Raw genomic sequence first — 140,957 nt, forward strand, 5'->3', positions numbered from 1 at the left:
TTTCAATCATGGGGAATCAATCTCAACCCATATATTTAATCACGGGAAATTTCTCAACCCGTATTCAGCCATGGGAAATCACTCAACCCATACCAATCATTCCCGCAACAGTATATACACATGGCATTTTACACACAAGGTCTTGCAAGTCATTCAACGCAATTAAAGGAAGCTACATACTTACCTTGAATGCTGAACTTTCTATAGGCAATTAATTTTTCCTTCGGTACTCCTTGTGGTCACCAACTCCACCTTAAACATCAACATGATGTGAATTTCAGCTACAAGGATCACTCATACACTACAAGATACCCTTGATTAAGCACTTCTACCTAATTAGTTTATGGTGATTTAATCACATTTAAACAAGCATTAAAGGCTATAGCCCAATTTTCCTTATCAACGAGTCTATAGAACACTTTATCAAATATTACCATGCATGAACTGACTTAGTGTTCTAACAGCCCCCTTTTCAAGTGGTTCAGCTAAGGTAAACAATCAACAACAAGATTCAACTCTTAAACATCTACCCCAAACCGAAAATAAATCCCCAAGCACTTACACATACTAGTCGCGTAGAACAAGGCCGATAGATTACAAAGTTAGGTTGTTTCTTTACATGCATGCACTAGAGTCACAATCAGAAAATCCTCACACTTCACCCATATACTCGAGAAGCACTAAGGAAGAAGAAAGTTTCATAAAACTCACCGGCTTAGCTTCTTCAACCTAGAGATAACTCCAACTCGATCTTTTCTTCTCCTTCGAGATGCTTCACACTATAGTACGAGGGAAAGAAGTTTAAGGAGAGATTTTGGATGAGAATATTCCAGACATGCAATAGAAGTTATGGCTTAAATGTTTAATGCAAGGTGAGAGCTGAGAGAATGTAGAAGAGATAGTTTGCTGGTGAAAGATTGTTGTATTCGTCGGCTTGCATGTGAAATTTGCTGGTCAATCCTGGACTAAGGAAGCTGGCCGAGAGATTGAGAGAGAATGCAATGTGTGAGCTAGTTTACCAAGAGTCTCACATGCATGCTCATTGCTCAAGGGGTGGTGGTCTTGTTCTTGGGTGCCACATATGGGACATGCATACTCTTGTCTCTTGTGTGTTCAAAATACATTTGAATGCTATATATATAATATAGGGTGGGCCAAGAATTAATGTATAAGGGTTGCTAGGTGATAATTTGGGGGAAGGGACATTTTTATTTTTAAAGATTAAATAGGACGATACTTTTCTACAATAACAGTTTCAAATTAAGACAGAGTTGGGTTGTCACAATCTATGATAACGAAATTTAATAATAATAATAATAATTTGTATGGTGATTTGATAATACTATATATAAAAAATATTTTTTTTTTTACAATCATCAGATATAAAAATTATTTTTGATAACTTTTAAATTAAATAAGATCAAAATTAGTAAGCACAAATGCGTATTAACCATGTATGTACCTTCTTTTGTAAAACATTTTTTATATATGATGGGTATTTTACTTGAATAGTGAATTTTTGATATAATTTTTTTAATAAAATTAATGCAATTTATAATATTTTATAGAATTAATACTAAGGTTAAATATTTTATCAGAATAATGTAACAAAATATTTATGTGGTGGTGCGTGTTCAAATTACATATGGGTGCGTTTGGTAAATAAAAGTGTCAGTCACATGATATGTGCTGTGAGACGTGAGACCAATGTTATAAAAACTGGACCGACCAAGCTGGGTCGACCCGAAAACCAGTGACCCGGTCATGTAACTGGTCCGGTTTTCATTTTAGACCGGTCATGTTACAGAATTGGTATGTCTCGGTGCGACCCAACCGGTTTTTGCAAAAACCGGTGACCCGGTCAGTTCAATCGGGGACCCAGCCCGGTCTATAAAAAGAAAACTAATTTATTTTCATAAATGAATGTCTTGTTTTTTTTTTCTCAAACACAAACGATTTGTTTTCTTTCGAAATATTTGAGTGATTTGTAGCTTATTAACTTACATAGATTATGTACTTACAACACTAATATTATCTTGATTATGCAATATGCAATTTATTTTTTCAAATATTATATGTTTGATTGATCTTTTGTTGAACAATGATGTGTAATTTATTTTTTTTATATTAAAATATTTGAAATTGGTATACTTTTTTACAAGTATTTAAATATATTTATAATTTTTTTAATATAAATTATAGATTTACATATACTTATCGGGTCATGCAATTGAACCAATGACCTACTACCAGTGACCCAGTACCTCGACCGGTCAATAACCGACCTGTGAGTGTAATAAGATTGCGTGAGACTCGTATGAGGTGTGCCTCTGAGCATTCAAATCCTCAATGGGATGCGTGACTTGACATTATATAAACTCACTGTTACTTTATTTCCTTTTATATGTGATTTGAGCATGCACATCCCTAGCATGTCTTTTAAATTATTCTTGTAAATTATTTGATTTTATATTCATTTAAGGATAAGATATTGTGACACCCAAGTTATGTTACACCCATGTGACACCCAGTCAATCTCACCGTTTGATCGCTTATGTTGATCCAACGGTTATATTTATTTCCATCTTTGTATGGTCATGATTTCCCAAATTTAATATTTAATATTAATTTCTACCTTTGTATGGTTATGATTTCCCATATTTAATGCTTTCACTTTAAATTTGGAAAATCATGACCATACAAAGATGGAAATAAATATAACCGTTAGATCAACATAAGCGATCAAACGGTGAGATTGACTGGGTGTCACATGGGTGTAACATAACTTGGGTGTCACAATATCCTATCCCATTAATTTAATAATTTAAATATTAAAATAATTTTTACCAAAAGATTGTTTAAGAATAACCTTTCATTTCTCTAATTATTTAGCATCTCTAAACTTTAATAACTTAGTAATTCAAATATATACAACTATTAGTTTAATTAATTTTAGACTTCTCTAATTTTTAGTTGATATATTAAATAATTTAGCAAGAATAACATTCAAATGTAATTAAATTTATAAATAATAAAAAAATACGTAATGAAATTATATGATTAAATTTAAAGACTAAAATACAAAGGAAGAATAATTATAGAAAAACCAAATTTTTAGTAACTTCTTAAATTTATTTTTTTAATCTTAATAAAAAATAGAAACAATGGACTATGGAGCATAGCATACCCTTCAATAAAATATTATTTTTAAAATATTAATCAAAATCAAAATCAAAATCTTTGCTTTTGAAGTGAAGGACAAAATCTCGGATTTCTCGTTTCGACCTTTGGGTCTTGTAATTTTGTTCGCGTCACTCTGATTTTGTGTTCCAATCTAAGCATTGGTAAAATCTCTCTTTCTTCTCTCTTTGTCTTAGTTATTGATGTTTCCTTATATGATTTTCGTTTGATCTCCTCTCGTTAATTCCCGCTCTGAATCTCAGTGAATTTCGCATTCGCACAGTAATTGTTAAATTTTTTAATAATGATATTGTTTGTGTCATGTGAATACAGTAGTATTATACCATTGAATCAGAATTATGTCTTTCTACGCACATATCGAATCGAACAGTACCCTCCTTCTAGTTCTCCGATGTATTGGTCGTACCAATGTTGGCAAGACTAAGAGGCTTTGCTCTGAGACAAACATTAGTTCCAAATATATTAATATAAGACTCAATGTGGAGTGTGCTTTTCATAGTTTGAGTAAATCACTTTAATTCTTGCTTTACACTTTTTTTAATTAAGATTATCTGAATTGTGTATGCTTTTTTATCTAAATAATTATACTTATTGATATTGACCTGCCTGTAAGTAATTCCAATTCCTATCTATTTCATAAATAATATTTGGTAGAAGGGAGTTTTGAAAGAAAAAGCTCTAATTCAAATCTAATTATTCTTGGGAATACTTGTTAGTTGGTTTTCTTGCTTTCTCATGTTTCGTCCCTGATTTTAATCTTATTCCCATTGATACTAACCTGGGTCTTTGAAGAACAATGACTGTTTTAATGAAGTTAACTGCACCACAATGATAATAAACAGAGACAGCTGGTGTATGATCTTTCACATGTTGGATTGCATTGGGTTTTGCAGGGTAGATATGGCAGTCACTACGACAATGATGACTAAACAGCATCTGCTGACCTACATCTACCTTCTTGTTTACATTTCACTTTCTTCAGGGGTTATTCTGTACAACAAGGCAAGGGATCATAGATATGCCAACAAGTTCTTTTGTTTAAGTTTTGTGATTGATCTTATACTGTAATATATTTTGCTCAATCTCTTTCCTTCTTTGGGCATTGGTTTATTGCAGTGGGTTCTCTCCACATTGTACTTTAATTTTCCATTTCCAATAACACTCACTATGATCCATATGGCTTTTTCTGGTGCGGTGGCCTTTTTGCTTATCCGAGTTCTGAAGGTAAGAGTCTGTTGGAGTTTGTAATGTCATCAGTTTCAGACTAGCTTTTTCTTTATTCTTTTCTAATACTCCTCTACTTTATTATTCTGTTCACTGCTTAATGCAATTCCTTTAATATACATTAGCTTTTTCATAAAAATATTACTGACATAACCAGATGATATTTTCTACCATTTTTTCAATTGATGCAGGTTGTATCACCTATTAAAATGACATTTAATATGTAAGTGTTCTACATAGATATCTTGTTTAACATTTCATTTAATATTTACGGCTTCACACAAAATGTCTGATTTGCAGATATGCAACTTGTGTGGTCCCTATAAGTGCCTTCTTTGCAGCAAGTCTGTGGTAAGTAATTGATGTTTTTGGCCCAGAGTCATAATTTGATGAATGCCACTTGTAAATTGTAATGTGTGGGCACGCAACCAGCCTGCTATTAAAGATATGGCAGAAAGAAATAATAGAAACAGTGCCTCGGCGCCTCAAACAATTCAATTTTATGCTTGTAAATTTAAGCTGATGTCCGTGCTACATTCCCTGGCATTTCAGTGAAGTTGATGCTCTACCGTTTCTGTCTCTTTATTTAAAAATAAAATAAAATAATGTCCGATCAGTGTTATGGTTATCAAATTTATGCTTCCTTACCCTTATTATGATATCAGCTTATGTCCTTCATTGTCATAAACTCCTTTTGGAGTCATCAAGGTCTTTTTGCATATGCGTGTATGATTGTGTGATGCAAAAATGTTGTGGCACAAAAATGGTGATTATGAATTTTTATTTGCTGGTATGTGAATATTTAAATAACATTTTATCCGAAATTTATAATGTATTTGTCACTCATTCTGGTAATTACCCTCTGCATTTAGTTGGAAATTTGCTGATAAAACAAATGGTTTCATTACAAACTCCTTGGATCTAGCAAAAATGGTCTGGCACAAATATGATCATCAATTTCTGTTTGCAGATATAAGAATTAAGAAGATTTAACTAACATTTTGTGCCGCGTATGTGATATTATAATATATTTGTTATTCATTATGTTGACAGCCATATGCATTTAGTAGGAAATCAGCTGATACTATAATATATTTCTTAACAACTTTTCTGAAGTTAACAAATCACTTTAAAATCACCAATCCTAAATAATTTAGATTGAGCATTTGATGAATTGGATTCTCTTATATTTTTGTATCATAATTGATTAATATTTGAGTTTTGAGAGAAAGAGAAGGAAAATGCAGGAAAGTAGAATGAAGAGAATCCATTTGATTCTGAGTATCGGAATTACATCAATCTGAACAGTTACAGAGTGCTCTATTTATAGAGCAGTAGCAATAACTTTCAGCTAATAACTGTCATTATATAAAAAATGATCGATTTGAAAATATTATAAGAAGTGAAATTTCACAATTTTTTTTTAATATATATTAAAGTGATGGAAAAGAAAGAATTCGATCAGACACTCGCCATCTATTTTCATTGTTCAACTCTTTGACAACATGAAAAAACCAAAAGTTCTGCCCCCCCCCTCCCCCTCTCGATCTATCCAAGGGCTAGATCCAATCTCCCGGTCCCTGTGGAAAGGAAAAAGAATTTCACACTCTTCCTTTCGGGAAAGAAGGATTAGGAAAAACTACTAGTCTAACAAGCTATAGTAAAGGATTTGCTACATACAGAAGATGCACAGTAGATCAATACACAAGTAACAATTATTAAACAGAAAGCATATGGTGCTAATACACCCCCTCAAACTCGGGTTAGGATGAGGCAAAGCTGAGTCCATAACCATGAGTTTGCTTCAAAGATCTGCAAAATGAGTGGGAGAGATGGCCTTAGTTAGTGTGTCAGCTACTTGATTTGATGCTGGTACATGGGAGACTATGAGTTCTTTTGCCATAACCCGTTCCCTGACAAAGAATATGTCAAGTTCCATGTGCTTGGTTCTAGTATGAAGTACTGGATTATTTGAGAGTGCAATGGTACTTAGATAATCACAAAGTACAAGAGGAGTGCATTATGGAACTTGAAGTTCATGAACTAGAGACTGAACCCAAAGAATTTCTACACAAGTAAGAGCTAAGCTCCTATACTCTGCCTTGATACATGACCCGGCCACAAAAGTTTGTTTCTTGGACCACCAAGAAATTAGGTTTGGTCCGAAGAATAGGCAAGCCCCTCAAGTTGAACACTTGTAATCAGGGTTACTCCTCCAATTTACATCACAAAAGGCTGTGAGGGAAAAGGACTTATTTCGGACAGAAGCTTGCAGCTTAACTCCAAAAGTAATGGTTCCCTTTAAATATCTTAGGATTCTCTTCACAACCTTCCAATGATCCTTAGGAGGTTGAGCCATGGACTGGAAAACTTTGTTCACCGCAAAACTAATCCCAAGACGAGTGTAATTGATGCATATTGAAGTGCCGGTACTAATGATCTGTACAGGTGGGGATCTGAGAATTAGTTAGAGTCATATCTGGACAGTTTACAGCCAGATGGCATAGAAGATATGCTTTCAGCATCCTGCATCTTTGACCGAACCAAAAGATCTCTAATGTATTTAGATTGAGTGATCTTAACTTCAACACCAAGAAAATAATCTAAATCCCCCAAATCTTGAAGTGCAAACACTGAGTTAAGCTGCCCAACAAGATGCTGAATAAAAGCTGAATCATTCCCTGTCACTATGATATAATCAACATAGACCAGTGTATAAGTAGTTCTATTATGAGTCCGAAGGATAAAAAGTGAAGGATCACAACGGCTTGCTTTGAACCCAAGTGAGATTAATGAGTGTTTAAGCTTGGCAAACCAAGCTCTTGGCTCCTGATTCAGCTCGTACTGGGCCTTCTTCAACTTACAGACAAGAGTTTTACCTTCTGATTCAAAGTCAAAAGGCTGAACCATATCCACCTCTTCCTCTAGCTCTCCATTGAGAAAGGCATTATTGACATAATGTTGTTGAAGTGCCCAATCATATGTCAAAGCTAAAGTAAGCATGATTCTTACTTTGACAGGTTTTACAACAGGGGAAAACGTCTCATTATATCAAAACGTGCTTGTTGATGAAATCCCTTAGCAACCAGCCTTGCTTTGTGTTACGGTTAAGCCAAGTAATTACTAATGCTGAGTCAGCTTCAGTTAGTTAGAGTCATGTTTTCTGAAATGGACAGCAGATGGTAACAAATAGGAGAGGAAACATCGTTGGGAGGGAACCTTGGGAGAGAACCAGAGCCTCTCTAATTTTTTTGGCATAGTTTCTGTTCCTACTTTTCCCTGTAATTTTCTTCCATGTTAATTCTGTAATTTTTCCTTTCTACAAGACTTTATGTACTTAGATCGTTGAGTCTAGTTTGGATTTAACTATAGTCTCAGTTGTTTCTCTTTGTTCTGGGTTCTGATACTTAACACTTTGTATTTGTTAATGGACCCATCTGGATTATTCTTGACTTTGTAGACCCATTTGCACCCTATGGCTTTCCTTTGAGAGGGTAAAGAGGCAAGTGACCAAGTTTTATTAGTTAGTTAGGCATTTGAAGCCTTCATGGCCAAAGCTTGCTTAACTGTAGCTGGCTCAAGATTGGTAAGAAGAACAAGAGGTCTGGCAAGTGATTTGGACCTTTTGTAGTGATTGAGTGTGTGGGTGACAGTGGGCTGAGAGAATAAGAGGGCTGGTATTCTGAATGAGAAGAAGAGGTAGGAGAAGACTCAGGAGAGAGGGGAAGAACTGAATTGTTCAGGACCTAGACGTCATGGGTATTGAGAGAACTGGAATATGCATCAGGTGTGGATTCACTTTGTTCATGAACATTTTCAACACTTGCATCATGTTCAGTTGTAGGATTACCTGAGACAGAATCACCTGAGTTAGGATGAGCTCAAATATAGTTAGATGGAGAACTTATATTAAGAATATCATTAGAGGGATTGGAACTAGAAGTAGTTGAAGTGCAAGGTTGAGCAGAGTTATGTTGTCTTCGCTGAATTTATGGCAGAATTGGAATTGATGCAGACACAGGGCTGGAAGTCTAGGCTGACACTGGAATAGCAGGAGTAGTTATTCAAATACCTATAAGGGAATTCATACTCATTAAACAGCACACCCTTTGAGACATAAACTCTACCTTCGGCATTTAGGCAGATATATTCTTTGTGACTACTTGAATATCCAAGAAAGACACATTCTTGAGATTGGAGTTCAGGTTCATGCTTGTCATAAGGTCTTAAGGAATGGAAAACACGCTCAACCAAAAATCTTAAGGATTTGATAGTTAGGCACATTTTTATGAAGTTTAGAGTAGGGAACTTCAAAGTTTAGAGCTGCTGTTGGGAGCCTATTTATGAGATAGATTGCTAAGTTAAAAGCATAATCCCAAAATTTCATTGGAAGTGAGGCATATGCTAACATGGTTAAACCAGTCTCGACAATGTGTTTGTGCTTTCTTTCCACCACTCCATTTTGGTGGTGGGTATGGGGGCAGGCCACATGATGGTTGATACCATGAAGTAGCTTTACCACTTCTCCAGGCTTATCCTCTTACTTGATTTACCCTTATATATTTGCAAAGAAGCTGTTCTCTGAATTCAAACCCGTGAACTTTCAGTTCTAAAGGAATAGCTTTATCATTATTCCAGATTCGCCCTTTAAGTTGATTTATTATAGAATAAAAAAAAGGTTAAAATTGTATTAAGAGTGATTGCTGTATTACTTAGCCTTTAAAGTTGTATTGAATAAACCAATTATGATATTGCTAATTTACTTGTTTAAATTTTCTATTACTGTATTAATGTATCTCATAGCCTTTAAAGTTTTATTAATTACTTTAATAACTAACTCTCCCATGCATGGCTGTATTGTATATATTGGTTTAATTACTTTATTGTCTGTTTAGGTTTGGGAACACTGCTTACTTGTACATTTCTGTGGCCTTCATCCAGATGCTTAAAGCCCTGAGTAAGTTAATTTTTGGGTATCATCTTCCATCTGTCATTTTTTTTGGAAATAACATTCCCTAATGGATGATCATCCCTTTCTTTTTTCATGATCCCCCCCCCCCCCCCATTTGCAGTGCCAGTGGCAACATTTCTCGTGGCTGTTATTTGTGGAACTGAGAAATTAAGGTGTGACGTATTCCTGAACATGTTGCTGGTCAGTGTTGGAGTTGTCATTTCCTCCTATGGGGAAATTCATTTTAATGTGCTCGGTACAGTTTATCAGGTCACAGGAATAGTTGCTGAAGCGTTGAGGCTGGTCTTAACTCAAGTTCTTCTTCAAAAGAAGGGCTTGACACTGAACCCTATTACCAGCTTGTATTACATAGCACCCTGCAGGTAGTTCTGTTCTTATATATATGAAAGCCCATAGTCCTGCTTATACCTGTGGGAGGGAAAAAACCTAATGAAACCTTTTGTTTTTCTCTCGTGGGATGTTGATGTTTGATTTTGACCTGTACATTTATAATGCCACTGAAAATTGGGGGATTTTCATCCCTCACTAGATGTGTTTGACCGTGTGTGTTTGAATTAACTTATTTTGTGTTGGGAAAAGCTTTTAGTCCAAAATGCGGTAAGATATATCCTGTTGCTCTTATGATAATCTCATCTTGCCCTTCTGAATGAAATTTCTATGTCTTCCATTTTTTTTTGTCCTTCTCCTGTAAATGATTGCTCTGCTTCTTCCTGCTTGAGTCCTGGATTTATTCTTATTTATACTGCACTCATTTTGACTCAAGAAGGGGAGTGGGGCTGGGGGATGCACATATTTGGGATTCTGTGTATTGCGAAAGTCAAAGTGGGTACATTAAAGTTCAAATATATCTTTATTTTATCTGGCTGAATAATGATCATTTACTCATTATTGTGTGCAGCTTTGTATTTCTTTTTGTGCCATGGTATATCCTTGAGAAGCCTGAAATGGAAGATCCACATATGCAGTTTAACTTCTGGATATTTTTTTCAAATGCTCTTTGTGCTTTGGCATTGAATCTTTCAACATTCTTAGTGATTGGTAGAACTGGGGCGGTAACTATTCGAGTGGCTGGAGTCTTGAAAGACTGGTTACTTATCTCTCTTTCAACTGTCTTATTTCCTGAATCAAAGATTTCTGGCCTTAATGTTGTTGGCTATGCTATTGGTATATGTTTCTTTACTGAAAAGACATTATAGTAGTTTAAATTTCATTTATTGCATGGATTTCTTCTAAGAGTTTCTCTATACGAATTATTTTTGAATTGGCAGCTTTAAGTGGTGTTGTTTTTTACAACTACCTGAAGGTCAGGGATGTTCGCTCATCTCAACTTCAAAGCATCCAAGATGAATCAGCAAAGGTCAGCCGGCCTTTGTAGTAATTTTTTTTGGTAGTTTGATCAATATTCATGCAGTATTTGTTTGTTATTAGTTACTCCTTAACTTTAGGCCTTTCACCATTTTTTAGTCTATGAATTTTGGTCAAATGATAGAAACCTTTTTGTGCAAGAAATGTGGGTCGTTTTTTATTTATAACCTGGCCACATTATGAAAGAAGAAATTGAGTAAAGTTCTATTTCATCGTGCTCTAACACATCCTTTCTTTGGGGTGAAAACACATCCAATTTCAAAATCTAATCATGGTGCTTTCTGTCTTGGTAATTTCTTCTAAAGATAGCTTAGACTAATTGTTAATCTGATCTCACCTTTCCCCTCTCCTTTCTGTGGGCATATTTGAGTTTTATTTACCAACATAGCTCTTCATTCAAGTATGGTTTGAGCTGAAATTGCAATTGCTGCTAGTGAATGTTAACTTTTTAAGGAAGCATATTTATCGGTTCAACTTTTGTTCTTTGCCTTTTTCAATGAGAATAGGAGGTACAGACCGAGAAAAAGGCTGATGATGATGTGAACAACAATGAGGAGACTTTATGGAATGATTCAGTTTCTGATACTCGTTTAGATGAAGAAGCACCTTTAATCTCTTCGTCACGGATATCTCATCTTGGAAGAAAGCCAGCTTAACAACAATCTAGCATAGAGGCAAAAGAACTTTTCATCTTGGAAGAAAGCCCCCTTATCAGCGATCTAGCTTTTAGAGGCAAAGAGCGTTAAGGAACCAAATCAAAGTATATGTCCTAACCTTTCTTTCCAAAAAGAACACACAAACGCCTCCTTCCAAAAGAGGAGGGAAAAAACAAAAGGAGAAAGAAAACAGAGCGGAGGAAAACATGTTGAAATTATTTGGCAGAGTAGATTTCTTTCATGTTGAAATTATTTGGCAGAGTTGATTTCTTTCATGTTGAAATTATTCTTTAATAAATTGATTCATTCTTGTATATGCTTGACTTGACTTGACCATGCATTGAAGGTTCTGTTTCTTCCAAATGGACCTCTCTTTTTTTTTTTGGATGTTACTCCAAATGGACCTCTTGTACCTCTGATTCATGATTCTTGAGTTACCAGTGTAGTCAATTTTCCTTTTTAACTATTTTCTCGGATGATGCCGGCGAACATCCGATGAACACAGACTGACTGACAGTTTAAAGTTAGTAAAAAATTATATGGTTCACAAGTTGCCATGGCTCCTCATTTTCTTAGTGATCTACCTGCATCTTAGAATGAAAATTGTAATTATTATTTCGTTAGTAATAATTTATAACCTCCAAATAAGACAATCTAGCCATTCCTTACACCATCATGTACCCCAAATAGAATAGAATAAAATAAAATATTTATGGAAAACAAAATTCATAAGAGGATATTTGGGAAAACTCAATTATTTGGTATAACAGCTTTCATAAAAAAGAAAAGAAAATGCAGTCTTGTTAGATAAAATTGTTTTATTGGAGTTGTTAAGTTAAAAGTTGTTGATTATTTCTCTTTCAAAAGAGCTATAATTTCAAACTTTTTAATTCTTATTATTTTACACCTTAGTACAAAAATATTTTCTTCACCAACAAATCATATTTAAATCATTTCGTGTAATATTACATAAAAACACTTTATAATCCCAACAAAATATATTCTCTTAAAATCTTTTTATAATTAAAATATCCAAGCACAAATTAATTGTCATAGACTCATAATAATTTATAAACAAATCAATTATATATATATATATATATATATATATATATATATATATATATGAGTTTAGTGTTTATCATTTTAAATGACATAAATTATGTCATTTTAGGAGAGAGATAGACACAGAAAATGGAAATCATGGGAGAGAAAAAGTGAGTGGTTTTTTTTAATTTAAAATTTAAATAAAAAAATTTATTCTGTGTCTATCTCTCTCTTTAAATGACATAACTTTATATCATTTAAAATGACAAACACTTTTCACCAAAAAAAAAAATGACAAACACTTTTCCTATATCCCATATATATATATATATATATATATATATATATATATATATATAGGGAAATGATATACTTACTACCAATTTTTTTTACCACTTTTACAACTAACCTAATCACCATTGATTTTCGTCAATCTAACGATTATAATTTATTGAAAATTATTGAATCACATTTATTAATTAATTAATAATTTCCAATAAATTATAATCGTTAGATTGACGAAAATCAACGATAATTAGGTTGGTTGTAAATGTAGTAAACTTTTTTGGTGATAAGTATATTCTACCCCATATATATATATACACACATCAATTACTAGTTTTTCATAATCAATCCAAACACTAGGGGTGTCAATATAGGTTTTGACACGCGGGTCGACCCGCGACACGACACGAAAATTCGTGTTCGAGTTGACCCGTAAAAAAATTCGTGTCGTGTTCGTGTTGGAAAAAATGACACGTAAAAAATTTGTATCGTGTTCGTATTGATGTATTCGTGTTTGTGTCGACCTGTATTTTTTTAAATTATCTTATTTTTAATTTTTTATTATTATTTTTTTAATTTTTTTTTTTTGTCAATTACCATTTTGACCCCTATTTTGCGTGTTATTCGTGTTGTGTCAACCCCCAAAAAATTCGTGTTGTGTCAGTGTTGAAGATTTTGACATGAATAAAAATTCGTGTCGTGTTAGTGTTGATGTATTGGTGTCGTGTCGACCCATTTTGACACTCCTACCAAACACTAAAACTATACCATCGGGTCCGATGGGGAGAGAAAAAAGAAAGAGACTTCATTAACACTAAGCCGCATGGCATCCCTACAAAGAATCAGCTTGTTTTGAATCGAGATGGAATTCACTTAACAATCTATGATGATAATCACATAAATTTTTATTGATTCAATTTCACTTACGTTTAGATATATGCTATAATGTTCACCACCAATTGCAACAAAAATATTACTTGAAGGAAACAAATATCAAGTAACTGGGCTTGATGGCAGCTGGAGAGGTCATCAAGGAAGAAATGGATTGTGCGATGGGTATTCCTCCTTCTGCTTTTTGTATGCCCTGCGGGACAGTAGCAGAAAGGATGTCATTCTGTAAATGAACAACTACATAGTTTCTAATGAAAATATACCAAAAATGAAAAGAATCAACCACAAGATTGTCTGTTAATCACCTCGAAGCATTAAACCCTCCAAGCGCAACTGTTCCCAGAGTAATTAAAATGAATGGAACTTTAATCATAGCACTATTTTTTCTTCCTCCGTGAGCCCTAGGAACTCCAGTTCTCACAACTCGTGAGTATTCAGCTGAACAATAATTATGCCACATTTAAATAAGGAAAAGAAAAACAGAAGGATTAGTTTTAAATGACGCACAGAAGGATTCAGAATAGGAATTTACCTGAACTTGAAGCTTCTCCTCTCCCACCTGTGTTAGAATTTTATTCAGTACTTAAAAGAAGTGGCATGGCAACACAAATATAAACAGATGCAGTTCTTATTTTTGTTAAACCCCTATAAGCAGTAGGAGAAGCTCAAGGTCCTTTCAAGGAAGGGAAAATAGCATTCCCATTATTCCACCTGTTTTAAGAGACGATCCTGTCTTCTCCAAAATCATAAAAATTTCCAAATGAGTTCACATCTATACGGGACTTTCTTGTTGCACAAGGCAACTTATCACATTTTGTCACCACCATAGAAGATGGAAGTCAGACAAAAGGAACAGAAAGGTACAAATTTCAATTGCCAGAGTACTAGGACGACAACCAAAAGATTTCATTCAAATTTGAGAGTCTGGTAGAATGAAGGTGAAATAATCAAAATATATGGAAAAATATACACAATCATATTTATTTCTAGGTCATCTTTTCATACTTTTCATTTGAGTTTATTTATCACCGACCCCAATTAATTTCGGATAAAGGTGGTGTTGATGTTGATATTAATTTCTAGGTCAGTTACTGCATTTTAGTGCACATGTATGGTAGACATTCAGGCATGAAAATGGCCAGAATTGCAAATCATTCCCAGAATATCAAGGACACAAGCTAAAATAATAAACGGGAGCTTTTGCAAATTTCTTTTTCCCATTATCTAGTCTTCTACTCAAATGATATACTTATTCTGCTGATAGACCACCTAAGGATGCTACAAGTACATAATTGTAATTTGACTAAAATCTAAAAGAGTTTTTCATGATTGAAGGAATGAGAAGTCTAGACACTTTTTAACATTCAACACTGAAATTGGGAGAACAATATTATAATGTTTTGATAACCATGCATCTAACATTGAGTTTCTTCAATAATTTCAACCGTCTGTTCAGGAATTGACAAACCATGAGTGACATTTTAGAATATTTATTATACGAGAACAAGGGGTCTGTAGAATTACCAGACAGCAGGCAAGCGTGAGCTTCTGAAATCTGCAGCAAAAAAATAAGAGTGCAGTTAATCCTTCCATTTAACAGCAGGGAATATGACAATGGCCAAAGGAAGTGCCATCCCTTCCTCAAGAATTGGAGGAAAGAGAGGGTAACCAGAGGAAAAGTCAATCTAAATTAATGTGATTTTTTTTTTGGGGGGGGGGGAATGGGAATATGCCCTATGCATGTTTTATGAAAACTTTTTTCTTCCACCTAAAATCATATAAAATGGAAAATATTGTCTTGGCATAAATCTCCAAAAACAGACAAATGACCATCATCTTCATTCACGACACAGTTGGCCATGCGGGGATGATATCAAGAAATGTTTCTCTACAAATCACAGACTCATATATCAGTTAACACATTACAAAAAGCATGTTATGGAGGGCAACACACTGAAATACAAGGCTTACAACAAATGTTTTACTGTCATGGTCTAAATCCATATCAAGTCCCCAAGCTCACCATCACGATTCATAACTTAACTTCAGTTATAAAAATGCTCCCATAATCCGAATTCCTATGATGAGATAGGAAAGGTAATAAAATAAAAAATAAAAAAAATAAACTGAACTACACACCAGTTTAAACTTAGACTCAGCAAGAGACTTTTCATGAGATGGAAATAGGTCAGGGTGAGATTCCCACACCTTCTTTTTGTAAGCTGATTTAACCTAAGCATAAAGGTCCAGTCAGAATAGGCACAAAAAAGCAAGCGACAAAGCATTTGTTCACGGTCCAAGTTCAAGATTACTTTAGGACAAAATTTGGATTACTTTTCAATTATTAATGAATCATAAACTTAAACCAATTGAATAAACCAGAGGTGATTGTGGAAAATAAGCTCCGAGCTAATAATAAAAAATGGGTCATGCTCAAAACTAGAAATTGAGATGATGAAGGGAGTGAATTATGATATTGGCAATCGTGATTGAAAGAATAAAAAAAACCCTAAGCACTATGAACGGGAAAATGAAAACACCTGGGAGGAAGTTGGACGTGAATTTGGTGGGAAACCGAGCAAGATTCTGGCTTCATCGGCGTCCATTTGGGAAGAGTTGTGAGTGATAGTGACAGTGACAGTGACGACATTTAGCCTTAAAAAGGTTTGGTTGAAGACTGCAGAGGCAAACAGGGTAACTTCAAAAGTTGAGCCACTTCCCATAAATGTTTTGCTCCCACGACCACATACTTTTCCTTCCTTTTTAACTGTGCCCCCTTTTCTTTTCTTTTTTATAAGCCAAAGGTATCATCTCGTTCAACCGCTTCCGGTTATACATCTTTTTGGATTATTCATATTAGATTAAGAAAAAAATATGATTTGTTCATGTAACACATCATTGGTTTAACTGAGAATCCTCTTTTCGACTACTCTCCCACTTCAGTCATTGTTTTTTTTTCTTTTTTCTTTTTTTTGAATTGTTCCAAAGATATAACACCCAAAAGCCAATGACTAATTCTATTGAGATAGAGAAATTACGCGATCATGAATAGAGTCTCTTTCAATAAAATCTTTTTTATACACATAGTCAAGAATCAAACTCCTGTCAGCATTCTTAAAGAATTCCTATTTTTTCTTTGTGTTAATTTGAAAGTAGCCACTTCCCTCAAATTTTCGATACTCGAATTATTTTAATAATTACATATTTTTTTTTATTTCTCATGAAACGAATGACATATTTTTGTGAAAATTTTAGCTATTCTTAATATGATAGTGGGGAATCTCGTTGCTATTGTCCAATCAAGCATAAAAGGCATACTTGCGTTATAGGTCAAAGTAATTATTGAAATAGTTATTAGAGATTATTGCAATTTTATTTATGTTATTTTATTATTTTCTGAATTATTGAGTTGTTTAAATAACGAGTGTTATTTTTCTTCTGTAAAACCATTTGAGGTCATTAAAGTTATTTGAGATCAGATTTTCTCAACGAAAACAAATTTCTATTTTTATTTATTTTGTTTGTATCAGAGATTCAAATGGTGGATATGCAAACATAATAACTTATATGGTGAGAGTATTTTCTCATGTTACACACACAATATATGATAAGGGTTCACAAAAAAGTAAAAAGACAAAAAAAAAATAAAAAAAATCAAGATAAGACCTACCTTTCTAATGTGAGTGTAATATGAGAAATTTTTTTCAACTACCTTGGTTTAATGAGGAAAATGTCACTTGCACATGAACTTTTGCATATATTTTTTAGATTAATATTTCTCATGTTGTACATAGATGCGTGGTTCATATATATCTTTTTCTTTTCATGGGCCTATATGAATATCGCATATTTTTATGTGTATATATAAGATAAAATTATTTCCTATAATATAAAAATATTAATCTATATATTTTTATATATAAACAATGTACATTATTAAAGTATTAATATTAATAAATAAAAAATAAAAAATTATGATTATAAAATTTTTAGGTGATGTTCTAAACTGACACCTTGCAATATGCTTGAAATGACTTTCCTCTAGCATGATTCATGAATATAGAAGTGGTGATGTTAGAATTCATCTTCTTCTCATGTACGTAGAAAACAGTAAAATACGCGCAACTGCTTGACCGTGTTCTGTTTTTTTTTTTTGCTCTTCTTAAAGTTGTTTCCTAAAATAATTAATGAAATAATTATTTTTTATTTTTTTTAAAATCCAAAGTCAAAATATAAAACAAAAGCAACTTAGATATATTATTTAAATTTGATTTTAAAAACAAACAAAAAAAGTTAGAATTTTTAAAATTTTATTTACAAAATAGGCCTTATCGAATAAACTTTTTTATTTTTTATTCTGAAAATCAAAAACCATTTTTCAAAACAGATTTCAATCATGCCCAAATGTGTTAGTCATCTCAATATGCGCATGTTGTTATAAGGCACTCTTGGATCAAAGATATAAGGTGAGGCAAGGAAAACACATTAAGCTAAAATATCCACCTCTGATAAGATTTTGAATAGTGATAAACATAATCACACTCCACAAAATAAGCACTGAAATTAGAGCGCCAAAAATGAAAAGTTGCTGTGCATAACATATGAAATGTTTCGCTGAATATGTGTAAGGGACTTGCCATTAATCTTGCAAATACTGAAAAAAGAAATTGATGCATATATAGTAGATATTGAAATTTTATTAATTAGATCAACAGCCACGTGTAGCTTAAATTCCACTTTTTTTTTTACAAACTCATATTTTATCTAGTAATGCTTAATGTTCCAAAAATTATATTAAAAGTTACATCTCAACATTGTGACGGGAAAAGTTTCATCTCAACTGTGTAGTCGGTCAAATAAAGTAATCAAACAATCTGAATTAAGAAATCATAGTTGACATGTACCGAGTGAGTTATTATTGTTTATTCCAAACGACTAGTATATATATAGTTGTGTTTTGTCCCGTAGAAAATCATGGAATCACTGTACTTACCAAAAAATTAATTTAAGTACAAGTGTAAATTAAACATATACAAACTATAGCTAGCAAAAAATTAAATCCAAGCAAACCGTTTCCATAACGAAATTGGAGTTATCCACAACTTAATAGTAGTGTATTGTACAAAATCATGATTATGATCCACTAGTGATCCAATGGTTACGAAGACATGCCAAAAACAACCCAATGGTTTTCCTAGAAAATAGTGTGACTTGAGGTTGAAGAAACGGTCTCCTTCAATCGTTTTTTAAACACCACAATTCCAGTCAACCGTATTTAACTTACCCTGAAATACCAATAAACCTTATTATAGAAAGGCTGTTTATAGCAAAACATCACAATAAACTGTTATTTTGAAAAATATTAGTGATTCTCAATCCACTCCTAAAATTCAGAAGCCAAGGACAATTATGTGTCAATCATTCATGGTGACAACAAGGGATTGCTAAATATATATTTTTCTGTGAAAAATGTTGAAGCATGCATCTATAAAAACCCAACTTGTAAACATTAATCTGCACAACATCTCCATAAGCCTCCCCACAAGAAATTCATAAGGGGAGGAAATTTATCTTCTTTCCGACTATTATCGGAGAAGAGTAAATCTAAGGAAAAGAGAAAAAAAAGAGCAAAAAACAAAAATGAAAGGAAAAATAATTGTCTCTGTTGTTTCTCTCATCCTCGTGGTAGGTGTTGCTATTGGAGTTGTTGTTGCCGTTCACAAGAAGAATGATGACCCTGAGGTTCAAGCTCAACAGAGGTCTCTGAGTGTTATATGCCAAAACGCAGAGGACAAAAAGCTCTGCCATGAAACTCTTAAATCCGTGACAGGGATTGAAGCCGCAGACCCAAAGGCTTACATAGCGGCAGCTGTGAAAGCAACCACTGACAGTGTCATCAAGGCCCTTAACATGAGTGATAGGCTCACAACTGAGCATGGAAACAAGGACAATGGCATTAAAATGGCCCTTGATGATTGCAAGGACCTTTTGCAATTCGCCATGGACAGTCTCCAACTCTCCATGAATTTGGTGAAAGAAAACAACATTCAATCCGTGCATAACCAAACCCCTGATTTCAGGAACTGGTTGAGTGCTGTTATCTCATACCAACAAACATGCATGGATGGTTTTGACGATGACAAAGACGGTGAGAAAAAGATCAAGGAACAGTTGAACGAGCAGAGTTTGGACCAAGTTGGTAAGATCACTGGCGTCACCCTTGACATCGTGAGTGGTTTGTCCAACATCCTCGAACAATTCAACTTGAAGTTCGATATTAAACCTGCCTCTCGTCGTCTTCTCGAGGTTGATAGCCAAGGTTTCCCAACATGGTTCTCTGCTGCTGATCGCAAACTCTTGGCTAAGATGAACGGCAGAGGTTGGAGATCACGTGTCAAGCCAAATGTTGTTGTTGCCAAGGATGGTAGTGGTCAATTCAGAACCGTCAAGGATGCTATTGCCTCGTACCCTAACGGCTTCAAAGGTAGATACACTATCTACGTTAAGGCTGGTGTCTATGATGAGTACATCACCGTTCCCAAGGAAGCTGTTAATCTTCTCATGTATGGTGATGGCCCTCAAAGAACCATTATCACCGGTCACAAGAACTTCCGTGATGGTACCAAGACCATGCAAACCGCCACCTTCGGTAATCTTTTAATTAATAATTCCCCCCCTAGCTCCTCATTACAAATCACTTTTTATTTTATTAACAATATTAATCTCATGCATGAACTCTTTTCCCATAATAATAATAATAATAAAGAAACTAATAAGATAACAAGTTTTCAGAAAATGATCCGTTTATAAACTTTTGTTATAAATTACATTAAATATGACTGGTCATGCACTAGTGTAATTCATAAGAATTTATAAACAAAAAGTTTGTAAATATAATCTTTCCCGTGTATATATATGTATAGCATGAACTAATTGATTAATTATGCATGCATGCACGCAGCCAACACTGCTAATGGATTCATTGCAAAGGCAATGACATTCGAGAACACAGCTGGTCCTGATGGTCATCAAGCTGTGGCACTTAGAAACCAGGGAGATATGTCAGCTTTCGTTGGTTGCCATATATTGGGTTACCAAGACACCTTGTACGTTCAGACCAACAGGCAATTCTACCGCAACTGTGTGATCTCTGGCACCATTGACTTCATCTTTGGCACATCCCCAGCCTTGATCCAACACTCAGTCATCATTGTGAGGAAGCCAAATGACAACCAATTCAACACAGTTACCGCTGATGGTACATCTCAGAAGAACATGGGCACAGGTATTGTTATCCAGAATAGTGACATTGTCCCAGAACAAGCATTGTTCCCAGTGAGGTTCAAGATCAATTCCTACTTGGGAAGGCCATGGAAGCAATTCTCAAGGACAGTTGTTATGGAATGCAATTTGGGTGACTTTATTCATCCAGAGGGATGGTTTCCATGGGCAGGGTCAAGTTTCCTTGACACCTTGTACTATGCTGAGTACAATAACGCTGGACCTGGTGCCAATGTTCAGAGAAGGATCAAGTGGAAGGGTTACCGTGGCCTCATTAGCAAGGCTGAAGCTACCCAATTCACCGCTGGTGAATTCCTCAAGGCTGGACCTCGCTCCGGAACTGATTGGTTGAAGGCTCTTCATGTTCCTCATAACCTTGGCTTCACAAAAGCTTAAACAAAATATTTTAATTCTCCCAAGGAAATGGCCTTAGAGAAGAGTGTGAGGGTGATGATAGCACACGGACAAATTGTTCTTCTTTGTAATTCTATACTTTCCTATCTTTATCGAGGAGGTGCACCGGAAATATTAAATGAATATTTGCGGAGATTTGTATGAGCTTCAATTTTCATATGATTGGTCGATATATATCACACCTCCCTCACTCGCATATTCAAAGATCTATTTTAAAGGCACACTTTCAATCGATCAGGAAGTTTCTGCACATGCAAGAAAAATTACATTATTCTTTTTATATAGTTTGGGCGTTGAATTATTTATATAGACTTTGCACTGATGGTAATCTTCATTGCTTTCGCATATTAGTTATTTTTTTAATTTTAAATTACTCTCAAATAAATATGAATAAAAATATAATTATTTAATTTTCACTCAAATAAGTAATTTAATTTAATACTAATTTAAAATATTTAAATGAAAACTAATTAGCTTGTGTTGAAAGGATGAACGAAGGAAAAAAAAAGAGAGAGAATGGCTTCATCAATTTCTTCAATTTAAGGCCTTGAACTTCAATTTCTTCTTACTTTTCTACTTTTAAAAATTCTTCATTAAAACAGGTTTATTAAAATAAAATTAAAACTCTATCCTTGAGAATTCATCGACGTCTGTAATCCAATAAATGAAAAATATTTAAAATTTTTTGAAAAATGCTAGACGATATGAATATAATTTCGTAAAATTACAAAAAAGTAATTATTTTTTTTGCATATTTAATTTAATAATATAATTTTTAAATCTTAACATATTTTTCTCTTTAACTATGATTAAATTTTATACACAAAATTTCATAGTAAACAGCATTATCGAAAATCCTAATACTCTCATGCATTAAACAAAGGAAAAGCTTGATGAATCAAATGAACTGATGGCCCAATTTATTTTAATTTTTCATATTGTGAATTGTTATATTTACAAACTCTTATCAACTACAATATATATATTATGAGCAGTATATGCTCAAGTGATATATACTATCCATAATACATGGTGTAATTTGTAAATAATAAATATAACTCTACTTTTAATTTAATACGTGAGTATTAAAAAAAAAAATCTTGGTGAAAGACAAGGAGGCATGGCCCAATGGGCTTAAGTGAAGAATGGGCTCATAACACGAATCATTATCGTCTTCACTTTCACCTGCATCTGCTGATTTGTGAAAAACAGAGAAGCTTTTGGGACGTTTAATTTCATTTCAGTGAGAGTGATAGAAAACCATTAACGATGAGAACTCATGGTAGGTTTTTTATTTGCCGTTATCTTTCTCGGTTGCGGAATCAATTCGAATCAACTTCCGAATTCCCACTCCCTAGTTTCCGGCGTCGACCTCCATTTTTGCTTCGTTCTTACTCTGCCGGTAACCTTTCTTTCGTTCAATATATTTTTTCAGATTGTAGACTTTTTTTATTGTTAATTTCAAATTTTTTGATAATATTCGTTAATTAATAATGGCTTGTTCAGAGCAGGCGATTGTTCACAGTTATTACAGTAACGAAGAACTGATAGATTTATTCTTTTTTTAAGTTAAGATTGATCCTAGTTTAACTATTTTGTTAACAGAGGTGGAACCTCAACTGTCCCAGGACCTCTTAAACATAATGGAACGAAGACTCATCGCTATTGAGTACAGGACCTCTTGTCTTAACAATCTAATAAATAAGGTAATGCAATTGCGATGCGTTTTTAACTTCTCTCTTTTTATTCTTATTCTTATTTTTTTAAATCTGTTTCGGACATGAGTATTGATGGCTCTTCTTGTAAGTTTAAACTTGTAAGTAAATGGTATTTGAGTTCATTATCTTATGTTTAATTTTTGTTCTTATTGAAGACAGCCAGAAGCATCACCATCAGAGTATGCGAGAGCTAATAAGGAGCTTCGAAAGCTGAGTGGTTCTTTGGAGCTTATTAATGAACTGAGGGCCAAACAGAAGGTAATTAGTTGATGCAAGTTCGTTTTCATTAGCAACTTGCCTAAATGGCAATTGGTGTTACGGAATCATGACATTGCAAGAATCATAAAGATGTAGAGAACAACATAGCGACGCTGAGCTACGTCTTTATCTTCAGTTTTTGATTTTATGCAAATGAATCAGTAACACAGCTTATCTTTCTTTTGAAAGGGACCACTTCTTTTTCCTTTAAGAATCATTAAATTAAGTGTGTTGTTAGGCCGAGTTAAAATTGGAAGTATTTTGTGGCTTAATTCTAGGTGGAAGTTTAAACTTCATATGAGAGGGAGGGCCTTGCTGTCTAAATCCATGTGCTTTGACTTCGTTTTTCTGGTCACCTGTTTAGTTAAGCATACCTGCTTTGCAAACATATACTTGATGATGTATATACTTTCTGTTTAGGTACTTCCATGACTTGGTTCTTGACAGAACTCAATGGCTTAATTTGATCCATGTAGTCATTTCTTCCTAGTGGGAAAGGGCATTTGTTGTTTTTGTTTCCTTCTGTGACAATTTTTTTTTCCATATAGCATTTAGGCAGAATACTATCAATCTATTTACATTTTTTATGTGCTTTAGTTACTATGTTTTTTTGAGTTTAAAGAAATAAGAAAAAGAAGGAAAAAGGTGAAGATAATGTATGTTCTTCTTTTAGAAGCTAAAATTAGGTAGTTGGTTTTCTTGTATAATATCTGATGTTACTTTTCTTATATCTTCAGGAAATTGGTGGCTTGAAGTCACTAATGGCTGAATGTTCTAAAGATAAAGACATGCTTGATATGGCAGCAGAAGAAATGGGCCAGGCCATAGAGGAAGAAAGAAGACTGCAAAATTTGCTGCTGAAGTCATTACTTCCTAAGGACGATGCTGATGAAAGGGATTGCATTTTGGAGGTCCGAGCAGGTATAATGTCACTGTTGAAAATGGATATCTATTATTAATGTTCATCAAACACATGCTTCAATGAATGTCTGCTAAGTTGTCTTTGGTTTTGTTGATCACTTTACTATAGTGCCTGGTTTGCTTTTGTTTGTCTGTGCTTTCTTTTATCCCCATTTTCATTTGCTTATACCATTTTTGACTAGGCACTGGGGGAGAGGAGGCTTCCTTGTTTGCGATGGATATCTTTAAAATGTAAGGTTACATTTATCATTTATTTGACTGGAAATTGATCAGATTCAGAAACTGTTGTTATAGTTATCTAAAAGGGGTCTTGCCTGACATAATGTAGGTATGAGAAGTATGCTCACAAGAATGGCTGGAAGTTTGAAGTAGTAGATATAGCTCAATCTGATCTTAAAGGATACAGGGTACATACTTCATACATTTATGCGTACCAAATGTGACCTTATTTTCAGTGATATCCTAGTTAAGTGATTTGAATTGTTAATTGCAGCATCCACCATGCATTGCAACCTTCTGGTTGTACTGTGTGCCACAAGTTCTTTATAGTAGAAATGTAGAATTGAAGTTCATCTTGCAATTGATGTATTTTTGGTTTGGACTTTACTTTCTCAGGAGGCTAGTGCAGCAATTGCAGGAATCAGTGTTTTTGGGAAACTAAAATTTGAGAGTGGAATTCATAGAGTACAGGTTTTAGCTACAACCTCTCATATACAATCTTTGATTACATCTACTTTCAGCAATTACTGACAATTTTTTTATTTTTTTTTACAGCGAGTTCCTGTGACAGAAAAGTTGGGACGTGTTCATACCAGTGCTGTTTCTGTTGCAATCCTCCCTCAGGCTGATGAGGTAATTAGTAATTACCCTTTTGAATAAATCCCTGTTAAATGAAACTTGACTGCTTGCTGTGTCCAAGAATATGAAACAGTGTTTTCAAATTTTAGTTCCTCTAAAATAATGATAAAAGAAAAGGCATCCTATACTACATATATCTCTCTTTTTTTCCTTTGGTTCTATTAGGTTGATGAATGGAATTATGAAGGCCTGGCTAATATCTTTATGTTTGGTCTTATGATGTGTTCCTACCTTTCTTCTCTTCCTAGTGTCTTATAGCTATCATGCACATTATATGTAGGTTGATGTTCAATTGAAGAATGAAGACTTAAAAATTGATACCTATAGGTCTGGTGGTTCAGGTGGTCAGCATGCAAATACAACCAACAGTGCTGTTAGAATGACTCACATTCCAACAGGGATTATGGTTGCTATACAAGATGAGCGTTCTCAACATATGGTAAATGGTTCCAAGATGAGCGTTTTTGACTGGAAATGTGCAATTTTTTATTTAATTAATCTCATCTTGTGTTTATAAAAAGGTGCTACATTTAACTCCAAAACACTATCAATATCTTGGAGTTAGTAGTAGTGCTACAATTTCTCTTGATTGACTTGTAATTTAATTAACTTGCCTCACATAAATTTTACGTTCACTAAAGAGAGTAATTGTTGAGGGAATGTGTTCTGGTTTGTTACTACTTGATAATGTCTTACAGTAGTTGTGCACTTGTGCTTTACATATGGCATGGATGATGCCATCAGCAAAATTTTGATCAAGTGAATTGCATGCTGCATGTGTTCTCTCAGTTAAGGCGGGAAGCTTAAACTTGGTGTACATTTCTTGCTCTTTGGCGTTGTGTTCTTTAGAAAATCTTGTCTGTGGTGTAGTTACATTTTAGTCTCAAAACTTTCTCCGAGTACATGGATAAATAGGCTCATCAACTTTTAGAAAAAGTAAAAGAAAGCATTACGCAAGCTTTTTTTTTTTTTTGCACTGTTAGGTTTATTTTGTTTCAGTAGTCTAAGATATTGTCAGGGCCATTTTGACTTATTTTGGTGAGACAGGCTAGGTCAATTATGATATGTGATAAATTCACTATTTTGCTTATTTCGTTCTATATTTCGCTTCTTTGTGACGTTATTTTTCTTCTACTTACATTCTATCTCTGCCTTCTCATTTCTGCTTAGAACAAGGCCAAAGCTCTCAAGATACTGTGTGCAAAGCTATATGAAATGGAAAGGTTCAGACTTCATAGTAGTCGATCAAAGCTTCGATCAGAGCAGGTAGAAGAGATCTCCGAATTAACTGTATTCAATTGCTATTCCCTTTGGCTTTCTGGATTGATTTGGGGTTTGTCGGACTGTACAGATTGGTAGTGGGGATAGATCTGAACGCATCCGAACATACAATTTTCCTCAAGGTCGTGTAACTGATCATAGAGTTGGTATCACTTATCACTCGATAGATGATGTGATGCAAGGAGAGAATCTTGATGTCTTCATTGATGCTCTTCTATTGCAAGAAGAAATGGATGCAATTGCCACTTTTAGTTCTTCTCAGTAAATCCAGCAGTTTCTTTTTTTGCTGATTATTTATTGAATGTCTTGCTTTTCTATATCACTTACCGGAAAAAGAACTTTTGTATTTTGCTTGAGATGCTAGGCAGAGGAAGAAGTGGTAGCATAGCACCGAATGATGTTATGATTATATGATAATTACATGACTCATGTTCACTTATGTTTCCGATTTTATATGAAATTATGTTAATAAGAGTGAACTTCAGAGAGTAAGTATATTTGTAGTAATTATTTCATAAAATTTACCTAATTAAATTTTTTTTTTTTTTTTTGGTAGTTAATTTTTATCTGTTTATCTAGTTGCAATTTTGTATTTATTCAAATTATTACTAAAAGAATTTAAGTGTCACAGAAGATTGCTGAAAGTGCAATAGGCTCCAGCTAGTGTCACCAATAATTGTCTCCTATAAATACACACCTACCGGTAATGATTTTTTTAATGTAGGCCTTGATCTATATCAACTGCCCAATATTTTTACTTTAAATCAGTTCGACATGAGTAGTACAGATTGATTTTTCTAGTTTTGACGTCGTATTGGTCACCATCAATCACCCTCTTTTCCTCCTCAAGATTTTATTCAATTTAATGACATCCATAAGAAGATGAAGTCCAAGCCAATAGGTGTCTGTTTGAATCCCAAAATGTTCGATTCTTGAAAAATTATTCTTGGGGGACATTTGACTTTTATTAGAGGAAAAAATGTTTACAAAAGATTTTTCTGGGATGCCAATAAAAATGAGGGAAATGGATCCTCTGTCAAAAAAATATGATATAGTCATGTGCGAAAATCACAACCATATAAAGGTAAATCAACGGTTATGATTTCGTAATTACCTATTTTATCATTTTTTCTCTCTCTTCCTTTTTTACCATTGATCCACCTCATGATTTCCCACATTACATTGGTCATGTGAATTTTCACATTAGAGGATCCAGATCAAAAAATAAGTGAGTTTTATTATAAAAAGAAGAGAGAGAAAATAATAGTAGGATTTATTAATTTTTTACATTGGGATCCATTAATTTTTTTTTTCTTTTTATAATGAGATTTATTCACTTTTACGTGAGTATGACTGAAAAAAATTTCCTGTCACTAAAACGGGTAGAATATTCTTACACTGGTGGTCTAAGAATAAGAAATTTTATACTAAATCTTGATAATTAATTTGCTTGTATCTAATAGCTCAAATATCTAATAAATCAGAACTATTAGATATAAATAATATCAAAATTAAGATTGAGAGTATAACTTAAATGTAAAATGATTCTAACTTATATAAAATATCTCATCGGGGTTGCCTTAGGTCGTGATGTTTCTCGAGATTGTCATCGCTTCTCGCATTTGTTTTTGGAATAAAAGATAAAATATTTTCTGGTCCATCCTATTCCTCTATGGCCTTTCAAAAGCTGGAAATGTGACAACTAAAATTATTTTATTTAAAAAGTATTTTCCTTTAAATAACATCCAAATGATAATATGAAATAGAGGCCAGAAAAGTACAGTAATGTTTTTTTTGTTTATACTTTATGTATGATTTTTTCTAAGGGAAAAACAAGTATTATGTTGTAGAAAAATTCTTTTGTCATGTTATAGAGACAATAAGTGTGAGATTCACCTTGTTTAAATGAAAAAAAAAGTACAGCACAAATATCGATGTATGTCTAGAAAATTTTGCATTTGTCATGCAACATGACAAATGCAAAACCCTTTTTCTATTCAATCTTACTTGAGTTAATTAATCCTTGGGACTTGGGATTAATGTTCTTTTCATGTTTCTTGCGATGAGAAGAGAGAGAAAAAAAGATATGAATCTCACACACTTTTATGTGTGTATAAGAAAAAATATTATTTCTTACAATGAAAAACATTAATCCCTTAATTCTTTATATTAAACTATGACCCAAAATATGATGTGAAAATTGAACTATATCTGGTTAGATTATATTTACTTTAATACAAAGGGCTGTAAATCTGTAATATAAGATGCTCTCAAAGAGTTATTGCGCTCGAGATATCGTTGCATAATTATTATTTTTAAATAAAACTTACGCAAAAATGCAAGAATCTATCGGGCCAAAATATCCTACAACAACATTTTCTGAACATAAATTTTAATCATTGAATGTCATAAAATCTATTGTATGTATAAAGTATGAATCTCTCTATTTACCAAAAATGTGTGAATCTCTCGTATAAAAATAGTAGGGTTCAACACCGCAAATAAAAGAAACGGAGAGGTTAAATACTACTAAGCAATGAGTCCAAATATTCAACTATTTATTGAAGGTTAAACTTTTTTATAAAAATTGTTTCAATCACCAACCTTCAATTTGATTATTGAAAATTGAATATAACAAATTTGATTTTTTTTAATTAGTCCTGGGACGTAATGCTCCCCAAGTTTTCAAGACCGGTTATGTACTTAATTTTTTCTTTCCGTATCCTTTCTCCACGCAATAACCTTTGAAAGCGACCTAGATATACTTGGTGAGGCATCAAATCGCGCCGAATCTTTTAGAAAGATAAAGCATTATTCAATCGTAACCGTGAAAGTCACTTGCTTTCCTTGCAAGGTTTAATATTGAAATTTTAAAGAGAAAAAAAAAAAATTGAATAATGGATCTATAGCTTGCCATTCCTGGCCCATTCATCTTCCATGTTCAATCATAAAATATAAAAATCTAACGTATAAACGTTTCAACATGAACAGGCTCTAGCTCCACATGACATCACTTGCTAGAATTGGGACACCATAAAATATAAAATGAGGTTCCAACTTCTACAAGAAATGAAGAATGATGTTTTGGGCTACTTTATTTTCTCTATTTTATTTTATTTTATTTTATGTTTCCTGTTTCAGTGCAAAAGGATCCACCTTTCATTATCACAAGTTTATATCATAACTGCCTCTGCTGAATATTTGGCTTAAGAGGGATAGAATTGTATATCACAAACACCTTTTTTATATACACAAAAAGTAAGACAATTTTGCATGACATTGCAGACATACGACTCCTCATACACCATAATGGGTGTAAGATTCTGTCTAAGAAAAATATATATATATAAAATAAGGTGCCAATAGATTCTCAGCCTATGAATTATTCTCTAAAATGACCATAAAGTGAATGAATTACTAGGAAATACTCAATTTCCTCAAAGAATCAAAGTACCCTTTAAGGGTGTTGTAATCCAGAGTGAGTGAGGCTAGTGACATGGATGATTTTGCTAAGAGCTTGTGTGGGTGGAGTTGGGAGGAGAACAAATTGTTTGATCTGGCTTTAGCAGTGGTAGATGAGGAACACCCAGAAAGGTGGGAGGTTGTTGCAGCCATGGTTGGAGGAGAAAAGAGTGCAGGGGAAGTTCAAGAGCATTATGTGATCCTTTTGGAGGATTTACATGTTATAGAATCTGGAAAACTGGATCACAAACTGGGAGAAGTTCAGCCCTGTGTCCTTGTTGAGTGTAAGGAGTCCTTATGTTTGTTTGATAATGATACAAGCATGTGAGTCCCTTTTATTTAGAATGGTATTGAAAGCCATGGGAAGCAATAAAAATCTATTATGAACTTGATTGGTACCATGTTTCTGTTAATCAAGCTGTTTGTTGTAATATGTTGATTCCAGCTTGCTCGTTCAATTGGAAATGATATGATGTATGGTAACAAAAAGGCTTCAGCGGAGCAGTTTGGCTCAAGGTACTTAATTTATGATCCTCCCCATTTTTCTCTTTTTCTGTTTGGTTGCGTAGAAATTTCCCAAGAAACAGAAACCTTACGCTTTCTGTGTTGGCGCACTTGATTTTCTGTGTTCAAATCTCTAGTGTAACTATTCAGATGTTGTTTTAATGCTGCTGTTTTTTATTCTTTAATATTTTTATGGGGGCAAATAGCAAGCATCCGGGTTGAAAAAAACATTACTATCTGTTTTTCACCCTTTTATTATCTTAACATTTTAGCATATGAATATATGATGGTCAGCATACAATACAAAGGGCCAAAAATAAAATGCCTGATTTCAGTATTCACCCTTACTTTAGAAATTTATGAGAATTGGAATCTAGAATAATGGCGTAGCCACGTTGGAACCAGCAAGTGCCTTGGCAGTGGCTGATTTTCAAAATCAAAAGTTTTTTTTGATCTTCAGTAACTGTAAATGGTTTGCTTCCTCCATTACTGCTAATTGTGGCACTAGCTTCCTCTATGGTTGGCTAATTTTTGACATTAGCTTTTCAATTTTTCTGGCTCCGCCACCACAAAACTTGAAATTCAGTCCCTCATACTTCTTTACTTCAAAATGGCAGATTAGTTATACCACAGATGGTCCGTAATCATCTTGCAAAGAACCTTGGTTGAAAATTCTTGATCCACAAACTGTTGTCAGAAAGCTAAAGATATTGACGAATTATCCCACTCAATATGCTTCTGAACTGCTTATTGAAGTGTGGCAGCATCTATACCCTGTCCATAATAGAAGGTATATATAACTATGGTCATGATTGTGGAACGAGTTTCGCATAATGAAAGCAATTATTGACCTTAAAATAAACATACTTAAAAATAATCTCAGGCAGACAACTGTGGAGTGTGGATTGAATTGATATCAAAATGACTGTAGTAGAAGTATGCAACTGAGACAATGCTGCATGATCAAATACAGCAGTAGCAATTAGAGCCAATTAGTAGAGCTGTTGTATGATTTATAAAGTATCAGATAGAGCAGTACCAATTAGAGCAATTAGATTTGCTTTTTTTTTAAGGAATAGGTTATCCTTAATTGATCCCAAAATAAAATTCTAGACATATAACCTTGTAGCCTAATAGCACCTACTGGCCATGAGGGGGCCTAGGTGTTCTAGGTGGAGGATTCAATTTTCCCACACCCATTTTCCTAGTAGTTCCCCACCTAGATTTCAATAGGTTGTTAGTGGTTGTGTAGGCAATGGACATCAACAGTGCCTTTTCATTTTTGAACCCTTGAACACAATTGAACATAGATGCTAATTCAATAAATAAGTAAAAAATAAAATAAAAAAAGAAGGATGGGTTTTCTGGAGCTGGAAAAGGAAAGAGAGAGCCAGGGAAGAGGCAGTGCATGAGCGTAGCAACAACAGGTTTCTTCACTCATTCTCACTTTCTTGGCTATATTCTGTTGATAGCTCCATTCATGCTCTGCCTGTTCCCAGGCTTTGCCATGTCTCTTACTATTAACTCCAGCATTTGGACTAACTTACCTCAGCCTTGTCAACATCAACCATAACATTAAGCATCTTTTGGCTGAAAAATTATCTCTCCCAATAATGTTGTCACAAATATTATCATCACAAAACTGGATTTTCAGATCATGCATAAAGGACTCTTTGAGTGTAGATATGATGCGATCCGGCTGTATATATAATAATATACTATCACATGGGGGAATGGTTTGAAGGACAAGCTGTACTATCAAATTTCGGTTTCAACGCTGCCCTTGTACTACTTTGTGTTATTGGTACTACACTATTACATGTTCATAGTGAAAAAAGAAACGTCAAGGTCATGTGTACTACTACTTTTCTGCTCCTAGTACTGTGAAAGATAAAAGATGTCTCCATGATGCTAATGTTAATGTGTTTTTCTTCTGGTGGGGAGATACCAACTTGCCAGTACAAATTTCTGTATCGTGTAGCATTAGGTAAAATAAATTTATTTATAAGAAAAAAAAGTAAAAAAAAAAAAGAAAAAAACTCTATACAAAACAAAAAATAAATAAAGTAATATAAGTTTTTTCTATTCAAATCCAAGAAGAAAGGAAAAAAAGATAAAAGAGGTAATCTAATATTATAATATAGAAAAAAGAATAAATAAATAAAGCTCTTAATCCTGCGCTTCTCACATTTTACTTTTTTTGTTGTTGATATAATTAGTGGTGTTAATATAGTTTTTGACACGCGGGTCGACCCGCGACACGACACGAAAATTCGTGTTCGGGTTGACCTGCAAAAAAATTCGTGTCGTGTTCGTGTTGGAAAAAATGACACGTAAAAAATTCGTGTCGTGTTAGTGTTGATGTATTCATGTTCGTGTCGACATGTATTTTTTTAAATTATTTTTTTTTTAATTTTTATTATTATTTTTTTATTTTTTTTAATATCGATCCATTTTTTTAAATTTTTTTGTCAACTACCATTTTAACCCCTATTTTGCGTGTTATTTATGTCGTGTCGTGTCAACCCGCAAAAAATTCATGTCGTGTCAGTGTTGAAGATTTTGACACAAATAAAAATTTGTGTCGTGTTAATGTTGATGTATTCGTGTCGTGTCGAATTCGTGTTGTGTCGATCCGTTTTGACATCCCCTAGATATAATCACATTTTACTCTTTGTTTTGGAAACAAACGAAAAACATAATTTGGTTGTTGTGTAAGACAGGAAAAGGTCATTTCAGCCTAAAAGGTCAAAATGGTGGGGGAATAGGTTAGCAACTAATGTAATCATGTGAGGTTGAAAGCAACAGTTCTTTTAAAAAGCCCCAATGACAACTGGCCATGTACTAGTACAACTAGTTAGCACCGTCCGCATGTAACTGCAATTTCACCCACCAAACATGATCCATTGTTGTCATTACCCTTGATGTGGAGAGCGTTTTCACCGCAACAGTGGGTGTGTATTTTGAGAGTATATAATTATGATATTAAAAAAATTTATTTTTATTTTTTCACATCTGACAAGTTTATTAAGAAAGAGAGAAATTTTTTAATATTATAAATAAATATATATTCCGGATACATTCTCTATAATATTAAAGTTGCGGATAAATATGTATTTCGGGTACATATATATATAATATTAAAATTGTTCTTTTTCCCTTCTCTTTAGAAACTTGTTGACTAATGTGAAGAAAGAAAAATAAACAATTTTAATATTATAATTATGTATTGTATTTCCTGGATACATAGTATCGTAGATGGTTGCACTAAAAATATTTGATATTGTAGGAACTGTTACCGAAGAATATTTGCGTCACATGAATATGAAAATAATATAAAATTCAACTAGCACGGATGTTAAAAAAGAAAACCATGAGGTAAGTAGAGGTTTGAATCCCTTGTACAACATAAATTTGAAATGAAATATTCCTAGTCACGATAACCTTATATACATCCAAACTTAAAAGAGACAACATGTATCAAAAATTTTTTCACAGGTGATAAGGAGTATGGGCTCTTTAATCAAAGGTCTCGAGTTCGAGTCGTAGGAATGGAAAAAAATGATTTGGAAGAGCCGATCTCAAAAGAATCCGACACTGCTCAATGAAAATTAGTCTTTGATTACGGTTGGATGATACCTTTGAGATTACTCAAAAAAAGAAAGAGACAACATGTAATTGCCCTAGATGTAACATCACATTGCATACTTCTACTAGTTTAATTCTTATTGGACGGTGACAAAAATCGGACAGAGTATCGTTTGTAAATCGGACAAATGGAGATTTGCAAATCCCACACTCAAGGTTTTCCTGATAAACAGTTTATACAATATGTGATCTCAGCACATCCATATATCCATATAAGACCATATACCCATCCATGGGCGAATGCATAACTTGGCTCCGAGCCACTATGTCTAACAGCATGCAATACAACATATAAGCATATAACTGAATACTGCATCATAATATAACATGCCTGAATACCCAGATGTACATGAATCAAAGCGGAAACATGTACAAAACATATACCGGCCATATACAAAGTAACGGATCAGACATCAAGATCCCCCAAAATAAATGGAATACTAATGCAAATCACAATCCTCTAAAATAATGGTAGCAGAATGCTACCCAAAAATCTGGTCCGCGATACACTCTAACCATGGGTCGTATCCCTGCCCCGTGAAGGCTTAGCGGCAACCTGTGCACCTGAAATGATGTCCCCAAGAAGGGGTGAGATAACAAATCTCAGTAAGCTCCAGATTTACAGAGAATTCTCCATACCCCTAGGCCCACTCCTGCATGAAAGTCAGATACAACATATACAAAATATCATATAACAGATATCATAACTAAACAAAACATATATACATATCTTATCAGAGGCGTACGCAGTCATTCCCAAGGGAGGACCTCAAGCAGAACCAGAACATATCAGAGGTGTACACCGTCAGTCCCGAGGGAGGACCCCAAGCAGACATAAGTATACAATACAATTAATGGCCAAAGATTAATACAGAAATCACATCAGAACAAATCATATCATATTATCAAATAGCTTTATATGAATGTATCTATACAAAGCATCAATACAATCATACAATCCAACCATAGTTCATTAACCATGGTGGAGCCCTCAAGCAGGAAAAGACTCCTTAAACATAGAGCTTACCTTTTGAAGCTTTACCGATTTGCTCACTTGTAACACAAGTTACCTATTTAGCTCCAAAGGAAATCCAGAGACGCTCAGTCCCTAGGCACACCTAGAGAAAGAATCCAAAACAAAATTCAATAAAATGCTTCAATGCCATGTAATTACAAGACATACACTTTATTGTTCTTCTTTTATTTCTTTACATTCATGTCAATCCTATGCCAATTCACAAGACAAGACCATAATTTTCCAATTTCTTTATTGGACCATTTTAAGGATGATTACATGAACCACAAGCACCCTCATGGTTTCCTACTCACATAGGGTCCTAAAATAACCCAACCAAGCTTCTAAAATACCATTTATAATTTTTAACAATTCCTAGCCCCCACAAAGCCTAAATGGCCGAACCAACATTTAGGGGAACTCAGAATTTTTGCATCAAATCAATGTATACAACTCATAGTTCCTAGAATCCACACATAGCCCCTAAATTTTTCATATATTCTCATAACAATTTTAAGCCTAACTTTGCCTATTTTTGTACACAAAGCCGTGGCAACACATACAAAGTAACTAAGGTGTCTCTCATTATGTCTTAAACCATTTAACTTCAAAATCATACTAAAACCATGCATTAGGACCTAAATACATCATCAAATAATTTTAACATAATTACCCCTAATTAGACCCTAATGACTGAAATGCATAGAGAGGGTTTCCAGGGGATTTTCCACAATGTACTCTCACTTTCACACTTAATCTCAACATACACCAATATTCAAACCTTCACAATTTATGCAATTAAATTTTTTTGCACATCAAACCCTAAATAACACATCATGGCCGAATTCTAGGGTGGGTTCAAAACGGATTATTTTTCAATTTTTAAACACATGTACATGTTTAATCCACATTATAGTTTCCTAAGCAACCCCAATTCATCACAAATTTCAAATTTCAAACTCAAGTATCCCACCAAAATATACCTCAAATTTTCAAAACTTAAATCATAAAAATCAAACCATGGAAATAGAGATTTCTCACCTCTAATCCCTTATACCAAGCCTAGAGGACCAACTCCAAGCAAGGCTCCATCAAAAACTTTAATTTCCACACTTGATGAATAGTAACTCGCACAAAGGGAAGAGGAGAACTTTTTACACAAGCATTTTCAGCCTAAAATAAGTGGTGGAGTGGATTCATTGGATGATTTACTATCGATTTCATGTAATGAAATTTTGCATTTGGATGATTGTGTGATGAGAAATCAAAGAAAAAAGAAAAGGAAAACCTAAGCTATTTCCATGGAAGAAAGAAAGCAGAGGCACGCTCGAGAAAAAAGGAAGAAGAAATAGAGTGTCACGATTTCTAAGTTATTTAATAGGCTAAGTTACTTTAAGTCTTTAACTGGGTAACCGCTTATCTATTTACACACCTTCATTCAATGCCAAACTTTACCCAATGAACTGGAATATTTTTCTAGTCATATTTCTAACTTTACTTTTGCATTCTGGGTAATTTTTTTCTACACATATTTTTACCACAAGAATCTCACTGACTGTACTTTTTACCTCAAAAGTAACCCTAATTTATTTAATTAGGTCTTTTACTTAATTTAACCCATTTATGCATGATCAAATATTTAATCATATACATTTTTCTAATTAAACGGGTATTCACCCCACCTTTTAAGGATTTTGCCCACAAAATCAAACATATAACATAACACATACCTGACGTCAAACTTAGGATAACGTTGGAGAATATCATTCTCCCGCTCCCAAGTAGCATCCTCAGGAGTCAAACCTTCCCATTGTACCTTGATCATGGGAATAACCTTGTTCCTCAATACTTTCTCATCGCGAGCCAGAACTTTCAGTGGTCCCACAACAAACTCCAAATCTTTCTTTACCTCAATATCGTCCTGCTGGGTAATGTGGGACACATCAGGTACATATTTGCGAAGCTGACTGATGTGAAAAATTTTATGCATATTAGATAAATGTGGAGGTAAGGTAAGCTGATACGCCACAAGTCCGACCCTCCTTATAATCTGGTAGGGCCCTATGAACCTAGGACTCAACTTTCTCACTCCAAGAGCACGCCCAATGACACGAGCTGTCGAACTCGCACTCGCGCAAATTAAAAATTATTTTTTTATTAGGGTTCAGAAAATTTGTAGTAAAGTGGAAACCCTAAGTCGTCTCTCTCAAGGAAATTGCTTGGGTAAAAATCGTTTATCAAAACAGAAATTAAAAGGGGGGTTTTTGAATTTTGGTTGAATAATTTAAAAGGCAGAATATGAAATTGGATTTAAAATTCGTAATTAAAAATAACCAACCTAAGGTTTGGGTTCTATGGACGTCTTTCCTCGGATAAGAAGATATCAGAATCGTGATTGATTTGTCAATCGAATCAGAATCCTTATTTCCAATTGACAACCCTCTCTAAGCGATCGCTTAGCATTTGATCAAAGACGATGCTTCTACTCATACAATCGTAGAGTATCAACCCGCTTGATTTAAGGTCATAGGGTCAATCAACCTAATCATCAAATCTGATGATTAATATCTTTCCATAATCGCAATCGCGAACCTCAGATTCAATATCCACGATCGCACGATATCAATCTGAGTTAGGAAGGGAAACAAAACTGATTTAAAATAAACGCAGACCCTCAAAACTAATCCATGGAATCCGTTACCCTTAGGTTGATTAAAAAGTTCTTAGCCTCGCATGGCTAAGGTAAACATGATTAAAATAAAAAGAAGAGGAAGAAAAAGATGAAGAACAGAATTGAATAAAAACTCAGAGAGAACTTTTCTGTTGTAAAAACTGACTGCTGAAGGGTTTCCTAGAGTCTCCCTTAAATAGCCGTCACGCAGGACGGCTAGAGTTTCACCGCTTCAGCCCAAACATAAAATAAAAGCTGAATAAAACAAAACAAAACAATAAAACATGGCCTTGGGCCCTAAACACATTGGGTCCTAATGTGAATTACAAGTTCAAACGTCAAAATAAAATTCCAGCAAAACACGTCATCTTGAGATCAAGTTTCGACCATCTTCTCGTCCGAATTGGGCTTCAGTAGCTGAAATAGCGATTGTAGCCCTATCTGTTAGCTGCAAAAAGCAACAAGAACAGAGTCAATCGGACATCTGTAGAGTGAGATATGGTCAAAATACGGAAGTAGTGTAAATCTGGAAAATTATGACGAAAATCAATTAAACCCAACTAAAATCTAGAATTGTGAATTGACCCAAAAGACCTTTATTTAATTCAAATAAATCATAAAAATACCAACCAAGAGTAATAAATAAGTGTAACAAAATATGAGTTATCACCCAACACCTATAATCGAAGACAACCGGATAAACACATGATCCCCTTTAGAAAATTCAACGGGTCGATGTTTTGCATCATAATAACTCTTTTGGTGTCTCTGTGCTTTCTTTAATCGATCATTAATCATAATAATCTGATAAGTAGTCTCCTGGACCATATCAGACCCAAATAACTGTCTCTCACCAATTTCTGACCAATAAGTAGGCGTCCTGCACCTACGGCCATACAAAGCCTCATAGGGAGCTATGCCCAAACTGGCATGATAACTATTATTGTAGGAAAATTCCACCAGAGACAGATATTTATCCCAAGCAGTCCCATGCTCTAATGTGCAAGCCCTCAACATGTCCTCCAGAGTCTGAATGGTCCTCTCCGTCTGACCATTGGTCTGAGGATGATAAGCCGTACTCAGTCCTAGCTGCGTATCGAATGCCTGCTGCAATGCTTCCAAAAGTCGAGAAGTGAACTTAGGGTCCCGATCACTAATGATACTTTCAAGAACACCATGAAGTTTCACAATCTCCTTCACATATAATCGAGTCAAATGCTCCGTAGAGAAACTCGTCTTGACTGGAATAAAATGTGCAGACTTTGTTAATCTGTCTACCACCACCCATATAGAATCAAAACCAACCTGAGTTCTCGGTAATGCCACTATGAAATCCATAGAAATACTGAACCATTTCCATTTCGGAATATCCAAGGGCTGCAGTAATCCAGAAGGCCTTTGATGCTCAATCTTAACTTTCTGTCATGTCAAACACTTGTTCATAAACTGAGCAATATCTTTCTTCATGCTCGTCCACCAGAAATTTAATTTCAAGTCTTGGTACATCTTGGTAGCACCAGGATGAATAGTATACTTACCCATATGGGCCTCAGCCAACACCTCATCCACCATCTGACCTTTCAGAACAATGATCCGATCTTTATAAAACTTAAGACTAGACTTATCAGTGGATACAAAGTCCTGTTCTTTCATAGACTGAGCCACTTCATCAAGTAATTGAGCCCGCTCAACTAATGAGTTCTGGACTACCGTAGTAGTCAACAAATACGGGCTATCCTCTGCATTCACAGGAATGTTGAGATCCGTAAACTTCTCAATTAAATCTACTCGAAAATCATCAGATTTGCTATACAAAGCGCCTTTCTGCTTAATGAATCGGCCACTACATTGGCTTTACCTGGGTGATATTGCAATTCAAAATCATAATCCTTCTGAAAGTCCACCCATCGGTGTTGCCTCATATTCAACTCTTTCTGATCAAACAAATACTTCAAACTTTTGTGGTCACTGTAGATAACAAAATCATGCATTGTGCTAGTGAAGTGCATTTTTAAGCTGCCAAAAAGATTGTGAGATATATTAAGGGCATTATAGATTATGGTGTTAAGTATTATCATTTTCAGAATTTTAAGCTTCTTGGATATTTTGATAGTGATTGGGGAGGCTCAATTGATGACATGAAAAGCATAACTAGTTATTGTTTCAGTTTTGGATCAGGAGTTTTTTCATGGTGTTCAAAAAAATAAGATGTTGTAACTCAAAGCACTGCAGAGGCAGAATATGTGGCAGCCACTGCGGCTGTGAATCAAGCAATTTGGCTGAGAAATGTACTTGTTGATTTACATATGGAGCAAAATGAGCCAACACAGATCTTTGTTGATAATCAAGCCGCTATTTCAATTTCAAATAATCCTGTTTTTCATGGCAAAACTAAGCATTTTAAGATCAAGTTGTTTTTCTTAAGAGAAGTGGAGAAAGAAGGTGAAGTCAAGCTATTGTATTGCAAATACGAAGATCAAAGTGCGGATATTTTAACAAAAGCTCTCCCAAAAGCCAGATTTGAAGCTTTGAGATTTAAACTAAGTGTTTGCAGCTATTAAGGCAAGGAGGAGATTTGTTGAAAGTATGCCTACAAAAGCTGCAAAGTGGGATGTTTTATCTAGATTTTAGGAGTTTGTTATTTCTGTTTTAGTATTTGAAATTTGATATGTTGCAGATTATGTTTTTTAAGATTAGGATGTTATTAGTCATGCCTACGAATAAGGAGATATCTGATTTGCCCTAGATCCATTCGGTAATATACTTGTCCCACTATAAGGAGCAAGTTCTGATTTCAAACTCTTTTACGGGCATTTGGTATGTAGATTTTGCGTGGATTCCAGGGAATTGGAGGTGGGAAAAAAAAGTTGCCAATGTTTGGTATGTAGATTTTGGAAATATTTTCAGCTAATTTTTTTTTCCATAATTTATTTTAACACTATACTTTCCCAAAGAAAAATATCATCTGACTCATGGTATAATTTTTTCCACCCCTTGGGAAACGATAAAGCAAATTGTTGGATGAAATTGCCTTGCCTTGGAAAATGATTAAACAGATGATGTATTTTAACAAATGGGTATTTTTGTAATTTCATTTAATATTTTCAGCAATATTTTATAATCAACCAAACATAGCACCAGAAAAATAACCCAACATTCCCGGAAAAAGTGGAACACCTATGGCCTATTTGGTTTATTGTGATGCACAGACTCTACCTCAACAAAAAAATCAACAAAGGATTTGCCAGATCCCATGTAGTAGCAGGTCTAATCTTGTGTTCCAGGATTGAAAGGGTTACATCCAGGAAAGTTAGGTGACAAACACATGTTCCGAAATTCTGCATCAATACAATACTAATTGTCAAAACACGAACCGTGAGGAATGGAATGAGTGAACCTCAAACTTGTCCCATTCATAAAGGAAGGTGTTGCCCGAAATATCTTCTTGCTCGGTAGGAATTATTTCCCATATTAGAGTAAAAGATTAAGATATTTACTAATCCCTTGCTCTTTTGACTTTATTGGCTATCTAATTTCTCCTAGCTAGTTTCTCAATTCTGAAATTTGGCTGTGTTAGAATGACGTCAAAGTCACTGAGAGTCCATTCTGCTACTTCATCTTTTGAGCTAACAAATATCTCAGTTCCGGTATCAATAGAAGTCCATATTCTTTTAGCAGGAGGAGTGCCTGGGTCCTGCACCATTAAATTCAAACTTATCAGAAACACAAGCTTGTCATGAGATTCCAAAAGTAGAATAAAATTTTAATCACTGACCTGATAGAAGTAGAGTCTACTGGACAATCCACCAACATCAAGTTCCCAAGTCCTTGCATCCCCAACCCAACCATCTCCTTTTTTAGTGGGATAGCCATAAGCACCCCATATAGGGTGAGGCAACAACTGAACTATCTCTTGTGCCTGAGGATTGCTGTAAGGATCACAAGTGCTTACAGGTTGCTCCAAGTGTTGTGCATTACCTGGAGCACAGTAATAGTGATAAGCCGAGTAGGGGAAATTGGCAGTGTCATTTCTATGTATTCTTCTGTTTTCTGGAGTGATATGAAATGGTGGGCAGTTTCCTAAACCTGTGGGGCTGCACCAAGCTGGTGTTTCAGGATTGATTATCATCTCACTGTATCTAGTTACATCAGTAAGCACATCTCCATCACAAGGAGCACCATTGTTCTTCCAGCAGCTACCTATATCTAAAAGGTAGAACTGACTCTTGGGACCTCCCCCCTTTATGACATCTAAGCTCATCCTGACCCTAAAATTTGGTGACTCTGGAAGCTGAATCATGAACACAAATATGGTTAATTCTGGCTAATCAAACCAGGTACATTGAAGGGAAAAATGATTAGCTTACCAAATTTATGACTACTTAAAAAAACAGAATTGGAAGTTTGAAATATTCATTTTTTAAGGAAATTCTGGACACTCTACTTACAGTTTTAAGCATTCCCCTTGTGTCATAATGGTAACCTCCAGAAAATCCTCTGGTTGCATCAGCTCTCAGGTACAGCATCAACCAAGGGTATTTCTTTGAAGTCTTGAGCTTATGTTTGAACACCCAACTGCCAACATCAAGTTTCTTCTCCCAAACTACCTCATAGTAAGAGTTATCATCCTTTCCACCTTCACAATCAGAATCCAAATCATAAGTGCCATGGAATCCTCCTCTCATTGTGCCATCTTTGAGCTGTGTCTGTTGATGACACAAGCTTGGCTGGTTCATACACCCTTGTCCAAAGCATGGAAACCTCCCCGGACTAAAAGGGGGTACCTTTTTCCCATCCTTGGGACATAAACCAGATTCTGTGTCATAGTTGCCATTTTTCAGCATTATCATCCAAAATTGCCAAGGCCTTGGAGTGTCTTGAACTTGACACAGAGAACCCAGATACAGTTCCTTTTGAACTGCATAAAGGTCTGTGTTGTTTATATCTCCTGGTCCCAGACCAGGAAAGGGCTTTCCCACCCCAAGTCTGTTATCAGCTTCTGTGACCTTGTGTTTCAATGAACCTGTGCATCCTACATTATCAGTTTCAACAAAAGAAAAATAAACATGTAAAAGAACAAAAATGCTATGATCAATGTTTGTTTTGTTCTGTGATTTGGCTTACTTGAAATATCAAAACATTCAGCAGCTCTTGGGCTACCCATGAGAGGAGCTTCTTGGCCAACTTCATTGCAAAAGTTCCAAGCTTCAAAGGCCACCCTCAGTCCATTTCTCTGCATTCCAGGGTCTCCAACTGCAGAAACATAACTTGTGGCTGTGGTGAGACCACAGACACTGAACATGAACATGAACACAAGCACAAGCACATGCACATTCACATTCACCGACACAAACAACGTATGCAACTGCTTATCCATTCCTATTCCCATAGGTTAGCAGAGCACACTAGAAACTGAACTTTATAGTAGCACTTCACAATGTGATTTTGCGTTTAAGAATCTTACCTAAAATTATTTTTCGGAGAATTCCTCTCACAATGTAACTTCTTTTACAATTTTTTAAAATATTCTATGAGAAGTTATATTGTATTATGTACAAATCATATAATTTAGTATGTAATTTTTATCTTTTTATATAAATCAATTCAAATACCCACATGCTACAATGTATATAAGTTTTGTGTGAAAACTGGATTTAGATTTCCATATCAAAAATTATATTATGCTCACTATATTTAAGATAAGAATACATTGAACTATTGTATACAAGGGGTATATTTGGGGTCCGGGAGACTTAAATATCTAAAATTTATACAAAGCATTTTGTATGCAAGACCTAAAAAAGTTTTTTTTTTTTTAAACGTATTTACTTTTTCCTTTTTATGTGCGTGTCAGAGTGTAGGTCCATTTTTTTTTTTTTTTTTTGATAACAGTGTAGGTCCATTTTTACTCACAGACAAAACACAAAAAGCCGAAATTAGTTCGTCGTTTGGTGAATTAGGTGAGGCCCAATTTGTAGAAGTTAGTTAGAGTGGGGCTTCACTCTTTAGTCTTGGACTAAGAAAACAAACATTGCACGGAGCTGAGTGGTGAGCAAAGATCAAAACGAACTATTCTTTTGCCTTTTACTAAAGAAAACAAACATGAGTACTAAAAGTGAAAAAAGAAAAAGAAAAGCATTACAATGTAGGATAAGGCTTGATTGTATAAGATATGACATGATATTGTATAAAATAATATTATCCAATATTTGGTAATGCATTGTATAGTATTAGATAGGATAAAAATAAATATGTTTGACAAAAATACTCTTTAATAAAGAATTTATATAATTTTTTCAAATATGTCATATAATATTAATTTTTATAAATATCTATTGATCTGTGTGTCCAAAAAATATATTAATTTTTATAAAAATAAAAATCTCCAATATTTTAAAAATCAATTTTATTTTAATATATTAATATTAAAATAATATATTAATTTTTAAGAATTACTCTTGTCAGTGATATTAATATATCAACCCTTTGTCAGACCTAATTTTACCCCCTTAAACCTGATTAAGTTATAATCATTTTGACGTATTAAAGGATTTTGTTGTATAAGTTTATATTATACGATGGTCACGTCAAACAACTAAAAATACCATAACATATAAAATAAACTTATATTATTATTATGTCTTATATAGCACATCAAACTAAATGCATAAACTCTTCTTCTTCTTTTTTGGTAGAGAAAAAGGGTAAAGCCCAAAAGATAACAACAAAAAATAAACTAACAGTCCAGTTTTTAACAAGCCAAGCCCATATCCTAGAGACAATATGACTCTCACAGGTAGCATCACTATTCTTGATGAGCATAATGACTACATACTAGGGACGTTAACGGGTCGAGCCGAGTTGAGCTTTGGTCTTAAAAGGCTAAGTCTGTATTTAAATGTGTCGGTCTTACCAAGCTTGTTACCTGTTACGAATTTAATTATCAGCCTGTGGACTGCCTTATTTACCAAAAATAAAAGCCTGATTTAGCCTGTTAGAAAAAAATAAGACAACAAAAATTTATCCAAACAGAATATACAATCAACAACACTAGTAATTCCATAAATATTCATAAATTCAATGTATATCCAAATAACATAATATAGAACAAAATCATTCAAAAAATCTGTTTAACTAATAAAATAAGGTGAAATGAATTGAGAGGAGAGAGAGGGTTATTACAAATAATATAAAAAATATAAATAAAAATAAAAATTAATATACTATGCCAGCCTGAGAGGCTCCAAGTCCGAGCTTTTGAATTGGAGCATGAGGCCTTTTAACTAAACGAGCTTTTATACAAGTCCAAGCCTGATTCCAACAACCAATATTAGGCATGTAAGCTCAGGCCTTCACTAGCCGAGCCAAAGGCCCCTGGCTCGTTTATCACCCCTACTACAGACTACATTATTAGAGTCAATTTTTTGAATAATTTTTTTATACTGTTCCTAATTATTTTTTTGAGGTGACAATAGAATTAATTTTGAGTCAGAGTTTAGTCACATTTAAAGTTCATCACCCCTTCCCAAAATTTTTACCATTGACTAATGTTTATGTTTGATAATATAATTTTTTTTAGAAAAAATATTTTTAAAAAACTTTTTAGTGAAGTTGTAAAAATATTATTTGAAACAAATTAATTTAAATGTTCACATAATGTCTTGGATTAAAAAAAACATAAGTACATGACTATAGAATCAACGGAAATCAATGACAAATTGACAATGGATTACGGATAAGAATTGAGTTACCATTCCATAAAGTCATAACTATGATTATGAGATGATTAGAAAAAAAATTGAAAAGAAAGAGAGAGATAAAAGTTTGTGCTTATTAGATTTGTTAAGCTACGTGTAACTTAATAGAAAGATATGAAATAAATTTTTTTTAATTTTTTTAAAAATCGAATAGAATAGATTTGATCATGCTATATTTCATTTTATCAAATTTCTTAAAAAAAATTCTCAATTTAAGCTATGAAATGAAACTAATTTATTATTTAAGGATATATTTACTATTTTATCTACTTCTTAAATATTGAAATGAATTTTCTACACATTAATCATAATTTTTATTTTATTATATTTTATTTTATTTTATTTCATTGATTCCGCCCATTATTATACAGGCCTAAGGATAAGATGAAGGTGACTTTTACCTTTTCTCGGATAAATACGCATGACCGAGCACTCTTGCACTAAAGAAAGATTGGCTCTGTGGTCCTCGCCATCTATCTAATTATACAGGCTTATAGTTGTTATGCAGTAGAGTTTTGTTTAGTATTTCTTATAGAATAAGTTAATATATTTATTAACTCTTCAATGAATAAAGGAATTCATTTATATTTAACTGATTTTTCTCTTTTCAGTTTCATCTAATTCAATCTAATTAATTTTTAAATATTTCCCTATTATATAAATTTACATCAACAAAGTAAAATTGGAAAGATAGATAGCATCTGGCTTAATATTAATATTAAAATCACTTCTTACCAATTAGTTACCGAGTCAAACATTGCCTAGCCTTTACATAATTATAAGGGAGAATAATCATTCATTATATTTCAATTTCTATAATTTCAAGAAAATGAATTTTTACTGTTGACACTGACAGTTTGAATTAATTTGAACCGGTTTGCCGTGGGTTCAATTTTAAATGTTCGAGTATTAGAATTTAATTTCAATCCAATCTTAACATAAAATGTGTTATTCTAATTTGATTAAATAGAATTATATTATTGTGAGAGTTAAATTTTTTAATGACGGGACAAGATTATATAAATGATTGAGAATGTAAAAACTTTCTTCTGAATCAAAATTAAATATAACAAGTTGAATGGAAAGAGATAGTGAAAAATGCCTCTGGTATTCATTTCCTTAATCATGGTCTCTTTCTTTGTGGTTATGATTTGCAACCACCTCAAGGAAAGGATGTAATTTATATACAAAATCTTGCTACAAATAATTCAATGTTCTCAGCTCGGAAAATGGCACTAACTAATCACTAAAACATTCCATTATCATATGTCAGTTAAGCCGCTTACTCAATATAGATACGCGTCCCATCACTTCAACGAGTCTAACTCCCGTCACTTCTGGAAAAATATCTTTGGTACTAGAGATGTACTGAAAACTCGGCACATCTTTCACTCATATTATGACACGTGTCTTACTTTATATCAAATCACTCTCTCACCTGATTTTAAAATAAATTATCTATTATTGATTTAATAAAAGTAAGACACGTGTCATGAGTAGAAAATGTACTGAATTTACGGTGCATCCAAAGCACCAAAGAAATTTCCCACTTCTGGATGTACTCAGACACACAAATCACATGCTCCACTTCTATACATACAGAGTCAAGTCCTAAAGTATGGTTCTTATGTGATATGAGGTGAGATGATCTTACTTATCTATGACCAAACCAATTGTTATTGAGAAGTATATTAGAATAGAAAATGAAAAAATATAATAACTGATGATTTGTCCATGTACAATTTAAATCATCCCACTTGACCTCATATCATATCAAAGAATTCATTCCCTGCATCACACTATCCACTCTTAATAAGCTACACTTGATCAGTGAAGTGTGTATATGTAGGTACAGACTACAGTACCACCTCTTCAGCTTATCAATGTACAAGAAGGAGCCACCTACGACCACCACCATCTTCCCCGATTTTCCATTTTCTTCTAGGGGAAAAAGTAATGCCTTACCATCTTATGCATTGAAACAAATACATATTCATGTATCAGTTGATTTGCTCTTACTCTGTCATGATTGACTCTCCAATATATGAGATAATGTTATCTTCCCACAGTTAGAGGGGTCAAGCTTCCTGAATTGGTCACAAATTTGCAATACATCTTTTTCCTGTATTTTACCCATCTCTTTCAGCTTCATGATTATATACTCTGACTTACTGAAAACAAAGCAAAGGGGAAAGAACAAAAGCAGATGGAAATTTCAAGTAAGAAAAGAATCTCACAAAATTAATCCTTTTAAAATAACAACCAGATAAAATAGTTGCATAATGCATACATTATTGATGCCTCACACTCTCCGCCCCTACCTGTATACTCTGCATAATGCATACAACATCCAAAAACGATTAATATTTATTTCAGAAAATGACACTGACCATCACATGTTCCATAAGAGATGACAGGCTCACCAAAATAAACAACAACAAAAAATCCCATCCAAGCTAATGCTTAATTAAACAAATCATAATTATTTCTACTTATTAAAGAACTATAAAATTATTAATGTAGTGTCCCGTTTTTTGATTGAATAGGTTCTTTACGTGACATCAAAATCTTTATGTCACGGATTCGATCCTCGTCATTCCTATTTAATTAATAATTAATTAAGTCTTCTAGAGTTTCTTAGCACATATAGACGAGTCTGTAAATTATCTACCCTAGTGAATTTTCGTGTGAGGAGATGTATTTGAGAAATATAAAATCTTTAATATAGAGTCACCCGTTAGTTTCTTTTATAAAAAATATTTGGGTACGTATCCGGAACAGTACTGTTATAATAGTGATTAGTGAATGTAGATTACCATGGAAAATTATCCAGCAAAAGATTGGAATTAAAGAAGTGTTACCTAATAAAACCATTGTTGTTGATATCTGCAGTTAGCAAATCATCGACAGTTATTTGTCTATGCAAGACTTTCTTGGCCATTCTCCGATGCCTTCTATCAATTCTGGCCTCTGCCAAATAGAGGAATGCCCGTGCCACCATCAATGTAGAAAAGAGCAGCCAAATAGCTGCAAATAACCGACCCGGAAGGGTCTTGAAGGCTCGATCACCATAACCAACTGTTGTAACAGACATAACCGATAAGTAAATGGAATCAACCGAATCCAAACCCTCAACAAAATACAACACCAAACTCCCAATCCCAATACACAGAACCACAACACCAAGTGCCAAACCAACCTTCAATCTGATCCTCATCCTACCCTTTGCCACATCAACAATGTAATTCCTCGCTGAGAAACCTCTACGAGCACCCATTTGGAGTCCCGTTAGGATCATATTCTCTTGCAAATCTAGGACGAAATTTACAAGCCCACTAAGGAGTATGTCAATGAATCCAAACCCCACCAACACAAAGACGCAAGCAAAAACCTTTGTAACTGGGGTTAAAGGAGCTATGTCCCCGTAACCTATGGTACACATGGTAACGATACAAAAGTAAAGGGCATCGATTACAGGGTGAGTTTCGATGCCAGAAAAATTGTCTCTGTTGAAAGAGTATATGGCAACTCCTACAGAGAGGTATATGATAAGCAAGCAAATGCCTTGTCTTATTATGCTATTACTCTGAGGTTTCGGAACTTCGGGTGTCTTGGGTTTGAGGTCTCGCATAACAACCATGGCTGGGGCAGTCTTGCAGCGACTCAGTTTCTTCCTCGGATGCAATGGTTGTTGTTGTTGTTGTTGTTGTTCAGATGAGGTTTCTGTCTCTACTACCTCTTGTTCTCGTCGGGCTTCCTGCAACGTGGTAACATAGTTGAAGGATTTGGAAGCTGCCAAGGGTAAATCGCAACGCTCTGTGATTTGGGAGGTTTTCAGAAAAGGTTCATCCTCCATCACACAAATCGGAATAGAAAAAGAGAAAATGAAAAAAAGAAAAGAAAAGAAAAAAAAAGAGAGCCTGAAGAGAGGCACTGTTTGGCTGAGTGGACATGAGATTGGTTAGACGTGACGGGAAATAGTTTCAGAGTAGTTTAATTTACTCAATCTTTTAATATTTTTTATTTTACTTTTAACTTTTTGTGTTGATTCTATTATAAGTTTAATATTTTTCGTATTATAGAAGATAAAATTATTTTTTTATGTATATAAAAAAGTGTATTTATATGAAGAGAAAAGAAAAAAAATATGAATCTCACATATTATATATATATATATAAGAGATAAAATGTCTAATCCTTTTATGAAATATCCTAAGTTCACTTTATTATTAATATGATATTTTTCTAATAATAAAATGTGTTATTAGCATGTTTCTATATATATAATTCGTTGCATGATTACACAGCGACCAAAGGTGTATGTATGAGTAGAGCCGTCAGTGGGAGAGGGCCCCATTGCCACGCCGGATGACTGTGATGGTTGGTGGTATCTGAATAATTAAGTTATAAAGAGAGGACTGAAATGTATAAATAATTTGTCGTGTGGATAAAGAAAAATCCCCAATTGGGTGGCCCTCGTTTATCTGCTGCGGCACAATAGCGTGCGTACAAATGGAAGAAATCTTTCGCAACGATTCAATGTATTTATCATTTATTTTATAACACGTAAATAAAAAAATATTATATTATCTGAAAAAAAAAAATTATAACTGATTAAATAATATAATAAATTATAAAATAAACGGAAAATACATCTTCAGAGATTTATTCGTACAAACTAGGTTTCTAGTTTCTAAAAAAAGATTCGTTTGGTATTTTTGTTATTCAGCCGGCAGAGTATGGCATCTACATATTAACGTATTATCCGTGAACCTTACTTTCTAATTAAATTAAGTCCTATTTTTATGACTTAGCAATTTGGGCAATATGTCGATGATGTGGGCAGAAGAAGTGTTTGTTGGATTACAACTTTCTTTTTGGCACTTTATAACAAAAAACTCCGGTGATAAGTATAGACATTTAAGGTGGATTGGGATTATGATCTTCCATTGTCAATTAGGATTTTGACATGTTACAACTGTCTTTTTCTTTTTGTTTCACTTCAATCTAGTTGTCTTCCGTCAGTTTATTTTTGACATAAAAAAAGTTGATATGAATTATTAGTTACTATTATATGATCGTATTTGGATCATGTGTTTCAATTGGGTCAAGCTCTGCGGTATCCACATTATTTATTATCTTCGGTTCAAGTGGTGTTATTTTCTATTCTAAGCATAATAAGTTCCGCTATGTAATCATTTTACTTTGGGACCGATGTGAGCATATTAAACTCCTCTACCTACTCATTTATTTTGTGACTGACATTAGCGTGAGAATTGTGTTCAATAGACTATTGTTAATAAACCCGGACTCATGGGGTTGATCTGGAATAAATGAATTGATCATATAATTGATCTGGGTGGATGAAGTAACGGATTGAATATGCATTCGACTTAGTGTGACCCGATTATTTTTTATGAAATCAATGATCTGATCCGGTTTATTTCAAAAAAAAAATTCAAAAATAAATAAATTATAATTGACATATTTAAGTAATCTGTTATTTATTGACTTATATAGATTATGTATCTACAATACTAATATTATTTCAGTTATATACTATGCAGGGAATTTTAATTTGATTTGTAATTAGACATGTCTTTTACTGAACCTGAAACACCAGTATCACAAGCATTATATGTTTATTTGATTCTTTTTTTTTTTGGTAAGCATGTTTATTTGATTCTTTATTGGACAATAATGTGTAATTTATTATTTTTATATTAAAATATTTAAAATTTATATTATTTTTTTAACTATGTGAGTATGTTTATACATTTTTTAATATAAATTATAAATTTATATATAATCACCAAGTCATGCCGTTCAACAAATGACCCGTTAATTGAACCAGTGATTTGGTACCTCGACCAGATCAATAACTGGATCAATTTTAATAACATTGCAGTAGACAGTAGGTATTCTCACTCCTTACTCAAAACTAAAAATTGCTACCGAGTGTCCTCCCCCCTCCCTCTTTTTTTTAATAAATCATATGTATTTTTCGCTGAAGATAATAAACTCCTCCCAAAGATAATATTAGGGAGAATTGAATACATGTTTTCACTCCACCTACTTGGTTCCTATGCGCCAAACCATCATTTGATATCACCAATGGGTGCTACAATGCTGCATTTAGTTTTTAAAATATTAATAATCTGTGGACCTAAAAAAATTTCATCATATTTATATTATTTTCTTTGTATGTAATAATAAAAAAAGAAAAAAATACACTTTCTAAATACTCTCTCAACCAATAAAGCATATTGTAAAAAGAAACAAAGATTTTGACGTGTAAATTACATTTCTCTTCTTAAAATTATATAAAATAATAAATTATACCATCATGCTTGGCGGAATAGTTCAGTTTCTACTTTCTACGCCAAACAAAGTTTAGACTTAAAGGCAAGCTCGACATAAAAAATAACATATAATCTTTTATAAATAAATCCTATTCACAATTCATCATGATATTATACAGATTCTTATCAAGCCTTTCTTTTGATTGCTAAATCTTTGTGCACCACCATGGCAGTGGCACTGTCTGTGATCAGAACAACACGAAGTCTAGTTAAACCAGCTGAGGAGACCCCATTCACCACTCTAGACCTATCACTCATCGATAGATTACCTGTTCTAAGATGCAATGCTAGAACCTTACACGTGTTCAGACGTGGCCCTGAAGCTGCAAGTGTTATACGAGAAGCCTTGTCCACAGCACTGGTTCCCTACTACCCTCTCGCAGGACGACTCGCTGAATCAAAACCAGGGTGCCTCCAAATTGAATGCTCAGGTGAAGGCGCGTGGTTTGTTGAGGCAACAACTGATTGCACCCTTGACTCTGTCAATTTCTTTGATGATGTTCAGTCTATTCCATATGATGATCTTCTTCCTGATAATATTCCTCAAATGGAACGCATCGACCCTCTTGTGCAAATGCAGGTATTACAAGCTTCATGCTCCCTATAGCTTAATTAGTGTTGGAATGTATCAACAACCAATTAAACCTAAAACCTTAAATTATTAGGTAAAGATGATATTAATAATTTTATATCATATTTTTTTATAATATTTTTTTATTTATTAACGTTCAAAAAATTAATTTAATCTAAAAATTTAAGTTATTAGGTAAAAACCAACTTATATATCTATGATTCTCCTTCACACAAAAGAATTTTTGGGTCTTTGAAATATGAATAATGCTTGGGCAATCTTATGTTGAAATTTAACATTTTTATTAGAAAAATTTGACCGTAAAAATCGAACTCTGTATTAATTACTTGTTCACAAAAAAAAATTATGATTCAAGCTCAATAATTAATTTTCCCATGCAAAAAATTAAACTGGAAAATAGATATGAATGGTTTTATTGAGGTTTGATTTTCTCATGAGAATTGAATTATCATGTTGTGACTCAACTAGTGGTAGGTCTCACATTTATTAAAAAAAGAAAAAAAAAAGTTTTACACGCAAATCGAAGGATCACAATATGAGAATTGAATTCTCATGCAACATAAGAAAATGTTTTTCCAATTTTATTATAGGAAAAATGTGTGTCATTTAAAAGGACACATTTTATGTCCTTTTAGTGTATTTACACTATGTCTTACTAGTAAGACATATTGTTAATATAAAAAGTTATTTTTTTCTCCCTTCTCAATCACATCAGCTAATGTGTAAAGCAAAAAAAAAAAAAAAAAGTAACTTTTCGAATTATAACTATGTCTTACTAGTAAAGAACCAATTCAACCCAAAAGCTTAACTCGTGGGTGAGGATTTTTAATAATTTATATTATTTTTTAACACGCCCCCTCATACGAGAGCTGGACTTAAAAGGTGGACAATTAATGCATATGCTCACCACCTACCTGTGCTAAAACAATTCCACAAGAGAAAGTGGGGGCGGTGAGGATTGAACCCGTGACACCAAGGCTCTGGTACCATATAAAAAATCAATTCAATCCAAAAAATTTAAGCCGGGGTGGGTAATGATTTTTTAATAGTTTATAGTATCCTCCCACAAAGGATACAAGCTGGCCCTTTAGAAGATGCACCCTTTTATTATATATCTAATATGTGAATTGTCTATGGAATATTCATTTTCCCTCCTATTCTCAGGTGACACAATTTAGTTGTGGGGGTTTTGTGATAGGCCTCATATTCTGCCATAGTATATGTGATGGCCTTGGTGCTGCACAGTTTCTAAATGCTGTTGGGGAGATAGCTAGAGGTCTTGAGAAACCCAGCATAGAACCAGTGTGGCATAGGGACTTTTTCCCATCTTCTCAAACACACCAAGAAGCTGCATTGTTGCCTCCTGCAGGTCCACCTCCAATGCCAGACTACAAGCTAGAGCATGCAAACATAGACATGCCCATGATTCAAATCAACCGGCTGAAGAGGGAATTTCAACAAGTAACAGGACGCAGTTGCTCTGCCTTTGAGATCGTTGCTGCAGGGTTTTGGAGCAGCAGAACAAGAGCCATTAATTTCGAAGCCAATACACAAGTGAAGCTGGTCTTCTTTGCAAATTGCCGTCAGCTCTTGGACCCTCCTCTGCCCAATGGCTTCTACGGCAATTGTTTCTTCCCAGTTACCATAACAGCTTCAAGTGAGTCACTTAGAGAGGCAATGATCTTTGATGTGGTGAAGATGATCCAAGAAGCGAAGACCAAGCTACCCGTGGAGTTTGGAAAGTACTTGAAGGGTGAACATTTGAAAAGTGGCGAGGACCCTTTTGCACCTCCCTTGACCTATACTACTCTGTTTGTATCTGAGTGGGGGAGGCTGGGGTTCAACCACGTTGACTATCAGTGGGGTCCACCTGTCCACGTGGTCCCCATTCAAGGCTCCAGCATTATACCAGTTGGCATTGTGGGGTCCATGCCTCTCCCAAACAAAGGGATTCGTTTGATGACATGGTGCGTGGAGGAGGCCCATCGACTTCCCTTCCTTGATCACGTGCATGGTGTTATGGATCAGGAACTCTGATATAAGCTAAGCTTCCCTATGAGGCAGATTCTAATGTTTTTGCCTCTTTATGATGGTCTGGGTTCAAAGAAAAATTATGTTATGTACCTTAAATTGCAGTTTTTGTTTGTGTTTATTCCGTAATGTCCCCTTTTGAAATAAATTGTACATTGGTGCAGCAGCTATTCGTGATCTTGTTGGAAATTCTGTTTATGCATTGCCTCTGCTTTCACATTTGGTCTTAATATATATCGTGCGTGATATATAAGATATTCAGTGTATGAACATTCGGTGTGTTTATATAGTATTCCTTTGGGGTTAATTACATGAACAAATTGGAAACTTGATGATTGTTTTTCGCTATAAATGAGTAATTAGGATTGGGGAGCTTGTGGAATTAATGTTACTGGACAGTTTACCACAATGATACCTCTTATCATATAATTACTTCTTATTCTTGTAAAACTTGAATATAAATGTTTAGCAAATGAAAAAGTATGATAACTTTCTGACTAGTCTGGTTTCAGAAATATTTTTCTTGCAGTGAGATATTGATGAAGTCAATATTCTGCTTAGCAAGATTCAGTATGAGTTAAAGAAAGATTAAACCATGACGCATGAGCTACTATAAGGATAACTAGAAAGAGTTGTGCTTTTACTAATAATTATAACATATAACTTTTGACCTAGTGATAAACGTTCCATCTAACATTTGATATATTCTTTGACTAACACCTCTAATTTTTTATAAGTGGCAAGCGCTTATTATTGGAGGTGAAAAGCCCCCTCCAAAGAGTCTATACCCTATTATTCTTCTATGAATTCATATAATTATATATGTTTCTATTGAACTGTTGCATGTCAGAAGATCCCTGGATTCAAAAATATTTTGGGTGCTACCTATTCGGTGAATCCTTTATCAAATATTAAAAAAGTAATACATTTGCACTATTTCTACTTTTATAATTATTTCCTTTTATATTCTCTTTTTTTTTTTCCTTTTTTGGTAAGAGAGTTCTTATTCCCCTTGCACAAAAAATGTGCTCCCCTCGACCCTCACCAATTGTCATTGGAAGATCATCTCGAATTTCTTTACTAAAATTAGTTTGAAATGAAAAAAGAAAAAAGAAAATGCAAACATTAAGTTTCAACTTTCAAGAGAAATTAAATCCATGTGCTTATTGTTTCGATTGGGCGGGGATCTACAGTCCGTGTGAAATGATCAGTGGCCCATTGGACCTTACTCATCCTTGAATCCGTATCACATTTGCAATCAAACAACAAAACATTTTGTCTGTTGAGGCTTGCACATGTTGGCCAAGCGTAATTTTATATTTTTCTCATTATAAAATACATACAGTAATTTTAACTAAAATGACACAATTTTATTTTTTAAAATCATAAACACTAATAAAAAAACCACACACAATTGAACCACATTTCTAGAGTATTGTTTAACAATATAGAACTTTTTTTGATGTTGTTTTAGTTTTCATTGTATTTCCAAAAAAAAATAACCTGAAAACGTAAACAGCCAACCACTTTGAACGGCAAAGAAGAAAATTCTTTTAAAGTAAATTTGCACAAGTATAATATTTAAAATTATAATATATTTTAAATTGATTTTTATAAATAAATTTTGAAAAATAAAAAGGTCTCAAATTTATACTGAAGAGAAAAAAAATATTGGTTTGCAACAAAAAGGAAAATGATTTTTTTTTCAGCAAAATAAAATAATTTTAAACGTTATATCATCTTTCATTTCTTATCGAAGGAGAAACCATGATTGGTCAAACTTGAAACTTAAGACTGAAGAATTCACATGTTGACTTGTTTATTTTTCTTCCTTTTTTTTTGTTTGACAACAGTAATGAATTCTATTATTAAATCAAGATCATTAACTTAGGTGACATCAATTTTTGTATTAAATTGTTTAATTTTTTAATGACATATTTTAACTAAACTCCTTCCGTGTTAGACTTTACTTTCAAAGAAATAATATTTTAAAAAGTATAAAATAGTTGTAGTTAGATCATTTGAAAATAGAATTGCTTTTATCTAATTTAATAATAAAATTTAATGATATTTGAGCCCAAACCTATACGTTAAATTATGTTCATGCACATTAATTTGATAGTTTTCTCAATAAATTTGTTTTCTAAATTCAATTAATTTTAGTTTTAAAAATTTCTCAAATATTTAAAAGTTAAATAAAATATGCTTTCAATAAATGTTATTAAAACTGGTCTGGTCATTAACTCGGTCGAGATAGTGGGTCACTAATTTAACCGCATGACCCGGTAATTATATATAATTTTATAATTTATATTAAAAAATTATAAACATATGCAAATGTCTAAAACAAATTGATAAAAATTTCAAATATTTTAATACAAAAAATAATAAATCACATATTATTATTCAATAAAGGATCAAACAAAAATATAATGATCATGATACGAGGTTTTAGGTTCAGTAAACGACATCTCTAACTATAAATCAAATCAAAATTTTCTGCATAGCGCATAATTGAGATAATATTAGTGTTGTAGGTACATAACTTATGTAAGTTAATAAGCAAAAAAAATTCAAATAAGCAAATTATGAATTTTTTTTGAAAAAAAAATTTGGAATTTTTTTTTTGATACCAGGCTGGGTCACCGATTTTCATGAAAACCGGCCGGGTCGCACTAATTTTGATGCATGTCCTGTTCATTGCTTCAATCGAACTAGTTATATAACCGGTTGATCGATTCTCGAATCGACCCGACCGGGTCAGTCCGATTTTATTAAGATGGCTTTCAACATTAACGATATAGTTGAATCTGACCCGAAAAAAAAATCCAAACAATTCAAAAATTTCGGTTTATGTTAATTCAGTTGTTTCAACTTTTTTTCAAAAACGCAATCAAATATGGTTGATTCAGTGTTATATTATTGAGTTTATATATATTCATATTCATATTCATATTTTTTAAATAAATTTTATTAAAAAAAATATGATATAGAAATCACACACTCATACAGATTTTTTTTTTACCTATTTAAGGTAAATGAAAAATTTCTCCTCTTTAATTCAAAAGTTAAATAATTGTCAAAATAATACAATAAGATGTATATCGAAGATGTATACGTTCAAGTAGCATATCACCCCATAATCGACTTGTGCAAAGCCAACGCGCGTGTTTGCTATATATCGCGCTCTGCAAGACACATATCATCAGATGCATGTTTAAGTTGCACACGTTCCCCCTATGCATCTTGCAAAGTGCAATAAGTGGCAAGCCATGATGGCTTTTGCATAAATAGCAACATTGAGATAATATGCGACTTGAATGCACACGTTATACATGCTATCTCATCGTATTATTTTGTTAAATTATTTGATTTTTTAATCAATTAGGAAAAATATTTTCATTTTGACATTATTATGGTTAAGGGTTTCACGGGCTTTAATTTTCATGACACGACCAAAACTTCAACTGAAAAAAATCTTTTTTAAAAGTAAATTCATTTATAAATTATATAATTAAATGAATATATTTTTAAATTTTAATAATTAAAAATGATAATATTTTTAAAAAGTTGAATATTATAAATAAATTTTAAAAAGAGAAATGAAGTATTTTTTATTTTATTTTTTTGGTAAAAGAAGATAATTTTAAAGGCTTTTTTACCATTTTGCCTCTCATTAATTAATTAATAACCATTTTGCTCCTGATTTGAAATTATCTACCAATCTGCTCCTCTTTAATCGACTACCTTGCATTTTTAATCGATTAAATGGTCAAAACAGACAAAAATGGCTGTTGGGAGATTTAATCGACTAAATCTCCCTATTTAATCGATTAAATCTCCCAACAGGCAACAAAGGGAAACAAGTCAGTATGATTTTTTAATCGATTAAGTATGGAGATTTAGTCGATTAAATCTCTCAACAACCATTTAATCGATTAAAAATGCAAGTTAATTGATTAAAAATGGGCAGATTAGTGGATAGTTTTGAATCAGGGACACAATAATTATTAATTAATTAATGAGGGGCAAAATGGTCAAATAGCCTAATTTTAAATATACCCTTTCCATTTCTTGGCAAGGAGAAACCATGCTTGGTCAAACTTGAATAAAATTTCAAATAGACACCCATCAATCACCATGACTAAAGAAATAACCATCATATGTATTAAAAAAGAAAGAAATAACCATCATTTAGTTTGTTTTATTTTTTTTGAACAAATTTTTTTTCCTCAAAAACTGCTATTTTTAACTTATAAATTTTTTTTAGCATTGGTCAACTATCATGGAAAGAAATGCTTCTATAGTAAGCAATACCAAACTGATGTATATATATAGTGTGCGAGCTGCTAAACAAAACCCGCGATACAACTCAGAATCTGAGAAACAGTAATATAGTTCAATACCCTGATACTGAATGATATATCCAGAATCTGGTATTTTCTTTCAGCCTTTCAGTTTTGGGTACCCTTTTTAATCTTTTTGTAAAGAAAATTAATGTCTTTCCATAATTGTGTCTTCCATTTTGCATTCTCTTTTGGTTGAATAAATGTCTCTCAACGTCTCTCCGCCTCCATGCCTCCCTTATTCTTTCTCTCTTTCTTTCTGGCTTCTAGTACACAGCTTTGTCCCCGTTGATGGTTATGTTGATGTCATGACATGAAACTATGATGTCAATCATAGTTTAATTCAAATTATTAATTTGAGATGGAATCAACCACCCCAAAGTTGCTGGTATTTGATACTGTTACGTGAGAATTATTATAATTGCACTAGGGGCATTTGATAGAGTAGAATTTTTTTTTTATCCGAAAATCTCGATTTTTAAAAATATAATTTTTAAAATTTACGATAATATTCGAAAATTTAAAATTTAAAAAAATTCAGTTTCTTGAGAATCTTGAAGAATGATGCGTACCAAACGCCCCCTAAGTGGTAATCTAGCACGATAAGTGGATTCAACACTACACTTTGTATATCTTTATCTAACATGGGACTTTACTCCTCACATTTGGATTCAAATATTCTCCCAACCCACATATCAACAAGGCTTGACAACACTCGTTAAGTTCTTACCTCACAATATGGGTCTGGAAGGCTTACAAATCCGAACAACACCGGGAATATTCGAATATAGGCCAATCAACCTTTGGTTTTGGTAAACCCGTTGTATAATTGATGGTATGAGAGAATTATCATCAATGAGCTAAGCTATCACAATAAATGGATCGATACCATATTCAACCCAAAATCTTAAAGCATTAGATTTAAGAGTCACTAACCAAAATAGAGCTTGCTTGCTCACACTTAGAAACACCATCATATAATCTTTTTCAAGCCACTGTTTTATCTTAAGAATAGTATTAAAATTTAAAATGAGAAGAAAAAGTGATTCAACTAACCATATGAGTGATAATCCGTTTTCTTTTTCTTCCTTAGTTTTCTTTCTTTCTGTGGTGGTTGGTGATCAGAAAATGAAAAATATTTTCCGTGCTTCCTTGCTATGCCTGGTTCAGCAAAGAGCGTGTTCATGTTTCTAAGCAAAATCATTACCTTCAACGAGTAATATAGTTGACTATAATTTTATTAGAATTGGCGAACAGCACACTTATATTTAAAATCCTGTGGGATAAGCCCGTGTGCAAGATATAAATCTTAGACCTTTGCTTCATAGGATGGTCCAACAAATCTAGAAAATGACAACTGGATCCCGGAGCTTCAAGCTATAAAAGAACTTGTACCACATGAGAATTTAGTCCTATTCAAGAACGAAAAGCAGAGGAAATCTTTTTACTGAGCTGTTTAGCTCTGATTCTAAAACTCTGTCACTCATTTCAGAGTTACCTACTTTTGGGGTGGCTAAGCTTTCTGAGTTGTTATTTTTGTGTCTCACAACAGTGTTCCATAGCTGGAGAGTATAGAAGGAGCTGAATAGATATGAGGCCTGAGAATGTTATGGATGAAGAAGTGCATACAAACGGGGAAAAGAGAGAAAAGAGCAAAGGGAAAGAAAAACCTGAAACTGTTCCTTATCACAGGCTGTTCTCATTTGCAGACTCCATTGACATGCTGTTGATGATTGTTGGCACCATTGGGGCCATTGGAAATGGTGTGAGTTTGCCTCTCATGTCATTGCTGTTTGGCCAAATGATTAATAGCTTCGGAAATAACCAGTTTAGCCCAGACATTGTCAAGCAAGTTTCCAAGGTAAAATTAGGAAACCAGATAAATAAATTTGGCTTTTTTTTATTGCACTTATGATGTAACAAAGTCCTCACTTGTGAAAATTGCAGGTCTCTCTTAAATTCGTATATTTGGGAATAGGCAGTGCTGTGGCTGCATTCCTCCGTAAGTATATTCTATAATTAAGATCACCAGTTTTCATTATCCCAAAAGCTTAACTTGTTAGATTAAGACACCTAAACGATGGCAAGGATCAAACTCTAAACCATTTAGTCATAGAGACTAGTCTGATATCATATCATGTCATGAGTCAATTATCTCAAATTAAGTTGTTAGGTGAACATCCATCCATGATTTTATATTATATTTACAAGACACTAAGCTGTGAAAAAACATTTCATTTTTCAGAGGTGGCTTGCTGGATGGTCACAGGGGAGAGACAGGCAGCAAGAATAAGAGGCTTGTATTTGAAAACTATACTGAGACAAAATATTACTTTCTTTGATAAGGAAACTAACACTGGAGAGGTGATAGGGCGAATGTCAGGTGACACTGTTCTCATACAAGATGCCATGGGAGAGAAGGTACTACTACTACTTCTACTATTGCACTAAAGACTTGGATGCAAATCAGGAGAAAAAATCACTTTGAATTTTGTTGTTACTGATTTTTTCCCTGAGTGCGCATTTACAGAATGCTTTCTTGTTTAAACAGGTAGGGAAATTTCTGCAGCTAGTAGCAACATTCTTTGGTGGCTATGTGATAGCTTTTATCAAAGGGTGGCTTCTTACTCTTGTCATGTTGTCCACTCTTCCACCTCTTGTCGCTTCTGGCGCTGCTATGGTCTTTACCATTGGAAGGACGGCATCCAGAGGTCAAACCGCGTACGCTAAAGCTGCACATGTAGTTGAACAAGCAATTGGCTCAATAAGAACTGTATGTTGTTAAGCCTAACAAATTCTTGTGCAATTCTGTAACTTCTCAATATAAGAGCTATGATAGTCATTATTTTCTTTTGCTGTGCATATTTCCAGGTCGCATCCTTTACTGGGGAAAAGAAAGCAGTATCTAGTTACAGAAAATTTCTTGTAGATGCTTACAAATCAGGAGTTCGTGAAGGTTTTGTAGCCGGAATCGGTCTTGGCATGGCTATGTTATTTATTTTCTGTGGTTATGCTTTGGCTGTATGGTTTGGAGCAAAGATGATAATGGAAAAAGGGTATGATGGGGGTGCGGTGAGCACTGTGATTGTTGCTGTGTTAACAGCTTCCATGTAAGTAGATTCTATTTTATATATTTCATGTTCTATTGAAGTTTATTAAAACCAACACAACCACACAAGGCAACAGATAAAATAGATGCATGCTTCAACTTATTTACATGATTTCATATCTTAGGTCACTCGGCCAGGCATCTCCTTGCATGAGTGCTTTTGCTGCGGGCCAAGCTGCAGCTTATAAAATGTTTCAGACAATTGAGAGAAAGCCAGAGATAGATGCCTATGACCCAAATGGAAAAATATTGAAGGATATCCATGGTGAAATAGATTTAAGGGATGTTTATTTCAGTTATCCAGCCAGACCTGAGGAGTTGATTTTCAACGGATTCTCTCTTCATATATCTAGCGGCACCACTGCAGCTTTAGTAGGACAAAGTGGAAGTGGAAAATCTACAGCTATCAGTTTAATAGAAAGATTTTACGATCCACAGGCAGGTGAAGTTCTTATTGATGGTATTAACGTGAAAGAATTTCAGCTTAGATGGATCAGAGGAAAAATTGGCCTCGTTAGCCAGGAGCCCGTGTTGTTTGCATCTAGCATTAAGGATAACATTGAATATGGGAAGGAGGGAGCAACAATTGAAGAGATAAGAGCTGCAGCTGAACTTGCAAATGCTGCTAAGTTCATTGATAAACTGCCACAGGTTCTAGTTTCTAGCCAAATTTTACTACAATTTCAAAGCTATTTTAGGATTTGTGATCTTGCAACATGTTAAGTAACCTCGAGCTATTTACCTTCTGTATCCAGGGATTGGACACAATGGTTGGTGAGCATGGAACTCAGCTATCTGGTGGACAAAAGCAGCGCGTTGCCATTGCAAGAGCAATCCTGAAAGATCCAAGAATTCTACTTCTAGATGAAGCTACAAGTGCACTTGATGCAGAGTCTGAAAGGATAGTGCAAGAGGCTCTAGACAGGATCATGGTCGACAGAACCACTGTTGTTGTTGCACATCGCCTGAGCACAGTGAGGAATGCTGATATGATTGCTGTAATTCATAGAGGGAAAATGGTTGAGAAAGGTAGGAAACAAGTGTAGCTAAGACATGGCTTCTTTCATTGAGTCAACCATTACTCACATTATATGCGTTTCACACTATATTGTCATTATTATCTACATTACCATATAAGTTGAAACAATTTAATAACTACTTGAGGGATGATTATCTCTAATTATAAAAGAAAAAGTAAGATTTTCCTTTGGTATCAAGTTAACTATTGTCTTACTTGGATAACAAGGATCCAGGCTACAAATAAAGACTGGAATTCATATCTCACTATAACTTGTGTTTATTAATCAGGAACACACATAGAATTACTCAAGGATCCCGAGGGAGCTTACTCTAATCTTATACGTTTACAAGAAGTGAACAAGGAATCAGAAGAAACTGCAGATAATCAAAACAAGAGTGAACTTTCTTCAGAATCCTTTAAACGATTGAGTCAAAGAAGGTCACTTCGAAGATCAGGATCATCTGTGGGGAATAGTAGCCGCCACTCATTTTCAGCTTCATTTGGTTTACCTGCAGGAATTAACGTCCCTGATCCTGAACTTGGAAATTCACAGCCCAAAGAACAATCACCACCAGAGGTTTCACTCTGGCGCCTTGCTTCCATCAACAAGCCAGAGATTCCAGTGCTTCTGATTGGATGTGTAGCAGCTATAGTAAATGGTACCATACTTCCAATATATGGCGTGTTGCTTTCCAGTGTCATCAAAACATTATATGAACCATTTCCTGAGATGAAAAAGGATTCCAAGTTTTGGGCACTAATGTTTATGACCCTTGGACTTGCATCCTTAGTGGCAATTACAGCCCGAGGTTACTTTTTCTCTGTGGCTGGCAGTAAGTTAATCCAACGTATCAGGCTAATTTGTTTTGAGAAGGTGATCAACATGGAGGTTGGTTGGTTTGATGAGCCTGAACACTCAAGTGGTGCAATTGGTGCAAGGCTCTCAGCAGATGCTGCATCTGTGCGTGCCCTTGTTGGTGATGCACTGGGACTATTGGTTCAAAATATAGCAACAGCATTGGCAGGTTTGATCATTGCTTTCATTGCAAGCTGGCAGTTGTCGTTTATTATTCTTGTCTTGCTTCCCCTCACTGGAATAAGTGGATATTTTCAAATGAAGTTCTTGGCGGGATTCAGTGCAGATGCAAAGGTTAGCTTCTTTTCCATAACCAGACAATGTGCATGATTTAGATTTTGCAACAAATTATAAGTATTGTAATACAAATTGATGCAGATGATGTATGAGGAAGCTAGCCAAGTTGCTAATGATGCAGTTGGAAGCATAAGAACAGTAGCTTCTTTCTGTGCTGAAGAGAAAGTTATGGAACTATACAGGAAGAAATGTGAAGGTCCCATGAAAACTGGGATACGACAAGGCTTGATCAGTGGAACAGGATTTGGGGTTGCATTTTTCTTACTCTTTAATATCTATGCTACCAATTTCTATGCAGGAGCAAGATTTGTGGAAGCTGGCAAGGCATCATTCTCAGATGTTTTCCGGGTACTAAACTCTTTGATACTTATCCATCATTCTTTGTCAACTAGTGGGGAAAGTGAAAAAGTATTACATTTCAACACTTAGAAATTTTCTTCTTAAAATGTTTTGCAGGTTTTCTTTGCTTTAACTATGGCAGCTGTTGGAATTTCCCAATCAAGCTCCTTAGCTCCTGATTCTAGCAAAGCCAAGACAGCCACTGCTTCCATATTTGAAATAATCGATAGGAAGTCAGAGATAGATCCCAATGATGAGTCTGGTAGCACACTGGATAGCGTGAAGGGAGAAATAGAGCTTCTTAATGTAAGGTTTAAGTATCCATCTAGGCCAGATATACAAATTTTTCGAGACCTTAGCTTGACTATCCATTCTGGCAAGGTAAAGTTTAAGGGTTTTATTTATTTATTTATGTTATCAAACTCTATTTCGCATCACCAAACAGGTGAAAAAGCATGTTGCAACTAATGGTTCCAATCAAATTTGTTGTTCCAGACTGTGGCCCTTGTTGGTGAAAGTGGAAGTGGGAAATCCACAGTGATTGCCTTGTTACAGAGATTTTATGATCCTGATTCTGGTCAAATTACACTTGATGGGATAGAAATTCAGAAGTTACAACTCAAGTGGTTAAGGCAGCAGATGGGCCTTGTAAGCCAAGAGCCAGTCCTGTTCAATGACACTATCCGTGCCAATATTGCCTATGGAAAGGAAGGCAATGCAACTGAAGCAGAAATCCTAACAGCAGCAGAACTGGCCAATGCCCATAGTTTTATCAGTGGTTTACAACAGGTAAAAATATTAAAGTTTCAGAGATAAACATAAAGATACTCACATGGTAAAATCATGTAAAATTTTAACATATAAATCATCCTTTTTCAGTCTTATTATGTCTTTGCATTAGTTTCAAGTAGACTTGTGTCTTATTGGGCGAACTATTCAGTATTCACATATTATTTTTGTTTTGGGGTCTTTTTCCTACAACAGGGTTATGATACAGTGGCGGGAGAGAGGGGAATCCAAATATCCGGGGGGCAAAAGCAAAGGGTAGCCATTGCACGTGCTATAATTAAAAGTCCTAAGATATTGCTGCTAGATGAAGCCACAAGTGCACTAGATGCCGAGTCAGAGAGGGTTGTTCAAGATGCATTAGACAGAGTGATGGTGAGCAGGACCACTGTGGTTGTGGCACATCGTCTATCTACAATAAAAAATGCAGATGTGATTGCAGTAGTAAAAAATGGAGTTATAGTGGAGAAAGGAAGGCATGAGACGCTCATTAACGTTAAGGATGGATTTTATGCTTCCTTAGTCCAACTTCACGCAAGTGCTTCAGCAATATGATAGTCTTTAGTCTTTACCCCCACACTACACTCTCTTTTACTTTAATTTTGTAAAGCTCAATTGAAAAGCAATACTTCACCCTTGCTACCCTTTTTTTCATAGAAGAAAAATCTTAGTAGTCTAAATAAATAAGAATCAATGGATGACCAAGAAAAAGTGAAAAACGACGGAATTGCCTAAAAAGCTTGTAGGAGAAATAGCAAATTTAGCGCTTATTATCTTTCCCTACATTTACGTCTTTCTAACTTTCTCAGCATGATGAAAAGCATTACACCTCAAATTGACAGTTTCGTCTATCAACAGGAAGGATTGCACTTTCAAAGAATTTTAACTAAATTACAACTTATCAACATTTACTTTGGTCCTTTTTTCAGAAAACCACCAGATATTACAACCAATCTATTTTTATGATATTATGACAACAATTAAACACATGTTAAATTGACATCCCACTCTGTCAAGTTTCTCACATGATGCATAAAAATTATCTTCAAATCTGTTTCTATTTCTTCATCGCTATCATTATTTGTTCCTTCCCACATTGGCGTGTGCTTTGTGGGCCACAACCACAAAGGGCACCGCTTTAGACATTTCTTGATCACTTTCATTCAGCACCCAATCTTTCTCTCTTAAAAAATCGTTATTTTTCTTCTAACACAGGTACTCATTCTCTTCTTGCTTTCCCCGTTTCGATCCACAATATACACGCTACCTGGATTCGGAAGTTCGGATATATTCGAGTGGCCTATATATTCGGAGTGAAAACGGATATATCCATGTATGCAGATTTTGACGGGATTATGACAGTTTTAGACATTAGGAGTGTCAATTTTCCATACTGCCGTCCTGAATATATGCATGGATATGAATATGAACGAGTGCTATACAAAACAAAAGCGAAATCATGTAACTTCTCAAAATATAAATATCAATACTACAAGTCATCATCACTTTCGTCACTGTAAGAAACAAGGCCAGTTTGAACAACTTCACGGGTCTTATCAGCTTCGTAATTCAATGATTGTACTGGTTCTAAAGACTTACTCTTATCATCCCCGGGAGTTGTTCCTGCTTTTGAAACTTCACCATTTCCTTCATCCAACTTGGCTTTTTTAGTTTGGGGCTTGACTTTTACAATCATGCCTAATGAGCGAGAGGCTGGATTCTTCTTTCCAGCAGACTTTTCTTCCTGCAAGAGAAAACAGATTGCGTGACAAGCATAAAAATAGCAACACACTCTTATTATTTCTGATTTAAAAATGCATGTATTGTTGCAATGACTAATAAATTAGACATCCCTTCAGAGGTTGAACATTGGAGCATTACAAATCAGGGCTTCCATTTACGTCTTAGATGAACAAACAAGTAAATGTGCAAAATAAATAATAACACTATGCCGTCAAGGGAGGAGGGGAGGTTCTAATCTAGTAACCCTGTAAAATCATAAAGGAAGCCTTCAGTTGGGAGATTTAAAAACCATAAAAAAAAATTGACCGTATACACTTTGAAATTTCAGAAAACATTACAGGAAGGGCAATACACACAAGAAACATTTTGGTATGAATGTCAAATTAATGATGGTAACCCTTCCAACGAACATATTCTTCGAAAATCTTATTCAGCAATGATAGACCTCAGTATTGGCCAATTATGTAAAAATGTTATTGATCAGTTGCATTATTGTATGGAAATGTATACATTATTACATCACTTCCTTGCAGCACCAAAAATGGTAGCAACGTACATGAAATTCACTGACCAACCTGGATCAAAGGTAAAGGGGTTTTTTCCTTAAGTTCATGCACAACATTGGACTGTGCTTCCACTGCTGCCTGAAATCAACATACAAGAAAAATATAGTCAGAAAAATCATTGACTAAATAATTGACACATTATGTAAAATTCACTTCAGCAATAGCAACCCAAAATTATTCCAAGAGAAACTAACTAAAAAGGTACAAGCAATTTGTATATTTTTACTTAAAGAGAAGTATTGCAATCATACAGTAATTGTGATGACTTAACTTGAAAGCTACGGATTTGTTGGGCTTCGTCATCTGCCACTTTTCGTTCATATTCCCTCCTTGACTGAAAGATGGATAAAACACAAATTTATGTTAGAAAGAAGAAGGCACTTTTATAAACTTTGCGCGAACAATTTGTTCAAGCATTTCTTTTGTTCTCCATAATGATAAAGGTCATAAAATTGTTTCTAAACAATCTAAAATAGATGTCTGCACAAACCTTGAAGCAAAGGACATATCTAATCAGATAAAATTTCACAATCGACACTTACAGGTTCCAGCCATGAATTTTCAGTGAAACAAAATGCTGTAAAAATAAAATCAGAAACTTACTGTTTCATAATTTTCGAGAAACTCAGTCTCGTCTTCATCTAAAGCTTTAGGTGGTCCTGTGATTATTATAGACAGGTCAAATTCAATCCGGAATGATAACAAAAGGAAACCCCGCAGAAAAGAGAAAAGCAGGGGAAAAATAATAATAATCTGAACATAAGCCAAACAATTAGGATAAACTATGCCTGTCTCAAAAGGGCTAACACCAAGTAAGCATGAAAGAATGAACAGGTTCATCCTTACAAGCTGTGCTAAGCAATTGGCAGTTGGCATTGCCACACACTATCACATTCAAAATTATTTTGAAAATCAAGAAGTTCCATATTCTAATCTAAACCAACTTCCACAAACAAGTTGTCCTAACTCCTAAGGCGAAAGTGAAGGATCATGGTTATGCTAAATGCTTGTCGAACTACTCAGTTACTTACTATGCTTGAACCTTTCATTAAATTCCGCATCCTTTTTGTCTTTATTTTCCTTTAGAATCTGCAATTGAAAGCTTGATCAGTAAGTAAATTCCTCATAATCAATCTCTTATTGAAAATTATAGAGTAAATTTTGCGTTACAAGAAATGAGAAAGCAAACCTCGTAGAGAGGTCTATCCCTCTGGGCAGTGCCGTCTTCAACTCGTTCACCCCTTGTTCTTTTTGATTCTACCAACTGTTCCAACACAATAAGTTGAACAACCATGCAAAAATCAATAATCGGTAACGAAACCCTAATTCATGCCCAATTCATGGATTCGAGAAAGGAAACAAAATAAAGAAGGGAGTGCGAGTTTAAGAATGAGTGAGTTTATTTACTTGATCTTCAGAGACAAAGTTCATAATCCTGATAGGACGATCCGAATCTTCGGCCATGGCTTGCGATTTGCGAACTTCAACTGCTACCAAAACTACAATCACCAGTAAAACAAAAAAACAGTTACAGCACAACAACGAGGATGAATGAAGCTTTTGGGCCGATCTGTTTCTTGCGGTTGTGGTGGGTCATTTGGTTTCTCTAATCGGATCCAGTCCAACTCAAAAATAAGAAGGGTACTATAATATTTACTGTTTATTATGGTTTATTTCATTTAAGAAAAAAAATTTATATATGAACATGTAAATTTAAAATATTTTCATATCAACAGTTTCAATCAACAAATATCATTGCTGATATTAGAAATATCTCTCCCAGACTCGAAACTCCAATACATCTAATTTCACAAATCAACGTTTTTCCTTAAAAAAAAAAACACCTAATCACATGTCTTATGAAACGTTAGCATAATTTATTTATTTATTTATTTTTACTTTGATGTAAGTTTTAGAGAAATTACGTATTATACAATAAATTATGCAAATAATTTTTAAAAAAAATGAATGAAACACCATTAGATTATTTTGTAATTTAACGAAAATAATTGATATGAATACATGAATCAGCTATAGGATAGCATATCCCTGCCTATAAGACCCTGTAAGGTAAGTAAGTTAAAACAAAATTAAGTTGCTACTCCTAGTGAACAAAGTAATGTGATTATAGGTGTGCCCACGTGTGAAAATGCTGTCGTAGGTAGGAGGTAGCAACGAAACATGCCAACAAGGAAAGAAATACAAAGAGAAACGGAAGGAACAAACCGAGGCTGAGGAGGTTTCACTGCGTGGGCGCTGTTGTTATTTTTGCGAGTTTAAAAACCTAAAATCCTCAGCCCCCACCCACCCCAATCCCTCTTCCTAATTGGGGTGTTGGAATTAACAGCAATAGGGCACAAAAGTCAACATTTTTCATACTTGCCCTTTCATCAATGTTTCTTTTTCATCCCCCCCTCCCAAACCTTATAAGCTAGCAGTTTCTCGTCTCTCTCAGGTAATTAAATCCAGATTTTGTTTTATACGTTCCATTTAACCAAATCTTGATTTACTTTCCAAAACCCTAGCTCATTATTGAATTTGGGATCTTCTTTTTCTTTCTCTTTTCTTTTCTTTTTGACTTGGCTGCTGGATAACTTATCTGCAGAGCGAATCTCCGAGCAGCTTCAATCTTGAAGAGATTGATTGATGGCGGGTGAATTTGTTCAGGAAGACTCCCATTCTGTGGGGTTCTTTTTGTGATACCGATTGATCGAGTATCTGAGCTTTCGGGGTTTAAGTAGAATTTAGTTGGGGATCATTATTCTCCTTTGGGATTTAAGGTCTATGCAAATTCTTAGGAGTGAAATAAGAATCTTGATTAGGGTTCATATCTTTTCTTGGTAGTCTTGATTCTTTTATCACTTTCCCCCGTTTTTTTATTTTGTAAAGTTTGCTTCTTGATACTGGGTTTGTAAGTGTTGTTGCGTTTGTAGCTAGCTACCTTGATTTTCAATGTCTAACCCAACACAACCTAATGTTGGGTTCACCCCTTCAAACCCGGACAGAGAGAGTCCAATTCCGCCTCCTCCAAGTTTTGCAGCGGCACCTAAATTTCCTCCACCAAAATTACATTTTCAGCAAGATCAAGGTTCTTCCCATTCCATTAAAACCTCACCAGCCAATGGGGTTACAACTGGCAGTCCTGTTCCTCACTTGAGCACCCCTCCTGGACCACCTGTTTTTACATCACCTGTACGTCCAGCTGCTGTTCCTTTTCGCACATCGCCTGCATCGCCTCAGCCACTTGCTTTCTCTTCAGCCCCTTCTTTTCCAGCTTCATCGCCGCCACAATTTTCGAACGGATCATTTGAGTTGCAGCACCAAGGTTCTGATAGTATAGAGGACCATGTTCCTGTCGGGGAGTCATCCTTTGTTCTTTTCTCGGCTCATAAGGTATATTCTTGTTTATTTTAATTCATAATCAAGGCATGTAATTTTACGTTGAATTACTATTTCTTTATTCGCAATTTTCTTTTTCATGAAATATATGAATTTTTCTTTTGCATTTGATAAGTAGGTATTGAAACAGAAGAAACAATCTAATGTACCGAGTTTGGGTTTTGGGGCATTGGTCTCTCCTGGGAGGGAGGTCTCAACAGGCCCTCAGGTAATACAGCGTGATCCCCATCGCTGCCAAAGCTGCGGAGCTTATGCAAACATATATTGCAACATATTGCTTGGATCAGGCCAGTGGCAATGTGTTATATGCCGGAAACTGAATGGAAGTGATGGCGAGTACATTGGGCATAGCAAGGAAGATCTTCACAGATTTCCTGAACTATCTTCACCCATGGTTGACTTTGTTCAAACTGGGAACAAGAGACCTGGTTTTGTTCCAGTTTCAGATTCCAGAATGTCTGCCCCAATTGTTCTTGTTATAGATGAATGTTTAGACGAACCTCACTTACACCATCTACAGAGTTCTTTGCATGCTTTTGTTGATTCTCTCCCTCCAACAACAAGATTAGGAATTGTACTATACAGCCGTAGTGTATCAGTATATGATCTTTCAGAAGAGTCAATTGCATCTGCTGATGTGCTTCCCGGGGACAAATCACCAAGTCAAGAATCGTTGAAAGCATTGATTTATGGTTCTGGCATATACTTGTCACCAATGCATATTTCACTGCCTGTAGCACATTCCATATTTTCATCATTGAGGGCATACAAGTTGAACACACCAGAAGCTTCCAGAGATCGGTGCCTAGGAACTGCTGTTGAAGTTGCTCTTGCTATTATTCAGGGCCCATCTGCTGATCTGTCCCGAGGGGTAGTCAAAAGGTCAGGTGGCAGTAGTAGAATTATTGTTTGTGCTGGTGGACCGAACACTTATGGGCCAGGATCTGTTCCTCATTCTTTTAATCACCCTAATTATCCTTATATGGAAAAGACAGCATTAAAATTTATGGAGAATCTAGGTCATAAGGCTCTTCGACACAATACTGTGGTTGATATTTTATGTGCTGGAACATGCCCTGTAAGAGTTCCTATCTTGCATCCTCTTGCAAAAGCATCAGGTGGAGTTTTGGTTCTCCATGATGATTTTGGGGAAGCCTTTGGTGTAAATTTGCAAAGGGCATCTGCCAGATCAGCAGGCTCTCATGGTTTGTTAGAGTTGCGCACATCAGATGATATCCTCATTACTCAAGTTGTGGGTCCTGGGGAAGAGTCACATGTAGACACCCATGAAACGTTTAAAAATGACACTGCTCTTTATGTTCAAATGCTGAGTGTTGAAGAAACACAGAGTTTCTCTCTCTCCATGGAAACTAAAGGAGATATCAAAAGTGATTTTGTCTTTTTCCAGTTTGCAATTCAGTATTCAAATTTGTATCAAGCTGATGTGTCGAGGGTCATTACTGTTAGACTGCCAACAGTAGATAGTATTTCAGGATATCTTGAGAGTGTTCAGGATGAAGTAGCTGCTGTCCTCATTGCAAAGAGAACTCTGTTAAGAGCCAAAAACCATTCTGATGCAATTGATATGCGAGCAACAATAGATGAAAGAATCAAGGATATTGCTCTAAAATTTGGCTCCCTATTACCCAAATCAAAACTTCATTGCTTCCCAAAAGAGCTTTCTCTCTTACCGGAGCTCCTTTTCCATCTCAGGAGAGGACCACTATTGGGAAGCATTATTGGCCATGAAGATGAGAGGTCTGTGCTGAGGAACCTATTTCTGAATGCATCCTTTGACCTATCACTCAGAATGGTGGCTCCCCGTTGTCTAATGCACAGGGAGGGGGGAACTTTTGAGGAGCTACCAGCTTATGATCTTGCTATGCAGTCTGAGGCTGCTGTTGTACTTGACCATGGCACTGATGTCTTCATTTGGTTGGTATGCCTCCTATTATCTGTTCTAGTACTTATAGTCTTTATCTTTATATGGTTTTTTGAGGGACTGTTATGGTACTAACCTAAATAAATTATTGTTACTGCACTTACTATTCTGCCAATGGCCGGTCATGTTTTCAAATTAGCTTCCTGCTATGTAAAACCAATGATAGACAGAAGGATAATTTTCATGGTGATGGATTTGATAGATCATTGCATTATAAAATGTAGATACCAGATTGGGTCTGGTCATAGTTTTTAATGATACGCAATAGCGCTTGGTGCAATAGCACTGAGCCACAGATAGTAGCACATAGGTGCTTTGCCCTGGTTTTTTCTTAGTTTTCATCTTCCTTTCTTCTCTTCCGTCTCATTGCTTTTGAATGGGAAGGCCGCCCAGCCTTTTCTGCCACCAGACCAGTGGCTGCTGTTGCTAACAGCTAATGTGGCTGGTGGCAGATGGCAAGCTAAGGGTGTTGCAACTGGAAACCCATGCTCAGGAAAAGAAACTTCGTTAGTTTGTTTTTTTATTTTTAGTCTCTTGACTGAGAAGGTACAAAACTGTTGAACTTGTTGGTCAATAGTTCTTATGTGAGTTATAGTTATTGAAATTCCTTACTCCTAGTTCCTATACCCTTCCGTTTTTGAATTATTTATGGTTAAGTGGTATTGCGTTTTTAAGTATCAAACATTTGGATTTTGTATGTTTACTGTAGTTAATGAGATTTTGTGTTATGTTTTTGGTTGAGGGAGAATTTTGTAAACCATGTAAATACTTGTTTGGGTTTGTTGTATATGGTTTTATTGGCTATATAATCGAGGGGAGTGTTGAAAACCATATAAATACTTATCTGGGTTCATTGTATGTTAATTTTTTTGGCTATGTAATCTAGGGTAGTGTTGAAAACCATGTAAATACTTGTCTGGGGTCATTGTATATTACTTTTTTAGCTATATAATCTACTCAATTGTGTAGTTGAGTTACACTGATTTCACCAAATGTCTCTTGTTTCCTCCTTACTCAACAAAAACCATGCAGACAACTCTCTTGCAATTAAATCTAGGGATACTGAAACTGAAATTTGGTAAAATTAACAAGACCAAAAGTGTAATTGAGGCTACACTTTGCATTCATGAATATAAATATAATATTCTATTTCTTCTAGCTAATGTGACAGTTCTTATAACATTTATGTTTGCCGCAATTGTAGTTTGTTTCCCGGTTCAGAAGTTTATTTTTCTTGTTCTAGTTGTTTTCTCCTAATATATATTTTTCTAATATTGATGGGTGGATCCTAGGGTGCTGAACTCGCAGCTGATGAAGTACGAAGTGCTGCTGCTTTAGCTGCATGCAGGACATTGGCTGAAGAGCTGACTGAATTCCGTTTTCCAGCACCTCGTATCCTTGCATTTAAGGTTAATTTTATTTACTATTCCTACTCCATAAATCTTTCTCTGCATATTTCCCAGTTCCATCTTCTGCTACTTATAAGGTAAACTATAACGGACACTTTACTTTTGAAACAGGAGGGTAGCTCCCAGGCTCGATATTTTGTTTCTCGTCTCATACCAGCTCACAAGGATCCTCCTTATGAGCAGGTGAGCACTACTAGCACTTTATTGTGAGACAGAAATATGTTTTTTCTTTCATTTTCTCTGTTAACTGCTTAAGTGCCATGTATCATATTTTTTGTGGCCTGGTCCAAAACCAACCACATTTCAGGATAGCTATTGTTACATATTGAATGATGCAACTTTTGCAGGAAGCAAGATTCCCGCAACTCAGGTCATTGACATCAGAACAGAGGATAAAGCTGAAAAGCAGTTTTGTTCACTTCGATGATCCCAGTTTCTGTGAGTGGATGAGAAGTTTGAAAGTGATGCCACCACAACCAAGCTGATGATGATTAGAGTCTGCTTTTTAGGTGCTTTGGTGGGTTGATTTATGAGGAGACCTAAAGGGTCGTTGCATCTTCCAACTTGTTGCTTATTCTTTATTAAGTTGCTGAAGCGAAGTTTGTTTACATGCATATGTCCTCAAAACTCTCGCTTCAATGCCTCCTTCCCTTTCATTTTGTTCACTTCCGAGAAACGTCTACAAAATTGCTAGTTACAATTGAAAAAAAAAAAATGAGTGTTTTTTTCTTTTTTGGGGTTGAGGGGTGGAGAGTGACTGTTACAAAGAAATTTTCACAATTTACATGACGTCAGTTAAGATGTTATCATAGAGCAATAAAGTATCTCTCTTAATTTATATTTGTAGCACTTACTGATTGCCCATTATTTTCTTCATTGTTAGTCTGAGGATATGTTTAGAAAATTGATTTCATTATAAATAGCTTTTCTTGTTTGAAAACTTATAAAATAAATATTTATCTTATTCTTTTGTATAATTATTTTTGAATACAGGAGTTAAATTTTAAATTAGATTTAACTTTAAATCAATTGAAATCGGCATGGTGCATTGTCTTGTTAGAAATAGAATACTTGAGAATAGCAAGCTTGGTGAGGAAAAAAAAATTAAATAAGCAAATTAACACATGTATAATAAGATGTGAAATTTTTCCAATATATGTATGAATAACAGAAATTATTAGTCAATTTTAATTCTTTTGATCAATTTTTTTTAATATTTTTTACTAATACATTAATTAATTAATTATTCCGGTCTAACTAGGCAGAATTATAAATTCAGCAAAATTCTCTCTATTGAATTTTTAGCATGTGTGTATGATTAAATTGAAAAAATCTCGTAATAGTTTATCCATGTACTTCGTGATAGTAATTTTTTTCTTTAGTTTGACTTTGACACTAAAGGAGTTTATATGGAATGATACGATACGAAAATTAAATCAAAATTTATAATTTTTAATATAAAAAAAAAATAAAGATTTGATTGAAGATTTAAATTAAAAAATGTAAAAGATTATTATTAATAAAAAGATAAAGGTTATATTTACAACTTATTTTCGTTTACAACCTCTTACAATAATATTTTAACCGTTGATTTCTGTCAATCAACGGTTATCATTTTTTGCCAATTAATAATTAATTAATAAATTTTATTTGCGAAAATCTTAACCGTTGAGGGACGGAAATCAACGGTTAAGATATTGGTTATAAGAGGTTGTAAACGAAAATAGGTTGTAAATATAATCTTCCCCTAATAAGAAAAAGAAAATAAAGATTGATTTCCGCCAATCAACGGTTATCATTTATTGCGAATTAATAATTAATTAATAAATTTTATTTGCGAAAATCTTAACCGTTGATGGACGGAAATCAACGGTTAAGATATTGGTTATAAGATGTTGTAAACGAAAATGAGTTGTAAATATAACCTTCCCCTAATAAGAAAAAGAAAATAAAGATTTTATATGTGATTTAAGGGATATGGTATATTTACAATCAAAAAAGTTTACAACCTTTATAATCAACCTAATCATCATTGATTTCCGTCAATCTAACGGTTATTATTTTTTAATATTAAACATTCAAATTTTCTAAGGCTTTGAATAAATGTAGATAACTTATCTACAGTGAGCTCAAAATGACGTCGTTTTGAAACGAAAATTAAAGTATTTTTATAATTATAATTTATTTCAGAGTTATAATAGTCTTTTTCATTATAATTTTTTAATTTTTCAACCTAAAACGACGTCGTTTTGGGAGTAAATATAAATAACTTATCTATATTGAGTTTGGAAACGCCTTAAAATAAAAATAAAATGAAGAATAAAAAAGGGCAAGGATTTACTTTACTTCATAAAATGAGGAATAAAAAAGGGGTTTTATTAATCTCTTTTTACATAAGATAGGTATCTTATGTTGTAGAGAGAAACTAGATGGGTCCTACTATTACAAGAAAAAAGAAAAAAGAAAAAAAAGTGAGGTGCGGAAATCGAATTGAGAGAAAATGAGATAAACTACCTCATGTAGAAGGAGACTAATATTTCTCGTAAAAAAGGGCAAGGATTTACTTTACTTCAATCCGCAAGTAAAAACAATACGTTACATTTATACTGAGGAACTGAAAAGTGAAGACTGAAGTGAAGAGAGTAAAGCAAAGAGCAGAATAAGAAATAAAATCGGAGAAGGACGCAATTTACCTGAAAGCGAAAACCCTAGAGTCCCCTCGTGACGCTACAATCGCTCTCACGCGTTTCATTCACCTTCGGCATCTTTGCAACCGGTACACACAGCTTGCGTATGAATCCACAGATGGTTCTGCATCACTATCTAATCCTAACAGTTATCTTTTGGCTATGGCAGGATCAGGTGCTCGTCGTTCAGAATGGCGGGGAGTGAAGCGAAAAATTCTGGCTCAAAGCAATCTGGTAATTTTCATTACTAATGTTTGATTATGTTTAATGTTCACTTCTAATGGCGAAGCTCTGCAGGTGCAAAGAAGAAGGAGGTGAAGAAAGAGACTGGCTTAGGACTTACGAATCGGAAGGCTGAAAACTTCGGAGAGTGGTATTCTGAGGTATATGTTTCCCATTATGTTCCATTGAATAGTTTCTACTTATCCTTTTGACTTTATGAGAGTTCGGTCAGAATTGCTCATCTAGATCTGATCTTGTTTCTCTGTTTGACAATATCAGTAGTGTATGTGTTGTTTGACTTTGTCTTTCGATTAATGTGACAGGTAGTTGTTAATGCGGAAATGATTGAATATTATGATATTTCTGGCTGTTATATTCTGAGGCCTTTGTCAATGGCAATATGGGAGATTATGCAAGTAAGTCTCTTATTTCTTCTTTTGTTTTAGATAAATGGGTGAATGTATTGTGGAATAGTATAATTGTTTTATACTGACATTTCTGCCAATTAGCTCTAGTGTTAATTAATGTATAAATATTATTTTATCCCATTAATGGTGTTTTTGGAGAAACATAGCAGCCTCCTCAAACAGGGATGCATATTTCTTTCTTTTATGCTTTTTACGTAGCTCAGGATTTCTTTAAAATTCTTTTATTGTTTCGAAAACAATGTGCAGGCATTTTTCGATCCAGAAATAAAGAAAATGAAAATCAAGAACTGCTACTTCCCTTTGTTTGTGTCTCCTGGAGTTTTGCAAAAGGAGAAGGATCACGTTGAGGGGTTCGCTCCAGAGGTGAGACTTTGTGAATTTGTTGGACCATGTAATGTAGACTGTTCTATGAGTTGGGTTAAGATTTTTTTCGAACGAGGGAACATTATCCCTGCATATTAGGGATGTAGCTAACTAACGGTAGTTTCATTAGTTGAAATGAGTATTTTTTATTTATTTATGAATTTCAGTATAATAATCTATGCAACTGCATTGCTTTCCAAAAGGACATTTTATTTTGGAAACACTAGTATTTTTCTGATTGTCTTACTCTTTTTCCAGGTTGCTTGGGTGACTAAGTCTGGGGATTCTGAATTGGAAATTCCTATTGCTATTCGTCCAACTAGTGAAACTGTCATGTATCCATACTACTCTAAGTGGATAAGGGGACATCGTGACTTGCCTTTGAAACTAAATCAGTGGTGCAATGTTGTTAGATGGGAGTTCAGCAATCCTACACCATTCATCAGGTAGTGAATAGTTTTTTGTCTTTCACCTTGTTTTCCTTTCTCCATGTTATGTAATGATTTGTTGGCTGCTATTAACGTAATTAACACTCAAACTTAAATATGAGGCTTTGAATTTTGGAATGTTCAGTCTTTGAATGTATACGTCTTATGTAATGCCTTAAAATTCTCTGCACGTTTTCTTTTAGAATTGATGTTCATCTAGTGCTGTTTCTGTTGAATTTGGTCATAGTGAAGCAAGCTTGCAGAATAATCTTTTTTAATCTTAAACTTGCAAGAAATATTATTTTTTATAAAATTAAATATTGTCCCTGTTAATATGTTATCAGAAATTGTTGCTACCATGCTGATTAATTTATATTCCATTGGGTGGTGCTCTTACTTATTTTGATTGCAGGAGTCGTGAATTTCTTTGGCAGGAAGGGCATACTGCTTTTGCAACAAAAGAGGAGGCAGATGCAGAGGTATTGTATCAAATAGTTATTTTAGACATTTCAGTTTTGGTCTCTGTTAGGACTTAGGACCCATTTGCAAGGTATGGGACTTGGAGTCTCACATGGGCAACTAATGTGTGGTTTATAAGACCTTGGGCACTTTCACCCTTTGAGCTAGCTTTTGGGGTAGTGCGTCCCAAGGGTCTTATCTTATCAGTCTCGTTTGTATAACCTGCCTTAATTTTGTCATCTTTTGTCTCAGTATTTTGAATTAAGAGTTGTTAAGTTTTTTTCTTTCATCTCATGCTTTGTATAACCTGCCTTTATGACAAGGAAATTTCCTTTTTTTTTCTTTCTAAATCAAACTTGTGTCACTACCTTCCCCTGTTTGGTGGTTTTATAGTACTTCAATTATATATGAATTTCCTTTTTGCTTCAGGTTCGTAGTAATGTGTACTATCTGCAGATATTAATGGGTTCATATTTTTTCACCCAAGCAAGCAGATATTCCATCTTTTTAAAATTTGTTTACAAAATATCCTAAACTATTACTATTTCAGGTTCTTGAAATATTAGAACTATATAGGCGTGTTTATGAAGAGTATTTGGCAGTTCCTGTCATAAAGGGTAAGAAAAGTGAGCTTGAGAAGTTTGCTGGTGGACTTTACACTACCAGTGTTGAGGTACATCTCTGATGTTCTTGCACGAGCAATGATATGTTGTATGATTGGTGTAAGTTGTTTCTATAATTGTGATGTTAAATTTTGCTAGGCATTTATTCCAAACACTGGTCGTGGCATACAAGGTGCAACTTCTCATTGTCTGGGCCAAAATTTTGCTAATATGTTTGATATAAACTTTGAAAATGAGAAGGGAGAGAAAGCAATGGTCTGGCAGAACTCGTGGGCCTATAGTACTCGAACTGTAAGCTTTGATTTCTTGAATTTACATGCATTTGAGGATTCCTCTACATCTTACTTCATTTATATTTATGGCTTTTTTTGTAACAGATTGGGGTGATGGTGATGGTTCATGGTGATGACAAGGGATTGGTGCTGCCTCCTAAAGTAGCATCAGTACAAGTCATTGTGATTCCTGTGCCTTACAAAGATGCTAATACTCAAGGAATCTTCGATGCCTGTTCTGCAACTGTGAATACATTGTCTGAAGCAGGTATTCGTGCTGAATCAGATTTTAGAGATAATTATTCTCCTGGATGGAAGTATTCAAACTGGGAGATGAGAGGTGTTCCTCTAAGAATTGAAATTGGGCCCAAGGATTTAGCAAATAAGCAGGTCATCAACTTTGTCTTACAGTTGTATCAATTCTATATGTCATTTTGCTTCTACACTGTCAGTTTTTCAATGAACCCAAAGTAAATCTCTTCAGATTTTGCACAGGTCCGTGCTGTTCGACGTGATAATGCAGCAAAGATAGACATTGCTAGTGCTGATTTGGTTGAGGAAATAAAAAAGTTGCTTGATAATATTCAACAGAATCTGTTTGATGTTGCCAAACAAAAACGAGATGAATGCATACAGGTCATACATAGTTGGGATGAATTTGTGGAAGCTTTGAACCAAAGAAAAATGATCTTAGCTCCTTGGTGTGATGAGGAGGTATGAATTGTGTATTTTCATCCAAATGGCAAATATAACTCTCTAGGTGTCTTGATGATATGCTATCCAAGTTTTGAGATTTAAGGCATTTCCTTGTTTTAGCAAGTATAAACTTAATTCTCTTTATACTACTCTTCTGTTTCTCTCTGATTGACGCCAATCACGGTCTATTTAGCTAAGATGCATTTTTTATGTCACAACCATGTTATACTGAAAAATATATCAGAAATGATGTTGTAGGTTGTTGAGCAATCACTATTTCTATTTCAAAATTTCCAGTCTGTTGGATCCTGTAGATTGTCTTTCTTCATTATCAATTGACAAAAATAAAGCATTTGATTGGTCCAACCCTTGAGAATCTCCCTGCATGTGTCTGTCTTGGGAAAAAAAAGTGTTGATATTAATATTTTGGAAACCCTATTGTGTAATGTATATTTTTCTCATGGGACTTTAGTACATTACGTAGTTGTCTCATGCGTAATGTTCTATAATGTCTGGCCATGCATGGTGTGTGGTTTGGTGTTTTCTTGTTAACTGTTTTTGGTATATATTAATGCTACAGGCAGTTGAAGCAGATGTCAAAGCAAGGACAAAGGGTGAGATGGGTGCAGCTAAGACTCTCTGTAGTCCCTTTGATCAGCCAGAACTCCCAGAAGGTATAATCCTTCTCGTTCGTATGTGGGTGATATTATTGTTTTCTACAAATGACCCTTGAAACCTATTTGCAGCTTTAGCTGCTGTATGAACTTGCTATCTAATATGGTTTTATGTTTCCTATTAATGCCTTTTGCCCCCTCTAATGAATAACCTTCTGTATATTACATTTAATGCCGATATTGCTTATTAAGACCTCGTGTGGTTTGGTTAAACATAGGCACCAAGTGCTTTGCGTCAGGAAAGCCTGCAACAAAGTGGTCGTACTGGGGCAGAAGTTACTAGATTACTGGAGCTATATCGGTATTAATGGTGCCTTGTCTGGATTTGTGGTCATACAAATATTCTTTTTCGTTTGCTTGAATATCTTCTTTTTCGACTGATAGTTTTACTTTAATTTTATATGGTACAATTTTTATTTTAGTTTAAAGCTGGGTAGCCGTCCAATTATTGTTTTGAACATGACATCATCTACTGCATGTTTAGATGGATGGAAATGAAGCGAATGAAATTATAAATTCGATCGAACAATCCAATCCTGGTTTGCTCGTTCCTGCATTAAAGTTTAAAATTTGTCAAGTAATTTTTATCTCTTACGAATTAATTCAAGTATCAGCAATACCTAACTTCAACCAAATACCAATACGTTCACTGCAGTGGTATAAGTACGTTTTATTCGTAATTAACAGGTTAAATTAACTAATTCTAACTGAGCAGTTGCATGTGCATGTTTCTCATGTCGACGTGCCTGCACAGGAGCCTCACCTTATCTCGCATCTTGATTGCAAATGTTATCAGTCAGAATTTAGAAACAGATGACTACCTCCTGGCTGTGTTGTTAACTGAACAGCAGGCAGGGTATAGAACATACAAGGAGAAGTAAAATATTTATGAGAAATCTAGCATCAGACATGAAACATATGTTTGATGAACCAAATGTTAAATCTGAATTAAATATAAATTGCAAAAAATGAAATTAATGCATTTTGAAGTTCACCCTTCCTTACAACCATAACAACTGACGCAAATGTTGGAACATTTTTATTTTTATTTTCAATTTATGATTAGCTGTTCGGTTTCAAAACAGATATATTGCTGTTGTGAACATTCCATTGCCTTGGGAATATTAAAAGGTATACTTGGTTCTTTTATTTTTTGCGAACATTTATTTTCATATTTTTAATCCCAAAAAAAGGTTTATTTTCTTGCAGTGACTGTCCTATATATTTTTCTGTGTAGAGCGGAATTTGCATTTAGTCTTGAAATTGAGAAAATGACTTATCATTGTTAAAGTTATCTGATACAGTACATGGACTCTTATTTAAACTGAAAAGCTCAGTAACTAAACTGAGAAACTGAAATAAAAAAAAATTAACAAGCTTAAAACTAACTCAAAACTAATTCCGGTATTGTCATCTGTCATGATTTGTCACTTGTGAGTAAAAGCTAGACGAGGAGAAATGAGTTTGAGCAGCTGTCTCAGATGACTTGTCTTGAGTCTGAAATTGGGCTAGAGTCTGCTGGTTTTGAACTTGGGCTGGAGCCCATTGAGGTTGGGTCTGGTAAGATTAACAAAAAATGTACTGAAGCAACAAAAAAAAGGAATAAAAAAAATAAAAAAATCAGTTCCAATGGAAGTAGGCCTCGATTTTATCTAGTCATTGTATGATTGTATCTCAACATTTCACCATTTTCTACTTTTCATCCTTACAGTTAATTCTGCGAGTTCATCTAGTGCCGTCCTCAATTTTTTAAATTTAACTGTAAAATAATGAATGGCAAGAAGGGTGATATACTCATATACTTCAAAGCAAATGCATGTGCCAAATGCAACTACCCCACATTCATTCAGCTAAGTATTACGCAAGGCTAATTAATAATTTCCGACCAATTCTTACCTGTAAAAGCATGAATTGACCAGATTTGGTATTTTCATTGGGGTCGTATTAATATGTATTGATCCTATAAAATCTTGGTGTTGCTGTTATTAGCTAGACATTCAGACCTTGAAAGTAAAGAAAAGATCTCTTCGGTGGGTGATTAAGAAGTACACTTTATTATTGTCGGGTCATTCTCTTTAGTCTTTTACTCTTTTTTTCTAAAAAAAAATAAATCAAATAAATATTAAAAACTTAACAACAAGCATTCTTGTAAGCATGAAGATCTACTGCAATAAAAAATAATAATTAAAAAAAAAACAGAAAATGCGTGCTTCCCGTAATTAAAACAGTATAATAATGACAATTTTTGAGACCCGCCATCTGCCTAAAACCCCCTAGTTAAATTCAACGTGTTGAGACTTGGGAGTGGAGGTATATATATATAACAAAGTGAATGCATATATTGAATCGTACAAGGTGGTTTTATTATTATTATTATTTATTATTTTGGTGGTTGATGGTGAATAGCGATTTCTTTACGTATAGACCAAACAGCTTTAAAATAAATAAAGATGTTGAGTAGAGATAGACCCTCTTTGTATGTCTGTGTCTAGAGATAGGGATATTTTCTCTGAATGTAAAGAAACTTGGGACACTCTCACTCTTAGAGCTAGTTTTTGGAGTGGTGTATCTCAAGGTTCTTTACATGTTATCAGAGCTTGAGTGACTACAAAGTCACAAGTTCGATCCTCACCGCCTCCCACTTTAAAGTGAAATTAAAATAAAAAAGGTAAACCAAAAAAAAATTGAGCCTGTGTAATTTCCACGCTTCTATAGCCTAAAGGGCTCTTGCGTGAGGGGGCGTGTTGAGATATATAGTCCCACATTGATTGTATGAGTAACTAATGTAGAGTTTATAAGAACTTGGACACTCTCACTCTTTAAGTTAGCTTATGAGCTGGTGTATCCCAAAGTTCTTTACAATTTACGTCAATTATCTTTGTACTTAGGACAAATATTTGCCTTTGCTTTGTCCGATCCTTAGTGTGTAATGTGTTATATGGTCCATGAAGCTAGCTGTAAGCCTGATACTTCATTAGCAGAGGAAAAAATAAAATGACAAGAAAATAATAAAGAGAGAAAGACAAATGCCTTTGGATCTAAGTAATTACTCTCGCCTTGTTGCTACTTCCGTTTTTAATTACTTGTTTGGAAACCTAGTCCTTTATAAATTTTAGGGTCACTCTCTTTGGTCCTTTTGGTTATTACTTGGTACAATGATTCTAATATTATATAATAAACTAACTCTCTTGAAAACATAAACTATTAAGAGAATGATTGTAATTAATTTTACTTTTGTATCAAACAATTTATTAGAAATACAAAATATTAAGAGAAGTTGATGGTTTATCATCATCCTTAATTATTAGAATCCTGAGGCTAATTCACGTTTTCTTATAATTTCAAGTATGTCGCGAAAACCAACGTATTTGATTTCAGGTATGTTCGGAGTGTGTCGGGGGTTCGCTAATTATGTCATTAATTAGACTAACAAAACATGAAATGTGCACCTCATTTAAATCATTAATCACAACTTACGCAAGGCACTGGCAAAATGATGCTACACTAAGAATGTTGAGTGTTTCTTTCTTTTCTTTTCTTTTTTCTCAATTCCTAATATAATCCCAACAAACTTTGTGCTGAAAAGTTCATAATGAAAAGATAAAATACACAAAATTTGTGATTATGCTTATGGCTGCTTTTATTATCTTGCTACCAGGTTAATGATGTACCTTTTACATAATTAATTGTGGAAAAAAAAAAGGACTTAATCCAAGATATTGTTCTTGTGGTTCAGGTGTGCTTCTTACATTTCGGTTGAGTTCAAACTTTAACCAATAAATAAGAGAATTAACTCTCCTAAATGCGTTATACTGATTTATATATGCTAAACAAATAATAAAATATATTTGTAATTTACATGATTTTTTTTTAAGTACAAAAGAGGGGCGTAAGCCCAAAAGAAAAGCAAAGTAAAGTCAACGTTGATCAGCTGGGCATCATATCCCAACAAAGAAAAAAGTCCTTGCGAAAATCTAGGAAGAACAACGTAATTCTCATGAACGTGGGCAGCAACACCAACCAGCTAATTGGCACACCTATTTTCATCCCTGCGGGTATGGTGGAAGGAAATTTGCCACTGCAGATCACGCATGTTCTGCCTAAGACAGATGTGTCCAATCACGATTGGATGATTGATCTATGATTCAGGTGCCTTCTCTAAATACTTATGAGTTAGGTATTTTGGGGACAACAAATCACACACTATCTGATGGCCTTAGCCTTGGGAGAGGTGTGTGTACTATCTAGGCTGCGTAAATAGGTAAAAAGAGATTAGTTCCTACCTATAGTTTTTAGCTCCTATTTATAATGCTTACTTGTGGACCTGTGCTGATCATGGACCTTACTGATCATGGACCTCATTCTGGTCCATAGCAACGCCATTGTTAGATACGGTACACAAGAGTCCTATAAGGGGTAATTTACATGATTTAAAGGAGCAAACAATTACTTAAAAGATTCTTTTCCTCATGAAGCGAGGAGGTTGGGATTTGGTGCAATTTCCCCTAACATAATTGGAATAGGTATTGTATTGTCCTTGGTTTTGTCAAATATGTAGACATCTTATAAATGAGGCTTGTCGTCATTCATGATATTGAAATGTCAACTATTACGTTTCATGTATTATTGCTTAAGCATACCTACCATCATTATAAATTATGCAGTAAGGTTGTGTTTGATTTTGTATAGAGAAATGAAATAGGGAGGAACTGAATGCCATTAGTTAACAATGTTTAGATTTTTGTTTTTTGTTTTTTTGTAAACACAGTATTTAGATTTCTTAATTCTACCTTGTATATGATCCCCCCCCCCCCCCCCCCCCCTCTTTTTCCTTTCCTTTCCTTTCGTCTATTTGATTTTTTTTCCTTTTTTTTTGTCTTCTCTTATTTATTTATTTATTTTCGTCTTTTTTATTTTATTTTTGTCTCTCTATTTCTTTAATTTTTTTGTATGCATTTTTATTTTAGGGATAGATTTTTTTATTTATCTTTTTTTCTGCCTACCACTTTTCAACATCGATAAATCAGAATCTCAAACAATTTTATTATTTGTCTCTCCTCTTAAGATTCTAATCGAATGATGTTGAAAAGTGAAGGTAAACAAAAAAAGAGATAGGTAGAATAACCTGTCACTTTATTTTAACTCTTTTTTTTTTCTCTCTCTTATGTTGTTTTATCTCTTATGCATTTTTATTTTTATTTTATTTTATTTTATTCATCTTCTGAATTGTTTATTGCTATGTTTATATTTTTAATGTTACTTTTAATTCTTTTTTATTTTTTTTCCTCATTTTCTTCTCACTTTACATTTGTGTTTACCACCACCAGTTCCAACTAGTTTGGGATAAAGTTGATGTTGATTTAAAGATAAAAAATGGAATCACTCTAATAAAATTATAATTTTTATCATTTTATATGTTTTTTGAATAATAGAATGAAATTTTACTTCATTCATAATAATATTATAATATATAAAAAAAAGATTCAATTCAAAAACTTAAGTTGTTAGGTGTACCTTCTACTTATATTAAGAAACTTCATTATATTTAACTATTTATTAATAAAATCGGTGCGACGAGAATCAAACTCATACTATTTAACCACAAAAGCTCTGATATCATATAAAAAAATAAATTAAACCTAAAAACATAAGATGTTAGGTGAATGGTGCATTAATAATTTTATATTATATTTCTCTAATATAATTTTATTCCATTTCATCTATCATTATATATCTAAATATAACCTAAGTATCAAACAAATTATAAAAATACAACGGTTTTAAATTTCAAAAGAAGAAAAACTTACAAACAAGTTGGCATTGTAATTTCCCTGAAATTATTGCTTTCTTGCGTGATTAAGAAACTATTTTAGTCAACTGTCCAGAAAATACTTTAAAATATAACTTAGCAAATCAATAATATGAAAACTGCAGCACCACCAAGCAAAAAGATGAAAACTATATTTTCAATACACTGAAAATAAGACCAAAAACAATATTTTATTGAGAGGTTCTCTTCTCAAGGCTCAAGAGCTCTGTATGATAATGAAAATGATATTCAATTTTACAAATAAAATATATGTTCATCAACTCATGCATTCATATGATCTATACCGGAGAGGATCCATAAAATCTAATCAACATTTAAGATTAATATCTATGGAGAGAGATAAACATAAAATTTACACAGAAAAATAAAAAAGCAAAAAATTTACATATCATCTAGTTATGATAAATTCACACATAAAAAAAAATACATTTCCATATGTATGCTACTTTGCTATGTGGAATTAATATCATATATTAAGAGTTTAGTTACCGTTTGGTTTATCGGGCATAGGATACCTGACTTTGGAAACCTTAACTTTTCACATGGCAGAGGGTGACTTATGACTTAACTTTCCGTCTCTGATGTTGTCTGTTCTAGGACCCTGTCCCCTCTTTCTAGACATTTTTCTTTTCTTAATAAATTGATCAAATTTTATGTTTACTACCATTCGTTGAAGAAATAGTTCACAGCAAAATGGATGTTTATTGAATTTATTTATTTTTCTTAAGATCAGTTATTTTTATGGGGCTTTGTTGCTTCCTTGTGTGAAGCTCAAAGCTGCAACACAAATTTTAAAAAACAAAAAAAAAGGACCATATCAGAAGCGTTCACTGGTGAAGCAGCAGCACCTCTCATGGACTGCGAACTGCATATTTGTTTGTTACTACCAAAACGACGAACCTCGTTTTCTTTTTTCTTTTTTTGTTCTGGTTGGCCAATAAACGACGAAGTTCATTTCGGTCCAATCACGCCACAAAGATTAATTTTGTATTACTGTTTTTAATCGAGAAGAAAATGATAGTATTTTTGTACCTTTGAACTATGTTAATTAACATTATCTTTATAAAGAATAAACTTAATTTAAATTTTTATCAACATAAAATAAGTACAGATGTTTATCGATTACATGCTTTATAAAATAATGTAATAGGATAGTGACATAGAAGTTTTGTATTGTAATCCTAATTAAAATTACCGTAGTCACGAATTCGAGATACGAAAGAAGAAACAGACGAAATCCTAGCTGTACGACGACGTTTTAAGCATATTCAGCCAACCTTGCAAATGTGAACTCTAATTTGTATTATTATTATAATGGTTCTCTGACATTGACAAAAGCAGCACTTCCCCATACTCACAAAGACACACCGGTTTTGCTTTTTGTGGCTAAAATTTGTCTCTGCCCCATTGTTCCTTTCATCTTTGCAAATTTGACCATGATCTTCTCTCTTCATTTCTTTTCTTTGTGTTACAACTTATAAAATCACAGAGGTGAAAATAAATAAATAAATATTTTAATTAAAAAAAATGAAATCACATTTATATATTTATTGGGAAGAAGAAATTTAACCCCCCCCTTGTAAATTGAAATGTTTTAATATTATGTTGACTAATAAAAGAGAAGCAGAGAACAAATGATTAGGAGCATGAAGTGGTTAAAGATAAGAAAAGATATAATTATGAATGTTGCGAGCGAGATACACATAACAAAACATATGTACACTTGAGTTAAATAGTGGTGTCCCATGCAAAGCTAAATTATGAGGAAACCTCTTACCTTAGCAGTTGGCGCTGTCTGAAGTTGTTGTCCATTTCTCTCTGTATTGGAAGTCACTGTCTCCACTTTAGCAATAGAATCTGTGACAAACGCAAATTCAGATACCATTCCTTTGCTTATGAGTTCATCACCAGTCCCATCTTCAAAATCATTTGAGTTTCTCTTTCCTCACTCTTGTTAGCTTTCTGGGTACTTTCCATACCTGGAGAGAGAGAGAGAGAGAGAGAGAGAGAGAGTTTGGAGGAAGACTCACACTGAAGAGACATAGTGAAGGGGTTGAAGAAGCAGAGAGGGGGTCCTACTGCTTATTTTTTGGAGGGCAGTAACAGTCCCTGTCAATGATTTTTACTTGGGTGGTGATGGTGGTGGCTCTCTCAATGACCCACCCAATCAATATCACACTTGCTTATTGCTCAGGAATTTAATCAATAAACCAAACTCCTTCCTCTACTTCACCTTTGTTCCTTTCACCCTCTTTTTTTCTCTCTGGATCTTTTTCATCACTTGGAGGATTTTGAATTTAAGGTGCCTCAAAAGGGAAAGGTGGATCTCAGTCATATGAGGAGACCTTCAACTGTGAGTTTTTCTTTGATTACTGCTTTCTCTATCATTTTCTGCATTCTCCATGGAGAGAGTTCCCCATGTCACTTTTTTCTCCTCTCAAGCTTATAGTGAATGGAGTAAGATCTAAAAGCTTTTTTTTTTTTTTTTTTTTAATTTTTTTTTACACAGTCCAAGAATAGAACCAGTTAATTTGAGTTACTAATTTCCACTCACTCTTAAACAAGTGACACTTGGTCAGTGGAAATTTGGGTGGTGATTGGTTTTTCCTTTTGTGATGTTTTGAAAACCTCTTATTGCATTATTAAATGTATGGCGAAAAAAGTAGCTGATCTGAGTAGATTTTCAACTCCTCAAACTTGAATCGTCTATAGCTCTGTCTAGATCCTACTTAGAATTTCATGGTCTTTTCAGTTGAGGTTGAAGAAGCATGTGAACTGTTTCAGTTCACAGCTTCACTGGTGGCCCGTGTTAACTGATGGTGAAACGTTTCTGTTGCAGCTCGTGGATGTGCTTCTGGTACTTGCATTGTTCAGTTGTAGCACATGGACAGTGTGGAGCAGCACACTGTGCAAACAGACAAACTTGGATGATGTTCGACCTCACAGTGTCAGTATTACTGAATTTGGTGCTGTTGGCGATGGGGTCACCCTAAACACAAAAGCATTTCAGAATGCCATCTTTTACCTAAATTCATTTGCAGACAAAGGTGGAGCAAAGCTTTTTGTCCCAGCTGGGCGGTGGTTAACTGGTAGTTTTGATCTCATCAGCCATCTAACTTTGTGGTTGGATCAAGATGCAGTAATTCTTGGATCAACGGTAAGCCACTTTTTGTAAATAATTTAGTAAGATTCATGGATTGTATTTTCACTTTTAAATTTGGGGTTTTGAGTAATCTATATGGTAAGTTAGTTTTGACACTTTGCAGTCTCAATTATGATACAATATCCTGCTTGTTACAGAACTCTGAGGATTGGCCAATTGTTGATCCTTTACCATCTTATGGGCGAGGAAGGGAGTTACCGGGTGGAAGGCATAGGAGCCTTATTTATGGGCGCAATTTGACTGATGTTATCATAACAGGTTGGTAATGTTACAACAAATAATTATTTTCTCTTTATACGTTATTGGTTTATTGATGCTACCAATGTCTCAATGAAGGTAACAATGGAACTATCGATGGTCAAGGAAGTATATGGTGGAGCAGGTTTAGGAACAAAACTCTGGATTATACACGTCCTCATTTGGTAGAATTGATGAATTCAACCGGGGTTCTCATTTCAAATTTAACCTTCTTGAATTCTCCATTTTGGAATATTCATCCTGTATATTGCAGGTTTGTCCCTTACAGAAAGGGTTGAGTTTATATTTTTTATTCCTTGTTTGTTGTCCTTCAAGTACGTCTTCCATTACCTTTTTACAACTGTGCAATAGTGGAGCTTTCATGATTAAGGGGGGATTTGAGACTTTTTTTTTTCTGGATGAACAGCCAAGTTACAGTTCAGAATGTCACGATCCTTGCTCCTCTTGATTCACCAAACACAGATGGGATTGATCCAGGTGAATATCTTTCCCTTGTGATGGAATGTCATGCTCTATGTAATTGACAATTTCCAAGTATTCTAGATTAATTTTAAAAATTCCACTGTTTGATGTTATTTTGGTGCCATATCAAGCTCTTGTCATAAATTGTTTTAAAGGTAAAATTTTCATTTGAAGTTTGAACTAAAAGAAGACAGAACAGAATATTCTAGACATGTGCAATTGTGCACTACAGCAAAGGAAATATCCTAGCTGTAAAAAACGGTGTTTATGTCCTTACAGTTATTTTCTTTTAGAAGATTCATAAGATTCTCACACATACCTTTAAAATGTGTCCAGATTCTTCAGACAATGTATGCATTGAAGACTGTTATATAAGCACTGGTGATGATCTGATTGCCATCAAAAGTGGGTGGGATGAGTATGGCATTGCATTTGGTCGTCCAAGCACAAATATTATCATCCACAGGCTCATTGGGAAAACTAAAACCAGTGCAGGGATTGCTATTGGAAGTGAGATGTCTGGTGGTGTATCAGAAGTTCATGCAGAAGATATTTACTTCTACGATTCATATACCGCAATCAGAATAAAGACTACTCCTGGGAGGGGTGGTTATGTTAGAAACATCTATATCTCTAACGTGACCTTGGCTAATGTTGATATTGCTGTTAGGTTCACTGGTTCATATGGGGATCATCCAGATGAAGATTATGACCCAAATGCTTTTCCTGTAATAGAAAAGATTACAATCAAGGACGTGATAGGAGAAAATATCACAAGGGCAGGTCTCATAGAGGGTATAGAAGGTGACAATTTTGTCAACATCTGCCTATCAAACATCACCCTCAATGTGAGCTCAAGCTTTGCATGGAACTGCTCTTATGTTGAAGGATACTCTGATTTGGTTTTGCCAGAAGCTTGTGAACCTCTCAAGGAGAGAATATTCCCTGACCATTGTTCAGACTGTTACTACTTGTCAAATAACCTAAGGAGCTCCAATAGTCAAAAAAGAGGTGCTTGGTTTCTGTCTTGGTAAATTGTGGAGTTTATAGCATTATGCTACCAAAGCTCACTTATAGCTGAAATTTGATTGGTGCGTTTTTTCGGCAGGGCAAGTTTCAGGTGACATAAGAAGTTGAGTGGAGTTGCTGACATGTGATTGTCCATCTCTATAAAGATACAGACAGGGATGATTGTTTCTTGTAACTTGTGTGTGCAGTAACAAATAATTGAGTGATTTATCATAAATAGGAAGTCGAATGATTTCATGTATTGCTTTTCTAGCTATATATATATATGGCTTTGGAAAAGAAAAAAGAAAAATTTTGTGTTTCTATTGATTTGTAAGGGAGAGAATGTGTTTGGCTGCTAATAGAGCTGAGATATGGTTACTCTGAGATGATTCCCTTTTGCTACAAATGTTATTGGACATTGGAGATTTTGCAGCAGTTCGAGGCAGGTGCTTCTTGGCTTTACATCCCTTGATTGAATAAGGAATCCAATAAACAAAATTCCTTGAAAGGTGGAATCTAATCAATTTCATACCTTTTTCTTTTACATAAAGGCGTAACATTAAACTGACATGATAGCTGATCTCCCATAAAAAGATACAATTAATGTTGTTCATGGCTTGCCAAAATTTTCCCCAACCAGTCCATCACTCCAGTCAAAAGAAAAGGAGAAAGAGATTTGTTTTCTCTCCAAAACGAAGCAAGAACATGGTAATGAGATGAAGCCTATGGTAGGGGCACAAAGCTTAAAAGTTGTAGCCTGTGATTAAAAGCTGGGAAAATAACATGATTTCCTTTATTATATGAGATTTTAAGGAATCCATCACATGTATAAAAGTAGGGTTTTGCATCTATCATTTAACATGACCACAACAACTTTCCTACACACACAACATTTTGTGGGACCCGCAATTTTTGAAACCAAAAAAAAAAAAAACTCTGGCACGCAAAACGAATCTCTATAACATAACACAATCATTTTTCCTATAACATAACTCTTATAAAACCCATAAAAGTATAAGGGATTGATATAATACTGTAATGGATATGATCAATGGATACATATTTAATTCAGATACTGGGCTAGATCCCATCTTGCTACATTCTATCTGCATCCATCAACGTTCCACATAGATTTTAATTTAGATAACTATTACACATATGGTGCCTCTTGGAAACTCTTCATGAAGCTTCCTCTCAAGCACCTTTCCTATTCCTTTTTTATCTGCCAAGCACCTTGAAAATATATATAGCAATTTCAGTCCCTCCTTCAATGATGAGCTGTCCATGGAAAAGATTCAATTACATATATATTTTTTTTTTTTAAAGTTACAAGGAATTGAACACAACACCCTACACTAAACACACTCTTAACAATTACGTACTGGTGTAATACTTGGAATACAATTTTTTGTCTAAAACTGAAAGAGACTATATATACTAGTGAGAATTAACCGGATGAAAATGATATAGAAGAAAGAATATTGTCTAGTTATTTATCCAAACACTATTATTCAACCAATTATTGTATATTTTCAATTATAAAATAAGCTTATTTTGGGCATAAATTAAATTGGTTGTCCTTTCATCAGATACATCAAGAATAAGTTGTTTGTCATCCTATGTAACATCGCTGTAGGACTTAACCTAAAGGAGGCACGCTTACTTCGTGGTGTATGTACCAACAATTAGGGACATGTTTAAATTCTGTTTTTAAAACTAATTTTTTAATTTTCAGACGAAGAAAAAAATAAAGAATCTTTTTGATAAGATCTATTTTATAAAAATAGTTCTAAAAATTTAACTGTTTTTTAATATTTAGAATCAAATTTAAAAAATATATCTGATTTATTTTTGTTTTCTGTTTTAACTTTTATCTTTCAAAATAAAAAAAAAAACACAAAAAACATATATTTCATTAACTATTTTATAAAATAATTTTAAGAAAAAAAAATAATACAATCAAACAGACCCTAAGTATGTTGCTCGATCCTAAAAAGATTTTTTGGACTAGAGACGAAAATTTTGCACCCTAACACTAGGTGGGGGATTAATATTATCAGTGTACGTTACACGTTACCCGGGACACATGCTGGTGGCTGAACAGATAGGAATGGCCCAACACTGACCCCTTCCATCAACCAATACCCGGTCTCTCTCCTATTGGGCTTCTACGAACCCTACATGTGCCCGTTTTTGGGCTAGCACAACTTCAAAAAACAACCTAAAGAATGACAGCCCTCAAAAAAATAAAATAATAAAACCATTATTATTTTGCTGACATGTACGAATTTAGGTCACATGATTTGTAGAATTTGTTAAAATGAACTTAGTGTATATTTAAATTATCTTTTTTTATATTAAAATATTTAATAATCTAAATCTCACTAAGATTTTATTTTTTTTTTATCAAAAAATAACCTTGAAAATTAAGTGTTAAACATGCACTGTATTAATAAAACTTTATAGTAAATTGGAAATTTTCTGCGCAGTCTAACATCAAAAGAATGCTACGCGATGACTGAATTTAAAAGAAAATTTCGAGCAATCTAACATCCAAAATTGATAAAACTGAAATTCGATGCTTGATAATAAACCACTTGCTCACTTCAATCACTTAATTGTTTTTGTTTAGTCATAAATAAAATAATAATGCAGACGTAAATCTTATTTTTATAATACTAAAATTGGAACCTGCGATTCCCGCTGAATGCATTCTTGGGAAGGAGGCTGAACCTTTAGCCATCACTGACCCCCGCACTCCGGATTAGTTCCATAGCCGGCTCAAAGAGTCGAAGCTTGTGGGGATACCGGAGGGAGCCAACTCGCCTCAAAGAGGTAATTAAGGTTGGGTAACTCAAAAAAAAAAAAATTGTAACGGAAAGCAGAGATGCCAATGCTTCCTCACATTTTTTAATACCGTGGGAAAGCCAGGGTCTTGCGGTCTCCAGCAGATCCAATATCTCAGATTTCCACAACTATTTTTAATATATAAATGCAATAACGACAGTCTGTAGTTTGTAATTGTTGTTTCCATTCGGGTTTCCAGATGGATACTTGATATATATGCTTTCGCGATTTTCAAAATTTGCACACATCATTGAATGAATGAACGTGCATATGTTGCTCATGGTTTTAAAAGGCACATAATAAAGAAAATTATACTCTGCTTGTTTTAAAAAATAGATCAAAAGAATCGTAGGATGAAGAAATATCTAATTAATTATTATCTTTTCAAAAAATTATCCAATCGTATCATGGTCGCCACTTAATTTAAGGGAAGATAAGTATTACATAGGACTAATACATTCCATTTATTTGTCTTTTTTTTTTTTTTTAAGAAAAGCACTCATTTCATGTTTTTCATATATAAGACTTAATTTTAATTTAATTTTGTACCAATTTTTTTAACTTAGTTTATTTGTGGAATTGTTTTCTACATCTTTTTTTGCTAAAAATTTTAACACCGTGATAATTAAACTGAATTACTATAAAGCTATAAAGATCAAATTAAAAATTATTGTCCCAAAAAATAAAAACATAATATATATTATTGATCCTTATATATAAGGGAAAAATGTTTATCATTTTAAATGACATAAAGTTATGTCATTTTAAAAGAGAGATAGATACAAAATAAATTTTTTTATTTAAAATTTAAATTAAAAAAGCCCACTCATTTTCTCCCTCATAATTTTTATTTCTTGTGTCTATCTCTCTCTTAAAATGACAAACATCAAACCCTATATATAATACTCATTTTTAATTTAAATTTTACACTTCATTGTATTATAACTCAAACAAAAGATGTTATGAGTGCATGTTTAGAGATAACTTAATTTTAGAAAACAATAGTATTTTTAAAGATCTCTTGGAAATCTTTTGCTTAAAAGCTTTCTGGCCCTAAGATAAATTAATTCAAGCATGCATTTTTTGTATGTAAGAAAATTAAATTAAAAATGAACATAATATATGGGTACAAAACATATATTTTAACCATGGCTTTATGTAGTGTTAAAGGTCCTCACCATATTTTTAAAATTATTACTATTTCTAATAAAACAATCATATTCAAAATATATATAATAATTCTTTCGTGTATGATAATTATTTTATTAATGGTTTATCAATCTAAGTTTTTCACTTATAACAAAATAACTAATCTAGTTTCGTTGTTCATATTCGAATAATAATTATGAAAATAAAAATGAAAGCTACACTCCATTTATTGCTCATTAATTTACCAGCTACCATACAACGTTTGCTCTCATTTATTGAAATTAAAGCATTACTAATTAACTCTAATATATTGCCACATGTTACAAATTCGATAGCTGGACTTTTGATCATATATAGTTAATAAAGATTTGTTTTCTTATAACAGGAAAAGTTCATATTACACCTCCTTAAATTTTTTTTATTTTATAAACTAACACTTTAAACTATAAAAATATTTTAATTAATCCTTAAATTTCAATTAATATTCTGATGGTTCATTCTGTCAAAGATTACTTAACTCACTAACCGTTAATTAGTCCAACCATTTCATATACATCAAGATCTTGATTAATTTGTTAACAAAACCCCTAATTTATCTATTTGCTAAAACATTTTAAGAAAAAAAAGTATAAAAACATAAACAAGCTTAAAGCTCTCTTTTTATTCTTCTACATGGGTTGTTACAGGATTAATATTGATACTCCATTATTTGAATGGTTAATACTTGCCAATATAAAAAAGATCAACACCTGCAAGTTGAATGTGAGGTTCAAACGATTTGTTTATAGCCAGGAACTCAGAGGTGGCTTATAATTTGCTTACATATAATTAAATAGTAAAAAGAGTAAATTAAACCGCATGCCTAATATCCTCTTTCTGTACATAGAGAAAGTATATATATATATATATATATATATATATATATATATATAGAATTGCTCAAAATTCACACCCTAGCAAGCTAGCTAGTTGGTGGAAAATGTAGTGCATGAATGAGGAAGCTGAGGTGACCCAGGCAATTCAGGTATCCCATTAAGAGCTATATTACTTCCATTGTTACTAATATTATTATTATTATTACCATCACTCCCTATTGGTGCCCCAATAATCGACGTGATAGCTGCGGCCAAGGCTGCAGTGAAGTTCGGATCCGAAGCAATGGCTGCACTCACAGATTCAACCATAGATGAAGGTTGTCGTTGTCCTAGTTGAAATAGGGGTAAAGCTGCAGGTGGTAGCTTATGAGAGAAGAACAAAGGGTGCCCTAGTAGTTGAGGACCAGCAGCTGCAGCTGCATGATGCAATGGCAGAGGGAATGTAACCCCTGGGTATTGTGCTTGGTGCAGCTGCATGGCACTTGGGTTCTGGGTCAAGTCTAGTGTGATAGTTGGGAATGGTGCAGAAGCTGATAGGGTTGCCACTGAAGCATAAGGGATTGAAGAGAAATATCCTGCAGAGGTCGTTGTTAACGCTTCCTTGCTCAGTGTTGATGAGGATGAACCTGATAAGAGCATAGCCGCAGCTGCTGAAGTTGTATTTGCCATTGCAGTAGCAGATGGTGGCAGAGGATGGTTGTGATTTCCTTCGTAAGTTGTTATCAGCACTGTCTTGTCCTCTGCGCATCTTTGCACCTTTAAAAGAAAAAAAAGGAACAACAAACGTGAAGAAATTAAATTCAACAAAATTAATGGCATATATAATTAAGAGAATAGTGTTTCTCATTCTGCGTGCAGATAAAAGTGTGTGTGACTCACATTTTCTTCCTGTCTCTTCACATGATATCTATATACTTTTATGTGTGTTCAGTAGATAAAATTATTTTCTATAATATCCTAAACATTAATCCTTATAATTAATTAAAAACTAAGCATAATTAATTACCTGCTTGCGGACTGGGCACCCTACGGCCATAGTGCAACGATAGTAGGCACGAGGACAAGGGTTACCCTTTGCTATTTTTTGCCCATATTTCCTCCACTGACATCCATCGCTAATCTGAAAGCGCCAAATATATAATGTTATTTGGGATATATAACAATAAGATCATATTTATATATATATTACGTAAACAGTTTCATCTAGTATATGCTTCCTTAATAAAATTAATTTCGATTTCATAGAATTTCCAATAAATATTAACATGCGTTCATTCAAACCGTACGTGAATTAATTAAAGTAATGAAATTAAGAAAATTACATTGTACTCTAGCCATACTCTAGGCATGATGAAATTGACTATGCAATGGTGCAATGATAGTGTTTTATAAAATGAAATTAATTACCAGGGGAGCTTCTGATCTTGCACGTACGGAAACCCGGGCTTTTCTGAAAGGAAGGTCACCGGCAACTTGTTCTCCAGTTTTGGATTCTTCTAACTTGGGGCTTTTGGATGAGTTCCAACTCTGTGAGGACGACCGGTCAGGAACATCTTCTGCGGGATTACGACAACCCTGCTGTCCAGGATTAAATTCAGTCAAATGATGGTGTCATGTTTTTTTAGACATTACCTCTGGCATTGTTTGAGGGAGAAACCGATACCTCTCCATCAGTCTTGTCATCAGAAACCGATGCTTCATTGACGTCTAATTTCGTGCATTTCCGTGGGTCCACAAATTTTTGTCCCAACACCACCATCCCATTTGCTTCCATATTCTGTTCCACAATTATTTGTTCAGTACTCTGTGGGTTTTAACTGTTGGTACAAGTACATACATGCATACATTTTTGACAGTTTTTCTTTTATTCCCGTAGATTATACAGGAGAGATAGAATTTTTGTTCATATGTGAGGGTCAAGTCAATTATGTGGCCTGAGTAATCTGCGGTTACTTGTTGCTACTTATTTACAGCGCTTCCCTATATAGTCGTCTGAACAGTGAATTCGATTCAAAAGTAAAAATAATATAACAGATATTTTTATGACATTAATTATAAAAATTAAAAAAGTATTTGAAAAAAGTAAATATATATTACATTTAAAAATATTAAATTTTATGTATATATATAAATCGAAGTTATACTTTTTTTTCTTACCACTTCTAAATACTATCAATTTTATTATTATTAGATCAAAATCAAATCAACAGTTCTCATTTGATATTATTTTATTACCGTTGATTTGGTTTTGATTCAACGATAACAAAATTGATAATAAAAAATGATAAGAAAAAATAATGGTATATATATATGTTGTTTAACTGATTGCGGAAACCTCCTAATAATGCTAAAACTGAAATCACAATTGTTTGAAAGAATATATATTATATAGCCAGTTAAATGAAGAAAGTGAAGGAAGAGAGCACTTGCTAATTTAAGTGAGGCACGCTACCCTGTTTCTTCACTGAGTACGAAAGAAAGAGAAAAGAACAAGCAGACACAAACAAACAAATCATGCTTTCGTTATAGGAGAACATAAAATAAAATTAAAACTAATTTTTAAACATCAGGGAGATTAAATTTAATTATCCGATCGATGAAGAAAATACTGATTAATTTAAATTAAGCGAGTGAGGACGAAAACTGACGGATCATGTTTGGCGAATAAGGAATATAAATAAATTTTGAAAATACATAAAAATCCACCTGACGAGGCTTTTGTTTCTGCATAGTGATGAACAGTTGAGCTTGTAGTTGGCTATAACTTTTGGTGATCTGGTCCAGCACTATTCTCAACTTGTGATTCTCTTCTTGTAGTCTCCGCAATTCACTTTCAAGTGTTCTCATCTGAGAAACAAAACAATTAATTTATAATAACAACAATAATATAATAATAATAATGATGATGATAATTTCCAACATATATATCTATGGAAATCAATCTTTTAAATAAATACATATAATCACATATATAACTTAATTAACCATTCCTGTGATCGATACAAACCTCAGTTTCAGGATTTTGAACATTTGCTTCTCTTGAAATTCCAGCACTTGCACACGTTAAATTCAACCCAATCTGCATATGTATATATATAAGTAACAAATTAAAATGGATTTATTAAAAATTCACATTAAACATAAGGTGATGACCGATGCGGAATTGAACAAGTACATATTTGAAACCTTACGTTTACAGAATGATCAGTAAGGAGTTCTGATGATCCACCGTTGGTGATGCTGTTACGGCCATCTTGATTCTGATCATGCTTTTGCTGAGGATTATCATTAGTACCATTGGTATTGTTAGTATTATTATTATTATTATTATTACCTGAAGAGAAGAAATCCATTTCCTTGAGGGGAGGATCTTTGTGGCGGATGAAGTCGCCGGAGCTTAAGAAGCTCAATCCACGGTGGTTGTGTTGTTGTCGGTCCTCCATGTATTTGCGGATGCAGAGAGAGAGAGAGAGAGGAGAAACTAGTAATGTAATAAAGTGGTAGTTTGCGAGTTAGCCTTTTTCAACGCAAAGGTTTAAATGTGGGAGCGCTCATCGTCCTCCCTCGTTGGACCTTGAGCTAAAGGTCCCACATTAAATTATAAATTAAAAAAAAGAGTAATGTAATTAAGAGTTCTACCAAAAGATTAACTTCAAGAGTGAGAGTTAAAAAGAGACCAGCCGTTTTTTCGCGAAAATTGACGTCACCTTTAGGCCATGATGATCGAGGGAACGTGAGTAAAAACAGGAGGCTTGTTTGCTAAAGGTTTTGATGTTAAGAAAAAATAAAAACCTAAAGGTTTTGGTCAAAAATATCAAATAAGATTGATCAAACCAAGGAATATTTAATATTTTACATTAAATATCATTAATTACACAAAACAATGTCAAATATTTTTTATACTTACTTTAATACTTTTATTCAATGCTTGCTTTTTAATTCAACAGAATTGATTAAAGTATTGAAATCTTCACTTTTCATTAATTTTGTTCTTTTAATTCAATTTTAAAAAATTAAAATTTTATCTTTTGATTGACATCATTTCAGCCAATTGTCAATTCGTGAAATAGGGAAAGAGATAAGAAAAAAATACCGGAATCTTGGATCCCTAGTTAACAAAATCCGTTTGCTAAATTTATATATTAAATTCAAATTATATTCAATGAATATCAAGTATTTACTATAATAATTATTAGCTATTGATGAATGAATGACTCAAAATAAAAAATTAAATATCTAGTTAACTTATTATTGATGAAAACTCATTATATTGTTATCAAAAAAAAAAAAAAAAAAAACTCATTATATTTCAAAAGGAAAAGGTGGTGTAAGTTGATCAATATCTTAGGAAGTATGAATAACTTTTTTAAATTTTAAAATGTTTAACATATTAATTTTTCAATAATTTATCTTTTTAGACTCTCAATCAATATCATAATTAAAAAATGAAATGACGTTTACTTGGGTTTTGAGAACGCCGTTAAGAAAAACGGGACTTGGAGGGGATCGGAGAAGGCGTATAGTTAGTTGGGTGGGTAATGCACCCACGTGGGGCAGTCCCGTGAGGTCAACCCTGTTGACGGCACGGCTCTCTCCATCGGACGGTAGTTAGAGTGATTGGGGCCCACAGGATTGGAAAACCTAATCCTGCTGACTTTGAAGGTAACGACGACGTCATTGGGATCAACCGAGACGTATTGAAGACCGCACCGCGTATCCCTCCACATTCTTCTATCTCTATGAACTATTATAGCACACTATTAGGAAATAACAACACGCATCAACCAAATCCATAAAATATTGTTTTACAAATTCAACGCTAATGTTATGTTAATGATACATTCATCATTTAATATTCAAAATATTTCCTTTAAAGCATTGAACATATATTACTGCAACTATTATCTTAAAGAGCAATTAATACTATTAATTGTTAGATTTATAAAAATAATTAAAGATATTATGTATTATTAAAAAAGTAATTTTATAATAATTATTCATGGAATTTATCGAAGAAAATAATTCCAGTGACAGAATTTAATAAAAAATGGAAATAAGAATTATACAAATTTTTATGCTATAAAAAAATAAAAATTATGTATTAAAATAATTTGTTTTTATTAGTCTCTAATTTGGCAACTTGTATATATGTAAATATCAAATTGTGTTTAAATATATGTATTAGAATTTTATTAAAATATTGTCAGAAACGAACAAAATCAATTTATTAAAATACTTGTATAATTTCTTTTACTGTATTTTACAAGTTCAGAAGTATGTTTGAATTAATTTATTTTATACTTTTAAAATATTTTTAGTGAAAAAGCTTCTTAAAAATATCAAATTCTATAAAAAGTTACAAGGATAAATCATTTCATAATTTATATTAAAATATTTTTAATTGATGAAAGTATTTCGCATAACAACAGTGCTATTTATAATGAATGGTCTCTAAAGTATTGAGCGCATCAACTTTATTGTTTTTGTTAAATTTTAGAAAATAAGAAATAAACTACCTTACAAGTTGCAGATACAGCATCGCTGTTTTGTTGTTTCGTTTCATGAAATAAGTTTCGTATACTTCATCGTTCTCCTTTGCAAAAAACATATAATTTTCTAAGCTACTATAAATAACTTTTACATGTAGTTTAGGATACCAAAACCTATTGCAGACGCTTTCTAAGTTGAATATCTCTTCAATAGTCAAATATCTCCTCAATCTTTTGCTCGTCCATTCACCAAATTGTTAGTCTCTCTCTGACTCGTACGCATACCTACCCTGCAGCAAGCAAACATACTTTTTGGTTATTGGGGATATCTTTACAAATTTTTTGGTGTGAACTGAAATTATTATTAGTTTTTATCAAAAGCAATTTAGTTAAAGTCTTTTCAGAAGAAATATTGTTTCCAATAGTAGATTTTGTTTATCGTTATATATGCTTAATTTTTAAAAATACAATTTACCTATTATTACGTCACTCCACACAGTAGAATCTAATATATATTTTGATTGTATAAGTTTGATCCTAGAAAATAATAAGCTAAAGTTGAGCTACGGTAATTTGGTCAGATTATTTTATATCAGTGTTAATTATATTTTAAATCTTTATTGTTGAAATATTAATTTTATTTATATTTAATGATTCTGACTTCTGATTTATTAAATATATGAGTTGTTAAATAGAAATAGATCAATTATATATCAATATTGAATATAAAATTTCATATTCTTAATTATATCAGTGTAAAAATAACCTGTCCTAAGTAATTTACTAACCTGAAGTTTGAAATTAAGTAAATTTTAAAGAAACTTTGCTGCATTTGAATTAAAATTGTTTTTCATAATATGTCATCATCAATTTCAACGTTTGAAGGACTAAAAAAATATAGTATTTAGATTGTAGACACATAGGCAGATTTTTCATTATTAAAGTTGTAATTAATATGGCATGGGCGCATCGTAAATCAAGGGATACAGCTAATAGAGCGTTTTCCACAGCATTGTTGATTCGCATATCTCTCGGTTGGTGTTTTATAGAAATGCGGACATTGCTGAAACTTAATATATATATATATATATATATATATATATATATATATATATGCGATAGGTTATTGTGCCTACTCCTATTTTACCTACTTTTGCCTACTCCTTTCGTTACCGTTCGATTACCATCTCATCCAACGATCCATATTTGTGATATAAAATAAACCTTTTTTCCCTTTTTTTTCTTCTCACTCTCTCTCATACCTTTTCTCTCTCCTCCCCTTTTTCTCTTCCTCTGCCATATACCTATTTTTTATAAGGATTAAAAATATCATTAGAATCAAACAATTTGTCAGGAGATTGAGGTCCACGAAGGCAGAAGGGAAAAAAAATTAGGTATATGGCAGAGGAAGAGAGAAAGGGGAGGAGAGAGAAAAGGTATGGAAGAAAGTGAGAAGAAAAAAAGGGAAAAAAAGATTTATTTTATATCACAAATATGGATCGTTGGATGAGATGGTAATCGAACGGTAACGAAAGGGGTAGGCAAAAGTAGGTAAAATAGGAGTAGGCACAATAAATTTTTTTTACAAATTACACTAAGTATAATCGGTCATACACTCTTGATTGTAGTATATATTTCCTGTAACCTCCAAAAAAAAAGTATATATTTTCTATATATATATATATATATATAGGGTAAACACTTCTGTAGCCACTTTAGATAAGTTTATTTACAGCTACCCTTTATAACTATCTTTTTCCGGGAGAACATAGTTATAACATCAAATGTTACTTTTTTTTTTTCTTTCCTCATTTACTTTTCAGATCCTGTCTGCTGACGTGGAGAGAGAAAAAAAAGTAACTTTAACGTTATAACTATGTTCTCCCTGAAGAACATAGTTATAAATAGGTAGCTGTAGATAAGCTTATCTAAAGTGATTGCAGAAATATTTTATATTATATTATATATAGGGACAGGATATTCTTACACCAGTGTATGAGTTAGAAGTCTTACATTCAATCTTAATCATTGATCCACTTGTGTAACTTACACTGGTGGGATCGATGGTCAAGATTGAAAGTGTAACTTACACTGGTGTAAAATGATCCTGACCCTTATATATATATATATATATATATATATATATATATATATATATATATATATATATATATGAAAACAATATCTTATGTTACTGTCAAACAGTGACGATCTCATGCCCTCACAAAAATGCTCGTGGGTCCCATTCTTTTAATTTTCTCTAACTTCTCTTTTTCTCTCTCCTTCCCATGTTTGTTTGTGCAGGAAAGAGTTACTGTTTTACGATAACATAAGAAATTGCTTTTCATATATATATATATATATATATATATATATATATATAGCGATAGGTTATTGTGCCTACTCCTATTTTACCTACTTTTGCCTACCCCTTTCGTTACCGTTCGATTACCATCTCATCCAACGATCCATATTTGTGATATAAAATAAACTTTTTTTCCCTTTTTTTCTTCTCACTTTCTCTCATACCCTTTCTCTCTCCTCCCCTTTTTCTCTTCCTCTGCCATATACCTATTTTTTATAAGGATTAAAAATATCATTAGAATCGAACAATTTGTCAGGAGATTGAGGTCCACGACGGCAGAAGGGAAAAAAATTTAAGTATATGGCAGAGGAAGAGAGAAAGGGGAGGAGAGAGAAAAGGTATGGAAGAAAGTGAGAAGAAAAAAAAGGGAAAAAAAGGTTTATTTTATATCACAAATATGGATCGTTGGATGAGATGGTAATCGAACGGTAACGAAAGGGGTAGGCAAAAGTAGGTAAAATAGGAGTAGGCACAATAACCTATCCCTATATATATGTATATAAAATATATACTTTTTTTTTTGAGGTCACAGGAAATATATACTACAATCAAGAGTGTATGACCGATTATACTTAGTTTAATTTGTAAAAAAAATTTATAATAGCATATATTTTGGAAAAAGAAGAAGAACTGTTATAATTATTAATGTACTAGTGCATTGCTGAAAAATAGATCAACGAAGATTCATAAGAATAATTACACTACCCCCAGTCGTCACGGAACAGTGACTATTGTGCCACTGTTCACCAACTTTTTTACCTAAATGTCACGCGAACAGTGTTATTTTCCAATCTGCCACGAAGACAAGTTCGCTTCTGACACAAGCGACCTCGGTTTGCCGACGTGTCAGCTTTCTGGTGGTGTCAGAGTTCGCTTCTGACACAGGCGACCTCGGTTCCAACAATATTTTAATCAAGTTCGCCTACATGGTAGGCGAAGTTCATTTTTTTTGAATTTTTTTTTTAAATTTAATACTTGTTATCCACTAAAAATGTGACACGTCAACAAACCGAGGTCGCTTGTGTCAGAAGCGAACTTGCCTCCGTGGCAGATTGGGAAATAACACTGTTCGCGTGGCATTTAGGTAAAAAAGTTGGTGAACAGTGACATTTTAGACAGTATCCCCAGTCGTCACTGCATTTCGATTTTCTTGATTTTTCTAATATATTTATATTTATGGTCAGATATGTTATGACAAATGATTATAAAAGGAACGCCTTATTTTTAATTTTTTTTTCACTCAACGAACTCATCTTACTAGCATATTTTTTCAATAGGCAGTCTCTAAACTAAAAGGCCTCTTTCAAAAGAATTATCTGGGGAAGATATATAAATAATTTTATAATATCACATAATACAATCCGTCAAACGAGGCCTTTTTTAATTTGTATTTGAAGCATGGATATTATATAGATTCTTTTTTTTTTTTGTTATTTTATGCTGAAAAATTATTTATTTTTATTAGAATGTATAGGGCTAGAAACAAATTCCACACCACTTGATCATTAATATATTATATTATGCAATTAACTCTTCTAAAAGCTTAACCTATATGGGATATATAAAGACACATGAATAAGTTTATTATATCTCTAAATAAAATCATTTTATTATATATAACTAAAAACTCCCTATCTTTTACTTGGGAAGAATTTATAAACAATTATACAAAACATACCCACTTAGATTTTTGACTTTTTCTTGTAACAAAAAATAAATACACGTTATTAGAAAAGCATAAAAGAGATTACCAAAAAAGAAAAGCATAAAAGATAAAGACTTTTTCTAGTTTTTTTTATATGCATATAAATCTCAAAATCAAAACTAAAATTACATGCTTAAGGAATTCAGTTTTTTTCACTCAACCAACATACGTTAGTCTCTAAATCTTTTTATTATAACAAGAACCCCTGTACTTTACTTAAAAATAATTTCTAAAGAACTCAACTAAATTTACTATCCTAGATTTTGGACTTCCCTTGTAACAAAAAAAAAAAAAGGACATATTATTAAATTTTAGACAAATTTCAAAAATTACCTAAAATTTCAACAACAAAAAATATTAGACAGAAATAAATTTGGGATGTGCAATCCCGTGGGGATTAGTATTTGTTGAATGAACCGATTTAGAAATTTTGGTATGCACAACATGTACGGTGGTGAACGAAGGTGGTGTGTGGCATTCGGAAAGCTATAGTAAGGTGTCAAGTGAGGGAGAAAAATTTCTATTCCGACCCTATCCTCCCGTAGCATTGAAAAAATTTCCCCGGGAGCAATATCCTAAAAAATAGTGAATAAAGTCCCAGCTACGTGATGTGCCTTTTATGAACTATTAGAGAGGATCTTCTATATAGTATGTGACATGGAAAGTGGCCCTCTACTAGTGTGAGTGTGTGTGGGGTGCTCAATCAAATCCATTTGTGTAGTGATTCTTGTGCAGTTGTTATATCGCAATTTTCTAAATTTTCTCTTTTGGATTTCCCTTCACTTAATTTAATTAATTGAAAAGAAATTGAATATTTAATATTATTTTTACATCTCCCTGAACTTTCTTTCGCTAGAAAGAGACCAAAACCATGACATGCGTGATCGAGAAGGGACCACATTTGAACATTGTGAAAAATGAAATCATTGACTCAATGGTTCTGGAATCTGGATGTGCCACTTGACATAAATATCCAGCTAGCTGTTCTTTGTGCACTCTTCCCTTTGTGGACTAGCTAGTAAATACAAACAATCATATATAAAATGCAAGCATGCTCTATGTTTGCAGAGAATGACCAAACTATATAAACTAGCCTTACCACTTAAGAAATTATACCTACATATCACCGTCCATGTGAATAAGATGATGTATAATCATAGATATCATGCATGCATGTCCACAAGTCAATGCCAGGTTCCAAAAGCTTCTTGAAATTCATCTTTCTTCATCGATAACTTTGACAAAGATGGCTCTCCGTAGACTGGAAGGTCATAACCGATCATCAAATTTTCTAGGAATAAACATTTAAGTATAGACGCACAGTTATAATTTGGAGCAGTGAAGCTGAATGACGCTGCTTTTTCCTTCCAAGAGTTTTTTGGACGCCATCAGATTAATTATGACATTATTACATTATTTAACATGACAACAAAAAATTTCCTACCCACACAACATTTTGTGAAGCTCGCAGCAAAAAAAAAAAAAATCGGCACGTAAAACGAATCTCTATAACATAACACAATCATTTTTCCTACAACATAACTCTTATAAAACCCTTATTACATATGTATAAATCCTGAAATTGCAATGGATATGATTGGGGTGCATTTAAGGTCTACGGGCACAAGTAATTATATATAGATACGGTTATTTAATTGGTATATATAATACATTTAGAAAGGAAGTTTCAAATAATGGATGGATCCCCATAATTAACGAAGTTCGTAAGTGTGTTAATTTGAGAACAAATACAAAGGTGAAGACAAAGTAAACAAACGCGGCCATTCTTTGAATAATTAAGCCACGCACGCAGGCATGCAATAGAGGACAAAGAGTCAAAGAGGCAAAAGAGAAGGAGAGGGTATCAGTATTGTAGTTTTTTTTTTTTTTTTTTTTTTTTTTTGTAAATAGTATTGTAGATTTTACGGAATGGGGAAAATAGCAGCAAATGTAGGGCTCACGTGATACGCCACCCAATGCTCGATCCAACTTTACCCGCACGTTCAACCCAAAAGCGTCAAAGATCAAAGTCATCAAACCCAAACTTTCACGTGTTTAGTAGCTTCTATTTCCTTCCTTCTTAATAGATGCCTCCATTATCTATAATAAGACTAATAGACTCTTTATTAGAGTAGCATTAATTTGTTAGGATCCTGATTGTAACTATCACGGTTTGTTACCTTGTATATTAAAATAGATTAGCTTGATTTATGCTTTCTGTTCCTTAGTTTTAGCTGATTTCCTGATGTAAATAGATTAGCTTGATTTATGCTTTCTGTTCCTTAAGTTTAGCTGATTTCCTTGATTTATGCTTTCTGTTCCTTAAGTTTAGCTGATTTCCTGATGTAACCAATTGTAAATCTTGGTCTATATAATAGACCCAATTTGATATATCATCAAGCTGCGAATGACAGCAACTTCTGTTATGGTATCAAGAGCTTGACGATCAACAAGCCTTCATTTTTTTTTTTTTTTTTTTCATTATGACTTCCGCACCTAAAACCTTCAAGGTTTCTGATTCTAAGTCACCCTTTTACCTGCACCCATCCGACAATCCTGGTGCTGTTCTCACCACGGTCATCCTCCGTGGACAATCCAATTATGAAAATTGGGCTGCTCATACTTCTCTGCCTTCGGTTCCTTCTGAGCCGTCATCAGCATCCATCTCCATGGCAGATTTTACACCAGAAGTTCTACAACATCTCATGTCCTTGGCTGTCTCTTCTGCCCCTCCAGTTGATAAACTTACGGGTAAGATTTTACACCCATCTTGGATCATCGACAGTGGTGCATCCCAACACATGACGGGCACACTCTCCTATCTATCCAATGTGCATTCTATTTCTCCTTGTTCTGTGGGACTGCCGAATGGAGTTCATGATATTGCTACGCAATGTGGCAGCATTACTTTGGGCTCTTCTCTTCATCTCTCCAATGTTCTTTATGTCCCTTCGTTGGCTTGTAATTTGATTTCTGTATCTCAGCTTCTGCGCCAGTCTTGCTTGGCATTGTTTGTTAATTCTGTTTGTTTGATACAGGACCTAAAGCAGAAGAGGACGATTGGAACGGGTGTTGAACGAGAAGGGGTGTATATATTGTGTGCATCATCAGCTTCTGCTCATGTTGCCAGTACGTCAGATTCTGCAGCACTATGGCATCGTCGTCTAGGACATCCATCTTCCCGTTATTTATCTTTGTTACCTTTTATTTCCAATGCAAACAATTTGGCTCCTTGTGACGTTTGTTGTAAAGCCAAACAACCACGAAGTCCTTTTCCTATTAATAATAAACGTTGTTTACATCCTTTTGATTTACTTCACTGTGATATATGGGGGCCATATCATATGGCATCTACAACTGGTGCCCGCTATTTTTTAACTGTAGTCGATGATTTTAGTAGACATGTTTGGATTTTTTTGATGCGCAATAAAACTGAAACTTCCACATGTTTACTTCGGTTTCTCCACTTGGTTCGCACCCAATATGATGCATCTGTTAAGCGAATTCAGAGTGATAATGGGACTGAATTTTTGTCATCTGTAGTCCAAGAGGCTCTCTCATCCTACGGTATTCATCATCAATTATCATGCACTTACACCCCACAGCAAAATGGACGCGTTGAACGTCGTCATCGTCACATCCTCAACGTGGCTCGTGCTTTGCGTTTTGATGGTCACTTACCTATATCTCTTTGGGGAGAATGCATCTTGACCGCTGCTCACCTCATCAACAGGACACCGACTCCACTCCTTGGTGGTCAGTGTCCCTATGAAGTTTTGCATGGCACTCCACCAAAGTATGATCACTTACGGGTCTTTGGGAGTTTATGTTACACTACTGTTTTACCCAAACCACATGACAAGTTCGCTCCTCGCTCCCGTAAGTGTGTGTTTGTTGGCTACCCTTTCAACAAAAAAGGATGGAAGGTCATGGATATCTCCACTCATGAAATATTTGTTTCTCGTGATGTTTTATTTCATGAAACTATTTTTCCATTGGCTGCAACTTCATCTGCACCTTCTGTCCATGTACCGTCACCACAAGCTGTCTTCACCGATTATGATGTGGCACCTGTTACTGCTATTGATACTCCCACAGCGGAGCTTGATGACAGGGGGAGTTCATCCTCCCCAGTTCCGGGTTCTATTACTTCATCCACGGATGTCCCTGGTTCACCGGTTCCGTTGACAGAACCCAACACTGCATCTGTGGCAGATATTCGTGAACAGCGTGCCAGACGTCCCCCATCTCATTTAAAGGATTATGTATGCAACACAATGACTACACCCTTTCCTCGTCTCTCCACTTCTCCAATCGACTCAGGTATTCAATATTCCATTGATCATTATGTTTCTAATGCATTATTTTCTTCGCACCATCAGATTTTTCTTGCCGCCGTGGATAGTAACCTGGAACCCAAATCATTTAAAGAGGCTATGCAATATCCTCATTGGCAGAAAGCCATGCAAGCCGAAATTGATGCATTGGAAGCCAATCATACTTGGCAAATTCAACCTCTCCCTTCTGGTAAGAAAGCTATTCCATGTAAGTGGGTGTACCGCATCAAGTACAATTCTGATGGAACCATTGAACGCTATAAAGCGCGTCTGGTTATTGCTGGGAACAATCAGATCGAAGGAGAAGATTACACTGAGACTTTTGCACCGGTGGCTAAAATGACAAGTGTGCGTACATTTTTATCTGTAGCTGTAGCTCGAAAATGGAGCATTTTTCAGCTGGATGTTCAAAATGCCTTTCTCCATGGCGATTTGGATGAAGAAGTCTTTATGCGTTTTCCTCCCGGTTTCTCCCAAACCAAGTCTGGTCACGCCTGTAAGCTTCAACGTTCACTTTATGGTCTCAAGCAATCCCCACGAAATTGGTTTGCTAAGCTTCGTAGTTCTCTCCTCAGTTTCGGCTTTGTTCAGTCTCGTGCTGATTATACGTTGTTCACTTACTCGACTGGTTCCCATTATGTTGCTATACTTGTCTATGTAGATGATATTTTGTTGGCAGGTAGTGATCCTTCTCTCTGTGACCGTGTCAAAGCTCATTTACAAACCTGGTTTAAAATCAAAGATCTTGGTCCCCTCAAGTATTTTCTTGGCATTGAATTTGCTCGAAGCAAGACCGGTTTGTTTCTTACTCAACGCAAATTTGCTTTGGATATTCTTAAGGAATGTGGACTTCAAAGTTGTAAACCGGTTGCTTATCCTATGGATCCCAATCACAAGCTTGCTCTTGCTGAAGGACCTCCGTTTGATGATCCTAAACGTTATAGACGTATTGTTGGCCGTCTTGTATATCTCACGATTACACGACCAGAACTTAGTTATGCAGTTCACACACTTTCTCAGTTTTTGCAGCATCCTATGCAGATACATTACGATGCGGCTATTCGTGTTCTTCGGTACATTAAGTCCAATCCTGGCCAAGGACTCCTTCTTCGATCTGACAGTGATCTTCTTCTTCGTGCCTATTGTGATTCGGATTGGGCTAGTTGTCCCTTGACTCGAAAATCAGTCACTGGTTATTTTGTTACTCTTGGACATTCTCCTATTTCTTGGAAAACCAAGAAGCAAAACACAATATCCCGCTCCTCTGCTGAAGCTGAATACCGTGCCATGGCAGCTGCGACTTCTGAGCTTATTTGGTTAAAGTCTTTTCTCAGCTCTCTTGATATTCCTCATGCAGCCCCTATGCAACTGTTTTGTGACAGTCAGTCTGCTATTCATATTGCTTCTAATCCAGTGTTCCATGAGCGTACCAAGCATATCGAGTTAGATTGCCATTTTGTTCGGGACTATCTTCTCAACAAGACTATTTCTACTCAACATATCCCCACTAGTTCTCAACCCGCAGATATTATGACCAAAGCACTTGGATCCAAACAATTAAAAAACAGTGTTTTTCTGGTTAGTAGACTTTTCTCTTGCTCGTCTATATACATAAAGAAATTAATTGGCTTCCGCGAAGAATTTTTCTGCATACAAAATTAATTTTTTAAAGTGAATAAAAATTTAATCTCTTAAGATCATGACCCCCCAGACAATATTTTTCCTATGTACGTACATAAATTTTATAAACGAACTCAATACCACATCTTTAAATTAAGAAGCCCAGTTAACCCGTTCTATTTAGTTAGTATACAAAATAAAATTAAAAATCCTGTCTGTACACTTACTTGAACACTATGCAGGCAACTACACATGCACCAATATCCTATCTCTCCACCATTCACACCGAGACCGAGGAATCCACGGTTACTTTACTTATCCTAGACTGAATGCAACAGAGCACTAGCTTGTTAATTTATTTTATTTTATACCAGTTTCTCTAGCTCGATCGGTTGACACATTTACCTCAGGGCTGAACATCGATCTAACACCTCATATTGGTACAAGGTGACAAAACATAGGAAAATTTGCAGAGGGCAGACGAAATGAAAAGGAAAACAGAGAAACAAACTTCATAAGAAATAAAATTGAACATATATATGGCCAGGATCTGGTTTAATCTGTACCTTTCGATGCTCTGCCAATACGAGTTAGTGCTTCTGTAGTTTGCTTTCATGTTGATAAATTCTATAAAAGGGAAGAAAGAGTTATTGATCCCTAGTGTTCTTGGAGCTACCTAAGGTAAGAATTCCCTCTGCCCCTCTCTGTATATAAATACTTATTTTCTTTGTCTGATGTTATTATGCAATATGAAATGGAACTTGCACTTAATTGTTTGATTAATTGTGGTTGAGTCATAAGAGTATCCAGATTCCAGAAAATTAAAGAAAGAAAGAAAAGATATGAGAACAGAAGTATCTATGCTATTGGCGTCCAGCGACACGCGCGCGCGCAACCCACGTACGAGATTAAAAAAAGTTAATTTATTTATAGGACCAAAAAAATTAAGATTAGCAAAAATAAAAGGACACGTAAGGGTAGCGTTGGAATCTGATTTCTTGTTAATTAAGTAAAACCATATTCATGGTCATGAAAAACCGACAAAGAGATGCTTTTCATTGCACTTTAAAATATCATCATTATTATCGGTTTTTATCATTTTGTGCGTATTTTTTTCTATCTTGTATTGCTCTGCGTAGCCAATATATATATAGGGCGGCGACTTTGAACCCAAAAGTCACGGTTCGCCGTGGACCATGTTGTGGGTGTCACTCATCAATAGGGACGCCAAGTCGCCAACCCTTATCTTAAAAATTTGGAAAAGGGAGCGACCTCATCTTAATTTGCCCCAACGAGAAAGAGAAAGCTCCAAGGGTACATAGTCCCCATTTTCAACCATATAGACTATTTCTTTTTCTTCTTAAGTGATGTCTTCTTCTTTGTTTTGAATGCACCTTTGTCCGTTTGTTATATTGCATTGCATGCATTAACTTCTAGAAGAAAAGCAAGTGAATGACAATAAATTCACCAACGTACTTACCCTGTTATTACCCCACCCTCTTAAAATCCTGCCTTCATATATACTAGTAATTAATTATGACATATATATTGTATGTATGTTTATGTTGGGTGTGATGGTCTACCTTACGACGTGTATATGTCAACTAGTATCATGCGGATTTTTTCCAAGCCATAGCTAACAACTTAAAATATGTCTACAGAGCTAGCTCTTGTTTTAATTAATAATTACAGTTGAGAATGGCACGTTATGTTTGACGTTGATATACATATTTGCATTCAGGCACACCCGCTTGAAGATTGGCATACTCTAAAATATATATATGTCAAACCGTCATTCACCGAGTTAGAATTATTAAACGAATATATATATTTGTTGGGAAATTTCTCTTTAGTTGAGTAATCATGCCATATCCTTTCCACGTCCATGTTCAACTGGTTTAATGTTCAATAGATAGATGCAAAGTTTCAACAAACCAATACCAAAAAGTTTATGTCCTCAAATCTTGAGTATCAATTTCGTTTAAAACTTATCGTCCAGTTGATGATTTTCTTTATTGGTCAGTCAAAAGTAATTTTCTTTCTAGAAATCTTCGACATATAGATCCTGATGTTTCTACAAATTTGAAAAAATTTCATCTTCTATGACTTCTACAGGATTTTCCTTTTTTAACTTTTTTTTTTACATCTTTGATGTTTTTTTCTTTTTGATAAGTCATGGATTTTCGTTTTACACTGGTTTACATTCCTTTTATATATGGGATATATTTTTTTTATATTATAGGAAAAATATTATCTCATGTTATAGAAATAAAAGTATAAGTGGGACCCATAGGTAAGAGGAGAGAAAAAAAAATGGTGGGACCCAACTCTTTTTTTGTATGTGTAGGAGAGATGTTTATCTCATGTAAAATGAGATAAACATAACCCCTTAAGGAAAATATTAATCCAATGTTACATAAGAGAAAATTTCTTTTATGCATTCACAAATTAAAAGTGGAGCCCACTTTATATTTTTTCTCGTTCCTCTATTATCTTCTCTCTCCTCTAATTTGTGAGTGAATGAGAGAATTTTATAACACGAGAGTAGTATTTCCTAAATCTTAATTATTAATTTTTAATCAATAATTATAACTATATTTTATTCGCTGTAATAGACTCGTTTGGAAACAAGTCAAATTATACAATAATGTACTAAGACTTTAGTTCTATTATAGTTTTCACAAAATAATTATCTCTATCCCTTATATAATTTACCTAAGCAAATTAATATAATAAAAAAAACAAAAATAAGTGTAACTGACGCGTCATGCATAGAATATATTATTACGCAAAGATATCATTTTTCACAATCTTTCGATAAAATTTCAGAAAATTATCTTAGTACTAATCTCGATTATTATCAAATATCATTTTATGATATGACAATTTTTACATTATTAATTATATTTAACTTTGAATTTTTAAGAACTAAAATATATAGAAATTTTTTACCGAACTATATAATTGCACCATTAATAATGGCAAGTCTCGATTATTACCGAACTTTTAAGTGAAAAATTCGTAGTGGCAAGGCAAAACTCCGCATGTACCATTGCAAAAGAAGGGAGTCAAGGGATCTAAAAGCTACAAGCTAAGTAAGCATGTAAAGGGAAAAACGTAATTTGGTGCTCTGAAAAGGAATTGTTGAAGGACAGTACTGTCCTAAGGACTGAGACGCATCAAGAACGGGATTGAGAACGGGATTAATAGTATCAAGAGTTCTAAGGAGCTATACATACAATAAATTTCGAGTCATACATACTACATAGTATCCAGAAGTTTAATATATCTGTGTGAAAAAAGTATATAGTATAATTAATACTATGTAAAAATATAAGGTATATTTTTATACATTAAAAAATAGCTATTTAAAAGGGATAGTTTTGCTTGGATTTCGATAGCAAGCTGGTCCATCCCTGGGACAGAAGGGGCAAAAGAGGTTTGCTTTCCGTTGTGGCGGTCTAAGTCGTTGACGGGACATGTGAATGGGCCTTTCCGTTTGTCAAATTTGGCCCATTCACTTTATTTGACATTTTTCAGAGGGGATAATTTGACGAATATTATTAAAATCGGCTCGATCATTGATTCGGTCGAAGTACTGAGTTATTGAGTCATTGGTTTAATTAGTTGGTCACTGGTTCAATTGCATGACCCGGTAATTTTACACAATTTTATAATTTAATTAAAAAATCATAAACATACTCAAATATCTATAAAAAATGATAAAAATTTCAAATATTTTAATATAAAAAATAATAAATCACATATTTATCCAATAAAAGATCAAACAAAAATATAATGATCGTGATATGGGGCTTTAGGTTTAGAAAATGACATCTCTAACTGCAAATCAAATCAAAATTTTTTGCATAGTGCATAATTGAAATAATATTAGTATTATAGGTATATAACTTATATAAGTCAATAAGTAAAAAAATATTCAAATATGTCCATTATAATTTTTTTGAGCGGGTCGGGTCACCGATTTTCATGAAAACCGTCTGAGTTGAGCCGAGTCGCACCGATTCTGATGCATTCCAGTCCGTTACTTTAATCGGACCGTTATATAATCGGTTTATTGATTCTCGAGTCGAGTCGGTCCAAATTTCTTAACATTCAACTAGACACTGAGAAACGCACACCAAAAAAAATATTGTCGTTGCATTGATCATGATTCATGACACATGCTTCCACCCTTCACCTAAGAAACGCACATAAATTGAATTGAAGTCAATAACTCGATTTTATTTTTTTGCATGATTTTATCACATATTTATTATTTATAAAATTTGACATAATAAATCATTTTCATTCAATAATTCAATAAATATATAAATGTACATTTTCTATAAAAATATATTAAATAAAAATATATAAACCAATTTTTTACCAAAGTCAAATTGATTCCTCCTCACACTTGTTTTTTATTTAGACGATAAATGTGATATTAGCCTAATTTTCGGATTAGTGGTATTAAGTTATTTTCAAAATAATTTTATAGAGCATATAAGTGACTATTATGGTATTCAGTTACTGAATTTTTGGTTCAATTATGAAATAGTTATTTTTATTCAATAAAATAATAAAGTACTTTATTCTTTAATTCTTTTGTTCTGTTGTCTAAAAAAATTAATAACTTAAAAAGAACAGTAACATGGATATTTTTTTATTTTATCCTTACTTTTAATTATTTTTGAATATATTATATTGATGATTAGGGAATAAAAATAATATAATTAAGCTGGACTATCCCTTTATGATAATAGTATATGAGCTAGGATATTCTTACTACCCATTTTTTTTACTACCACCTCACTACCACTTTAATCACCATTGGATTAGAGAAAAAGTTGAATGAAAAGAGAAAGAAAAAATAACTTTTGAATCCAATGGTGATTAAAGTGGTAGTAAAAAAAAATGGTAGTAAGAATATCCTACCTCATAGTATATATAAGTTTATATTCCATCAATTTATATTAAAAATGATGTGTAATATAAAGTTAAATTTCAATGCAAAAACTTTCTTGATTTTGCTAGTGTAGAAATAAAGATCATTTCTATCCGATTTTATCTTTGCACTTTTTTATAAAGTTGTTTATAAACTTACACCCGTACGTGATTTTTTGGTTAAAGGAAAAATAATCTTATCATTTTTTTAGGCTCGTTCTCTAAAATCCATATGTAATATGATTATTAAAATAAAAGTATCATCACATACTACATTCATAAGATTATTCATATTTTCATATTTAATGTGAAAGAATAACATTTTGATTATATATATATATATATAATTATTTTCGTACAACTATTTTTTAGGTTAAGAAACCATATATCTTTCAAAAATTATATTGGAAGACATATTTTTTTAAAAAAGAGAAAAGAAAAATAGACATGTGATGCAGGTTTTTTTTTAAAGCTCTCTCAGTAAAATTTTGATTATAAACTATTTTGAATATAAAATAAATTAATCTAATTACAAACTAAATTTATGGGATTATATTTTCCTTTCTACGCAAAAAAAAAAAAATTCCCTTTACCAAAAATAAAATAAAATTCCCTTTGTCCGCATACAAAAGAATAAAACAAAACTTCCTTTTTATACAACTTTCTCATTTTTTTATTTTTATTTTTATTTTTTAAGATTATTTCCCGATAATATCATAGGTTTCTTAATCCAGAATTTGGGATGGATACACGATTAATGATTTAAACTCCTTCTAAAGATGGTACTGTACATCATCGAATTTATGCCCTCACCCTCACCTGCTCATCTCTCATACACTAATTGAACTAATATCATTTGGTTTATACAAATTTCTCGTGCCATTATTGAAATATACAATCACAACTTCAATACCCTACCCACTACAACAACAATTTTAGTAGTGACATTCGATTGCAAAGAGGCGAAGGTAAAATAGGTCCAGAAAGTGTGGAAGTAGATACTACATTACTGTGGGCTAACCGGCTAAGGCCCTCGTTGTGTTGCACCAATATGGCAAAATAAAATGCACAATACTTAATTTGGCTGAAAGTAAAGAAAAAAAAAAACAGAAAAAAAAAAATGATATGCATAAAATAGCCTCTCCCTCCCCCCTCCCCTCTTCTCTCTATGTGTATATAGGATATTAAAATTATTTTCTTAAATTGAATTTGCTGCTAAGTAATGGGTTACTTAGCAGATCACAAATTAATTGGATGCAGCCTATGAAGCACTGACACTTCAAAAATTTTAATGTGTCGTGTCCGACACTTTTCGACACTCACTGACACTTTTCGATACTCCAATACTCGTTGCAAAGACTCAAAAAAGATTCAAAGGTTACATGGCATTGCATTTTGAGTTTCAACTATTAGATTTGTTGGATTATGATTACTATTTTATTTGAGTTTAATATAAATATTTGGGATATCTTATGTTTATTTGCAAAATTGATGGATATTATAAGTTTAGCTTTATTTTTTGTTAAATTATTGAATATTAAATATAATATACACTACATAAATTAAAAATATTATATAATATCAAAATGTGTCCTAACGTATCAAAATTTAACACTTTTTAAAATTAACGTGTCGAAATGTCGTGTCGTGTCATATCTCATGTCCCGTGTCAGTATCGATGTAACATAGGATGCTACAATTAGGAATGGCGTGGGCTGTGGGATGAGAAATAATCATATAAATTTTGATTAACATCTTCAGTATTACATTACATGACTAGGTTTTTCTTTTATTAAAAAAATAGAAAAAAATAGAACTTTAGTAATATTTATAAAAATAGATAAAATAAATAAATCAATTGTGTTATTTTTTTTTTTTCATGAAAAATAAAGATATTTTGCGTGAATTGCTCAAGTCAAGTCAATCATGCCCTTGTTTAAACTAAAATTAAATAATGAGAAAAACAAATACTATGTTGTAGAAAAATTCTTAAGTCATGTTATAGAGACAATCAATCGTGGTGATCACTATTTTTAAAATAAAAGAAAAGTAAAAGGATTGATGAACTCACTTTTATGTGTCTGTAAGAAAATTGCTTGTGCCATATGAAAGGAAAAATATATTACTCTTAGAGGGCATTTGGTATGCATCATTTTGTAGGATTCTCGAAAAACTGAATTTTTTTAAATTTTTAATTTTTAAATATTATCATAAATTAAATATAAAAGTTTATATTTTTAAAAATCAAAATTTTCGAATAAAAAAAAAATTTTTCCTTTACCAAACGTCCCTTCCATGCTTTCCTGTACGGTGGGCCGGCCACTGAAGCAGTATCCACCCCAAAATGCATAAGCCCTTCCCTTGATGCGTTCTCTTCGTTCTACTCGTGTCTTGATCAATTCATCTCGTCTGATTTTATGCATCAAATTTTTTTTATCTGTGTTGATAATTGATATCAATTTTATAAATTTAAAAACAACTAATTTATATAAAATGTATTATTTTCTGTTAAAAAAAATTATTTTGTTTCACATCGTATATAAAAGCATTTAAATCAACCCGGATAATTATGGTCAAGTATACGGACAATAATAGCCCATTTGAAGTCAAAATTTATTTTTTCAAGATATATGCAATTTCTGTACTTTGTCAACGTGAAATAATTTATTCTGTCTAAGTTTAAAGATTATGTTTTCAATATTGGAAATGTTTTTTTCATCTTGTAGAAGAAAAAATTCTCTCTTGCGCATCTATAAAAGGTCCCGTTAATTTTTTTTTTTTGAATCCAGTGAATTTCACATGTTTTGTTTTTGTCGGAAGATTATAAGTTTCAGGAAATTAATATTTCTCCTGCAACAAGAGATATTGCAACACTAAAATTATATCGTTATGAGGTTTGAAGAAAAAAAATATAGTGTATTTTAGTAAAATTAATTATATAAGAGAAAAATAAAATTTATAAATATACCCTTCATTTTTTTCCCTACTCCCCAAAACAATATCATGTAAAAAATAACTTTATCCCATATAACACAAGAAACATTTTTCCCATAATTTTAAGTTGTTAGCAAAATTGATTAGAAAGTTTAAACATTTGGAATATATAATTGAGAAGTTCACACTACATTGTAAAAATATAAGAAGTATGTAACCAAATATATATATATATATATATATATATATATATGGGTCAGGATCATTTTACAGTGTAAGTTACACTCTCAATCTTGACCATTGATCCCATTTATATCTAAGGGCTCTAATTTTTTAGTAATGTGAGTCATTGGATACAAGTGGATCAATGCTCAAGATTGAGTGTAAGACTTCTAACTCTTACACTGGTGTAAGAATATCCTGCCCCTATATGTATATATATATATAAAAGAAGTAGTTTTTACCCAAAATATATATATTAGTGCTAAAAAATGGGGAATGAACAAGAGCTAGTTGTTTAAACACTCTATTCTTTGTCTTGTTCACCTCTACTTAATTATATAATTAAAAAAGTAATTGACCAATGACCATTTCATTCAATCGATGCCAAAACCCTGCAGGCGGATACTCATATCTAATCCATGTCTCTGTGGCTTAATTATGTCAAGGTTCCACTTCCACCTTAACAAATGCTTTATTTATCAACTGCCCAGAATTATTGAACTATAAATGTTTCGGTGAATGCTGTGCGAGCTAATCAGAAACCTTCAACTCTGAACCCCTACCCACCTCATACTTTTTAATACGCGAACGGCACGGGACAGAAACGGAATAAAGAACGCGAGACACACGGATACCACACAAATGGCAATGTGGGTTTATCCATTCGAGTCATCGTGAGTCAACAAAAAAAATAAACAGAAAGGGATGGTCTGTTTTATAGAATGAGTTGAAAATAGCAACCCATTCTATCTTTCCATAGGTTTGCAATTCAGCTTGTTTAAAATTGAACCAAAATTTGTTTGTGCGAGTCCTTGAATTGATCCACCTAACATAACATTAAATAAAATTTAGAATAAGGGTGACCGTCACTTCTTCTTGTCCCGTTCATAATTTATGAACTATATGAGATGCATCAAATCATCAATAGCACTTGCACTCTTAACTCTATGTGATTCAGATCCGCAAAAATTGGTACTTTTGGTGTATTTAAAGAACTAATTTAACATATTTCAAAAAAAAAAAAAAAAACTAATTTAAGCCAAGAGCTTAAACTAATGGGTTAGAACTTTTTTAATAGTTTATTGTAAAGAACCTTGGAATACACCACCCCAAAAGCTAGCTCAAAGGGTGGAAGTGCCCAAGACCTTATAAAGGCTATATTAGTTGCTCATCCAATCAATGTGAGACTATATATCTCAACACGCCCCCTCACGCAATAGCCTTTTTAGACTAGAAGCGTGGAATTGCACAGGCCCAATTTTTGGTTTACCTTTTGTGCTTTTTTTTTTTTTTTTTAATTCCACTTTAAAGTGGGAGGCGGTGAGGGCTCAAGCTCTGATACCATGTAAAGAAGCTTGGGATACACCACCCCAAAAGCTAGCTCAAAGGGTGGAAGTGCCCAAGGCCTTATAAAGGCTATATTAGTTGCCCATCCAATCAATGTGAGACTATATATCTCAACATTTATACTATTCTCTAATAAGAATGATGCATCATGTTACCTTGAGTCCACAGGGCATGAAGGGTAGATAATGCACACACTCACTTACCTGTGCTAAAAAATCTCACAAGACTTAATTAATTATTGATTAAATAGGGGACAATGAGGATCGAACTCATGATGTCAAAGCTCTTATACCATGTAAAAAACCAATTCACCAAAAGCTTAAGCTGGTGGGTGAGGGCTTAAGATTTTGAGTTGAATTGGTTATTTACATGGTATCAGAGCATCAGTGTCATAGTTCGATCCTCACGCCTCTCATTTAATTAATAAATAATTAAATATTATGGAGTTTGTTAAGCACAGGTGGGTGGGTCTGTACATTGTCCACCCTTCAAGCTCAATTGGCTCTTGTGTGAGGGGGCGTGTTAGAGAAATAGAAAACCATTAATGTAGTTTCATCCAACAACTTAAGCTTTTGGGTGAGATGGTTGTTTTACATGATATCAAAGCTTCGGTGTCACAGGTTCAATCCTCACCGTCCTTCTTTATCTTGTGAAATTTTCTTTGCACATGTATATGAGCTTTATCCACCTTTCAGGGGGCACTTGTGTCATGGGACATGTTAGAGAATAGTAATTAATTATCAATTAAATGAGGGGCTATGAAGATCAAGACTTAATTATTTATTAATTAAATGTGGGGCGTAAGGATCAAACGTAATTAATTATCAATTAAATGGGGGGCGATAAAGATCCAGACTTAATTATTTATTAATTAAATGTGGGACGTAAGGATCGAACTCGTGAAAGCGAGACTCTAATATTGTATAAAAAATTAATTCAACCAAAAAATTTAAACAGATGGGGTAAGAGCTTTTTTAATTAATTTATACTATTCTCAAACGGTGTACAAGCTATGTTGTGATAATTCCCTCTTTAGAACTGTCTATAAAAGCCTTCTTGCTTGTTCCTATTCCCTTCACAAATACTAATTGTTACTTGACCCTTGTTTTTTATCACATGGCATTCTCCTTCTCCTCTATTGGCTTCTTCCTCTCCAGCTTAATGTTTTGCTTTATTGCTCTTCTCTGCTCCGAATCTTTGGGAGCTGAAGCTTGGGGCAGGCCCATTAGACCCATCTCTTCTCTTATTAACAAAAAACTTTTTAATACCATTTTCCTACACAAAGATGACAATGCATGCCATGCCAAAGACTTCTACACATACAAGTCCTTCATCCATGCATCCAAAAGCTTCCCTGAATTTGGCACTACCGGTTGCTTAAACACACGTAAGCGTGAGATTGCTGCATTTCTTGCTCAGATTTCTCATGAAACCACAGGTGGGTGGGCTACTGCACCTGACGGGCCATATGCTTGGGGCTTGTGTTACAAGGAAGAAGCTAATCCTCAGAGTAACTACTGTGATTCTACTAACAAAGAATGGCCTTGCTACCCAGGCAAAAGTTACAAGGGAAGAGGACCCATTCAACTTTCTTGGTATACACAAACAAACAAACAAACAACGTTTGCATATTGTTATTATTATTTGTTTATTACAAACACACACAATATATAGATGTATGGGAAATGATCAGTTTATAAATTTTTTTTTATAAATTACACTAAATATGATCGGTCATACACTCTTGATTGAAGTATGATCGGTCATACTTAGTGTAGTTTGTAAATATAACTTTCTCTTAAATATATATATGTGTATAATTCTAACAAGCCTTACACATTAGTATCAAATTTTATGCAGGAACTACAACTATGCGCCAGCAGGGAAGGCCTTGGGATTTGATGGGCTGAGGAATCCGGAGATTGTGTCGAACAATTCTGTGATTGCCTTTAAAACTGCTCTCTGGTTTTGGATGACAGAGCCAAAGCCAAGGCCTTCTTGCCACAATGTGATGGTTGAAAAATATGTGCCAACACAAGCTGACATATCAGCTAATCGAACAACTGGTTATGGCTTGGTGACTAACATAATCAATGGTGGACTTGAATGTGGAATTCCTGGTGATGGAAGAGTGAGTGATCGGATTGGATTTTTTGAGAGATATGCCAAGTTGTTCAACGTGGATACTGGACCTAACTTGGATTGTGCATATCAAAAATCCTTCTAACTCTTTGTTTTTGTGCAATTTCTTTTTTCCTGAGACAAAACTTTAATAATGTACTCAAAGCATATACCTGCTTGATGGCATTTTCCTTCTGTAATTTATCATTACAAGTTGATGAATAAAAAGTTTTATATTCCTTTTGTTCATTAAGTGCCACCGTTACTAGATGATACTATCATTTATGGCAAAAAAATTAAATAAAAATTAAAAAGATGAAAATGAGAAACGACAGAGATTATACGTCATTCTACATTATCTATTTCTCTATCTTATATGATAAAGTGATAGTCCGATATATTTGGATCTATCGTACCGTCGTTCGCAGTTGGACGCAAAAGATATCAGAATTTCCATTCCAGTTTGGACATGGCACCTTACGAGACTTTGTATGGCGGCAGTGTAGATCACCTACTTGTTAAACTGAGGTTGGAGAGAGGCAAATGATTGGGCCAGATTTGGTACAAGACACTTCTAATCAGATAAAACTGACCAGGGATAAATTGAAACAGGCACAGAATCGCCAGAAGAGCTATTATGATAATAAGCATCGACCCCTGGAGTTTACAGAGGGTGAGCATGTCTTTGTGAGGTTGTCACTTGTGACAGGTGTGGGGCGTGCTCTTGGAGTAAGGAAGCTAAGTCCTAGGTTTATTGGTCCCTGTAAGATAATAAAGAGAGTGGGACCGGTTGCTTATGAGCTTGCCTTACCTCCACAGTTATCCGGTATTCATGATGTATTCCACGTGACGCAGCTTCGGAGAAATATTCAGGATGAATCCCATGTTGTGCAGCCTATTGAGGTTCAAATAAAGGAAAATCTTAAGACTCCTGTGAAGCCGTGGAGAGTTATTGATAGAGATGAAAGAAAACTGAGAAATAAGGCGATTCCGATGATCAAGATTCAATGGGAAGGCAGGACGCCCGAGGAGGCTACTTGGGAGCGTGAGGATGAGATCCTACGGCTATATCTTGAGTTTGTTTCCAGGTATGATCCTAATTTTGGGGACAAAATCCTAAAAAGGTGGGGTGAGTATAATAACCCTCATATGTAGTATGGATTTAATAATTTTAATCATGTTATTGAGGAATAATTATAAGAAAAGTAGAAGAAAAAGAAATAAAGTCACCTTTGGTGAAAAAGGAGTTAAAATGACAGTTAAGGGGTAAAAATGCAGGTAAATAAAGTTACCCCAAGTGAAAAGTAAAATTATAAATATTACCATAAAAATATTCTGGACTAGTGTACAACGTTGGAATGAGAGTTTAGTGAGCGGGATAGATAAACTTATACCTACTTGAATTATTTAAACTCGTTTAAAAGGAAAGAACCACGTTCTCTCTCTTAATTCATTTTCATTCTCGTCGACTTCCTGTCTCTCTCAACCGAAGATATGTATCTCATTTTTCTTCTTCTCGTGCTTCCATAAATCCTTGTGAAACAAGAGGATCCACCCACTAATCTTCATCTTCTTCATATCTCTATCATCCTCCTCCATTAATGAGTTGTTGTGAGAGAAAATAGAACCCATTTGGTGAAGTCATTTTCAGATTTGAGCTAAGGGAAGAAGTATAGTTGAGATAGAAAGCTTGGGTTGCTTCTCTTTGGGCTGATTGAAGCTTCAAAGGTAATTATTTCAACCCCCCCTCTTGTGTTTTTCGAGAAAATGCATGATTTAGGGTTGTATAAATTGAGATTAAATGGTATGAGTAGTTGGAGGATGATTTGTAGGTGAGTCCCTTTGTTAAATATGCTTGGGATTGGTTCGCGTAAAAGGAAAAATTATGAAATAACCGTTTAGGACACTTTGATAAATTGGACTAAAAATCAAGTGTAGGTTTGTTGTATGTGTAGGCTTGAAAATTAAGCGTGATAGACTGGTATATAGGAATACTGATTGTCTTCACATATTAGAACTAGGTTGTGACTTTGTGAAAGATCGTGACTCTGTGGACACGAGAATTATTGGAGGACTTTGCTTGCGAGGTAAGCTTTCGGTCCTTGGGGTTAATCCCCCGTTTGTTCCACCAAACTCCGAGGGAGGTTGGTAGTTTGATATGGTATGTGAAAATGATATTTTATGTTGCATGTATATGTATGTATGTCTGTGTGCCACACAAGATGATGTTTCTTTGTGTGAGGCATAAGACAGTGTATCCTTATGCATAGTATGAGACGGTGTTTCCTCATACGGTATGTTGCAAGACGGTGTTTCCTTGCGTAATACATACTTGTTACATTCTCTGGCCAGTAGGATTATATTATTGCACACTGCATTGTCATACATATTCTGATGCATGCATGTATTTTTATACTGTGTTTATACCAGAAGTGAACTTAGGGGTGGAGGAGCCCTTCAAGGGTCCCTTGCTTACTGAGGTAATTATATTATCTCACCCCGCGTTATGAGGATTACCATTTCAGGTACAGGAGCTGATGGTGCTGAGGCATCGCGTGGCAAGAGACCAGATGAAAGATACTACTTGACATGATTGTCAGGGTCTTACGGATATTTAGATTTGTACATGACATACTTTATTTTGGGTTGTATGTGCCATGTATTTTTTGAGAGCATAGGAGATGTCTATGCCATGTTGATAATCTGTATATACTATTAGTGATGCATGCTCAGGTCTATGTTACTTATTTAATTGCATCTCTTTTGTTTATTTGATGTAATTATATAAGTAACATCATGGACATTATTTTGAGATAGTATGATTATGAGATAGCCTAGGCCATGGATGGCTGGGCAATATGTTTTATCTATGCTGTGATATGCCTGAGTTATATTAAACTGTCAATCAGGTTGAAATTATCATAGTGGAAATTATCATAGTGGAAATTATCCTCAGAGGTCCAAAATACAGAGGAAATGTTGTCCGTTTTATTTTGGCCATGGAAGTAAAAAGGTTTGCAATACATAAGGAAAAAGAGAAAAATTTATTCAGTTAGCTTCCGCATTAATTAAGTTGAGCATTCTGCGCTTATTAACCGACTGCAGACAGGACGTTACAATTAGTTATAGGAAAAAAAACTCAATAAAAATTAAGGGCTTGTTCAAAATGGTGATAAATGTGGACATGACAACAGAGTAAAAAAGGGGAAAACATAGGACACCAAAAAAAAAAGGGGGAAAACAAAATAAGATAAGAAATAGGTCAAGTGTGGAGGTGTCTTACGTCACCCGTGATAGTGTTGGGGTCTAAAAGATTAAGTAATGACAAAATAAAACAAGTTCCGGTATAAAAGATATTACAATAGGCGATGGTTATTTGATTTGCATACATTAGCAAGTAAAAATGAAAAAAATAAAAAAATCGGGTACTAAAAGATTATCAACTCATGGACCATAATATAATCGTTCAAATCCCTCAAGATTAACTAGAGACAAATGTCACTTTTACCTCTTGGATAGAATAAAACTCATGTTTCTTCACAAATTAAACAGAAAATAATATAGCTCCAAGAGGATAAATTAGTTGGGACTTTAGAAAACATGAACTTCCAACAAAGGAACTTGTTTGTCAATCAGCTCAAAGATGCAAACATCTCCAGCTCGCAATTTACTCTCTGTTGCAAACAAAGACCAACCAGAAGAGAAGCGGTTAAATGTACCGTAATTGATCCACTTCACAGGCCACGATCTTTTCCCAAGCTGAATTATCACATTCTGCTCCTTGCTCTCATTATTTACGAACTTCGTTACATTCTGCATAATGTAATATCACTGCAACAGTTAGAAGTTTTCATAACATAACCTAGAGTTTATGAATGTATTTGTTGTTTTGACCCTACCACTACATGAGCTGACAGATGAGCTGGCTTTATGAACATCGTGAAAAAAGGATCGTATGAGACGAATTTTTTAGCTACTTCCTGAGCTCTATCTTCCTTGGGCCAATTCGACGATGAAGTTCTTTGAGTAGTTCTCACACCTGCGGAATGATAACGAAAAGAAACAAGTCAAAGCCAATTAAAGAGATTTCATATGGAGCATCTTGAAAATTGAATTTATTGGCTTCAACTCAGTTTTTTTTTTTGGGTAAATAACTAAGGTTTTTTTGATATATAGCAGAAAGAAACTAAGAAATTTGACCCCTCGTGATTTTGAAAATGTTAAAAGTGCTATGCTGCAAAGAATATCTTCTTTGGGGACACATATACTCATTGGTGACGTAATTCAAAGAGCCATTGTGGAAAACATAAACCAGTGAACCACCCACAAATGTTGAACGGAAAGCCTAAGAGAAGATATCAGCAAGCAAAATCAGTTAAAAGGGAAATCAAATCATGAAATCCATACCTTTCAGTTGGTGCTTGACGGATTTTTGAAACTTTGTCCCTTGATCAGATTCATCACCTGCATGCAACTTTTGCTTATTGGAGCTAATTTCCATATTCTTATGAGTCCCATATTTCATTTTCTTACGAGATGGAGCAGAAAACAGTGGTGACTTTGGACTGGTCTTTTTTTTTTGAGGGATTCCCCCCAAAATTTTAAATGATTCATCGTCACTCTGGTTATGATCATCCTTTTCGTCACAATTGTCATTGGAAGGATAGTCTATTTCTAGAGCACTCTGGTCAAGTATGAGTACATCAAACCGTGAAGTACCTTCATATTTAAACAAAACCAAATAACCATGATCTAGAGAGTAATTTTCAACGAATTCTTTCCAACCCTTTTCGAACCAAACCTCATCGTTCTGTTTTGTCCAATACATTTTCCATTCAGTGCCATCTGGAGGCTTGATAAACACTGGATTTGACAAACCATCTCCATAACTCCTTGTAAACTTCTTGGGTAATTTCTGCAAAGAACCTGTAGGTTAGTATGCCAAACAAATGTTCATATTCCTATCAGAAATATAACAGTAATACTTGTTTTTCCGAATCAAATCTCTAGTGCTGATATATATATATCTACATGTAATTGATTTACAAAGACAGGATAACAACAATGGCAAAAAATACTTACAAGTCTTTCAATATTAGTTTTAAGAATAATCTTGAAAAAATGAATAGGCAGGATTGCATTTCGCCGGCCAAAATGAGTAGCCATGGATAGAATTGAAGTTGACAAGTTTTGTCACTCTGGATACCAGAAACAAGGAAGCTATCTATCTACTGCTTCCAATATGCCCACCTAAGTAAACGCTGGTAACTCAGAGCAAGTGAAGATTCGGTCTCAACTTCATAATTGATTCAGAGTCGTACTCACGAGACAAGTATGCATAATGCACTTACGATCATAATTAAGCTACCTGCCTTGTACCGGAGGCTAGGTATCAGAATACAACAACCCACCCAGCTAACTAATGCATAATGCAGAAAACAAGTTAAGATTTTCTTTGGTGATTCGGTTTTGGAAAAAAGCAAGAGGGTACCGATTTCCCACTTCGTCATGTCTGCATATATCCCATAAACAGAAATAAGAAAAAATAAATATGCAATCTTTATCGACGAAAACACGCAACCCAAACAGGAACTAATAATGAAAAGCATACTCTTGTCATCACATGACACAGGACAGGAGCAGCAAAGAAGAACAAAAGAGAAAATAATGTTTTGGTGAAAACTCATAAAAACAGAACTGTGATGTCATGACTGTGATATTTTCTTATACTTCTGGACACGTTCGGTATTCTAACAAGACTAAAAAAAAATTAAAAATTAATGGATACTATAAATTTAACTTTATTTTTTTCAAAATTATTAAATATTAAATATAATATACACTATATAAATTAAAATATAGTTTAATATCAAAATGTGTCGTCAAAATTTAACATTTTTTTGAATTAACGTATCAGAATATCGTGTACCGTATTCCATACCAGTGTCAATGCAACATAACTTACAAGGGTTAGCGGATTCAAAATCATAACCCAACCCGACGCGATGAGTTAGACCATTTTGCCGACCCTTAATAAAATACTAATACCGATAAGCTAAAAGAAAAAAAAATTAATTTAGAATTTTGTTTTTTAATGATACTATTGATGGTTTATTATTCCTCATGTAGTAAGAGATAAATTTATCTTCTACATACACATAAAAGTATGTGAAACATTAAACCCTATTATTGATAGACTTAGGTTTATAAATAACAGGAAAGGTGTTTTTACCCCAACTAGAGATAAAATTATTTGTGTGTAGGAGATATCAAAAATATTTATATATATATGTAAGAAATAATTTTATCTCCTACAATGTAAGAAATATTAAACCCTATTATTGATAGACTTAGGTTGATAAATAACGAGAAAAGTGTTTTTACCCCAACTAAAGATAAAATTATTTTCAACTGCGGGTCCAGGATTAAAATTTTAAATTCCTTTTAAAAATGGTTCCATCCAAAGCTATATACTGACGAGAGACCGATAGCAAACAAGTATCGCGAGGGAGAGGTAAAAATGACTTTGAAAAAATAGTCAAATAGTACTTGAAATTGTCATGAGAAATACATATAAGAGAAGATCAAACACATATTATCACCCCATCCATTCAACCTATTTACACTTTAACTCCGGCTTCATGCATTAGAGACTTACATATATGGTTTTGCAATTGGGTATTCGGAGCATATGAATGAAGTAAAGTTTTCTTCCCTTTGTCTTCTCTCTTAGGAGGCGTTTGGTACAGGAGAAATTTTTATTTGTCCGGGAATCTCGATTTTCAAAAATATGAATTTTACATTCAGTTTACGATAATATCTGAAAATTTAAAATTTTAAAAATTTTAATTTCCCGAAAATCTTGGAATAATCCGTGTACCAAACGGCCCCTTAATGTATGTAGATGCGTTAAGTAAAATGACAACTTTCGTCATTTCGTGGAAAGAGAGAGCGCAATTGTAAAGGTAAATGTCAGGTAAAATCATAAAACAGTAGAATATTCATTAATCGATCCAAACTGTGTAATTAAATCGAAAAATTAATAACTGAATTAATTAAAAATCAAAAACCAAAAAAAACTCGCATATTTTAATTCGATTGGATCGATTTTTAATTTAATTGGTAAAAATTGATCAAATCTAAACTGATCCAATATATTATACATTTATTATTTTTTAAAGATGGTGACTTGGAATCTCATTTATTTGCAGACTTAGAATCTTGGATGTTATTGATAACAAACAATCTTTTTTCAGTTTTTTATTGTCTATTAATCTATTTTAACTCTTCGTGAGTTTTAAGACTTATTTTAGTTTGAAGACTTGAAATCTTTATTTTGATTTAGCTAGTGATTTGTATAGCTGTAACATCCCAAGCGCTTACGAGGGCGGGGAGTGATCGCCGGTGCAAAGAGACATGGACAAGGAGCAACTCCTGACAGGCTTCCAACAGGGGGTTACATGCATGAATGAATCGAATTGACACCCGAAAAAGAGCAATTTCAAAGGCTGTGCAGGTATAAGACTGCACTGTTTGGGATAACTTATAAGAATTGATTGGTACTACCTATACTAACAAGATGCATCTTCTTTTCGGTAGTCCAGAACAGAAGAACTCCATAGTTAAGCGTGCTTGAATTGGGGCAATTCTGGGATGGGTGACCTCCTGGGAAGTTTTCCGTCGCACACTGAAAAGTCTCGTGTTAGTATGTGGGGATAGTCGTTGATCCTTGCAAGTTTCCAGGCGTTACAAGTGGTATCAGAGCAGGGCCTCTCTTCCAGTACGGTGTGGTTCGAGGACGAACCAGGTGGAAGCTGGTGGGCATGTAACATCCTGAGCGCTGACGAGGGCGGGGAGTGATCGCCGGTGCGAAAGGGCATGGACAAGGAGCGGCTCCTGACAGGCTTCCAGCGGGGGGTTACATGAACGAAAGAATCGAATCGACACCCGAAAGAGAGGGATTCCAAAGACTGTGCAGGCATGAGACTGCACAGTTTGAGATAGCTTATAAGAATTAATTGATACTACCTATACAAACAAGATGCATCTGCTTTTCGGTAGCCCGAAATGGAAGAACTCTGTAGTTAAGTGTGCTTGACTTGGAGCAATTCTGGGATGGGTGACCTCCTGAGAAGTTTTTCCTGGAAGTGTGCGAGTGAGGAAAAAGCACACTGAAAAGTCTCGTGTTAGTATATAGGGATAGTCGTTGATTCTTGAAGCGGCCGGACGTTACAAGAAATACAAAAGGAGGTCAAATTGCCCTGTTTTGGTGCTTGCTCCAGAACTACAGCGCTCTTAGCGTCAAGTTCATGCTATGAGTGTCAACCATCAATAGGTTTGACGCTATGAGCGTGAGACTCACGCTATGAGCGTCAACCTCTCTGACTTCTCACGCTATTAGCGTGAGACTCCGCGCTGACGAGAGCGGGGAGTGATTGCCGGTGCAAAGAGGCATGGACAAGGAGCGGCTCCTGACAGGCTTCCAGCGGGGGGTTACATGCATGAATGAATTGAATCGACACCCGAAAGAATTAACGTGTCAAAATTTTAGAATTAACGTGTCAGCATGTCGTGTCTCGTATTTCGTGTCCTGTATCGGTGCAACATAACATATGATAATTGTAATTATTTATTAAAAATTGATAATCAATTACAGTCGTTTTATTGACATAAATCAATAGATTGAGTGAATTTTTATTTTTTACTTTTATAATGGTATAAATTAATAATGTCCCTAGTCATGAATAACTTAAGCTTAAGCTGGGGCGGTTGGATACCTAAATAAAAAGATCATGAATATACTTTCTCTAAGGGCACAGGAACTAACAGCCAATAACAAAATAATCTTGCTTGGACCGGTTAGAGCCACATCTACCATAGCCCTCCATAACATACAAGTCCTCTTCACTAGCGATGTAAATAGGCTGAGTTAAGTTAGGCTTTAATTTAAATGGGTTAGACTTGTGTAAAAAATATTATGTCTTGCCTAACCTGTTAACCTGTTAACCATTCCTCTTCCCGACATGTACAAAAAAACCTATGATTTATTTTTTAAATAGGTTTTTTTAAAAGTCTAGACCTGTCCTATTTTACTATTTATAATAGGCCAAGTCTGACCTAATATAGGCTAGACTATAGACTCGTGTAGCCCAGCTTAGCTCATTTACACCTCTACCCATCACAAATCCAAGATGGAATAATTCAGTCCTTTTGGGTCCGTGAATGAAATTAAGCCAGAAATCCTTGGAAATACTGCAATCCCTGAGCAGATGTAAAATGTGTTTCCACATTAGATCTACACCCTTAGCAAATGGGAGCATATTAAAACACCTACTGGTACGACTTCTCGTATGAAGTAGCAGGCCCCACGAAGGTTTTCACCTTCTAAAGGGCATTTTCATTGCCAAATGGTCTTCCAAAAATGCTATTTTGTTAGATTGTTCGAATCTATTAGGAGGTGGTGATACACAATCTTAATAATTACATCTATTTATCAACCGATTCAAACAAGAGGGACCCAACCGAAAAACTAATAATTGAATTATTCGAAAAAGGCATATTTCAATTGAATTGGATCAGTTTTTCATTTGATTGATGAAAATCGATTCAATTCAAACTGATCCAATGTATTATATATTTATTATTTTTGACTTAGAATCTTGGATATTATTGATAGCAAACTACGTTGTTTTAGTTTTTTATTGTCAATTATTCTATTATGGTTGTGTGAATGAGATTTCAGGCTTTTCAAAAAATTAAAAATCAATATAATTTTAATCGAATAAAATTGGATTGAATTTAATCGGATTTGAAAAAAAAATTCAAATTGAATGAATGATTAAAGAATCAAACCAAAGAAATTGGATCAAATAATTTTTATTTTAAAATCAATTTAATTCAGACCCCAAACACCCTTATTTTTTCTTAAATCCACCGTCCAATAATTATAATATTATTAAATACTTTAACCATCTGTAATCTTAAATTATTTTACCTGGTCCTTTCCTGGAAAAAATTTAAAATGTGTTGGGTGTTCCCTCTCACAAAGACAAATTCCTTTTTCCATTTTTATCTAAATTTTTTTCACATTTTTCCTTTCCGGCCTCCTATTTGTGAGAAGAGATCACAAAAAAATGGTGATCCAGGTACACCAAAAATAATCTCCCGCGCCCGTATGTACCTTACCGTTACTCTATTTCAAGGCAAAATACATAAAATAAATAAATAAACTGTTTCATATTTTCATATGCTCAACATACTAATATGTCTGTCCCTTCCTTGGTCCTTACTCTTCGGACACACCTGTTTCAACCATACTTCCAATATACCTTCGTAAATTGTTGTGCATTTTTCTTTTGGTTAGTTGGTTTTCTACGTGGGGATGGAGGAATAGCGTTTTAACTCTTTAACAATTGAGGGAAATCAAGTCGGCAAAGAGAAAAGCTTAAGGTTAAAAGTTGACACCTAGAAAGAAAGTAAAGTCCGTAGCTTATTAGAGGTAAGATTGTACAACGCTATTCTTTGCGATTTTCTTCAAAGAAAGAACTGAGCGAGCTATGCATATACATCTATAACTTTCTGCATACTTCACTACTTAGTAGAGTAACATTTTTCTAAGTTTTCTGATCAGTGATCGGTGACCCCAGTATTGAGTCTCACTCCAAAGGACAAAATTTGAAATCACTGGTGGGAGAAAGAGACCCTGCATGTCCTTTACATTTAACACCCGAATGTGTCTACCCTGGTGATCTTCAACCTCTTTACAGTAGATAAGAACATCCTACACGAACAAAAGAGCAAGAACATTAATGCACAAAAAGGGAAGATGATGTGTTCCTCAGGGACAGACAAAGTAATTAACTCACTCCCAAGGGACATCCCCAACCATGACCAAATCCCCTTCTTCGTCTTCATAAGTTAGCACATGGCATCTCTCTGGTTGCACTCCGTTCATCTCTGTTCCCCCTGTTCAAAACACACCACATTCCATTGTTATTTCGCTGATGAAGAAACAAAAACATCCCAAAAATCCAAACAGCACTATGAGGGCATATAGCAATAGACTTTACATAGAATGGTAGTGTCGAACATGTGTTCAAGAGTCTTTACTAACTCATTGTAGCCATCATGAGCTAGTATATTGAGTTTTCTTCCAATTGGAATGCCTTCCATGTACACCTTCACAAAGAAGCTGCTATGATCGCTGCAATCATTTACTTCAATAGCTTGTGAACTGCTTAATAGTTGGTGGATTGGTTGACATAGCCCCCTAATATGAGAATGACAAAAATCAACACATATATATGGCATAAGTTTCTTCGAGGTTAATTCGTGATTATATTATGGGTTGGAAAATTATGAACACAAACCTTGAAATAGGAGAGCCAACATGTTGAGTGGTGGAAATGCTCAGTCCAAGCCTAAGATCTGTAGGAAGTTCTTCTGTGTTGAGCTGTGTGAGAGATGATGCAGTGGAAATTACTAGGTGGTGGTTGCTGCTGCTGCTTATAGAAGAAGAGGAAGAACTAGTTGCTTTTCCCATTTTGGAACTAGCTAGATGACACACCAAGCCGCCACCTTAAGGCCTTAAATAAACAAAGAAATAGATCATGTCCTTTTTGTTTTCCATGAATACAAAAAGGCCCTCTTTCTCTTTTTCTTTTTCTTTTTCTTTCTTCCATGTAATTAGTAGACCTGAAATGTTGTCATGTCATGGTAACCGACAAGTACACGTGTCAATAAGAAAAATCCAACTTGGCATCCATACTATGACATGTTCTGAAAAGTTCATTTAGTTCAAGTGTTTTTAATTAGATTAGATTATCTCAAGTGTTTATTATGCATGTAAAATTGTTTCTTTTAAAAATAGAATGGATTCTGTCATATTAAAATTTTATATGATTTGATTATATGAAATTTGTGTCTTTATTTTTTTTTTATTAATAATAATTAAAACCTACCTATTTAATATATATGGAAAAATAAATAAACACAAAATTTTACATGATCAAATCATGAAAAATTTTAATATGAAAAGATTCATTCTCAGTTAAAAAACACTTTATTTGGGGGAAATTTGAAGACAATGTTGGGAGTTAGTATAGAGACATGACATTAGTTGGACAACGCGTGTAGGCGGTAATATACTTATTATGCTTTGAGTTAGAGGGGAATGAACCTAGACTATAGACAATTCATGTGGAAATTCAGGTGGACAAGAGGACATTGATATCTGAAACCTTGTACACACAGGTAATATCCATTAATCGATGTTCAATGGATATAATCATCGTGTTGCGCATGAGGGACCTTGATTGCAGAGAACAAATATATAAATGTATTGGAACAAGTGATGCTACAAATACTAATGTATATCTGGAAACATATTGATGTGCTTCCTTGAAACTCTCTCTGAACAGCAGAAAAACCATCAAAAGACATGACAACATACTTATGAATTGAAGTTGCGCGCATTTATTACAGTTGCACTGAATCGAAATCACTACCTGACAAGTGTCTGTGCGCCATTTAACAAACTACAAAGCTTGCCATCATTTTTATTTGTTTCCCTCAATTTTTGGGGTAAGAAGTATCCATGCAATTTTGTGAATTTTGGTAATAGTTACTTTTAAGGCACTTGTTTATAAATATTTCTTTTATTTCATAATATTAGCTACTTTAGAGAAAAAAAAATTGTTTATTTTATTTTTCATTTTTTAGAAATTTTATCTTTATCTTTTGATATTCCTACTTTCTAAAATGAGAAAGAATATTAATAGAATAAAATGTTACTTTATTCAAATATAATTATATTTTCTTAAAATTAAAGATTTAATAAGTTTCTTAATTATTATAAAAAAATTAATATTTTAAAACAAAAGAAGTAAAAAATAATAACAAATATTAAATAAAATGTAAAATATTTTAAGTTTTTAATGTATTAAATGCTTATATTTTTATTTATTTTTTATTATTTTTTATTCTTTAAAGCTAAACCCTAATAAAAACTTCAATCAATTCAACATAAGTGTGATTTTAAAAGAAGGGTTGTGTGTTTACAGAAAAAAAAAGGGGTTGTACTAAAGAACGAACATCCGTATTATACATGGTTTTCTTATCTCACATGATTATTTTATTTTAATTTTACCAACAAAAATTATTACATCCCTTAAAAAAAAAGTCATCAAAGGCTGTAAACGCCAAGCACACAAACGCCTGGGTGTTTAACCTTGATTTTTTAGAGAATAAATTTAGTTTTATTTCATTTGTTATTTTAAAAAATTAAGTATTAATTTTTATAAACATTATTCTTGTGAAAATAAGATAACAATAAACATCAATGAAATATCAAATAGATTTCTTAATCTAAGCAACGAAATTTTAACAAAGATATTATCAATGGAAACGAATTAGCTCAGAGGCATACTCTATGAAGCACTGACACTTCAAAAATCCTAACGTGTCGTATTCGACACTTTTTGACACTTTCTGACACTCCAATACTTGTTGCAAAGACTCAAAAGGTTACGTTTTGAGTTCCAACTATTAGATTCATTAAATTACGATTACAATTTTATCGAGTTTAATATAAACATTTGAGATATATTATGTTTCTTTGCAAAATTGATGAATATTATAAGTTTAATTTTATTTTTTGTTAAATTATTAATATCAAAATTTAATATTTTTTAGAATTAAAACGTGTGGTGTCATGTGCAGATCCTGTATACTGGCAATAATCAAGCATAATCACAATTGTCGAACAATGTGACAAGTGTGTATCTGCTAATCACATTGTTAGTAAACACAGAAAAGAAAAGAACCAAAAGACGCTACTTGCTCCGACATGTTATATTCTTAGCTGCTTCTCCGTTCAACATGTAGCCCCCCACGTGTACAATTCCCGCGTCTAATGCAATTTTCTTCTGCCTAGTCAAATGTTGAATTTTTTACCACGTAGGTTCGGTTCACAAGTTGAAGAGGGAACAAGAACTTATATGCTTGGATCTAAAGAAACGGCGAATGCTAGATTGAAAAGGAGGTCTGATAATAAAATATTCAAACGGGAAAAAGAAAACAAATGTAAAATGTTCCCCACTACCCCAACCAAAAGGTTGCTTCGATTAGCCACCAATATGTCATTTGGTCCCAGAAAAGCATCGTGTAACCCACATTCCCCCTTTTGTTCAATAGCCCCCGTAGACGTGTCTCGCGATGTTAAGACCAAATCGTCCAACTTTTTTATCACCACTTTGTTTTTCAATGCTTGGCATCTTTGTCATCATTGTTTCCCACTTCAGTAATCGAGTTCCATTTCAAGTCGAATAGTTGAACAATAACTGGGGCATGACCCCCTTTTAATTTCTAATTTTCTGTCCTTTTTTAATTATTATTTTCTGAGATAAAAGCACTTATCTTGGTTACTATCTGATAGGGCACCCTCGACACATCATCCCAAGGCAACAACATCAGACAATTTCCCCCAAGGAACAGCCCCTTAAATCTAGTATCTTTGAGAGTAGCTTTAGCAATATCTTGGAAATCAAAATGGCCAAATAAGAACAGTGGAATAGTATGAGGCCAGAGGCTCACATCAAATACAACTGGATCCTTGGCATTTGGGTTTATAAGAATTTTTCTCAAATCTCCAACTACTTCAACAAGTTCACTATCCATTTCATCAGCCATTTAAGAAGATGCTTTAGGAATTAGTATGAATTAGAAAAAACAAACCAATCAAATAATGACAGACACAAATGGAACTTGTTTGAATATAATAAAGTAATCACACGCAGATAAAAAAAATTTTATCACCGAAGCCTATAACTGTATAACATTTGATCCGATACAAGTATATGAAGTCAAATCGCAGATGCCTAAAACCCAGAAAAACCAATTATATATAAACATTTAAAAAAGCCCAGTAGTCAAGATGATGAATGGTTCTTTACACTATCCAACTAGTTTCCCAAAAGAACTAGTTCTCGTTCACCCAATAAGGCAACACAATAGATCAAACAATTGCATCCATATCAACAAATTTTCATGCTTCATGGAGCAGTTACCAAATCTTCCATAAGATTCCTGGATTGGGAGCCCCTCTAATGTAATTCAAGAATAGAACCCTTCCAGGTGGAGCCCGATTAGAGAAAAGTGATGAGCTATATAATATATATTGTTCCTGTCAAACCAGAAAACATTAGGTCATTTTCCTCATTATCAAACCAGCAAAAGCACTGCAACACATTTTACAGTCCCCAACTCAAAACTTGGGTGGTAACTAATTTAAAAGCATAAGGGAATTTAAGTCCAATAAGCCTCGGCTTTTGTTTCAATATATTAATTTCTAACCTAAGGTTTCATTTCCAGTCCTTAGGTGCGTGGATGCAATTGAACGAATCCCTTCAGCTCACCATCTATCAAGCATTCTGTTTGAATAGCTTCTTTAGTTCTTTTGGATAGGATACTGAAAATGCAGCAACCGGAGAGTAATAAAATGACAGAGAACCTTGAGGTGCACCATTCAAAAAGCTAGCTCAAAGGATGGAAGTGCCCAAAGCCTCTCTTAACAAATGGACCCTAACATTCCACCTCGCTCCGCAGTCCCGGCGCCCACGCGGACTGGCTTTGCGCTAGTCTTTTTACTAGCCCCTTAACAAATGGACCCTAACATTCCACCTCGCTCCGCAGTCCCGGCGCCCACGCGGACTGGCTTTGCGCTAGTCTTTTTACTAGCCCCGGGTGAACGCTACAATGCCGGCGTTACCACCCGCGCCGCTCGATTGTAACCGGGAGACATAGTGAAAGGCTCTGATACCATTTGATAAAGAACCTTGAGATGCACCACCCCAAAAGCTAGCTCAAAGGGTGAGAGTACTCAAGGTCTTATAAACCCCACATTCGTTGCTCATACAACCAATGTGGGACTCCAAGTCCCATATCTTGTAAATGGATCCTAACATAAAACTTTGAAAGTCTGCGAGGGAGATTAAAAGATTGTCAGGAATAACCTCCCCCAATGTATAAATTGGGGGAAAAAACATAATATACCCTGTCCTAGTCAAACTTTCAAACTCAGGCACAAAGAAACAAGGAATCTTAACAGGAGCATACAGGTTTTTTCAGCCTTAAAGAAAGAAAGAAAGATAGATTAAGCTGCTTGTGTACTGCACTTAGTTTTATTCTGATAATGTCCATCAGTCCTGGTTGAGAAACTGACATTTGATAATTTGATGAAAAAGGCACAAAACTATCCATATTATTAAAATTCCAAATGAAAATATGTGTGCTGATTTATGCTCTCTGCTATAAACACATTTGCAACGCACACAAGCATATACATGCATGTGCATGCAACACAGACGAATCAAATATGCAAAGTCATGACGACTACCGCTACCCCACTGCCCCATGGGGTATTATTATTCCCATTGTATTAAAATTATTTATGGGCCATCTTTATAGTTTTGACAAAATAAATTAAAATTACATATTGACTTATTATTCATTTAGGGGTTTTAGTGTCATTGAGGTTTTTTTTTATTTTATTTTTTACTTTCCATTCTTGCCTTAATTTTACTATACCAAACATAAGGATGAAGCTGATCATACCAAACATGACAACAATGATTCCATCTCACGCATTATTTTCATTCAAAAGTCATTCCTACAACTAAACATGAACTGAAGACCTAGAATTAACTATACATGGATGCTTGCTTTCACAGACACAATTTCAATAAGTCATATTGCCCAAGTTCAAAGATTCCACTAATAAAACAGATATCTCATAGATAACTGATATAATCCTCACTCAAGAAAGAAACTTACAGATAGAGGACGCTGAAATGTACTAGCAACATAGGAAGGAATGGTCATGAGAACAGTTTTGCTCTGCAAAGAAACCACTCCTTCTGGTGTTCCATAAGTCAAGTTGTATTCTCCACTTTTTAAACTACTAATACTTAAAAGCTTCCAAGATAAACTATGTTACCTACGCTGCCAACAGGAACGCAATGCACAAGGATCATCAATCCTGAAAATAGTGGTAAATCAACTAGAACATTAGTATAAGGAAACACAGAGTACCTTGCAGAAATTGCATCTGACAACATGGTAAGCCCTTTGTTTTTGTTTTGAAGCTCTATTTCTCTCCTATAATGCTTGCCACCAATAATGCTACCACCATTTTGCACC

At 34.0% G+C, this 140,957-nt stretch overlaps 16 protein-coding genes, 2 long non-coding RNA genes and 2 pseudogenes across 21 annotated transcripts; 11 read left to right on the forward strand and 9 right to left on the reverse strand.

Annotated features, from left to right (window-relative positions):
* The first annotated feature begins 3,267 nt into the window (after positions 1–3,267).
* LOC133309510 (probable sugar phosphate/phosphate translocator At3g17430) lies at positions 3,268–11,825 on the forward strand. Its single transcript, XM_061510292.1, has 10 exons — positions 3,268–3,344; positions 4,095–4,203; positions 4,318–4,425; positions 4,617–4,648; positions 4,726–4,776; positions 9,321–9,382; positions 9,498–9,759; positions 10,296–10,561; positions 10,666–10,754; positions 11,269–11,825. Exons 2-10 carry the CDS (start codon positions 4,102–4,104, stop codon positions 11,416–11,418), a joined length of 1,122 nt encoding a protein of 373 aa, XP_061366276.1. The 5' UTR covers positions 3,268–3,344; positions 4,095–4,101; the 3' UTR covers positions 11,419–11,825.
* A 1,708-nt stretch (positions 11,826–13,533) lies between these two features.
* LOC133309509 (uncharacterized) lies at positions 13,534–16,432 on the reverse strand. Of its 2 annotated transcripts, XM_061510289.1 has the most exons (6): positions 16,182–16,432; positions 15,781–15,873; positions 15,166–15,196; positions 14,174–14,200; positions 13,947–14,079; positions 13,534–13,834 (listed from the first exon to the last, which is right to left on the reverse strand). In XM_061510289.1, the coding sequence occupies exons 1-6, from the start codon at positions 16,362–16,364 to the stop codon at positions 13,780–13,782; spliced, it is 522 nt and encodes a 173-aa protein (XP_061366273.1). In that variant the 5' UTR covers positions 16,365–16,432; the 3' UTR covers positions 13,534–13,779. The 2 variants fall into 2 exon arrangements, with proteins under 2 accessions (XP_061366273.1, XP_061366275.1); XM_061510291.1 differs by lacking the exon at positions 15,781–15,873 and having other exon boundaries at positions 16,182–16,428.
* A 2,849-nt stretch (positions 16,433–19,281) lies between these two features.
* Positions 19,282–21,318, forward strand: LOC133309529 (pectinesterase). Its single transcript, XM_061510315.1, has 2 exons — positions 19,282–20,290; positions 20,603–21,318. The coding sequence occupies exons 1-2, from the start codon at positions 19,282–19,284 to the stop codon at positions 21,316–21,318; spliced, it is 1,725 nt and encodes a 574-aa protein (XP_061366299.1).
* A 1,251-nt stretch (positions 21,319–22,569) lies between these two features.
* On the forward strand, positions 22,570–26,815 carry LOC133309488 (peptide chain release factor 1, mitochondrial). The gene is made up of 11 exons (XM_061510270.1): positions 22,570–22,738; positions 22,942–23,042; positions 23,214–23,312; positions 24,050–24,233; positions 24,416–24,464; positions 24,562–24,640; positions 24,849–24,923; positions 25,008–25,085; positions 25,372–25,530; positions 26,262–26,357; positions 26,443–26,815. Exons 1-11 carry the CDS (start codon positions 22,606–22,608, stop codon positions 26,635–26,637), a joined length of 1,248 nt encoding a protein of 415 aa, XP_061366254.1. The 5' UTR covers positions 22,570–22,605; the 3' UTR covers positions 26,638–26,815.
* Positions 26,816–29,789: 2,974 nt separating this feature from the next.
* Positions 29,790–30,323, forward strand: LOC133309416 (protein RADIALIS-like 3). Its single transcript, XM_061510180.1, has 2 exons — positions 29,790–30,158; positions 30,280–30,323. The coding sequence occupies exons 1-2, from the start codon at positions 29,869–29,871 to the stop codon at positions 30,305–30,307; spliced, it is 318 nt and encodes a 105-aa protein (XP_061366164.1). The 5' UTR covers positions 29,790–29,868; the 3' UTR covers positions 30,308–30,323.
* Positions 30,324–30,592: 269 nt separating this feature from the next.
* LOC133309525 (uncharacterized) lies at positions 30,593–31,998 on the reverse strand. The gene is made up of 3 exons (XR_009751336.1): positions 31,886–31,998; positions 31,206–31,293; positions 30,593–31,112 (listed from the first exon to the last, which is right to left on the reverse strand). It is a non-coding gene; the product is annotated as an uncharacterized LOC133309525 (long non-coding RNA).
* Positions 31,999–41,201: 9,203 nt separating this feature from the next.
* LOC133309476 (uncharacterized) lies at positions 41,202–43,049 on the reverse strand. The gene is made up of 4 exons (XM_061510259.1): positions 42,797–43,049; positions 42,117–42,704; positions 41,448–41,956; positions 41,202–41,366 (listed from the first exon to the last, which is right to left on the reverse strand). The coding sequence occupies exons 1-4, from the start codon at positions 43,047–43,049 to the stop codon at positions 41,202–41,204; spliced, it is 1,515 nt and encodes a 504-aa protein (XP_061366243.1).
* A 3,583-nt stretch (positions 43,050–46,632) lies between these two features.
* Positions 46,633–49,318, reverse strand: LOC133309453 (two-pore potassium channel 5-like). Of its 2 annotated transcripts, XM_061510232.1 has the most exons (3): positions 48,291–49,318; positions 47,720–47,759; positions 47,463–47,600 (listed from the first exon to the last, which is right to left on the reverse strand). In XM_061510232.1, exons 1-2 carry the CDS (start codon positions 49,283–49,285, stop codon positions 47,747–47,749), a joined length of 1,008 nt encoding a protein of 335 aa, XP_061366216.1. In that variant the 5' UTR covers positions 49,286–49,318; the 3' UTR covers positions 47,463–47,600; positions 47,720–47,746. The 2 variants fall into 2 exon arrangements, with proteins under 2 accessions (XP_061366215.1, XP_061366216.1); XM_061510231.1 differs by lacking the exon at positions 47,720–47,759 and having other exon boundaries at positions 46,633–47,600.
* A 2,639-nt stretch (positions 49,319–51,957) lies between these two features.
* On the forward strand, positions 51,958–54,420 carry LOC133309477 (acyl transferase 4). Its single transcript, XM_061510260.1, has 2 exons — positions 51,958–52,371; positions 53,548–54,420. The coding sequence occupies exons 1-2, from the start codon at positions 51,958–51,960 to the stop codon at positions 54,418–54,420; spliced, it is 1,287 nt and encodes a 428-aa protein (XP_061366244.1).
* Positions 54,421–60,351: 5,931 nt separating this feature from the next.
* On the forward strand, positions 60,352–65,723 carry LOC133309478 (ABC transporter B family member 21). Its single transcript, XM_061510261.1, has 12 exons — positions 60,352–60,621; positions 60,708–60,762; positions 61,006–61,181; positions 61,312–61,533; positions 61,632–61,870; positions 61,995–62,520; positions 62,625–62,898; positions 63,178–64,040; positions 64,125–64,391; positions 64,500–64,763; positions 64,878–65,171; positions 65,367–65,723. The coding sequence occupies exons 1-12, from the start codon at positions 60,352–60,354 to the stop codon at positions 65,721–65,723; spliced, it is 3,807 nt and encodes a 1,268-aa protein (XP_061366245.1).
* An 801-nt stretch (positions 65,724–66,524) lies between these two features.
* On the reverse strand, positions 66,525–69,006 carry LOC133309508 (uncharacterized). The gene is made up of 7 exons (XM_061510288.1): positions 68,885–69,006; positions 68,667–68,741; positions 68,509–68,566; positions 68,081–68,136; positions 67,749–67,811; positions 67,487–67,555; positions 66,525–66,912 (listed from the first exon to the last, which is right to left on the reverse strand). The coding sequence occupies exons 1-7, from the start codon at positions 68,939–68,941 to the stop codon at positions 66,658–66,660; spliced, it is 633 nt and encodes a 210-aa protein (XP_061366272.1). The 5' UTR covers positions 68,942–69,006; the 3' UTR covers positions 66,525–66,657.
* Positions 69,007–69,701: 695 nt separating this feature from the next.
* LOC133309495 (protein transport protein SEC23 A-like) lies at positions 69,702–75,067 on the forward strand. Of its 2 annotated transcripts, XM_061510277.1 has the most exons (6): positions 69,702–69,932; positions 70,083–70,870; positions 70,995–72,815; positions 74,111–74,227; positions 74,339–74,410; positions 74,575–75,067. In XM_061510277.1, the coding sequence occupies exons 2-6, from the start codon at positions 70,430–70,432 to the stop codon at positions 74,710–74,712; spliced, it is 2,589 nt and encodes an 862-aa protein (XP_061366261.1). In that variant the 5' UTR covers positions 69,702–69,932; positions 70,083–70,429; the 3' UTR covers positions 74,713–75,067. The 2 variants fall into 2 exon arrangements, 1 of the variants encoding a protein (XP_061366261.1); XR_009751335.1 differs by lacking the exon at positions 74,575–75,067 and having other exon boundaries at positions 70,995–72,811; positions 74,339–74,406.
* Positions 75,068–76,866: 1,799 nt separating this feature from the next.
* LOC133309451 (proline--tRNA ligase, cytoplasmic) lies at positions 76,867–81,524 on the forward strand. Its single transcript, XM_061510229.1, has 13 exons — positions 76,867–77,003; positions 77,084–77,148; positions 77,212–77,297; positions 77,460–77,552; positions 77,811–77,927; positions 78,186–78,373; positions 78,768–78,834; positions 79,365–79,487; positions 79,576–79,728; positions 79,815–80,099; positions 80,205–80,423; positions 80,986–81,079; positions 81,298–81,524. Exons 2-13 carry the CDS (start codon positions 77,106–77,108, stop codon positions 81,360–81,362), a joined length of 1,533 nt encoding a protein of 510 aa, XP_061366213.1. The 5' UTR covers positions 76,867–77,003; positions 77,084–77,105; the 3' UTR covers positions 81,363–81,524.
* A 7,339-nt stretch (positions 81,525–88,863) lies between these two features.
* LOC133309441 (probable polygalacturonase) lies at positions 88,864–92,129 on the forward strand. The gene is made up of 7 exons (XM_061510216.1): positions 88,864–89,262; positions 89,749–90,066; positions 90,210–90,330; positions 90,409–90,583; positions 90,737–90,807; positions 91,129–91,803; positions 91,901–92,129. The coding sequence occupies exons 1-7, from the start codon at positions 89,245–89,247 to the stop codon at positions 91,927–91,929; spliced, it is 1,407 nt and encodes a 468-aa protein (XP_061366200.1). The 5' UTR covers positions 88,864–89,244; the 3' UTR covers positions 91,930–92,129.
* A 4,462-nt stretch (positions 92,130–96,591) lies between these two features.
* On the reverse strand, positions 96,592–100,162 carry LOC133309512 (probable WRKY transcription factor 47). The gene is made up of 7 exons (XM_061510294.1): positions 99,866–100,162; positions 99,682–99,753; positions 99,381–99,521; positions 98,338–98,451; positions 98,082–98,249; positions 97,681–97,794; positions 96,592–97,430 (listed from the first exon to the last, which is right to left on the reverse strand). The coding sequence occupies exons 1-7, from the start codon at positions 100,115–100,117 to the stop codon at positions 96,765–96,767; spliced, it is 1,527 nt and encodes a 508-aa protein (XP_061366278.1). The 5' UTR covers positions 100,118–100,162; the 3' UTR covers positions 96,592–96,764.
* A 22,594-nt stretch (positions 100,163–122,756) lies between these two features.
* LOC133309507 (chitinase 10-like) lies at positions 122,757–123,652 on the forward strand (annotated as a pseudogene).
* A 1,580-nt stretch (positions 123,653–125,232) lies between these two features.
* On the forward strand, positions 125,233–126,491 carry LOC133309418 (uncharacterized). Its single transcript, XR_009751327.1, has 3 exons — positions 125,233–125,489; positions 125,777–125,848; positions 126,287–126,491. It is a non-coding gene; the product is annotated as an uncharacterized LOC133309418 (long non-coding RNA).
* Positions 126,492–127,352: 861 nt separating this feature from the next.
* Positions 127,353–129,271, reverse strand: LOC133309480 (B3 domain-containing transcription factor VRN1-like). The gene is made up of 4 exons (XM_061510262.1): positions 129,253–129,271; positions 128,169–128,687; positions 127,661–127,800; positions 127,353–127,574 (listed from the first exon to the last, which is right to left on the reverse strand). Exons 1-4 carry the CDS (start codon positions 129,269–129,271, stop codon positions 127,353–127,355), a joined length of 900 nt encoding a protein of 299 aa, XP_061366246.1.
* A 5,351-nt stretch (positions 129,272–134,622) lies between these two features.
* LOC133309415 (auxin-responsive protein IAA30) lies at positions 134,623–135,303 on the reverse strand. Its single transcript, XM_061510179.1, has 4 exons — positions 135,131–135,303; positions 135,023–135,030; positions 134,831–134,977; positions 134,623–134,726 (listed from the first exon to the last, which is right to left on the reverse strand). Exons 1-4 carry the CDS (start codon positions 135,301–135,303, stop codon positions 134,623–134,625), a joined length of 432 nt encoding a protein of 143 aa, XP_061366163.1.
* Positions 135,304–138,150: 2,847 nt separating this feature from the next.
* LOC133309481 (protoporphyrinogen oxidase 1, chloroplastic-like) overlaps positions 138,151–140,957 on the reverse strand; it is a 3,208-nt pseudogene continuing 401 nt past the window's right edge.

Source organism: Gastrolobium bilobum, unplaced genomic scaffold (genome assembly GCF_033153095.1).
Source record: "Gastrolobium bilobum isolate Gb01-03AN ecotype WA unplaced genomic scaffold, APGP_CSIRO_Gbil_v1 utg2122, whole genome shotgun sequence".
NCBI lineage: Eukaryota > Viridiplantae > Streptophyta > Magnoliopsida > Fabales > Fabaceae > Gastrolobium > Gastrolobium bilobum.

What these genes read in the sequence shown, in the direction of transcription:
- LOC133309510 (XM_061510292.1), top strand. Translation starts at nt 4,102, where the DNA reads ATGGCAGTCACTACGACAATGATGACTAAACAGCATCTGCTGACCTAC. An exon ending in TATTACATAGCACCCTGCAG is followed by an intron (nt 9,760 to 10,295) that starts GTAGTTCTGTTC and finishes TATTGTGTGCAG; the next exon opens with CTTTGTATTTCTTTTTGTGC. An exon ending in TGTTGTTGGCTATGCTATTG is followed by an intron (nt 10,562 to 10,665) that starts GTATATGTTTCT and finishes TTGAATTGGCAG; the next exon opens with CTTTAAGTGGTGTTGTTTTT.
- LOC133309509 (XM_061510289.1), bottom strand. Translation starts at nt 16,364, where the DNA reads ATGGGAAGTGGCTCAACTTTTGAAGTTACCCTGTTTGCCTCTGCAGTC. An exon ending in CACGTCCAACTTCCTCCCAG is followed by an intron (nt 15,874 to 16,181) that starts GTGTTTTCATTT and finishes CTTTATGCTTAG; the next exon opens with GTTAAATCAGCTTACAAAAA. An exon ending in AGGAGAAGCTTCAAGTTCAG is followed by an intron (nt 14,080 to 14,173) that starts GTAAATTCCTAT and finishes ATTATTGTTCAG; the next exon opens with CTGAATACTCACGAGTTGTG.
- LOC133309529 (XM_061510315.1), top strand. Translation starts at nt 19,282, where the DNA reads ATGAAAGGAAAAATAATTGTCTCTGTTGTTTCTCTCATCCTCGTGGTA. An exon ending in CATGCAAACCGCCACCTTCG is followed by an intron (nt 20,291 to 20,602) that starts GTAATCTTTTAA and finishes GCATGCACGCAG; the next exon opens with CCAACACTGCTAATGGATTC.
- LOC133309488 (XM_061510270.1), top strand. Translation starts at nt 22,606, where the DNA reads ATGAGAACTCATGGTAGGTTTTTTATTTGCCGTTATCTTTCTCGGTTG. An exon ending in GCTTCGTTCTTACTCTGCCG is followed by an intron (nt 22,739 to 22,941) that starts GTAACCTTTCTT and finishes TTTTGTTAACAG; the next exon opens with AGGTGGAACCTCAACTGTCC. An exon ending in TTAACAATCTAATAAATAAG is followed by an intron (nt 23,043 to 23,213) that starts GTAATGCAATTG and finishes TATTGAAGACAG; the next exon opens with CCAGAAGCATCACCATCAGA.
- LOC133309416 (XM_061510180.1), top strand. Translation starts at nt 29,869, where the DNA reads ATGGATGATTTTGCTAAGAGCTTGTGTGGGTGGAGTTGGGAGGAGAAC. An exon ending in TTTGATAATGATACAAGCAT is followed by an intron (nt 30,159 to 30,279) that starts GTGAGTCCCTTT and finishes TGTTGATTCCAG; the next exon opens with CTTGCTCGTTCAATTGGAAA.
- LOC133309476 (XM_061510259.1), bottom strand. Translation starts at nt 43,049, where the DNA reads ATGGATAAGCAGTTGCATACGTTGTTTGTGTCGGTGAATGTGAATGTG. An exon ending in GGGAATGCTTAAAACTGTAA is followed by an intron (nt 41,957 to 42,116) that starts GTAGAGTGTCCA and finishes TTCAGCTTCCAG; the next exon opens with AGTCACCAAATTTTAGGGTC. An exon ending in GTAGACTCTACTTCTATCAG is followed by an intron (nt 41,367 to 41,447) that starts GTCAGTGATTAA and finishes TTAATGGTGCAG; the next exon opens with GACCCAGGCACTCCTCCTGC.
- LOC133309453 (XM_061510231.1), bottom strand. Translation starts at nt 49,285, where the DNA reads ATGGAGGATGAACCTTTTCTGAAAACCTCCCAAATCACAGAGCGTTGC. An exon ending in AACAACAATGGTTTTATTAG is followed by an intron (nt 47,601 to 48,290) that starts GTAACACTTCTT and finishes CTTTGTTTTCAG; the next exon opens with TAAGTCAGAGTATATAATCA.
- LOC133309477 (XM_061510260.1), top strand. Translation starts at nt 51,958, where the DNA reads ATGGCAGTGGCACTGTCTGTGATCAGAACAACACGAAGTCTAGTTAAA. An exon ending in ACCCTCTTGTGCAAATGCAG is followed by an intron (nt 52,372 to 53,547) that starts GTATTACAAGCT and finishes TCCTATTCTCAG; the next exon opens with GTGACACAATTTAGTTGTGG.
- LOC133309478 (XM_061510261.1), top strand. Translation starts at nt 60,352, where the DNA reads ATGAGGCCTGAGAATGTTATGGATGAAGAAGTGCATACAAACGGGGAA. An exon ending in TTGTCAAGCAAGTTTCCAAG is followed by an intron (nt 60,622 to 60,707) that starts GTAAAATTAGGA and finishes TGAAAATTGCAG; the next exon opens with GTCTCTCTTAAATTCGTATA. An exon ending in TTATCAGTGGTTTACAACAG is followed by an intron (nt 65,172 to 65,366) that starts GTAAAAATATTA and finishes TTCCTACAACAG; the next exon opens with GGTTATGATACAGTGGCGGG.
- LOC133309508 (XM_061510288.1), bottom strand. Translation starts at nt 68,941, where the DNA reads ATGGCCGAAGATTCGGATCGTCCTATCAGGATTATGAACTTTGTCTCT. An exon ending in AACAAATCCGTAGCTTTCAA is followed by an intron (nt 67,556 to 67,748) that starts GTTAAGTCATCA and finishes TGTTGATTTCAG; the next exon opens with GCAGCAGTGGAAGCACAGTC. An exon ending in CCCCTTTACCTTTGATCCAG is followed by an intron (nt 66,913 to 67,486) that starts GTTGGTCAGTGA and finishes TTTCTCTTGCAG; the next exon opens with GAAGAAAAGTCTGCTGGAAA.
- LOC133309495 (XM_061510277.1), top strand. Translation starts at nt 70,430, where the DNA reads ATGTCTAACCCAACACAACCTAATGTTGGGTTCACCCCTTCAAACCCG. An exon ending in CTGATGTCTTCATTTGGTTG is followed by an intron (nt 72,816 to 74,110) that starts GTATGCCTCCTA and finishes GGTGGATCCTAG; the next exon opens with GGTGCTGAACTCGCAGCTGA. An exon ending in CTCGTATCCTTGCATTTAAG is followed by an intron (nt 74,228 to 74,338) that starts GTTAATTTTATT and finishes CTTTTGAAACAG; the next exon opens with GAGGGTAGCTCCCAGGCTCG.
- LOC133309451 (XM_061510229.1), top strand. Translation starts at nt 77,106, where the DNA reads ATGGCGGGGAGTGAAGCGAAAAATTCTGGCTCAAAGCAATCTG. An exon ending in TTCTGGCTCAAAGCAATCTG is followed by an intron (nt 77,149 to 77,211) that starts GTAATTTTCATT and finishes GAAGCTCTGCAG; the next exon opens with GTGCAAAGAAGAAGGAGGTG. An exon ending in TTTACACTACCAGTGTTGAG is followed by an intron (nt 79,488 to 79,575) that starts GTACATCTCTGA and finishes AAATTTTGCTAG; the next exon opens with GCATTTATTCCAAACACTGG.
- LOC133309441 (XM_061510216.1), top strand. An exon ending in GACTGATGTTATCATAACAG is followed by an intron (nt 90,331 to 90,408) that starts GTTGGTAATGTT and finishes GTCTCAATGAAG; the next exon opens with GTAACAATGGAACTATCGAT. An exon ending in ATTCATCCTGTATATTGCAG is followed by an intron (nt 90,584 to 90,736) that starts GTTTGTCCCTTA and finishes CTGGATGAACAG; the next exon opens with CCAAGTTACAGTTCAGAATG.
- LOC133309512 (XM_061510294.1), bottom strand. Translation starts at nt 100,117, where the DNA reads ATGGAGGACCGACAACAACACAACCACCGTGGATTGAGCTTCTTAAGC. An exon ending in ATGACAAGACTGATGGAGAG is followed by an intron (nt 98,250 to 98,337) that starts GTATCGGTTTCT and finishes CCTGGACAGCAG; the next exon opens with GGTTGTCGTAATCCCGCAGA. An exon ending in GGTGCCCAGTCCGCAAGCAG is followed by an intron (nt 97,431 to 97,680) that starts GTAATTAATTAT and finishes TTTCTTTTAAAG; the next exon opens with GTGCAAAGATGCGCAGAGGA.
- LOC133309480 (XM_061510262.1), bottom strand. An exon ending in CGTCAAGCACCAACTGAAAG is followed by an intron (nt 127,801 to 128,168) that starts GTATGGATTTCA and finishes ATCATTCCGCAG; the next exon opens with GTGTGAGAACTACTCAAAGA. An exon ending in ATCTGTCAGCTCATGTAGTG is followed by an intron (nt 127,575 to 127,660) that starts GTAGGGTCAAAA and finishes TACATTATGCAG; the next exon opens with AATGTAACGAAGTTCGTAAA.
- LOC133309415 (XM_061510179.1), bottom strand. Translation starts at nt 135,303, where the DNA reads ATGGGAAAAGCAACTAGTTCTTCCTCTTCTTCTATAAGCAGCAGCAGC. An exon ending in GTTCGACACTACCATTCTAT is followed by an intron (nt 134,727 to 134,830) that starts GTAAAGTCTATT and finishes TGTTTTGAACAG; the next exon opens with GGGGAACAGAGATGAACGGA.